Genomic DNA, 144,179 nt, shown 5'->3' with positions numbered 1-144,179 from the left:
AATGGGTGAGTGTAACAGCAGAGGGTGGGTGGGATGAGTGTCTGTAACAGCGGGGGGTAGCAGTGTGTATAGCAGCAGACACTGCAGAAGGAGACGATGAAGATGAAGATGTATGAGCACAAAGCCAGGGATGCCGGGACCTGTTACCTTACGTCTGTTAACAAAGAAGGTGGTCGCTCTGGATGTTGGTTAATCAAGGCCTGCAACACAAGAGAACTTCCATGTAATGTGTGCATATTATTGGTAGTGAAGGCTTATACCACTGATTGGGTGCATGTTGGTTTGAGGACAGTCCTGAGACAGCCCCTGGAACTTGTGTTCCTGCCGAGAATCAGTTGTCAATAAGAAAAAATTATGTTGAGATATCTGTAAGTAATGTGTGATTCAACACTGTGGAGATGACTGGATCAAACCTACCAATGGACTAGATTTATTCTGAAGTTAGTAACACGCATCACAAGTGCGATCATTGTGCCATTTCTGGCCTTAGCAGACTACCACTGTGATTTCCCTAAACCATTTACATAGATTAAAAAAGAGGCTTTCTTTAAAATGTTGTGAGTCATTCTGTACTAAAAGCCTACATAAAGATGTCTTTGTTTAAATTCCCATTAAAATGATATGAATTATTGAGATTGAATAAAATCACGAGCTTGACCGTATGTTGACTGTTAAAACCTACTTTGTTAAGCACTGTTTTTTCCGCCTGATTCTGATCTTCTCAAATCTTGATTAAATGTTCTAATACATTTTAGTCAAGAAATTCATTTTCCATGTGTTTTTTAGTTCTCTTCAACATATATTTCACGATTTACTACTTATTCCAAGCAGGCAGGCAGGTTGTTTCCTGTGTAAATATTTCTTTCACTGTTTGAACTCAAGAATCCTACAGGTTAAATCATGTTTGGCTCCACTCACCAGCATTCAAAGACAAGTCCAAATCTCATTCTTCACTCTCTTGCCCTTCTGCTGTTTTCAAGAAGTGTGTGTGTGTGCATGCATGTCTATGCGTGTGTGTCTGAATGTGTGTAGGGTGTGGTATTGACCGGATACCAAAATGTAGACAGGGTGTGACTTGCGACGCTCCGTAAGCGTATTGTTCTGTATACCTATACGGTGATCACATGGTGTGTGTGTGTGTGTGTGCATGAGTACAACTTCAGGTGGGGCTTGGTGTGTGAACAGAACAAGGTGTGGCAGTGATGAGTGTGCATATTTGAGTGTGGTTAAAACCCTCTGACTCAGCCTCCATTTCGAGCCCTTTGTCGGGGCGACACTCAGGGCGTGACTCCGTACACACAGTTCTGGAATCACTGCCTCAAGGGGCTGGATTTTTCTGGATGTTTCTTTTTATTTTTTAAACTGGAATTCATGGCTGCAGGGTTTGGCTTTATTCATACTAGTTGGCCGTCAGCCAGCATCTCCCTGATGACTCTGGGAGAGGCAATACCACCGACACACAACAGTAGCCATGTTACATAATCCAAGGCCCCCAGTACACTCTATATATGGAAATAGATGTTACTACTTTCCTTTTGTGTTAAACAATTTTAATGATATTTAATATTTGCTCAGTCTGTTGCTAGACAGAAGTGCAACTCGTGCAGTGAGGAAATGGTTCAGTGCAAATATTAGACATTCAGTATCTGTACATTCGCTGAACTGTTCCTGATGTTCAGAATATTAAAGTAATGAACTGTCTTGAAAAAGCCCGATGCCATCTACAGACCAGAGGTGCTTGGCCATTTCATTACGTTCTCATTTCTTGTACTCTTTTCAGTGTAGATGTTTGCTTGTGATGTTTGTGTCTTGTTCCTCGCTGTTCTTCTGAATGTGTTTCAGTACAAAGGCAGAAGGTTCAGTCCTGCTGTGGATCATCTAGTGAGTCCTTATATCCTTGTACAGTACACTGGGTCAAACTGCTTACCGCAGGGACAGCTAAACAGCCCCATGTGTGTGTTACATCAAGTTATACCCTGTTACAGCTGGTAACAGTTCAGGTTATTGTTTTCATCAGCGGATAGCTTTGTTATGTTGTGATGTCATATCTATGGTCTTGAGCATTTGTAGGCAGTTATTGGGTGACAAAGTCTGGATCGACTACACTTGAATTTACCAAAAAAATGTAACGAATTTATATCGAAAACAAAAGGTAATGACTGTAAAAGGTAACTGATTTCTCATGTACTAACAGTCAGGTTATTAACTTATCAAAGTAGCAAGAACTGGGTGTACAAAACTATTCAGGTATACAAAGTGTCAGTAATTAGGTCCAAATCACTGAGGTTGAGTGGATAAGTGGTGTAAGAGCACCGTGCCGCAAAGCAGCACCTCCAGTGGTGGTCTTTTGGTTGTCTAAAGACCTGTGCAGTGATGCATTTCCTGTCGGGCACGCTCGCGCTGAATCAGCCCTGTCTGAAACGACAGGCGCGAGCCCGCGCGCGGACCACAGTGAAGGGCTTTTTAAACGCGCTCTCCGGGGATCCGCGAGCAGAACGATCTGAACGGATCTGTCGCCACGCGGAGAGCTCATTAACCGAGACGCGCTTTGGACTTTGCGCTTCCGAGACATGAAGAACATCTGGATCTTACTGTGCGCGGTTTGCGTCTGCCAGCCCGTTCCAGCGCATCAACGTAAGTGCGCTTTGCGCTGAACCGCTTGTTGGTCGCACATCTGGGAGGATGGTGTTTTTAAAACGTGTTGTGATGTTGTGTACCTGCTAAAGCAGGACTTTTGGGCTGCGGGTTTGGCGTGCGTTGGTGGACTGGAAATAATGCCGACATTTCTTTCAGATTTCTAGCTGTTAGTTAAAACCCTGGGAAGCAAAGTCTTGGTTAATAAAGACCTGAGATACGTGGTTGAATGTTCTCCCAGACCTCTTGCTTCAACTTCTAAGGGGTTTAATAAATGGGTTGATATTTACTTAACAAGTTTAATCATGGGAGATGCCAGAGTTATTGCTCTTTCGAAATGTATACTGTTTATTTAAGAACTTAAGCTTAGTTTGAAATTAGTTGGATTTTGTCTTTGCTGTTATCATTTAACCGATTCCCTTTTCATATGCCAGACGATGAGGTGATGGAATTGTTTTCTAATTTGAATACTTCTGCGTTTTTTTGTTTTTTTTAAAAAATGTCATATCTGACAGGACTGCCACATTTTTGACTGATTAAAAGCATCATCTTCTTCTGCTCTCGTACATCTTATAATCAAAGTTTTTGATTCCTTATATAGCTAAGCAGTCATACGAAAGTATAAAGTGAACCGTTGCCATTTGTTCTGCGCAAGTATTATTGTCTCTGAGTTGCCACAGAGATCACAAAACAGCTGTCTGTCTACCATCTGCTACCTTTGCCAACCAACCTGTGAGAAAGTGAATCATTGCAGTGTGAGTTCATTAGTAAGAACAGTGTTTCATCTGCCCTGAGGGCAGGAATCCCGCATATAATCATGTCTGTTGTGCTGGCTGGATCAGACTTGTGGTGAAGGGCCTGCAAAAGACATGTCTTTTCCACTGAGTCAGTCTACTGAGTATAGTAGAGGTGTGCTCAGGTGGAAGCAGCTGTGGTTATCTTGAAGTACCTGGCTGTCCTTGAAGTACCTGTGCGTCCTGTATTCGTTTTCTCTTCCCTTAATGAGCTGCTTGTGGATTTTGACTGGTTCTGTGGCATTATCTGTTTCTGGAAGAAGGCAGGAGCTCGCCGTGGGGTGTGGTTTAGCATTGCCTTGGCAGTTATGTGCACAAGATTAAAGATTGATTTGTTGGCAGTTTTGACTGCTATTATAATCTGCACTCACAAGCAGAGCTCTCTGAAAGACTTTGTGCACCACCTGCGTCTTTGAGAGTAACCGACATCATTTATTTCATTGAGAGTAGGATTCAGTCTTGGTTCACTTCACATTATGCATTCATTTCACTTTGCCTCACCTTCTTACCAACAAAGGCTTTGTTTTCTTGCAGCGCCTGATAGTTGTGTGTGCAATGGGAAGGCTCTGTACTGTGTGAGAGACTCGCTGGGGTTACGCTGTGAGAAATGCCAAGAGAACACTGAAGGCAGGCATTGTGAGAGCTGCAAAGAGGGTTTCTACCACCAGAGGGCAGGAGAGCTCTGCCTACCCTGCTCCTGCAACACTGCAGGTAAGTGTGTACGGAGGAAGAGGTGTCCTTGTAGAAGAAGCCGCACAGTTGTTTGGAGCTGACAAAAATAACATTTTCTGCCACATTTCACTTGTCATTTCTGTTTGATATCCTGCTATTGAATTTATTAAGAATGAAAATATGGGTCACGGTTAAATCTCTATTTATAAATGAGCTATTTTTATGGAGTTAAAAAATCTTATAGAATTTAAATTTACTACCGTCATGTTCACTTTGTGATCAGTGTGGCTGTAAGATGTGAAATTAGTAGGTTCCATTAAGTAGTCCCTTTGAAATTGCTCAAATCTTCCACATTTATATGTACCACATCCAGAGCATCTTAAAATTCCAAGCATCTTACAGAGGTAGGCAGATGTAGTGTTAGGAGTCTTGCCCAAGGACACTTATTGGTATAGAGCTCTTGCACACATGGGGTTTGAACCCCTGTCCCCTACTGAAGAAGTAGCTGTGAACTGTCTCTATGATTTTGTTTAGAATCTGAAGGCCCAGGCTGTAACAGTGAGGGGCAGTGTGTGTGTAAGCAGGGTGTGCAGGGGTCCAGGTGTGACCTCTGTGCCAACGGGGCTCCAGTCACCTCCCAAGGCTGTAGACAGCCTAGGTGAGCAACCAGACACACACACACACACACACATACACACATACACACACACACACACACACACACACACACACACACACACACACACACACACACACACACAAACACACATACACATTTACTTCTGCAGTCCTGGGGTCCTCTGGAGTAAAGCACTCCATGTTGGAACTCAATGTGCTTGACTGAACAAATGTTTGTTTTTTTTATGTCTTCAGGCAAACAACTTGTTTATGTTATGGACATTCAAAAGAGTGCTCTCCAGCTCAAGGCTACTCGATTCACAACATCACCTCAACCTTTGATCGAGGTGAGTCAGACAGGAAATTTTTTTATGTGAATGAAATTGCATGACTAGCCATTAGTGAATAAGACGTTTATTTTCCATGAATCATCAGGGACGGATGGGTGGCGGACTATCACTGCTCAGAGGGTGAACCCATCCAAGGTGCAGTTTCGCTGGTCCCCCACGCATGGTGACGTTGAGGTCATCTCTAAAGACGTGCTGCCGGTTTACCTGTCTGCTCCAGGTTAGAGCTGGCCCGAAGCCTCCAGTTCCTGTCTGCTGTAGTTAGTCACTCCTACCAAAAATACCTGAGCAAATGTCTGAAGCCTTTTATAGAAACTTTGCAGGAAGAAATGTCTGAGTGTTTCCGTCCATGTCGCACTCAGCTGTGTTCCTGGGGAACCAGGCTCTGAGCTACGGCCAGAAGCTCTCTTTCTCCCTCCGTCTGGACAGAGGCGTCCGCCACCCCTCTACCTCAGACGTGATGTTGGAGGGGAATGGTCTGACAGTTTCTGCGTCACTGGGAGACCTCAGGACTGTCATACCTTGTGGAAGGAAAATCACCTACACATTCAGGTGTGTATCAGTACTCGTATGTCCACAGTGGGCCGCTTTATTCGGCATTTGAATTTCCTTTTTTATAAAATATATATTACTGCTCCATGTTTTATGCTAAATGTGTTTTTTAGTATGCCTGCTGCATAGACATTCCTGAAGTAGTGTTCCAGTCATGCACTACCATCAATGCCACTGTCATGTAGTGCTGAATCTGCATTTACTCAATAGAACATAAGCAGAGAAAATATCTGGGTCTGCTGGAAGCACTATTCAAAAACCCCGTCAGGTGCACGAAACCCGACCTGTCAGCTGCAGTGTTGGGTGACTGGGACTTTTAAATCACATGTAAAGAAACAGGCTTCAGCACTGTCGGTAGAAGGGAGAAGACTTAGAACTCTGATGGCTCGCGGATGAGAAAGCATTTCATAGCCGGCACAGTTTTAGAATGAAAACGTGAGACCTTTGTCTTACACGAGAGCCTCGATAATCTTACACAACCGATAAAAGGGATTTCTTTTCTAATCCTTATCATAACACCTGTAATAAACTGACTACAAACCAAAATCACCTCCCACCTTTTCTAGGCTGGATGAACAACCTGGCGGCAGATGGAAGCCTCACCTTTCTGCTGAAGAATTTCAGACGCTGCTGAGCAACCTCACAGCCATCAAGATCCGGGCCACATTCGGAGAAGACGGTGAGTGTGACAGCTCAAGGCAAAGGGCAGAGTTGGTGTCCGTACCTCCCCCTACAGGAGTGAATTTTCCAGAATTTGTTGCAAGAAAAACTGAGCCGACCTTCAGTTGTAAATAAAAAACACCAAACCTTTTAGAAAACACAATAAACCTGTCCCTGAGTCAGTTGCAAGACTTAAGACAGATCCAGAAGATCTGCCTTCCTCTGGGTCTCAGAGAAACAGTTTCCCTGGTCATGTGTCAGGAGAGAGAAATTGTACAGAAATGTAATATGTAATGTGCACCCACCTCAACGAGCTCCGTTCTGACTAAGGTGGAAATCTTAAATGGAGAGGCATGGTTAGTTTTTCTAAATCCAACTGTTTTGTCTTGTCCATATTTTGAACTTAGGACGTGGTTATTTGGATAACGTCACTCTGGTTTCGGCTCGGGTGGGCTCTGGCGCCCCTGCAGGTTGGGTGAAGAAGTGCCGCTGTCCAGTGGGTTACCAAGGCCAGTTTTGTGAGCACTGTGCTGCAGGTTACAAGAGACGCTTCCCTGACCAGGGTCCCAGAAGCCCATGTGAGTCTTGTACATGTCGGGGAGGAAACTGTGATCCTGAAACAGGTTAGTCTGCTCTGCAAACCTTCTGAAACCATTAGCATTTCAGAAAATTTGCTTTGACACATTTTAATGCATAGCAAGTGTTCTGAAAGTCCAGTTGGATACATTTTTGTTGTGTTTGTATATTTATTAACAACAATATTTTTGCATTAATTCATGGCATTAATTCCTTTCACATACTTGAGTTCAATGCCTTATATGTCCTTTATGCCTTATAATGCCAAATAATGCTCTATATGCATTATATGCCCTATAATGCCCTATATACACTATGTGGCACAGTGTTCTTATGGGCCTGACTGGAGCTCAGAGTTTTCTATCCTGTTGTCTGGACTGCACACTGAGTTCTTTCTGTGCACTCTTTCCAGGAGACTGCTACTCGGCTGATGAGACACCTGCCAGCCAGCCTTGCTCAGCTGGTTTCTACAGTGACCCCTGGCACCCCCGTGCCTGCCTGAGGTGCCCATGTGCACTGGGCTCTTCCTGCTCGGTGGCCCCTGGCATGCTGGATGTGAGGTGTAGCTGCCCACCTGGGGCCACAGGTGAGTCCTGAGCATCTGTGCTAGACTGCGGCATGGGCCAAATGATGTCACGCCTCTGGCAGACTGCATGACTCCAGCGCTACATAGCACTCCTGTGCATGCATGATGGAAAGATCTGGAAGCGTGTGCATTAATGAAATGCAGTAATAACGACCCGCTCGTTTTTCTTTGTTTATAATAGGTTCCCGCTGCCAGCACTGTGACAACGGTTTCTATGGCGACCCCCTGGGAGAGCACGGCATGGCACGACCGTGCCAGCGCTGCCAGTGTAACGGGCACCTGGACCCCGTTGCCAGGGGCAACTGCGACAGCCTCACGGGAGAGTGTCTGAAGTGTCTGGACAACACCACAGGCCCCAGATGCGAGAAATGCGTGGAGGGATTCCATCGCCACAGACCCACAGATGTGTGCCAGGGTAACCGAGAGCCCCACTGAGACCTCAATCTGGCTTCACACGAGGCGCCAGAACCACATCCTGGCAGTGCCAGACTTGCTGGTCCTGACGAGACCCCCCCTGTTCCTCGTCTCTTCCTGCAGCTTGTAGGTGTGACCCACAGGGTTCTGTGTCCAGCTCATGCAGTCCCAAAGGCCAGTGCCGCTGTAAGGAGGGTTTCCACGGGAACAAGTGTGAAAGAGAAGCATGCCCCTCCTGCTTCAATCCCATTAAGAGCCAGGTGGGCTGACCTGTGATTCAGAATGAATTCAGATTAAGACACATTCAGGTTAAAACACATAGCTCAACATGCTGAAAGTGCTTACAGCCTGTCTAAAACATTAGTCTAAAACACAGGTCTAACACATCGGTGTAAAACGTTGGTCTAATACATTAGTGTAAAACACATTACAGGAATCTAACATATTACAGCAATCATAATCATTATTATTAATATTATTGTTATTATTATTATCATTGTTATTATTATTATTTTGTTTACATTTTTGTTTACATTTTATGTTATTACATTATTCTTATAGTGACGCTTATAGTGAGAATTATTAGTAATAAGTTTTTTATGCTGCTAAAAATGAGTTGCTACTTTAACTCTAAAAACACATATTTTACACGTGAGCAGGAGAATCAGTCGTACCAAACATGCTACTCCACGTGGTCTCCTGCTTAGCCATGTTAACAGTGTTTGTGTACGTCCATCATTAAAGTATCTGTGTGCGCTGGAATGGTACGGTACCAAACGGAGGAGCCAGTGACAGAGAGAGGGGACAGTTGCCGGGAGACCAGTGGAGATCAGCGAGAGATCAAACCTCTGCCTGCCGCTTGTTGATCTGTGTCGGTCTCAGTGACATGAGCCCTGGCTTGGTCTAGCCACTCACTCGGAGCCATCGTGGGCCTGAGGAATTAGTTTCATATCTGATGGCTGATGGATGTAAGAGCAGTACAACGGCCATATAAGTCCTTTCAGGCTGTGACTTATAAGCAAAATCGCATTTAGACTCCTAGGAAGTGAAGTTAAAGGTCAAAACAGAAGTAAAGTTCCAATGTTTTACTGTCACATAAAACAGCCCCTTTTAGAAACTCTAGCTGATGAAAATGGATTTAAACTTTGGGCTGAAAGCCAGCTGGAGAGCGGTTTTTGTGAGGGACTGGAGTTTTTGGTGGAGAGTGCCGTCATGGCAGAGTGCTGAGATGCTTGTCTGGATGTGTGGGTGGAGTAGATGTGGCATCAGTCCCGAGATCAGCGTGCGGCATTGACCCTCAACAGCAAAAGAATCTCCTTCCCCTGCACTCCAGAGCTGACATCATATCTAACCCCTCAGAAAGCAGTTTAAGTAAAACAAAATAGCAACACAAAAGCGCATAATCATGAAAAAAAGATTGTGTTTTTGACTGTGTGTTATTGCTGTTGTGTTATGGGCAGATTGAGAAGTATACACAGAAACTCAAGGAACTGGAGGCTCTTTTCAACAGTGTGGGGAGAGGAGAGGTTCACGTCACCGTGGCTGTGGAGACTGCCATTCACACTGCAGAGGAAATGGTGCAATCCCTGAAGAACAAGGCTGACGCTCTCACTGGTAATGCACGCCCTCAGTCTCTGTTTTCAGCTCCAGAACTGGAGGACTGGGGACAGTGCACTGTTTGGGGTTTTCCATGCTCTAATGCATATGAGTCATATCCTCATCTGGATATCGAGTCCTTCATGTTTTGAATCAAGTCTGTCAGATTATACTGTAGTGCAGGTAATCAGTTCCTCTGCAGTTCAAGTGGATTACACTACAGTTGAGGTGATGGATTGCTTTGTTAGTTTTTGTCCTGCATGTATGAGGGTTTACTATACTTAAAATAAAGAAACAGTGAAATCTTCTGTGTACCATTTGGCATCATGCAGTTTGATTAAAGTTTTTCCTAAACCATTTCTGAATGTATCTACCCAGATAGATATTCACAGCTCTGTCTCCTAAATCACTCTTACTGAATGATGCTGTCTACTGACTGAATGGTGTGGTGTACTGACTGAAACATGCATCCCTTTGTATGTGCCCCCTAGACGCGGAGGCAAGACTTCAGGACAAACTGTTAGCTATCGGCAGCTCTCAGCAGCAGGAGGACGGGAACCTCCAGGAGGCTTCCAGGACTGTGAAGAACATCATCCAGCAGGACCAGAAGCAAAAGGAAGAAGTGGCTGATATCCAGAATCTCATCAGTAATATTAGAAAGAAGCTGCAAAAGGCTAAGCAGGACATCAGTGAAGTCGTGAGTATTTCCTATTATTAGAATCAGCTTTCTTTTATTGATCTGTTGATCTAGATCAACATTCCTCTGACTTTTCTTTGGATCAAGTTCCAACTCTCATCAAGACAAAGCATCCAGGTACCACCATCACCCAGAGGTCACAAATATCCCATTTGACCAACTTGAGCACAGGCATAGACATTAGACACTGGACTTACACACTCTCTTTTTATGAGAGTATGTTTAATATCAAGTGCCACAGAACTGCCAGCTTGACTAAGGCTGTGCGATTCTCCTCCGTGCGTCTGTCAGAGCTAGCAGCCATACTCTTATGTGTAAATCACAACACCACAGAGTTGACATATACACCCAATACCAGATTTGCAGGGTAATAGTGTAATTTCATTATTGTTGATAATTTAGACGTGATTGGATGCTTAAATTCTCTTTCACTAACGAAGCTATTGGAAAAAAAAGCTTTCTTATGGCAGAGGATAAACTGGTGTTTTGATGACAGTTTACATACAGAGGAAACACGATTAGCTAGGTTTAGCCTTTTTTTTTTTCAGTGCATGTAGCAAATTAGCCAGGGGTGCTCAGCATACAGGTGGTGTGTGTGGCACTGATCTCCATTAGAAAACGGCCTATGGAGAGGGAGGAAGGAAAATCAGACGTGTGAATGTCTACTGAATTCTCTACTGAATCCTCTTTCAGGAGTTCCCCTTAAGCGATGCAGAGGCTGGCACCAGCACGATAGCCAGTTTGGTTCAGAAAGCTGCAGATCTTGCTGACAAGTGAGTGAAGCTTCTTTATTATTCTTTATTATGACGTGAGTATGAACAGTGTGCATGTAAATGTCCGTACAATTCTACCCTTTTGTACTTTAGCACATATGGATACACATTGCCTGGCCAAAAAAAGGTCACACACTCTAATATTTTGTTGCATTGCCTTTAGCTTTGATTACGGCCCGTGTTCGCTGTGGCATCATTTCCACAAGCTTCTGCAATGTCACAACATTTATTTCTGTCCGGAGTTGCATTAACTTTTCCCCAAGATCTTGTATTGATAATGGGAGATTTGGACCACTGCGCAAAGTCTTCTCCAGAACACCCCAAAGATTCTCAATGGGGTTCATGTCTGGAATCTGTGGTGGCCAATCCATGTGTGAAAATGATGTCTCATGCTCCCTGAACCACTCTTTCACAATTTGAGCCCGATAAATCCTGGCATTGTCATCTTGGAATATGCCCACGCCATCAGGGAAGAAAAAATCCATTGATGGAATAACATGGTCGTTCAGTATATTCAGATAGTCATTCTTTGGGCACATAATGTTGCTGAACCTAGACCTGACCAACTGCAGATCATAGCACTGCCCCCACAGGCTTGTACAGTAAGCACTAGGCATGATGGGTGCATCACTTCAGCCGCCTCTCTTCTTACCCTGATGCACCCATCACTCTGGAACAGGGTAAATCTGGACTCATCAGACCACATGAGCTTCTTCCATTGCTCCAGAGTCCAATCTTTATGCTCCCTAGCAAACTGAAGCCATTTTTGCCGGTTAGTTTCACTGACAAGTGGTTTTCTTAAGGCTACACAGCTGTTTAGTCCCAATCCCTTGAGTTCCCGTCGCACTGTGTGTGTGCAAATGCTCTTACTTTCACTATTAAACATGTCTGAGTTCTACTGTTGTTTTTCCATGATTTGATTTCACCACAGGTTTAAGTGATCACCAATCATGATCATTCAAGTATTTTTTCCGACCACATTCCTTCCTCGAAGATGATGTTTCCCCACTGTCCTTCCATGTTTTAATAATACGTTGGACAGTTCTTAACCAAATTTTAGTAGTTTCAGCAATCTCCTTAGATGTTTTCTCTGCTTGATGCATGCCAATAATTTGACCCTTCTGAAACAGATTAACATCTTTTCCATGACCACAGGATGTGTCTTTCGACATGGTTCTTAAACAAAGGAGAAGCTACTCACTGCATCAGTTCGGGTTAAATAACTTGTTGCCAGCTGAAACATAATCACCCATGCAGTAATTATCCAATGGGAGGCTCTTACCTGTTTGCTTAGTTACATCCAGGCAGTGTAGCTTCCTTCTTTTTCTGCCCTTAGAATGTGTAAATATTTTGTAAAAACACTGCCAGAGTGTAAGGAGTAAGCACTTAGCTTTTCACTCATCTTACTCTTTTGTAAGTGTGATGTGAAAATAAAATTAATTTCAGATTCAATCTTTATAAGTAGTGAGACAGTGCTGCATGTAGTAGAATTATCTATTTTACCTGATAGCATATGTATATAACAACTTATTAGAACTCTGTTCTAAAAAATAGAACTGTGAACTGTGTTCTTAAAAATACATAATATTTTATGTACATAACTTTTGATAGACCCTTTTATTTCAGTACATTAGTGACATCTGGATGTGTGCAGCTGACTTCAGGCTGGTCTTCCTTCCAGGCACCAGGGAGAGGCAGCAGCCGTGGAGCTCACGGCAAGGAATGCCGTCCTGCAGGCAGAGAATGCCTTGGCACGCATGCGCTCCGTCGTCACCGGGGAAAACCAAGTCCGAGAACAGCTTAACGACCTCAAAAGCCAGTGAGTGGATCTGCACAGATACCTGACCTACACCATGTGTGCAGTCCATGTTACATCTGCAGATACCACAAAGATATTTCGTGTGTGATCTGCAGAATATTTGTGTGGATGCAACACAGATATGCTGTGTCCAGTCCACGTTAAATCTGTGTGGATATGACATGGATATACTGTGTGCGAACTGCATTAGATCTGTGAGGATTTGACACAGATTCAGGCAATGCCAAAAGCTTATTGATGTTGTGGCAGGTATGAGCGAGATGTGGCCCTGGTGGAGGCCATGCAGAAGCAGGCAGCTCGCCTGAGCACTGAGGCTGGGATGGAGAGTCGTGTGTCGGAGGATGCTCTGAACCAGATCTCTGACCTGGAGAACAACCTTCCCAAGGCTCCCAAGGTGCCGAGCAACAAGTGACCGATTCGTGTTTGTTTTGATCCGAGGTGCAGTTCGTACAGTATGTACTTGGACGCAGTGCATAACTGGATCCATTTTTGTACTGTGCTTTAATGTTTTTTGAGTGTTTGCTGATGGTTGATGTGTTTGTTGATGGTTGTTACAAAAATGGCATGTTTGTTATCATATGTACAGCTTTGATATGACAGCTACAGAACAATAGAGCTCTGAAATGAAATATTGCAAATAAGAGCATGAGTCAGCTTGAGTCAGCAGAAATGTGAGAATCAGCAACATCACATTAATGGGAGATGGAGGAATCTGGAGGAGTTGACTCTGTGTGTGTGTGTGTGTATGTGTGTGAGAGTGTGTATGTGTGTGAGAGTGTGTGTGTGTGAGAGAGAGAGAGAGAGAGAGAGAGTGTGTGTGTGTGTGTGTGTGTGTGTGTGTGTGTGTGTGTGTGTGTGTGTGTGTGTGTGTGTGTGTGAGTGTGTGAGAGAGAGAGAGAGAGAGAGAGAGAGAGAGAGAGAGAGAGAGAGAGAGAGAGAGAGAGAGAGAGCATGTGCTATTGTTGTGTTAATTTTGTCAAAATAGGTGTTTGTCAGAATACTTACCCAGTTGTCTCTCTACAGAAGGCTATTTCTGGCTTGGTTGCCACACTGGATGGCCTGAAGGATTTACTAGCAAGTGAGGAAACCAGTTATCAGAAACTACAGAAGGGCCTTCTGGCGGATCAAAGAGAAGCAGAGGACTTAATGAATGAGATTAAAACTGCTCAGCAGGTAAAGAAATTAAGCACAATTTAACCCCACATAAGGACTTAATCCAGGGATAAAACTGTGCCCAATTACATGTGTATTGTGCTGTTTGTAAGGCCCAGGACAAGCTGCTGCACAGGGCCAATGCCATCCAGGCTGAGGCAGAGAAGTCACTACAGATTTTCAGCCAGCTGGACAATGTGGACCAGGCACTGGACAAACTCAGAGGTCAGCACACAGTCTGGTTTAGAGGTCAACACACAGTCTGGTTCAGAGGTCTGCACACAGTCTGGTTCAGAGGTCCGCACACAATCTGATTTAGAGGTCAGCACACAGTCTGATGTAGAGTTCAACACGGTCTGGTTCAGAGGTCCGCACACAGTCTGTTTTAGAGGTCAGCAAATAGTCTGATTTAGAGTTCAACATGGTCTGGTTTAGAGGTCAGCACACAGTCTGGTTCAGAGGTCCAAACACAGTCTCGTTTAGCGGTCAACACACAGTGTGGTTCAGAGGTCAGCACACAGTCTGGTTCATAGGTTAGAGGTCAGCACACAGTCTGGGTCAGAAGTCACCAGACATTATTATTATGATCCTTACCATTTCCATTAGTAGTAGTAGTTGTAGGAGTAATAACAAAAATAGCATTAGTAGTATTAATAGTGTAGAACTGCTGTTGTTGCTGCTGTCTAGGATTTGAAGGGCAGATCAGTAGAAGTAAGACTTTGGCTGATGAGGCACTTAGAAAGCTGCCCATCATCAATGCCACCATCCAGCAAGCCACGGCCAACAATGACAAGACGCAGGTGGTTCTGGACCAGCTCAGCAGCTACAGTGATACTCTGGATGCCCTTGACAAACTAAATGGCACCCTGGCCAAAGTGGAGGTAAGAGAAACTCATGTTTGGATTTCAAGCTGTTTCCTTAGCAACTGGAGATTTATAAGTCTAACTCTGTAGCCCCCCCCCGCATTAGTTGGCTAATGTAATCGTCTAAATAAAAAAATACAAGCCCAATTTTCATTAGCACATACGTAGAAGAGCACTGGCTTGGAAGTAAAGCTTCAAAAGATCTGGAAAGTTCTTGGGAGATTGGTCATTTCTGTTTTCTTTTTTGCCCTCTGGATTGACGTGTCACTGGAAAATATCTGCTGACTCATTCTGGAACTGAGCAGAGAGACACAAACTCAAACTGTGTATGAGTTCAAGTGCCTCTCTGTGTGTGTCTCCTCAGAAAATGTCTGCTTCCCTTGCACCCTCCTCGGATGTTCTGAAAACAGCCACCAAACTGCGGGGAGGTTTGGAAGGACTGAAGACCAAGGCAGACTCCACCATGAACCAGCTGACCAAAGAGAAAAAGAATGCAGAGAGAGAGCAAACGTTGGCTGGCGAGGTAGGACCAGAGATGTGGTTATGCGAAACCCCACATCACACGCTAACAGGTTCTCAAACAAGTTTTTTTTTTTTTTCAGGTTAATCAGGAGGCTAATGAAGTATTCAACAAAGCAAAGGATGCCAAAGATGCTGTCGGAGCCACTTTAAAGACTGTTAATGACCTTCTGGGTTTGCTTGGTGAGTCTGGAAACCCACTTGATGACCAACCTTATTGCAAAGTTTGGACTGTGAGATTTGTTCATGTGTTTTTCACCAGTTCTCAGTGAGTTTACTTACTGAAATGACATCTTTCTCACAATTTCTGCTCAAGTTTCCATATTTATTAAAGGGACCATTGTCTATTCTACAGTGAAATGTATCAACAAACATTAAATCAATGTAGAATGCAAAGAGATTAGTTTTAGGTTTTAGGTCAAGGTGGCATTTCAAACCATTTCAAGACTACTCACTTCCCTTTAATCTAAAGTATGGAGAGGTTAAAAGTATACAGGAGTACTGAGTTTTACATTTTAACCGCATTGCGTGACATAATTTGACCTGGAATCGTTGTGGTCTTTGCCCAGGAACACCGGACAGTGTGGATGAGAAGAGGATGTCAGATCTGGAGAGAGCTGTGGTGGAGAGCCGCAGCCGCATAGAGCAGGACTTGAAGCCGAGGCTACGGGAGTTGACGGACAGAGAAGTCCAGCAGAGATCCGCCATCACGCGCATGCTCAGTGACATCGACACCATCCTGGAGGACATAGCCAACCTGGAGGACATTCGCAGGAACATTCCAGATGGCTGCTACAACACAGCACCCATCGAAAGACCTTAGGGGCTAGGGCTAGGGGCTAGGGTTAGGGGCTAGGTTAGGGGCTAGGGTTAGGGGCTAGGGTTAGGGGCTAGGGTTAGGGGCTAGGGTTAGGGGCTAGGGTTAGGGGCTAGGTTAGGGGCTAGGTTAGGGGCTAGGGTTAGGGGCTAGGGGCTAGGTTAGGGGCTAGGGTTAGGGGCTAGGGGCTAGGTTAGGGGCTAGGGCTAGGGGCTAGGGGCTAGGGTTAGGGGCTAGGGTTAGGGTTACACATAGGGTTAGGAGCGGATTAGGGGGCACCACTGCTGATGAACCTGAGTCTAGAGCAGCACTTTCACTTGCTCAGGTTTGTCACCTATGACCCAAGGTCACACAAACTCTATCACCACTTTAGATTTAATAAGAGACCTTTCACAGCACTTTTGTATGCTTGTGGTATGCGAGGCTGTGAGCAAGGGGCTGAACAAAAAAATCTTTGTCTTCCTTTGTGATAAAAGATGACTGTGACATGTAAGGTTAGCAATCCAGGAGCTATTGTTTGAGAACCAAAGACATTTTTTACATGAACAATGAAAGTCATGTTGGATAATTAATCATATAATGTTGAAAATCATTTAAACCTTCAGTATTTATTTTGTGTTATTATAAAACAAGTCTGGTGCTAAGAAATAAAAAAATGCAACTAACTGTTTGATGATTTTTATTAAACTAAATATTATATCCACTGCTGAACAAAGCAAAAGTTGCCATCGACATTGAGTGTTGAATCCTTGAATCCATGATCCGTCCAAACTGTATGTAATCTACTGATAAAAGTAACCCATTTCTTCTTACATACTTGCCAATATAAACGATTACTTAACACAAATTACAGGTCTGAGAACAAAATCAAATACTAGTATCTTCTAACATGCCTCTGTATTTATTTAACCTTGTATATACCAGATTAAAAAGCAACCCACATCTGGAATCAAGCTTTAAAAAGCAACTAAAAATTCAGAATAGCAACAAAAATAAAAGTTTGTCATGTAAGTGTAACTGCTCATCTGGCCTGTGTGATAAGATTAGCAAAGGCATAGGTCTGTGTAGGAAGCTTTGTGGATTGTAGAGGTAATATTGAAGGCCATGATACCAAAACCATACCAGCTGAAGTGTGCGTGGCCACACGTCTATGTCATAGCTATTTTAAGTCTTAATTTTGTATTATACACAGTAAATTAGTGGCTGTGATTAGTATTAGCTGAAAGTAATTGCAAACATTTTTTTCGTGTGCTTTCTGCTGCACCTGTTGCTACCGTAACTCTGTTCTGTAACATAATGAGCACATAGCTACATTAAAACATTGGAGATGTCTGAAGAAAGAGGCTCTAAGCTTGCACAGTAAAATGTGTTATGGGTGTTAACTCTTAAATGTACTCATCTAGGGTTAAGTAGATTGATTAATTTTAGAGCATATTAACAACTAAATATTGAGAATTACCAAAAGCATAAAATTTGAAACACAGTGGGGAAATGATTTTGATATTATCACACTGTAGGTCAAAAACATTCAGTTGAAGTATAGTATCCATCACTGATCACAGTATTTGGAAGTTCAAGTAATTTTTTAAAAGTTGGAATTCATTTAAAAGTTTATGCATGTTACCAAATATTAAAGAATTTAATTTCTACAATATGAACAAACAAAACAATGATCTGTTCAACAGAACTAAAGGCTCAACTCAAACCACAATTCACCACTCAACACAACCATTAATTAACCAGTCAACTCAACCATTTTTCTACTAATGAATTAATGAGGATTGAAGTGGTGTGGTTTGTAACCATAACAGTCAAGGTTATGGCCTTGGCTTCATTTCTGTTGTACTTCATGAAATGACATGACCTCCAGCCCTTGCAGATAACATAATAATGTGTTCTAGCCTACTCAATATCAATAGATTTATCCCAGAGCATACAAATGTGACCAAAAATATAGATTTAACGGTCAAGTCTAAATACACAATATTGGTATGTGACAAAAGCATAATTTTGTTCTTGGTGCTCTTTATATTGTAATATACAGTATCTTGACTTTTAGTTATCTTAAATTGCACTTCCTCAAACAATTTTGCAGTATCTTAGAAGCACATTTATCCTACCTAACGGGTTTTTTGTTTGTAAACTTGCAGTTGCTTCTTCACAATAGAGTGCATTCATGTGTCCCTTCTTACGCTTGCTGCACTGGTCTGTAATATAAGTGATACATTCATCTGATCACTCATTCCCGAGCTCCATGTCCTAAGGCTAAAAGTTTCCAATCGAGATCAAAACAGGTGGACAGACTGCCAGTGAGTTCAAACCTATACCACACAGCTATAACAAACCTGGCAGCTAAAATGTATACAGTATAATGGCAGTGACTGGCTTACTGAACAAAGGAAACGTTAATAGCATCTTATGCCCCTGGCAAGCAGAACCAGTGCTGTGCAAAGTAATGTGCATGTAAGCAAAAGGAAAGGTCATTTTTTAATGTGCAACCAAATGATCAAATTACTTATGTATTAATGCACACTGAAGACAGACCATGGCATCATAGTACAGTATGCAGTCGCAAAAATGAAAGCGATCCAAGTTCCTTTATACACAGAGTCATTGTAAATAGAAAAGGAAGTTAAGAGATGAGAGGCATCTGAGCAGTCTCTTTGCCTTTTGCAAACACTGTCACAGCAGACTACAGTCTACGAGGCTATTCAAGCACTCATGCGATAAAACAAAACTTCTAGGCATGCAATTAGAAGAACAGACAGTATCAAATCAACAGCAAGGCCAACATTACAGCGGGTAATGTGTCCCACCTTTCTCCTCACTCCCTCTCTCCTCGTCTTCCTGCTCCTACTCTCCACTCTCACTTTCCCTCTCCTCACTGGATCACTTTGCCCACCTGACCCATTCCGTCAGTTTCCACTGGTGGATGACATCTCTCTTCGGCACGATGCTGCACAACCATAGCCCCGACAAGTCACTATGATACAGTTAGAAGGGACGACAGATAGGTAACGCTCCTCTACAAGAAGAAATCAGCAGTGGTGTGGGAGGATTATTCTGTTAATCACACATGGGAAGACCGACAGGACAGCTGTGGGGGTGGGGGTGGGGGGGGGCAACTGGTCACTCTCTTCCACTCCTATCCGGAGGCGTTGATGTAGAGCTGAGTCTGCAAGATGTAGTCAATCACAGGCTGACACAGGTATTCCACCACATGGCCGTCTCCATGCTGGAGAGCCAGTCTGCAGGGAAATGAGAAGATTGGGTGATGGACAGAGACTCACAGCTCGGAGACGGACAGAGACTCACAGTCTCCAAATAAAAAAGACAGTGCACCATGAAAAGAAGAGGAAGGTTTATCTGTGCCAAATGAACACATCCTGCAGGGCTGGCTAGATCTGAAATACACATTACACTCCTACACAGCAGCTACACTTCTGAACTACACATTAGCATACTGTGTTACGCTGCTGATCTACACATTAGCGTAGTGTGTTACGCTGCTGATCTACACATTAGCGTACTGTGTTACGCTGCTGATCTACACATTAGCGTACTGTGTTACGCTGCTGATCTACACATTAGCGTACTGTGTTACGCTGCTGATCTACACATTAGCGTACTGTGTTACGCTGCTGATCTACACATTAGCGTACTGTGTTACGCTGCTGATCTACACATTAGCGTACTGTGTTACGCTGCTGATCTACACATTAGAGTACTGTGTTACGCTGCTGATCTACACATTAGAGTGCTGTGGTACGCTGCTGATCTACACATTAGAGTGCTGTGTTACGCTGCTGATCTACACATTAGAGTACTGTGTTACGCTGCTGATCTACACATTAGAGTACTGTGTTACGCTGCTGATCTACACATTAGAGTACTGTGTTATGCTGCTGATCTACACATTAGCGTAGTGTGTTATGCTGCTGATCTACACATTAGCGTAGTGTGTTATGCTGCTGATCTACACATTAGAGTACTGTGTTATGCTGCTGAACTACACATTTGAGTACTGTGTTATGCTGCTGATCAACACATTAGAGTACTGTGTTATGCTGCTGATCTACACATTAGAGTACTGTGTTATGCTGCTGATCTACACATTAGCATAGTGTGTTATGCTGCTGATCTACACATTAGCGTAGTGTGTTACGCTGCTGATCTACACATTAGCGTAGTGTGTTACGCTGCTGATCTACACATTAGAGTACTGTGTTACGCTGCTGAACTACACATTAGAGTATTGTGTTATGCTGCTGAACTACACATTAGAGTGCTGTGTTATGCTGCTGAACTACACATTAGAGTGCTGTGTTATGCTGCTGAACTACACATTAGCGTACTGTGTTATGCTGCTGAACTACACATTAGCGTACTGTGTTATGCTGCTGATCTACACATTAGCATACTGTGTTACGCTGCTGATCTACACATTAGCGTAGTGTGTTACGCTGCTGATCTACACATTAGCGTACTGTGTTACGCTGCTGATCTACACATTAGCGTACTGTGTTACGCTGCTGATCTACACATTAGCGTACTGTGTTACGCTGCTGATCTACACATTAGCGTACTGTGTTACGCTGCTGATCTACACATTAGCGTACTGTGTTACGCTGCTGATCTACACATTAGCGTACTGTGTTACGCTGCTGATCTACACATTAGCGTACTGTGTTACGCTGCTGATCTACACATTAGAGTACTGTGTTACGCTGCTGATCTACACATTAGAGTACTGTGTTACGCTGCTGATCTACACATTAGAGTGCTGTGGTACGCTGCTGATCTACACATTAGAGTGCTGTGTTACGCTGCTGATCTACACATTAGAGTACTGTGTTACGCTGCTGATCTACACATTAGAGTACTGTGTTACGCTGCTGATCTACACATTAGAGTACTGTGTTATGCTGCTGATCTACACATTAGCGTAGTGTGTTATGCTGCTGATCTACACATTAGCGTAGTGTGTTATGCTGCTGATCTACACATTAGAGTACTGTGTTATGCTGCTGAACTACACATTTGAGTACTGTGTTATGCTGCTGATCAACACATTAGAGTACTGTGTTATGCTGCTGATCTACACATTAGAGTACTGTGTTATGCTGCTGATCTACACATTAGCATAGTGTGTTATGCTGCTGATCTACACATTAGCGTAGTGTGTTATGCTGCTGATCTACACATTAGCGTAGTGTGTTACGCTGCTGATCTACACATTAGAGTACTGTGTTACGCTGCTGAACTACACATTAGAGTATTGTGTTATGCTGCTGAACTACACATTAGAGTGCTGTGTTATGCTGCTGAACTACACATTAGAGTGCTGTGTTATGCTGCTGAACTACACATTAGCGTACTGTGTTATGCTGCTGAACTACACATTAGCGTACTGTGTTATGCTGCTGATCTACACATTAGAGTACTGTGTTATGCTGCTGATCTACACATTAGAGTACTGTGTTATGCTGCTGATCTACACATTAGAGTACTGTGTTATGCTGCTGATCTACACATTAGAGTACTGTGTTATGCTGCTGAACTACACATTAGAGTACTGTGTTATGCTACTGATCTACACATTAGAGTACTGTGTTATGCTGCTGATCTACACATTAGAGTACTGTGTTACGCTGCTGATCTACACATTAGAGTACTGTGTTACGCTGCTGATCTACACATTAGAGTACTGTGTTACGCTGCTGATCTACACATTAGAGTGCTGTGGTACGCTGCTGATCTACACATTAGAGTGCTGTGTTACGCTGCTGATCTACACATTAGAGTACTGTGTTACGCTGCTGATCTACACATTAGAGTACTGTGTTACGCTGCTGATCTACACATTAGAGTACTGTGTTATGCTGCTGATCTACACATTAGCGTAGTGTGTTATGCTGCTGATCTACACATTAGCGTAGTGTGTTATGCTGCTGATCTACACATTAGAGTACTGTGTTATGCTGCTGAACTACACATTTGAGTACTGTGTTATGCTGCTGATCAACACATTAGAGTACTGTGTTATGCTGCTGATCTACACATTAGAGTACTGTGTTATGCTGCTGATCTACACATTAGCGTAGTGTGTTATGCTGCTGATCTACACATTAGCGTAGTGTGTTATGCTGCTGATCTACACATTAGCGTAGTGTGTTACGCTGCTGATCTACACATTAGAGTACTGTGTTACGCTGCTGAACTACACATTAGAGTATTGTGTTATGCTGCTGAACTACACATTAGAGTGCTGTGTTATGCTGCTGAACTACACATTAGAGTACTGTGTTATGCTGCTGATCTACACATTAGAGTACTGTGTTATGCTGCTGATCTACACATTAGAGTACTGTGTTATGCTGCTGATCTACACATTAGAGTACTGTGTTATGCTGCTGATCTACACATTAGAGTACTGTGTTATGCTGCTGATCTACACATTAGCGTAGTGTGTTATGCTGCTGAACTACACATTAGCGTACTGTTTTATGCTGCTGAACTACACATTAGCGTACTGTGTTACGCTGCTGATCTACACATTAGCGTAATGTGTTACGGTGCTGAGCTACACATTAGAGTACTGTGTTACGCTGCTAATCTACACATTAGCGTACTGTGTTACGCTGCTGATCTATACATTAGAGTACTGTGTTACGCTGCTGATCTATACATTAGAGTACTGTGTTACGCTGCTGATCTACACATTAGCATAGTGTGTTATGCTGCTGATCTACACATTAGCATAGTGTGTTATGCTGCTGATCTACACATTAGCATAGTGTGTTATGCTGCTGATCTACACATTAGCGTAGTGTGTTATGCTGCTGATCTACACATTAGCGTAGTGTGTTATGCTGCTGATCTACACATTAGAGTACTGTGTTATGCTCCTGAACTACACATTAGAGTACTGTGTTATGCTGCTGATCTACACATTAGCGTACTGTGTTATGCTGCTGATCTACACATTAGCGTACTGTGTTATGCTGCTGAACTACACATTAGCGTACTGTGTTATGCTGCTGATCTACACATTAGAGTACTGTGTTATGCTGCTGATCTACACATTAGAGTACTGTGTTATGCTGCTGATCTACACATTAGCGTACTGTGTTATGCTGCTGATCTACACATTAGCGTACTGTGTTATGCTGCTGATCTACACATTAGAGTACTGTGTTATGCTGCTGATCTACACATTAGAGTACTGTGTTATGCTGCTGATCTACACATTAGAGTACTGTGTTATGCTGCTGATCTACACATTAGCGTAGTGTGTTACGCTGCTGATCTACACATTAGCGTAGTGTGTTACGCTGCTGATCTACACAGAGTACTGTGTTACGCTGCTGAACTACACATTAGAGTACTGTGTTATGCTGCTGAACTACACATTAGAGTGCTGTGTTATGCTGCTGAACTACACATTAGAGTGCTGTGTTATGCTGCTGAACTACACATTAGCGTGCTGTGTTATGCTGCTTAACTACACATTAGCGTACTGTGTTATGCTGCTGAACTACACATTAGCGTACTGTGTTATGCTGCTGAACTACACATTAGCGTACTGTGTTATGCTGCTGATCTACACATTAGAGTACTGTGTTATGCTGCTGATCTACACATTAGAGTACTGTGTTATGCTGCTGATCTACACATTAGCGTAGTGTGTTATGCTGCTGATCTACACATTAGCGTAATGTGTTACGGTGCTGAGCTACACATTAGAGTACTGTGTTACACTGCTAATCTACACATTAGCGTACTGTGTTACGCTGCTGATCTACACATTAGCGTACTGTGTTATGCTGCTGAACTACACATTAGCGTACTGTGTTATGCTGCTGAACTACACATTAGCGTACTGTGTTATGCTGCTGAACTACACATTAGAGTGCTGTGTTATGCTGCTGAACTACACATTAGAGTGCTGTGTTATGCTGCTGAACTACACATTAGCGTACTGTGTTATGCTGCTGAACTACACATTAGCGTACTGTGTTATGCTGCTGAACTACACATTAGCGTACTGTGTTATGCTGCTGAACTACACATTAGCGTACTGTGTTATGCTGCTGATCTACACATTAGAGTACTGTGTTATGCTGCTGATCTACACATTAGAGTACTGTGTTATGCTGCTGATCTACACATTAGAGTACTGTGTTATGCTGCTGAACTACACATTAGAGTACTGTGTTATGCTGCTGAACTACACATTAGAGTACTGTGTTATGCTGCTGATCTACACATTAGAGTACTGTGTTATGCTGCTGATCTACACATTAGCGTAGTGTGTTATGCTGCTGATCTACACATTAGCGTAGTGTGTTATGCTGCTGATCTACACATTAGCGTAGTGTGTTATGCTGCTGATCTACACATTAGCGTAGTGTGTTATGCTGCTGATCTACACATTAGCGTAGTGTGTTATGCTGCTGAACTACACATTAGAGTGCTGTGTTACGCTGCTGATCTACACATTAGAGTACTGTGTTACGCTGCTGATCTACACATTAGCGTAATGTGTTACGGTGCTGAGCTACACATTAGAGTACTGTGTTACGCTGCTAATCTACACATTAGCGTACTGTGTTATGCTGCTGATCTACACATTAGCGTACTGTGTTATGCTGCTGAACTACACATTAGCGTACTGTGTTATGCTGCTGAACTACACATTAGCGTACTGTGTTATGCTGCTGAACTACACATTAGCATACTGTGTTATGCTGCTGATCTACACATTAGAATACTGTGTTATGCTGCTGATCTACACATTAGAGTACTGTGTTATGCTGCTGATCTACACATTAGCGTAGTGTGTTATGTTGCTGATCTACACATTAGCGTAGTGTGTTATTCTGCTGATCTACACATTAGCGTACTGTGTTATGCTGCTGAACTACACATTAGAGTACTGTGTTATGCTGCTGAACTACACATTAGCGTACTGTGTTATGCTGCTGAACTACACATTAGAGTGCTGTGTTATGCTGCTGAACTACACATTAGAGTGCTGTGTTATGCTGCTGAACTACACATTAGCGTACTGTGTTATGCTGCTGATCTACACATTAGCGTAGTGTGTTATGCTGCTGATCTACACATTAGCGTAGTGTGTTATGCTGCTGATCTACACATTAGCGTAGTGTGTTATGCTGCTGAACTACACATTAGAGTGCTGTGTTACGCTGCTGATCTACACATTAGAGTACTGTGTTACGCTGCTGATCTACACATTAGCGTAATGTGTTACGGTGCTGAGCTACACATTAGAGTACTGTGTTACGCTGCTAATCTACACATTAGCGTACTGTGTTATGCTGCTGATCTACACATTAGCGTACTGTGTTATGCTGCTGAACTACACATTAGCGTACTGTGTTATGCTGCTGAACTACACATTAGCGTACTGTGTTATGCTGCTGAACTACACATTAGCATACTGTGTTATGCTGCTGATCTACACATTAGAATACTGTGTTATGCTGCTGATCTACACATTAGAGTACTGTGTTATGCTGCTGATCTACACATTAGCGTAGTGTGTTATGTTGCTGATCTACACATTAGCGTAGTGTGTTATTCTGCTGATCTACACATTAGCGTACTGTGTTATGCTGCTGAACTACACATTAGAGTACTGTGTTATGCTGCTGAACTACACATTAGCGTACTGTGTTATGCTGCTGAACTACACATTAGAGTGCTGTGTTATGCTGCTGAACTACACATTAGAGTGCTGTGTTATGCTGCTGAACTACACATTAGCGTACTGTGTTATGCTGCTGATCTACACATTAGAGTACTGTGTTATGCTGCTGATCTACACATTAGCGTAGTGTGTTATGCTGCTGATCTACACATTAGCGTAGTGTGTTATGCTGCTGATCTACACATTAGCGTAGTGTGTTATGCTGCTGATCTACACATTAGCGTAGTGTGTTATGCTGCTGAACTACACATTAGAGTGCTGTGTTACGCTGCTGATCTACACATTAGAGTACTGTGTTACGCTGCTGATCTACACATTAGCGTAATGTGTTACGGTGCTGAGCTACACATTAGAGTACTGTGTTACGCTGCTAATCTACACATTAGCGTACTGTGTTATGCTGCTGATCTACACATTAGCGTACTGTGTTATGCTGCTGAACTACACATTAGCGTACTGTGTTATGCTGCTGAACTACACATTAGCGTACTGTGTTATGCTGCTGATCTACACATTAGAATACTGTGTTATGCTGCTGATCTACACATTAGAGTACTGTGTTATGCTGCTGATCTACACATTAGCGTAGTGTGTTATGCTGCTGATCTACACATTAGCGTAGTGTGTTATGCTGCTGATCTACACATTAGAGTACTGTGTTATGCTGCTGAACTACACATTAGAGTACTGTGTTATGCTGCTGATCTACATATTAGAGTACTGTGTTATGGTGCTGATCTACACATTAGCGTAGTGTGTTATGCTGCTGATCTACACATTAGAGTACTGTGTTATGCTGCTGAACTACACATTAGAGTACTGTGTTATGCTGCTGAACTACACATTAGAGTACTGTGTTATGCTGCTGAACTACACATTAGAGTGCTGTGTTATGCTGCTGATATACACATTAGAGTACTGTGTTATGCTGCTGAACTACACATTAGAGTACTGTGTTATGCTGCTGAACTACACATTAGATTGCTGTGTTATGCTGCTGATCTACACATTAGAGTACTGTGTTATGCTGCTGATATACACATTAGCGTACTGTGTTATGCTGCTCGACTACACATTAGCGTACAGTGTTATGCTGCTCGACTACACATTAGAGTACTGTGTTACACTGCTGATCTACACATTAGCGTAGTGTGTTACGCTGCTGAACTACACATTAGCGTACTGTTATGCTGCTAGTTTTTCTGCTTTCCAGTGTTTGCTTAAGTTGACGTAGGACTGTATGTAATTTCTTACCTGCTCTTTGTTGAACTGACAACTGACATTGGATGGTTGAGATCATCCTTCACTACGATGATGTTGTCCTGTAATAATAAAGATTCAGCTGGTTAACAAAAGTTACAATTATGTGCAGCTTCAGTTTACACCAGCAATAAGTACACAAATCCACAACATTCATAGTGTGACCACATTAAAAAGGATGGTGCATATTAAAAAGGATGGTGCATATTAAAAAGCTGCTGTAGCCACCTTGTACTTGCGGAGGATAGAGGAGTGATTCATTATCCGTTCTGTGTCGGCTCTGTCTCGTGGGACCACCACTATTCCAAAATCCCCCACAATCACCTCCATCTTCAAACACACAGCACAAACACACACAGACAGCTTAGGGTTTTGGTTTGCAGACTGACAGTAATGTTACATACATAGGTATCTGTAAGAAACATGGTAGATTTCTTATAAAATAAATCCCCTACTGCATATGGATGTCTGTTATTTTACCACTGGAAGACTTTGTGATTGTTTTTTTTTCTATTTGTGTGTGTGTGTGTGTGTGTGTGTGTCTGTGTGTGCGCGTGCGTGTGTGCGTGACTTACATCACTTTCATTCCACAGACCTGGAATGCAGAAAGACTCTAACAGATCACTGCCACACAGGAGCAGGATACGCAACTCTACACAGCACAGCAGAGTTACAAAATGCAACACACCAAAACACAACAAATACAGAACATTTGTAAAAAGCATGGCACATCAACAATGGGAAGAGTGACATTCATGAAAGGAATACGAATTAAATACTTATTTAACCAAACAAAACAACAGTTCTGCACTGCTTTCAGGCAACTTGCTAATAAATGCCAAACACACTCTACAGATGCCAAAGATACTTCAGTGTGTTATCCTCTAATCTGCTACTGTTTGAAGACCGTGTCTGGGGGAAAATGGATGTGTGTGTCTTGACCAACTTAGACTGCCTACCTCTGATTCATGGTGACACCATATGGCAATGTAGAACCCACAGTACAAGACAGAACAAAAGACAGAGCAAATCCATATACTCACCAATCTCCTCATAGCGCACTGCAGTGCCGAGGTTGGCGTTCTCATCTGTTTGAACAAAGAGCCCTTAGTCACCATGACTGATTTATTGGAACTCACACTGATCATGTAAAATGTGCAATTATCGTCCAAAATGCTCATTAATAATGCAGAAATGCAGAATGATTATGGAGGGTTGGGAGTCAGCGGGACAGCTCTTTACACATACAGCAAAATGCAGCTTGCACTGGCTTTAATGACATTAATATCTGAACACATATCAAACTGAATACAAAAGCTGATTCTACAATAAAGGGGTAGCATCTAATACTAAAGCTTATGTCAAAGTCAATAATAAAGACAAGGGACAGAGTTGCGCGTGTATGTGTATAAATATTTGTGTGTACGTGTGTGCATAAGTGAGTGTGTGTGTGTGTGCATATAGGTGATGTGTGTACTGCAGGTCTGGATATGTAATGTGAGTGGACCTCTGGTACACACCAACAAAAGTGAAGCGCTCCGCAGGGGGGCGAACGCAGCAGATTTTGCCCAGACTCTCACTCATCTTGCCCCAGAGCTTAACTAGACACAGAAACAGAGAGAGGGGAGAGACATATTAGGTCTATATGACATATACACCAGACAGCTAACGTCAAAGTGACTGTGCAGAGACGCATTGAGAAAGACTCTGACTGGCTGTGGGCTTGTCCACTGTGTTGCGGTTCTGACAGATAGCAGAAGTGGTGTTCTGGGGCTGGCCAATGACAGGAGTCGTGGAGGGAGAGTTCACGTTTGAAAGAATACATCCTGTCACTCTCTGTGAGGAAACAAAACAACACTATATTCAGTGCTAAGCTGAAAATGATCATTTTACCAATATTTTTAATAGCAAGGCAATGCAGATTTTAAAGGTGACTGCTGTAAATGGCTCGTGTTAGTGGTTGGTGTTAGTAGTTGATGGTAATGGTGTGGTTTAGTGGATATTAGCAGTTTATGTTAGTGGCTGTTAGTGGTTGATGTTAGTGTTCGGTGTTAGTGGTTGTTGGTTGAGGTTGGTGAATTTGGCTAGTATTAATGGCTGGTATTAATGACTTGTATTAGAGGTTGGTGTTAGCATATGTTGCTCTTGCTTTGTTAGTGGTTGTTGAGAGGAGGGCCTCAGACCTTCATGAGATCTCGGTGATGTTCCAGCACACTGCAGGTTGTCTGCCAGGTGTCCTGATAACACTCCCATGGGTCCACCCTGTGAAATAAAAAATGATCAATGTTTTCTTCTAGCTATTATGTCATGCTCCAGAATGTCTAGAACTACATAGGAACATCTAGAACTACATAGGAAAATTGTACAATTTACACTAGATTTAGAAGTGTTCTGACTGACAGTTACCTGATCCAATCAGAGGACTGCACTGCCAACTGACACATGTTGAGGCGGTGTCTGCTAGGCACAAGACCCTGGCAAAAGTAGGAATGGAATATTATATTTTTATATATATATATATATATATATATATATATATATACACACACACACACACACACACACACACACACACACACACACACATATATATATATATATAAATAAAATTTCCCAAATAACAAGCAAAATCAAATCACACTATCCAAAAGTTCAGAACAACACCATATATTTATATCACTGTTTGTAGGGTGACATAAATGAGCTCAGAGGGGTTAATATTTGACGGGAACTGTGTTTTATAAACATTTTTAAATTCATTTTTATTGTTGTTACTGGGACAGAGAAGGGTAAGATTGACAATTTTTCATTAATACCAGAGGCCACACAGATGAGGTAGCTTTATTAGCTGTTATCATCAGTTTATGTGTACCAGACTGATCAGTGGTACTCAGTCCTTCTTCAGACACTACATGTTTATAGCTGTATCCACACATTTGATGCATGAGGGCAGACACGCAGACATTTTAGATCGAACACCATTCATTTCAGTCGTTACATTTTTGACTGACCACCATTGGTTCTATTAGCTACGTTTGATTCAGTGGACAATTTCAAATGGTCTTCATAGTTAAAAGGCAGTTGGAAAAAAAAGGCTTACTGGTTTGCCATAGGAGTCGTGTACGGGTGAGATGATCCCACCAATCACAATGAATCGCCCTGTCTTATGTAGATACTCTCTGGCTTTTTCTGAAAAAAGAGATATGACCATGTGACTGTTATAGATACCTCAGATTGCATCGGGTCAGTTAATGCGTTTTCACATAATCTGAATCACCATGCAGCACCATAGAGGAAATTGACTTGACAATGCATACGTAGTGATGTAAATTAGAAAAGACAAACAATGTCTGTGTTAATACTTTCTGTTGTAAAATGGCAGCACTTCCGAGAACTGAGATAGAGGCAGGTCAGCAACAATATGAAAATATATGCACAATAATATCCACAAATCCAGAACACTGATAGTGCCAACAACAGTAGAAACAATGATGCCAAAAATCCCATATTCATGTTCGAGATAACTTGTTTTCCATGGTCAACGGTTTGAAGATATTCTCAAAATTTTCTTTTGGCTCTCCTTTACATCTGTTTCTTAGATCCCATCTCAGCTGCTTGAACTGATCATTGTGATCATCACAGGCTTATGGTTTTCACAACAAAGAAGCATTTTATTTAATAGGTTGCCTTTGTGAAGCAGTTTCTGTAATGTGGTCTCATTTTAAGGGGGGATTAGGAGCAGGAAATAGGATACCCTCCTGAGAAAAGGGATAAAGGAAGATGTGTTTGTGGAAAGTGCAGATCATATGTAAGATGACCTGTAGAACAGCGGCACTAAGAAGAGAAAATAGATTTTATAGAAATGGTGAATAATACATTTCCTTTTTGTGTGACAAGTGACAGTATCTAAGGTTATATCTCAGTGTGTGCTAATATGAGTATTATAAATTACCTGAACAAACTGAACAAATTGTATGAATTTAAATTATATTCCTGAATTACTTATCATACTGATATAATTTTGCTTTACTTTAACACCTTTTATTCAATGAGTGCAGTGCTGACATTTAAACAGCTACCACAAAAACTGTTCTACTTCTATACAAAGCAAAGCACAGAACAGTAGAGGAGGGCTTGGAAAATAGGTCAGAGAGAAGTCAGTGCCAGTGGAGAGTGAGGCAGACCAGCTCCACTGATAATACAGTACCGACATCAGCTCTGCTCTTCCCTACCTCAGATGCCCTAGTGGACAGAAAGCCATGCCTCCAGTCCCAGACCTCCGGTCCCAATTTTAGAGAAAGACCATTTCAAAGATCCTTCTCTCTTTGCGGTTATAGGGACTAAAGCCAAGAGTGACAATTTTAAATGTAATGTGACAGAATAAGTTCCTAATGCTGTGAAAGCATTTCTAGGTCACACTCACCTTATCTTAAATGCACCTATTTAAGACAGGCTGCTGTACGTGCTCCCAATGGGCTCTTTTTTAAAAACCACCTTCATCTGGGTGAGTCAGCACACGGTTTCCCCCTTCATATAATCATTATTTCCCGACTTCTAAAATTCTGAAAGGCCTACAAGTAGCATGCTTTAATTAAAGGTTTATTGGATTACCAGTGACGTCTGGGCGTCACTTTTCTCGGACTGACGCATGGGGATTTTAGAAAGATTTGTAACTTTCAATAACAAACAGGCCCATGACTTCGCGTGGGAAGGAAAGACCCGAGAGGAACAGTAGACACAAATTCTGAACAGATTACATAAAAACAGAAGCCTTTCTTCTGAGTAGGCCACATAGCCGCACCAACCTTTCAACTACGTAGACAACGAATTTTGTAGCCTTTCATGTAACCACAATCGACCACACTATTTATGCAACCGTATAATGTCAGTTATAGATCTGGGGGTGCTATACGAATGACCGGATAGCCTTTTAATCGCTTAAATCTTTTTACAAATCTGTTGCTACGCTAGCTGCATCCGCCGAACTTGACTCCGAATGATTTAGTGTGCCCTCGCCCATTTTCAGCACCGCGCCGTGGACAGCGCTTGCGCGGCGAGTTCTCACCAACAGCCTAGCCTGCCTGATACATTCCTGAGAACATCACTTGAAATGGGGTCGTACAAATATCTACTTTTGCTGTTGAAATGAAAAATTAGGTTAGCTGGTAGGGTTAGGCGAAGCCGCTCTTTCATTCGAGATTGTAACAACAACAACAACAACAACAACAACAACAAAAATGCTTACCGAACATATGAATGTGTCCCTTTGTGATGGGGTTAAAACTTCCACATGACAGCAAAATAACGTGCGTTTTGGTGGTCTCTGTCATGATAGTTCTCCGTAACGTGGCTTTCTTTTCTCACATGCGACACGGCCTTGTTGTTTTGCTCTTGTGAGACCGCAAAGGAAGGCGAGGTTCAGTCGGCTGCAGCTTTATCCCTCGTCTCCTCAGCCAGACGCACAGCGTCACGGCAGCAGGCTGCCTGGTCTTGCTTAAAGGCACAGACTCCACTTAAAGAAGAGCCCGACCTTATAGAAATTCAAATTCTTTTAAAGAAATCTTAAATCGGCTCCAGTCGAACCTAAGCGGAAATCCTGTGCTTCAGGTGAACGTTTAGAAATTAATACATTGCAGGCCTGAACTCTGCACCGCTTCTGTCGATTTACATGGAATTTGTAATCTGGTTTCAGACAGGAAAGCTGCGTCTGTATTAAAACCGTGCCTTACAGTACCATGCCACTTGAAATATTTAAAGCATCTCATTGGCATCTTCTCCAGAATTAGGCTTAAGTGAAGAACACCACGGTTTCATATCAATTAAAGCTCTGAAATCTGAGAATTTAAGAGGTAGGAAGTGATATCGGACTTGGCACCTGTAACACAGGAAATGAACTGGTTTAAGGCTGTCACACGTTAACCCCAGAATAATGGTGTTGAATTTAGGTATCTAGCTAAATGTTCAATCTAATAATAATAATAACAACAACAACAATGATAATATTAAGAACAACAACAATAATAACTAATAGTAATAAAATAATAATAACGATAATAACAACAATAATAATAATAATAATAATAATAATAATAATAACAATAATAACAATAATAATAATGATATCCCCCCCCCTTACTGATAAGGGGCGGGAGCACTGAGCACTGACGATGCTCACGAGCTCCTTCTTGTGTACACTTGGTCCGTTTCTGCTCGCGAGCCAGCGGTGAAGTGGGAGACAACATGGCGCCTGGTGTAGCGTTAGCGTCTGGACCTGCCGTCGTCTAACACCTGCGATCCGGCAGGATGAACCTCTGCGCTCAGTATTTACGGTACGGAAACATCGATAACGGTTCCTCGGGGATTTTTGCGTTTAGGTTTGCACCCGCAAGTGGGATGAATCTTGGGCATCATCGAGGCGGTCGGCTGACTTGCTAGCTAAATAGCATGCTAGCTAGCACCTGTAACCGTGAGTGAAGGCAGTTAGCTTGCTAGCTAGTTAGCGTTAGCTAGCTTGGATGTGAAGTCGTTATTCTCGCGGCCGATGTGAAGTATTTATGTTCCGTAGCTAGTGACATGTTTACACCGAAATGGCTCTGACCTCAGAAGCTTTCTAGCGGATAGTCCTGTTAGATGTTTGACGTGCATACTTTTCAGGAGAGCTAGCGTTAGCTAACCTGGCTAGCTGGCGTCGTTAGCTTATGTTAGCAAACAAACAAACGGCACAGCAGCGCGAGTGGCTCTTTACTGTACCAACAGGCCGTGCCCTCGTATTATTAGTGAGTTGTCGTCAAAATAATAACATGTGTGCGTCGAGCTTGCGTTGAGTGTAGTCAGTGTGCGTGAATGTAGTTTGACATTGCTGCCAATTCCAGGTCGCGAGCCCCGATGTAGTTAGCCTGTAGCTGACCTAGCTGCTCACCTGTCTGTCTTTGTCTCGTTTTGCCTTTTACACTCGGTTTAAGTTACTTGACGCCGTGGTGTTTTGGCTGCGGCGCGGAGAGAGCATGGACAGGCTGGCACGTTTCCAGCTCGGTGAATTCAAACGTAATTTGCGGTGGACGTCGTGCCAGGCTGCCCACGACGTCTCCCTTTGGCTCGGGGCTGCGTGCTGTAGCGCGTGCTAGCGGTGGTGGCGCAGCTGCTGGACTAAGCGAGGTCGCACGAACCGTCTTCGCTCCGTTCACGCTGCATTTTGCATTTGATTGCATGCTACCTAGCCACATGCTAAACGTGTACACACGGTTGGTTATGCTTGGTGGTAGGTGTCCATCACATAGCTGTGTTTCTAGTTAGTTAGCGGTTATTACCTTAGCGAGGTTGATCAGAATAGTCAAGCTACCGTAGCTGTTTAGGATGATCTGGAGACAGAAGCCTTAACACGATACCCATCAAGTGTTTGCTGCTATAACCTTGAGGTTAATAACCATAATGTGAGTGATGACCTGTTTTTGGACAGCTATTGTTGTTATGCAGGCGAATCCGGATAATTCATTTCATAAACCGTGAAAGGTTGGCAGCAAAACTATGCGAATGATAAAGACGTTTAAATAAATGACAGGTTAGCTAGTTGAACGACAGACGGACGTTGTCAAAATTAGCACAAAGTAGAATTGATTGTTGGCAACTGCACTAGGAAATATTCCAGCTGACACTTCAGGATTTGTGAGCATATGTAAAACCATGTATCATAAACATTTCATGGACTGAAATGAATTATCTGAATTTCTAAATCAAAGTGCAGAAATTAACCAATTCATTATTGTGGGTTACGGGTATATGAAAACTAATGGAATGGATTGAATTAGAGACTGCCAGAATGTCCCACCTGCTACATTACTAAAGACGTGCCCTTGGATGCAAAACTCTTGCACTCATCACTGTAGAACCATAAAATGCTAAGAGCATTTACACAGTAAGCTATTTTAAATGACAGGCCTTTTATACGTGTCCTGATAAATATTGAAATATCTTTAACTCTGAAGCTGCATCTTAATTATACAACCAAATTATAGGCCAACTATGATGCCATAGTTGCTATGATAGTTTTGTTGCATGATGCTCTAAAATTTGTTACCCAACACAACTTGTTCGCAAGTGTTTTAAGCATACATTTGACCAAATATTATATCAGCCAATAATTGAATATGGTTGAGGAAAATATGCCTTGGATTATGTGTGAATACAAAAATTGTGGATTTACTATTAATGAGCAGATTTTTATTTTTTGCATTTTATGCACATTGGGCCTCATGCAAGAACCATTCTTATGAACAGGGATTTTATTAAATTGAGTGCATTCACCAATTTTCTCATTTTTTGATTTTTATCTTTGTGTGTAAACAAAATTTGTGGGTTCCACATCTGTCGCACAAGTCGCATACAGCTGTTCTCCCATGAAAATCTGTATGAACTAATGGAGTGCCAGTGATCAATCACAGCCCTAATCTGGGTCTGGAAAACTGGCCCTTCATGGATAATCATATTGGCATGATCTGGATTTACTAACCATGTACTTTGCTCTTATCTGTCTGGCTCTGTTAGGCCTAAGATACTGATTTATGCACTTTATATCTTATTAAATATTATTCATTTTAATTAAGCTTTTAGTACTTAGTTTTGTTTATTTAATCATTAATCTTTCTTTTAATCTGTTTTCATCTTTTAGTTCATTTTTAATATTTTGTGGGTTAATTAATTTGTTTCTATTTAAATCAGATTTATTTTAGTAAAATTAAATACATCCCCTATGATGCCCACTGATTTTTAAGTTAACCTTTATACAAACATATAAATTAGCTGTCAGGAACAGTTTGTGGTGTTTATGTTGACAGTTGCTGTTCAGGGGAGCATTTCTCCATTGTAGCACCTGACGGTGCAGCATCACCTGCCGTTAAACATTCTATTGTCCACGTTCCTCTGTTCCTCCCTTTTTTAGTCTTGTACCCCTTCACCTCGGCGAGACCCTTTAAAAAAAAAATTGATTTCACATGAAACCACGTTACGTATATCTGTGACCATACTGATTTTTAGTATAAGCAGCTTAAGTAGGTATAAACAGTGTTTGTTATCCACTGCTGGGCATTGTCAGATCTCAGTTCCTCTTCTGATGTTCTAGTTTTCATTTATTGTTCTATGAAAATGGGGAAGGTGTTTGTACTACCTGTCATGTGGTGCTTTAGTTTTTTTTGGGTTTGTTTTCCCTTTTTTTCTGACCTCACAGTCTGATTGGTTGAGAAGCTTTCTAACCATGCTGATATTCTTTATAACAGCACAGATTTTTCATGCTAAAAGTGTATCACCCCGATTGCGTGTTGCTAAGTAACGGCTAGCTTTATGTACCCAACCCTTAATTGTTTTGTGCATATACAAAGTGGGAAAGAAATACAGTGGATGGCTTATATAATATAACATTTTAGCTGGAGCCTGTTTGTCAAACTCTGGAGAGATGCACATCATATTCCAAATTTGCCAATGCCTTGAAAACTTTTAGGTTGACTGCTGCGACAGAAGGAGAATTAAAACACACTGAGCTCAGTGGTTGACGTTACCTGTGGTGGCTGAATCTGATGTGGCACAGTTGTATGAACTGACTTTACAACAAAAGTATGAGAAATTTAAGATGATGTCAAAATGATCTTGCATGTGGCCCATACGATTGAATCTAGCATAGTGTTTTCTTAACCATTTTACTTTACTGTCTCATGTTTGGACGAGGACATGCCTTAATACCATATGAATATGCAATATCTTTTTCATGCAGTATGAATATTCAATATCTTCTGCTTGTTTCTTTTTTGGAGCAGGCAGGCGGAGACCCTGAAGGCTGATATGACAGGTTTGTTTCATTTAACATGGCTCTACTTTACTGAATAACGTAACATTTAAGGACACTAGACCTTGAAATTAACTTTGGAAAGTTAGTATTTCCCTGCATCTCTTGCTGAAGACTATTGGCATTTCGAAGTATAGCTGCTTCCACTTTGTGTTTTTGTAAGAGGCAGGAATGTTATGTGAAACACATGGTGTTAGTTTCTCGTAGCAGTTTTAAGCAAAGTTAGGGAAGTGGTTGAGCTGAATTGAACTCTTCCTCTGTTCTGTAGATTCTAAGCTAGGTGCTGCAGAGGTCTGGACATCACGACAGGCTCTTCAGGACCTGTACCAGAAAATGCTGGTGACAGACCTGGAGTATGCTTTGGACAAGAAAGTTGAACAAGACCTGTAAGGAAAAAAAACAGTCACTTGCAATTTGTTGGTAACAGTTGAGTTGCTCTTACAGGAACTGCATGCTGAGAGTTAATTAATTGTCTTCACTCGCATCAAGCTGATATCACAGCAGTGCACCTGAATAAAGTTGATGTATTTCTTGGATGTTGGTTTTGTGTGAGAAACCTCTAAATATTGTCTAAACATGTTCTTCTTCAGCTGGAACCATGCTTTTAAAAATCAGATAACAACACTACAGAGCCAGGCCAAGAACAGGGCTAACCCCAACCGAAGTGAAGTCCAGGCTAACCTCTCTCTGTTCCTCGAGGCAGCCAGTGGATTCTACACTCAGGTAAGTTTCCTGGGTTGCAGATGGATGATGCCCTCACAAGGACAGTGGTTCATGATTAATATTTGCACTCTGCAGGCACTTTTGAAAAACTTAAAAACTTAAAACACAAAACTCACTGTTGGCTAGTTTGACATCTATGCTTTTGCTGTAAAACAGTTTAGGAGTCAGGCTGCTTTTTTTATTAAAATACATTTCCCTCCCCCCAGTTACTGCAAGAGCTGTGTACAGTGTTCAATGTGGATTTGCCTTGTCGTGTGAAGTCATCTCAGCTTGGCATCATTAGCAATAAACAGAGCAGCACCAGTGCCATAGTCAAGCCCCAGCCCAGTTCATGCTCCTATATCTGCCAGCACTGTCTTGTCCACCTGGGGGACATTGGTGAGTCTTGCGCTTCTTGAATAGGTATCTCTGTCTGCCACACAATGAAGGAAAAAGTGCTGTAGCAGTAACCTCCCAAGTTACGAAGTCATAGTCCTGAAAGTTGTCATCTGTCAGTTTAAAATGGGTGACTGAAAACTAATCTGGATTATTGGAGATTTTCTTTTTTTGCACTGACAATGTATGTTTGCTTGCTTGCTTGCTGTTCCTCATCTGAAGCACGTTATCGCAACCAGACCAGCCAAGCGGAGTCTTATTACAGGCATGCAGCTCAGCTCGTCCCCTCAAACGGTTAGTAACTGTTACAGCACATCCTCCTCACCTTGAATGCTGACCCCTCATGCAGTGCTCCCCTGCCACCAAACAGTGGTGTCAGCACACTGTGTTTACACCTGCACTCAGATTCTATTTTAAGAACGTCTGTTGCACAGTCTTGCTAAGTCCAGACTCTGTATGAATAGATTAGTAAGTAGGGTGATGAGGTTGCGTGCTGTGGATTTCAGGTCAACCCTACAACCAGCTGGCCATCTTGGCCTCCTCCAAAGGAGACCATCTCACCACAATCTTCTACTACTGCAGAAGCATCGCTGTCAAGTTTCCTTTTCCAGCTGCCTCCACTAACCTACAGAAAGCTCTCTCCAAGGCCCTTGAGAGGTAGGAAAGCAATTTTTTAAGGTAAAGTTGATTTACCAGTGGCAGAACTGAGTTGTTTGATTTACATTCATAGCAATGTCCAAATAAATTTGGGAAGGAAGCATGTTATTCAGTAGATGTTGCTCCTTGTGTGCTGTGATGATGAGTGGGCACATGTTGGTTTTGTATGTGCGATGATTTTTTTTTTTTTACATTTTTTATTCCCCTTCTGACTTTGGGGCTCCTCTGACCTGCAGCCGTGATGAGATCAAAACGAAATGGACCGTGTCGGATTTCATTAAGGCCTTCATCAAGTTCCATGGTCATGTTTACCTCAGCAAAAGCCTGGAGAAGCTGAGCGCCCTGCGTGAGAAGCTGGAGGAGCAGTTTCAGGTACCACTCTAAAGCCCCCCGCCACACCTCACTCTGCACTGCTTGCTAAAACTCAGACTATCCAGGACGTTCTCTAAGCAAAGTTCCTGCTTTTAATAGAACGGGGACATGCATTCTTTAGCCCAGTGGCAAAATAGTCTGTACGTACTTTGCTAAGACAGTGATTTGTGGTAGGAACTGTTTCCATATGGATTTTATGAATCATTTCTGGCTCTTGGACCACCCACACACACTACAGTGTCGGCCCACTGGCCCAGATGCTTGACTGGTTTGCTGAAAGACGACCACCAGTCTTGGTTTGTTTGTTGGCTTTGTTCTTCAGAGGCTGATTCTGCAAAAAGCCTTCAGCTCTCAACAGCTGGTCCACATCACAGTCATCAACCTGTTTGAGCTCCACCATCTTCGGGATTTCAGCAACGAGCCTGATGGCCAGAGCATCAGCTCAGACGAGCAGATCAGTTGGCTGCAGCTCCTTGGTCTCTTCAGTATGTCACGCTGGCTTTCCCTTTGCGGTCTGCATGTAAAACATAGGAGTCTTTAAAGGCCAAGGCATCTATGTGCTAAAGCTTAAAACATTTGCCATTTGAGATCTTGGAACAGGAGTTTGCCCTGTAGTTTTCCAAACAGAAGTTTTCTTGAAAATGCTGTGGATAGAAGAAGCTACTGTGGTTAGTAATTAGGTGTTGTTCATATGGACAGTCAAATATGATCTTCCCCACCCAGGCACATGTGACCCATAACTGCTCTTTAAGTAATGATGACAAGCAACCACGTCCAACCAGATAATTATAATTATAATTGGGTTGCAGTGATTAGTTGACATACATTTTGCTGATTGATATTTCTCATCATCAGGCGACATTTTCATAGTCTTACATTATGTTCTAGACTGATTAGTGTTTTGACAGTCAATTTGACTTGTTCATTTAGTGTTATTCATTAAAAGGCTCCCTCTGTTAAAAGCAAAGGAGCTTCTCTGAAAAGGGCAAAACTCACACATCAGCTGTTAAACAGTTAGCATAAAAAAAAACAGGAAACAAAGAAACATACAACGTTTAACAGTATTCGCAAATCTTCAAGCTTAGAACGTGAGTCACGACCTGTGCTAGAATATCTGTGATTCGCTAATGATAACTTCACTAGTTTGTACCATGATGTCAAGCTAGGTCCACTAGCTAGCATTGATTTTTTTAACATTTGTCTTTGGTACTGGAGAAGTACACAGAAAACATACCCTTAAAGAGCAGGCTTCTAGACCCTGTGTGTGTGTGCGCTTGCGTCTTCGTGTGTGCAGTGTCCTTCCTGGGTGGGATGTGTAGCCGAGCCTTACTGAATAAGAACCAAGAGGAGACCAGGGGGGAGTGTCCCCTCCCTGCCATCAAAGTGTCCCTGGACTGGCTGAGGTTACGACCTGGGGTCTTCACCGAGAGCGCTGTTGACCAGAGACAGTAGTATGACCTTTCTTTTCTTTCAGTCCCAGTCAAGAGTACTCGGTTACTGCTTGGTGATGTGCTAACCTGGCCTTTGCTAGACGGGGTCTGTCTGAATGACATTTTTTGCTATGATGATTGTTTCATAATCTTCCCACAGTATTTGGCCGTGGCTGGTGTCCGTTCTAAACAGCTTCCAGCCCAAGGAGGAAGATGTGTCAAATCCATCAGGTGAATGTCTGGGTCGTCTGAGTGGCTTAACAGCTTCTCTGTGCTTTGTGTGCTGGTACTGATGATACTTGTTTTTGAAACTGTAGTTGAATCTGCTTCTGTTCTAGCGACTCCACTCCCAGAAGAGTTTGAGCTCCAGGGCTTTCTGGCACTCCGGCCAGCCTTGAGGTAGCTTTCCACATCTGCTTAGCATAGGTGCTCTGCTACCAGCATGTTTGCATTATTTGGATTGGAGTCAATGGCCCTTTCCAGAATGCAGGTGGGTGGTAAGTGTAGGCAAGCCCCTCTCTGACATGACTCCTGCTTGATGACACAGGTTGCTGGACTTTTCCATGGGTCACCAGGGCATTGTGGTGGGCAAGGAAAGCCTCACTGTCCTCGCTCGTCACCAGAGGCTGATCAACTTGGGCAAGTGGGTGGCAGACAACCAGCCTGGGTGAGACTAGAATCTCCTTGAGGTTCACTCCAGTTTTAAACTTTTACTTTTGCTTTTGACTGATGCCCTCAGCCAGGCTTTGCCAAGCCTGCTTACACTCATCTGTTCTGTTTCCATGGTGTGCGGTGTCCCTGTCCCGCCTCGCCGTCCCGCAGTCTCATCCAGTGTCGCTTCAGTGACGGCCTGATCGTCTTCCTCACCGACATCCCTGAGCTGGTGGTGGAGGAGCCGCAAGAGAAGGACCCCGCCGTGCTGCAAGAGTCGTCCAATGGTGAGCAGAACCCCCACGAGGGCTCTCTGGGCCTTAAGTCCGTGCTTTCCATGGGGAAGAGCCAGAACAGCAGCATGGATGCGGGCGAGAGGCCCGTGGTCACCTTTAAGGAGAACATCAAGCCCCGCGAACAAAGCCGAGAACACAGCCGCGGCCAGCCTCAGCGGGACGGTGGAAAGGAGCGGGCCGGCTTCGGCAAAGGCACCGGAGCGCCCGCGAAGAGCGAGCCAAAGAAAGAGGGCAAGAGGAAGAGCGAAGCCAAGAAGAACTGCCACGAGAAAGCGGCCGATGCCGGCAAGCAGGTGAGGGCACTCGCTACTGCTGCACAGCTTTGGCACGTCAGAAGTACGTGCAACTTTGACTGACTGGTTTGACTTTGATCCCTTTGCTGTGCTCTGCTGGTTTCTGGGAAGGTGAAGACCCAGTCTGAAATGAGGAAGACTCCAGTGTCGGAAGCGAGGAAAACGCCCGTCACCCAGACTCAGACGACCTGTTCGTCACAGTTCATCCCCATACATCACCCAGGCGCTTTCCCGCCCCTCCCCAGCAGACCAGGTACACGCACGGCTGGACCCACTATGCAGTCTGTACAATGCAGTGTGTGCGTGTGCAGGAGCTCATATTTCATTGTTAAATGAGGTATTGCGTCCATGAAGCATCCAGTGTCCTATGTTTTGTACACTCTGTATAGAACATCTCTGCTCTGTCTACCACAGGGTTCCCCCCACCAGCATACGTGATCCCACCCCCTGTCGCTTTCTCCATGAACCCCGGCTTCACCTTCCCCGCTGGCGTGTCTGTTCCCACACCCTTCCTACAACCAGCTTCCCACCCTCAGTCTGCCAGCCAGGTGCAGTCGGGGAAGCCCTCGCACATCCCCTACAGCCAGCAGAGGCCCTCTGGGCCAGGGGCCCTCACCCAGGGCCCAGCCCAAACCCCACCCCAAGCCCCGCCCCAGCAGACCCAGCCGCCGCCTACGCAGCCCTCCAAACAAAACCTGCAGCAGACTGTGCAGCTACAGGTGCAGCAATCTCCCACCAAGCAGAGCTCTCAGCTGGGCAAGAGCCCCCCGCACCTCTCCGGCCTGCAGCAGGTTCGTGCGTCTCTGCACTCACGTTTACGAAGGCGGGCCGATAATAACGATGTGTCACCTGTCGCTCCGGCACAGCTGCTGCTACTTAGCTGGGGATCTTTAGCCTGCTGTTTTGGTCTGTGTTCTGTACTGTACTTGGCCTTTACGACCAAGCTGCTGTTTGTTTTCTGCCTCAGACCTACATGCCGGTGTCCGAGCCGGCGGGCCAGATGTGGAGCCAGCACCACGCTCCGCCCTCAATGCCCAAGATGCCCATGCCAGTCAAGCAGCCCTTCTTCATGTCTGGCCCAGACCACATGAAGCTCTTTGACCACTCGATGCCTACAGCAGTGCCCATGCAGGCTCCGCAGGCCACCATGGACAAGAAACTCAATTTTCCAGAGGTCAAAATGCAGGATTTCTACTGGGAGGCGCCGTACCGTATGGGCGAGGGCAGGGGAGGCATGAATGAGAGGATGGCCAAACATCAGCCTGCTGTGTTCTGCCCCGACCAGGAGACCACGCCCAGAGGCCCCCCCTATGAGGTCTGCATGCTACTGCCCTTGTACTCTGCTCTTAATATGGACCAGAAATTTTTGGATAGAGTGGATGTTTATTACTTTAACGTTCAACAATGTAGGGTTTTGCATCGGTAATTAGTATTTAGGACTGTTTTAGATCTGATGCGCTGAGGCAGACGCTGCATGGTAACTACACGTGTGAACAGCCGACCACAGGCTGGCTCTGAGGGGGCTGCCGGATGAGATGTGGGAAGTTAGGCCAGCTTGGGCCAGCAGGGGGCAGCAAGGGACGCGCATGCCTTCCACGTTTTCCTTCTCTCTCTTCTGAGCTGCGCTCTGTGACATCGTGCCTCAGCATGCTCTCGTGCTTCGTGCCCTTCGTTGTGCAGTTTAAAGGGTGCCATGCATCCACCCAGTTAACTACATTTGGTGTTACTTGGCGAAGCGAACGGACTCTCCCTCCATCAGGTTGCCGGAGTCCAGTAGTGATTAGTGGAAGTGATTAGTGGAACCCAGGCTGCAGCGTTTCTCTTTTGGTTCAGCTTTCCTTTAAGCTTTCTCTCTTCTTACAGGGCTGTTTTTTTTCTCTTTCTTTTCTGTCCTTTCTCTCTCCTTCCTTTCCTTTGTGCTTCGTTTCCCACTAGGACAACAAGAGCTCTCCTCTTCTTCCTCCAGACCTGTTAAAAACTCTGGCAGACTTTGAGGAGGAGGAGGAGCTGGGCTTTTCTAGGTCTCATGATTTCTACCAGGCCTTGGCCGGCCCTCTTAACTCTGCTTCTGGAAGGAACCTGTTTGTATGTAGTTTTCCCTCCCATCACATCAGGCAGGGTTTGGCAAAGCTTCTTATCTTTCCTCTGCGGCCTTAGAGTTTTTTACACTCACCTGCTTCAGTGAAATGAGTTCTAATGGATGTCGTACTCTGGCTAAACTGGGGGGTGGTAGTGGTGGAGGGTGTGATGGGCTGTGCATAAGCCTGGGGTTTAAAATTCACTTTACTGCTCGTCATTCTGAGTTCTGAACCACAGCTCAGCATGTAGTCGGACGCAGTTTGATATTTGAGCTTGACACCATACAAGCACGAACAAGTAATAAACACACAAAGAAATAACCTTTTGATGTTTATATCTTGATTGGCTAAAACCATTGACTTAATGTGAGGTTCAGCTCATTTGAAGTTAAATGTAAGAGCGTGCAGCATAATCAGTACATCATAGCGTCATGGTGTCATTTCCTGTTTTGCAGTTATCAAACCAGTCTAGGCTGGACAGTGAGGTGATGGGTCAGCCTTCCCTGCACCATCGCTCTGTTTTTCCGGTGCAGGTTAGTGTGTGCACCACCACACATCCCTCACAAACACTGAGCAATGTTTCTGCCACCAGATGGCGACATTGTTCACAGAAACACCCTGTGAAACATGGCTTCAAGTGGAGTGGCTGTTCTGATGTTTTTACATACTATTGAATCAAGTTACATTTGTTGGTTGGTAGTTTTCACAACACCAGTAATAGAAAACTGTAGGTGTTTAGTTCAGCCAAATTCATCTACGTAGTAATTCCATAATCGGTGAGTGTGGTTACAGCCAGTATGTGGAAGTGTTGTTAGTTTGACAGGTTCCTTAACATGACGTTTTTAGTTTAACAGATGAGCTGTGTATACATTTATCTCTGAAAAATAAAAAAATTGATCGAAGTTTAGCAGATTCAGCTGCATGTAGGCAGCGATTTTTCACATTTACTTATAGTTGTTGCCACCATTTGAGAGTGCGTGCCATGGCTTTGCAGGACAGTGCCTACCAAAACAACAGCATCTTCAGCGAGGCTTACGGCAAAAACATGGCCCCCGCTGCCAAGCCGGACGTTCCCATGATGCACCAGGAACCTTCGCTATACTCCCTGTTTGAAGGGACACCCTGGTCTCCCTCACTCCCAGCCACCTCAGGTAGGTACAGTTCCTGTGTTAAACCTGGCATGCACAGAGAATGCACCACAGTCACTGGGATCACTGGGAGCCCATGGCGTAGGGGCTGTGTACAGAGACTAGGTGGTCATATCTTTCTGTTTTTCTTGGCAGACCACTCGACCCCAGCCAGCCAGTCACCGCACTCGTCCAACCCGAGCAGTCTGCCGTCGTCTCCGCCCACCCACAGCCACGGCACTCTGCCCTTCTCCAACTTCGGCCCTATCGGCACGCCTGACAGCCGTGAGCGACGAGCCGCAGACCGCTGGAAGCCCGAGAAGACTGGTAATGCCTCCAACCAGATGGGGACTTCCCTGTCCATTTCTTTGCCAGCAGTTCGGCTTAAAATAAGAGGCTGTTTGTCCCCCTTCCCTTCTAGGTGTGAGTGGTTTTGGGTTAGACTACCTGCCCACTGGCCCCACCTCCTCTGCTCCTGAGACGAGCAGCTGGAACCAGGGCCCCGCCCCCAACAGCTGGGCAGTTCAGGACATACCTATGGAGGACGCCTCCAGCGTTCTCCTCGACAGCTTCAAGGTACTGCTGCCAAACATTTTAACCATTTAAAACATCACTGTGAAAAATATCATTAAAGTTATTGGTAGAATGAACATTTTTAAGGAATGAACCATTCATTCGTTCATAGCATCCCTTTACAACAAATGCTGGAAACTTAAAAACAAACTCTTGCTGCTCCACTTGCCTGGCTCTGCTCCACTGTGGAGATAGCGGCTTCACTTGTGATGCATAGGTTTGTGGAGAATCAGAAGCTGAGCAGGAAATGTTTGTGTATTCTCAGAGTTCAGTTATAAGAAGGAAGCATTTCTCTGCACAACTTCAAGGATCCTCTGTGTTCTGTTTAAAAGTGTCGGTCCTTATGGCGTATCCTCATGAAAGTCCTTATGACGTACGCGGCCGAGAAATGAACCCTTCGATGGTGGCAGCCCCGTAAATGAGATGCGTCCAGTGTAAACATAAAATAAATCACACCTCTTAATATTAATTACGACAACAAGAAACAAGAGGGTTTTTAGTTAGAATTTTATTCTCTCTGTAAGCAGTGACTGTTCATTCGTACATTTGTTTTTGTGTGCGTGCTCAGTCAATCTGGTCGAGCTCGATGATGCAGCCAGGGCCGTCTGCACTGGAGCAGCTCCTCATGCAGCAGAAACAGAAGCAGCAACGCGGCCACAGGGCCATGAACCCGCCGCACTGAGCGCCTACGCCCGCGCGCCCTGCGCTGTCTGAAAACCACGCCCAACAGGAGGAGGAGGTGCTCAACCACCAGCTCCAATCGGAAAAAAAGTTTTCTTTTTCCGGCATTACCTGCGTGTGGAGGCTGGAGACAACGGCCGACCTGGACCGACCGGCTCCAAAACGGCCGATCGCCTGACCGACGAGGAAGGTGCAGACCTTTCCTCTGTCTCCTCCTCTCCCTCTCTCTGTCTCTCTCTCGCTCTGTCTCTCTCTCTGCGCCTGTGTGGCCAGGGGGTGTGAGAGCCAGCGACCCACTGCGCTGCTCAGCACTGGGTGGCTACTGCCCTGTCTCTCGCAGGGCGACTCCGAGGAGACTTCCTCTCTGATCCCCCTCCCTGCTTCCCCAGGAGCCCAGACACACTTGTCCTGGACTCCGTGACTCTAGACTCTGGACTGGACCCTATCGAATCCATCTGCTTTTCTCCACTCTGTGCGACACACGCACAACATGAGGGACGGGACGGGGGCGTGTGGCTGTGTGTGAAGAAGGGAAAGATTTATGCAGAGGTTGAAGTGGCATTGTAATGGGCTAATCAACAGAAGGACTGACATTTCTGAAGTCTGAATGAATTTACTTGAAGGAAGGGTTCGTGTAGCTAGGGAGGGTGTTAATACCAGATAGTTGGTTCTGTATTCACTGCAGATGATGTAATGAGTGTACCTCTGAACACACCGCACACGGATCATAGGACGTAGTTTGACACAGTCATGAATTATAGGCTCTCTGTATGATCTGGTCTGCTAATTTCTTGGAAGTGTTTTTGTTTGTTACGGGTGGGGTGGGACAAGCCACGTCGGCCTCTTCTAGAAGAGAGAACTGCTATAAATCACACCATGAAATTATAGCTTAACAAGAATTAAATGGAGGTAGGCCTTAGACTATAGGTAATAGGGTGTAGTATCATTAGCTGCAATAGAAATTGCATTTAACAATACTGTATTTTGTGACTTGTTATGTAGCAGTTTTAGCTTTCTGAGATATTATTGGATTAATATGTTCAATAGTTTACTGCTAAAAAGTGGGAGAACTTTATATATTGTAGCCCTCCCCAGACCTACTAGCCCCGCCCACGCCCACCCCCCGCCAAACACTTACTTGCATACTAGTTCTATTGGTTCATGTTGGTTCTGCCTTTTTGGTAGTTTAAATGGATTTACTAGCTTTCTTTGTGCCTGGTCAGTGTTCTGTTTTCTCTTTTTTCCTCTCTTCTTTTTCTTTTCTTTTCTTTTGAAAAGACTCCCCACCACGGCCACAGCTGGCGCGGTCTCTAAGGTGAATGCTGCTGAGACAGGCCCAGTTTCAGTGCTGGAGGTTCAGCGGCGTGGAGCGGGTGATCCCTCCGCCACTGTACTGTTCTCCCATGGTGAGAACTCTCCTATAGCCACTCAGTTCTGGGATCAGAGAAAACTAGTTATAGCCTCTCTAGATACTTTACTGTACTCTTGTACCTTAAAGAGTGACCTGTTATTTCTTCAGCTATCACTGTCAAACAGTAGAAATGCTTTTTGCGCTATTAGATGTAGGTACTGCTGCCCGTTGACTTTTGTCCTGATAATCACCTGCCTGGCCAATGGTGCATTTTGACATAGACGTCCGCTGCTGTTTGCTCCCTTAGGTTAACACTGGCCCTGGACAAACCCTAGATGTATAGGCAGGAGCTCATGTATTGGGCAATCCTACCAATGCTCTCAAAGCCTTCCTGGGTTTCGGTTGTCTGGTCAGCCTCCGATGTCTGGGGAGGGAGGAATTTTGTGAGGTTTTTTTGTTTTGTTTTTGTTTTTGTTTTGTTTTGTTTTTGATTTTTTTTTTTTCCCCCCATGTAAAATCTGCTGAGATTTTTAAAATCTAAGATATGCAGCTATGGGGAATGTTAAGAGCATGGGTTTCTGGTGATTATCGCTTTCTGCCTCTGTTTATTAGGGTCGGTTCTAGGCCAGGGGTCAGTGTTGGAGAAACTTGGATGTTGATGATGAATACGTTCAGTGGATGTTTTTTCATGTCCATAATGCAGGCGTATTTTTGGATGGAAAGTTTGAGTGGCAGGTCCTGAAAAGAGGGAAAAGCATATTTTTATTTTCATGTAGAGAACGTTTTATTGAAGACAACTGTAAATGATGTCTATTTGCTGTGTGATTGTGCTCCTTGTTGCATTTAAAAGTGTATTTAAAAAAAAAAGATTTACAAAAGAGGCATAATGAAATAAAATAAGCTGAACTTTAAGGGAAAAATTAGATAATAAAGTATCAAAAGAACCAAGCCCAGTAGGGAGAACCATTTGCTATAATTATTGTTTGGCTCTTCTTTTTATTACTTGTATTCCTGGTTTCATAAACAGCGTTCTGGTTTGGTTGTCGTGGAAGCCCGTCATTGTTGCATTTGAATGGGTTGAGAGATGCTATGTAATCTTGTCTGAACGTTCTCCTTTAGAAACCCTGCTAATCACTGCATTTTAAATGTGGACGATCATATCCTGCCCCTTTTTTGATTGTAGATGTGTCTCCCTCTAGTGACGTGATTTAAAAGTTACTGAGAACAACCTCTGCGCCTTTGGGCAGTAATAACATTCCAATAGAGAAGTTAAAGAAACGGACAGCTTTTTCGAGCACAGGGAAGGCCGACACCGAGCGAATGTGACCATGCCCCTTGTATGAGAATCTGTTTGGAAATTGTGCATGAAAAAAATTTAATTGCCTTGTGTATTTAGGGCGAAGGAGATATCCAGTGACGTCTTTCAGAGGATTTTGCAAGAGGGTTAGGTTGGGTGAAGATGTCTCCTTCTGTAATGGGCTTGGTTTATTGTTTTTGTCTCTCTGTGGACATTCAGAAATGCTGAAATCAGCCATGCCTTTAATAAAGTAAACCATGTCCTCTTAAATTGTCTGTCTTTTTTGTTTTACTAATGGAGTATTTAGAGTGGTGATCCTTACCTTTCCTCACTCAACTGTGTCGGCTGAGTTTAGTTATTTCCCAAACACCATGATACCTGAACTCAAGAGTATTGGCTAATGGAGTACTGACCCTTTCCACTACTCTATTGTTCATCAATTCAAAATGCATGTAAACCTGACTGGAACTGCCTGAGGGAGAGCTGTATACCCCACTCAAAAGGAAGCAAAACACTATTACTAGTGCGACTCAGTTGTTATTATGCAGTGTATACCCTCTGTTGTGATAAATTCATATATTTTATATAGCACTTTTTATGACATCACAAAGCATATCACTTATTTTTTGTAGCAGTCACAAAGCAGCTTTACATATGGCTAGGGCTAAGTGCCTAAGTGTGCCACAGGAGCTTTACAGTGGCTGGGAGAAACTCCATATGTGTGAGGCAGAAATCTTGAGAGAAACCAGGACTCATCCACATCAGAAAAACACAAAAATTGGGGAATTAACATTTCTGTCAGTATTCTGAAACCACAAAACAAAAATGGCATTGCTAACATCTTGAGTTGTAGAAAGAGTGCATGTCATAAGCAGTAGCCCAGATGTACAAAGAGTTAGCGAGTCTGGATTCGACAATTGAATGAGTCCCATCTGGTGCCAAGACAACTGAGAAAGATACAAAAGTGTGTAAAAGCAGAGAGTGGACATTAGAGTATCTGTGGTGAATGATGGCTTCAGAAACTTATTGCAGAACATGAGAGAATACAGTATAGAATTGCATGTTGGGAGAACTACCAGGATAGAGTATAATCAACAAATAAACACTGCATAAGAAGATAAATAATCTAGTGTTAATGGGCAAGATTTTCTTCAACTCAGATTTACACATCTAACACATAACCTTTGAAAGGTCTGATAAATAGGAGGCAGCAGGTGGGGCTAGAAAAACAAGTCACAGTTAAACTCTCACTACTGTAGTACTACCATGCTGTGTGTTTTCACCTCAAGCTATACACCGGTGACTGCATTTCCAAGGAACAGTCTGTGAAAATCTTGAACAGTGATGAGTCTGCTTACAGGAAGAAAGTCAACCAACTCATTTGGAAGTTTGAATAGTGTCCTGTGCAGCCACAGCCACTTTCTGTTGAACACACAGAAGACTAGAGATGGTGAGGGGTGGTGGTGAGGTGAATTTCACTACCGGCCTCTTTCTGAGGCAGCCGAAGAACTTAAACCTGCCACGGGCCCTGATGATCCAGGCCTACACAGCAATTATAGAGTGCATCAGCATGTCATCAATAAGTAGCTGGTTTGAATCTCACAAACACGAACCAAACTCCAACACACACTCAAGACAACAGAGAGGATCATCTGACGTAGCCCTCCAGCTCTTCAGGATGTGCACTGCTGGGTCATGAAGCGTGCTGGCAAGATCAATTATTCCCTCTGGTTGCTGGTAGCCACTTTCCCCTGGTAGAATAATTAGGGCCATCAAATCGGCACAACCATACATGCAAACAGTGTGGTCCCCAGAGCTGTAGCATTCATTAATACCTAGCTGTCTAAATTTGACCTTCCAAACCTCAGCCCTATAGTCCAAGCTGTGGCTATACCACCTCTGCACAATAAAACTGTAAAAATATCAAATTGAACATATGAAGCTGTAATATCCTGTAAATAATAGTTTATTTCCATATTTTGCTCAGAACCACTTATATCTGTCTTATTCTCTTTATTTTGTGTTCCTTGGTTAAACGCCATCTTTCTAGTAGCAAACCACTAAGGTAAATTTCTCATATGTGTAACATACTTGGCAAAAGAAAAAGATTCAGATTCTGATCAGGCTACTGACAACCATGTCAGCAAAAGCACAGAGAGCCATTCACAAATAGAGAGCTGCAGTGCATATGTGTATGAATGAATGAGTGGTTTTCATTTTAGAATGTATGGCCAACCCCTGATCTGTTTAATAAACACAGTATCGATGCTGAGTACAAAATACCCAAATATGAGATCAGAGCAAAACTACTTAATACTCCATCTTTTAAGTAATTATGTAATGTGTCCACAGGGTTACTGACATACGTATTATAATAAACTCCCCAGTCTGTTTGAAAAGTTTGTATTAAAATACATTTCTTTAAGGCTTTCTTATTAGCTTTCAGAGTAGAAACTGCAAATTGCTTTATGCTTTCTTAAAATGTGTTTGTTTTTTAAACAAAATACATTTGTTTAAATGATGGAGGGTGAGAGAAACTAACACACTTCCTGAGAGGAAACCAGAAGAGTATAATCTTTTTACCACATGTACCAGTTGGCTTATCGTCTTTCCTACTCATGCAAACTCTTTTGAGCGGTTTTTGAACAGGCATTGTTCACTGTGTCTTTACGGGTCCACAGTGATCAAATCCAACATTAGGCCCCTACAGAAACTCAGCTCTCTCAAGACCTGAGTACTCTTTTTTTACATTAAAAAGTCTGGTGGAAGAAATGTCCAAAAGATACATTTACTCGCTGTCTTTCAGTATCATCAACAGTTTTAAAATAGTCTAGAAGCAAAGTAGTCTTGAGCCTCTTTTTTGAACAACGATAGAAAAATTTCAAATATTCCTTTCTCAAGAAAACTCACTAAAAACATGATTTACTCTATATTCAGTTATAATGAACTCAATCAAATCTAAAAATGTTCACATGAGGTATACATGTCTGACTTTTCGGCTCATAGCACAAACACAGCACTTTCATCAACTACAAAACTGGTTTGGTCTGTGAGGCATTGATCTAAATTGCTTCTGGAATGGCCATGGAACGGCATATTGTTGCACATGGAAATTATGCATCTAAGTGTCTTGTTTTGCCTAGTGGAGTCCCTCAGTGTTCGATACTGGGACCAGCTCTATTTAATCTATGCATGCTCCAGGATACTACCAGGATAATTAATAAATACATTTTCTGCCATCAGTATTTGGATGAAACAGCTGTGAATACCCCTAGCTACAGACCTTTGAAGGTCCCTGTTTGAGTGTCTAGAGCAGGGGTTCTCCACCTTTTCCATCTCATGGCCCACCTATTTCTGACCAGAAACCATAATGGCTCACAAGAAAACAAAACTCAACTTTTGATGTAAAATTATTTTTGTCCTTTATTTTTCTAAGTGCTGACACTGAAAATTGAGAATTAGGGCCTTGACAATAGCTTAAAATAGTGTCTTTGTTAAAAGTTCTTCGCCGGCTTTGCCACAAGAGTAGGGTGTTTGGTCTCAAGATGCCTCTTTAATTTTGAAGGTTTTAGTGCTTCATTTGGAAGATTCAAACAACACTCTATACTCTGGGCTTTTAGGTGCGCATCATCACCTCTTCCCTGTGTAATTACATATTTGATGTAGTCTGCTTTTTCTGAGGAACAGTGTCATCATTCTTTCTTTAGGAAACAAGCTGCATCGTTTCAAATTGATGACATTTAATTTGCCTTGAGTTACTTCTGCAATATTTTTGTGTTTTCTATTAATGTTTATATAACATTTTTACTTTGAACATGATAGATCTCTTCATTGTTACTAAATAAAACTAATAATTGTTACTATAATACTAAATAATTTTTTTCACTTAACTTTTATTGATTAAAGTGCCATTACCAGCCCACTATGGACTACTGCCTCCCCTGATGATGGGTCCAGCGCCCACAGGTTGAGAAGCCCTAGTCTAGAGGATGTTAAATCATGGATGTTGCACAGTCTTCTGTAACTAAACAGAGACAAAACAAAGATCTTTATTTTTGAGAATAGTAGATGTAGAAATGTTGCACTGGTACAGTTAGAGACTGATGCAGTTGTTTTCAAACATGCATTCTGTCACCTGAGAAATATATCTAAGGTCCATGACATTCTCTCAAAATCTGACAGCAATAAACTTATTCCTGATTTTTTCCCTGACAGATTTGGATTACTGTAACACTTGACTTTCTGGCCTACCAAACAACCATGTCTGGCTTGCAGAGTGCAAAGTTCTGTGGTGAGAATTTTGACATCTTTGACATTGAGTGAGCATGTTACAACAGTTCTCAGATTCCTGTACTGGCCTGTGTCTTTAAAACAAGAAGCAACAATTAGCTGAGAAAAACATGAGGCTTAAATACACAGGTAATTAAGAGACGAGATTCATGTGAAGACAATAATGGGTAGAGATATACAAAACACGAGGCCAGCGAGGGAACTAAACTAAGTAAAGAGCACATGGTGCATGTTCTGTGTGAACCATGGCATGGTCATACCCATTTACCCGACTAAAGAGAGGTGACGGTCTTTTCTTATTATTGTCCTAAACTGTGGAATTCCCTTACTATCAAAATGAGTGCTCTTGAAAATTGCAAAATATTTACAAGGCAAGTTATTATTTATCAACTTAGATTTTATTAATCCTGTATCTTCTGCTGTATTTTATTCCTTGTTTTATATTTTGTCTTTTTTTATCTTAATGTATTTACATTTTTTTGTTCTTTGTTCTGCACTCCACAGTGGACATGTCGCTACACATATGCTAGACCAACACTACTGTAGTTAATCAGCATATTGGTTCTGTTCCAGCCACAATTCAAATGATTACAAATGGGAAAATGTTTAGCTTCCACTAAGCATTTTGTGCAGAAACTAAACCTCAATATCTGCTCATTCAGTACACATAAAAGTTTCACCAAACAGATAAAACAAACATACAGAAGAGCTTCTGTCCTTTCCTTTACTGCTAACACACACTTAGTTTACAAACTGCATAAAGCATTCGGTACATTTAAAAAATGTCCTGCATTTAGTAATCAGTAGATACCATGTCCATGATCTGATGTTAAGTGCTGCTTGACCTCCTCCCATTTGAATGACTTTTTAGTGATATGCTCTCTTGCAATAGCAAATTTTTATGACCATGGTTACAGCCGATAAGAAGTCTTTACAAAATACATGACAAATTCTTAATTTACTAAATCCACTTAGTTTACTTTTAATTGTTATTAATATCCATTAAAGGAGTAATGTTACAGACTTCTAACCTTCATTATTCTTATTCACAAAAGACAGAAGATCCTCAAAGTACAAATAGTGAATAACTCTTGCCCAAAGAAACTTATTGTAATAAATAATATTATTACTCAATTTAAAAAATAATATTTGCGTTAAAAAATATAGGCACTTGCTTCATGTAGGCATTTGCTTCATGAACATGTGTTTAGAGGGAGGGTTATTGTTTAGTTCTGATTCACGGTGGGGTTGGGGGATACCACAGTGATTCATTTCTGCACCACCCTCGTACAAAAACTTGACGTCCTGTCAAATTGTCAAACTGCCTGTATTCCACAGGGTTTAAAAGACACTTTGCAAGATACAGCCCTAACATATCATAAATGCGTGATTTATTTAAGCATTTCTATCATACTTCTTTAAAGTGTTTTTTGGCATTTTACTCTAACCTTTCTCAAGAACATTCACAATTAATTACAGGACCACACAAACCAGGGGGTCTTCAAAGATGAATGTAAGTATGAATGTAAAACTTGACATGTTGTAATTAACTACAAAATAGGCATAATTGTATAAATTTCAGTGTTTGTAAATGTTATAGTGAGGACATTGTTAATAATGTTTTTAGCTACTGGAGAAATCTTAGCACTTGAGTTAATATCTTGGCCAAGTGACGCAAGGGATTTTGTATGGGTATTTATCACAGTGGATTGGAGTACCACAGTGGCACAGTTCTCATTAAGCCCTGTACAAAATATCTAAACTCTGTTTTTCTTATTGAAAGTGGAAATAAAACAAGTGAGACGTAAAATAAGTGACAGACCTGCTGGACAATCACAGCTGGATGAATATTGGACTTATTTCTATATTTTTGTTGGATTTTTTGGTTTTTGTTGAAGCCAAATGTACATGCTGGCACATGGACAATATGAAAGAAACGCAACTGAAGAGCTTCAGCATGACTGCAAACTTGGATTATTTTATTGGGTATCACTTAAATAGTATCAAGAATGGTGACTGGAGTCTTGCTATACACACAAAGACTATTGCTATTACCAAGAGATAGACATAAAGACTATTGTTATTACCAAGGGATATTATTAAAGGCTTGAATGATGTGCCGAGTTAATCTTTGGAAAACCCATCAAACTCACAGTCAAACCAAGTAAGTAAACTATCTCATTATAATTTAAAACTTGTTTCACCTCTGTACCTTTGCCTAAACTTTATTCGGGATTAATTGTGAGTACCATCTAAGGATTATCAAAATACCGCTTTGTGTTTTGATAATCCTTGATTCTGAGCTAATCTTGAGTGACACTTTTTGCAAGCCTTATTATGGCAGTGCTTAATACTGATCCCTTGGTCTTTGGAAAGCCAATATCACTTCATGTTCAACCAAGTAAGTAGCTTTCTAATTTCTTTCTTGAAAGCAGAGTGAAAGAATATGAAACTTTGAGAAAATACATTTCATTAGTTTAATTTGTGAAAGTATGTCCATGTTCAGTGTTCTTGCTAAGATGTGATCATTGTAGAGTGATTTGAGCTCAGTTCTCTGGAGAGAATTATATGTAATTATCTTTAGATGGTCTCTTGTCTTTGATTCCAGATATTTTCTAATTCAGTGTTGGAATGATTTTGCAGAATATTTGTTGTTTTTACTTTGAATGGAATTTGAATACAAGCAAAAAATTAATTCAAAGGAAGTACTGAACTAAGAGTTCAAAAAATATAATTTAACTTGTCAAATGTGTTTCAAGTTGTTGTCTGTTAGTAACTGAACTGTCAGGGAATGTGGAATATAAACGGCCGTGGCCCAATGCATGATGAGCATCAAGTTCTTTCTTATTGCTGGGTGAATAATGTCAAAATTCATAGTATCAGTTGGACCTGATGTTTGGTTAAGACAGAATCCAAACAGAACTCCTCTGGAGAGTGATTTATGCTAAAATGTTTTCAAATACTACTACTACTACTACTACTACTACTAATAATAATAACACTACTACTAATAGTATTAACAATATGTGCAGCATTCAAATTGTACCTTTGTAGCAAAAAGTGCGTTATTTCAATAATACTGTATAAAGTTAGTTTTGTGATTCAGTTTTAGTATTCAATTTTAGTTATGTACTACTGTTACTTAAGAAGATGAAATTACTAGATGCCACAAGAACATGTCTTCCATGTCATTCTTCTGTACTGATCACGTTTTGCTATCTGATATGAAATTGCATTACTTTTTAAAAAATGTGCTCTTGCATATATGTACGTATACTACTACAGTTGTAGGAAAAATTTAGAACTAACTAAAGGTTCATTGGACTAACCATTGGACTAACCAAGAGAAAGCTTCATATATATATATATATATATATATATATATATATATATATATATATATATATATATATATATATATATATATATATATATATATGAGTGTGTAGATCAGTTCTTTTTCTGTTTCCTAAGTTTATTGGTGCCAAAGCAACTGATAATGCTGGTAAAACTAGTAATAGATATGTCATTAATACAATGTCCATTAGTATTAAATGCCTTGCCAATGATGATGTTCTGATGGTCCAGAGGTGTTCAACAAACTGATCAGCAAGCATTCTCTTGGTTAGTCCAATGTTATGTCTTGTCTAATATGTTAGTCCAATGTTATGTCTTGTCTAATATGTTAGTCCAGTGTAATATGTATTGTCTAATATGTTAGTCCAATGTTATGTCTTGTCTAATATGTTAGTCCAATGTTATGTCTTGTCTAATATGTTAGTCCAATGTAATGTGTCTGGTCTAATATGTTAGTCCAATGTTATGTCTTGTCTAATATGTTAGTCCAATGTTATGTCTTGTCTAATATGTTAGTCCAATGTTATGTCTTGTCTAATATGTAAGTGCAATGTAATATGTCTTGTCTAATATGTTAGTCCAATATTATGTCTTGTCTAATATGTTAGTCCAATGTTATATCTTGAAAGTCATAAGGGTAGAAAACTCCTGCAGTGATGCATGAGGAGCAATGGGTGATGACAATTGATCCTTTTGTGCCAGTTTTTTAGTGGCTGTATTAATAAATCCTTGTATGTTGGACCCTGTGTGTGTGTGTGTGTGTGTGTGTGTGTGTGTGTGTGTGTGTGTGTGTGTGTGCACATGTGTGTGTTTCCAGTGCCAAGTCATTTTAATGGTAATGGTCTACACACTCTGAACTTTGCATTCCCATGGAAGGAATGTTATGAATTAAACATGTACGTTTTCTAATATACAGTATAAGCTTTCTTCTAACATATAGCATAAGCGATTATATTAGTTTATATATATATATATATATATATATATATATATATATATATATATATATATATATATATATATATATATATAAACTGATAAAAGTTTTATAAGCCACAGATGCAGAAATAATTTTTTTTTGTGTATGTTGCTGAGGTTGTTGTTAAGATTGATCCCCTTATAATGTTAAAAACAAATGTAAAAAACAACATTTAAAGCAGTTGTATCAAAGAAACCCTGAACGTAAACAAATAGCAGCACAAAACAAATTGTGTTTAATAATACAAGCACATTTATAAAATTCTGCAATCAAACATTTTGTTGCCTCAGATTTTAAATAGATTAAATTGGACTTCTTCCCTAAACTTGACTGTATCTGTAGTGTCTTATCAGCTTTGTAAACACATTCCTAGTTGCTGTCTTCTAACGATCCGGTAAAAGAATAACTTGGAATTTGCTGGTGCTGAATTATACAACAAGGAAGCGTAGTGAAGAACATTCACACTTTGTCACAGTTAGTGAAGCTTCTCCAAGTGCTAGATTTACAGGGATGGAGTACAGGTACCATTTATGTCTGGGGTTGTCAGTGCATCTAAAATGGTTTGATGCACTTCCCATGTTTTTCATGATTTAGATTTTTGTCTTCATCTCAAATTATTAGTTCGGAAATCTGACGGATTTTGAGACTTCCTGACCGATGAGTTCTAAATACAAGTGTCAGTTTCTCACACAGATGGTGGTGATCTTCAAAATAGGGGACTTGTATATGTAATATAAAAATGGCTTTGCATCTGAGCCATTTTAGGTTTACATTTAAGGTTGAGAATATCTTCCTGTTCATATAATTTTGCTAAAGTATAGTACATATTTGTAATGCAGAAGAAAAGATTCATTTTCAAATTTCAGATTCTAATGCCAGTAGGGCAATGTTGATTGTTTTTCAGTGCCCTTGAGTATGCGTTAGAGTATACAAACATGAACCATAAGAATTCTGTTTTCTCCTCTCCAGAGTCCAAGTTGGTACCACCTGTTCTGTCAATTTTGACACCTTCTAAGTCAAGTGACGTTCTAAAGGTGTGTCTGGCAGCAGGGTTTGCGCCTAAGGAAGGGGTCATGAAGCTGACCTTGCCAGGCAATAAGCCCCCTATTCATCACAACATCTCCAATGCTGTGCTGTCCAAAAAGGGGGTCTATTACTTTGCTGGATTTTCCAAGGATGACATTGAAAAATGCCAATTTCAAGACAAGGAAACTAGTAAGATAGATAAAGGTAAGCATTTCTGCTTTAACAATAAACCTTTGGGAAATATTCTTATTAGATATGCAGTGTGTTTTGGCTAAATGTTTATGAAACTGGGATTTCTCTCCCAGGTAAACCAGCGGAAGCTGCATCTACCTGTGACCCCTCTAACATTACAAACAGTAACAGTAGCCCGACCTACGAAATCACTGGTGAGTAATGAGTTGAATAATTCTGAATACATACAAATAACCATAGCACTCACATATAAATGTGTAGCTGTAGAAAACAACATAACAATATTTATAAAATGAACTCAGGTCATCTGAGTAAGTGGTTCATTTAACTTCTTTCTTGTACAGATGACCCAAAAAGAAACACAATGACCCTGATTGTGACAGGTCTCAGACTTCTTCTGGCTAAGGCTGTTGCAGTAAATGTAATGATGACAATCAAAGCATTTCTTATCTAAAGGATAAGTTACATTAATTGCCTGTAATCGTCTTATCGTCTTGTGTTTCTGAGGTTTTCAAATAGTAGTGTACATATATAACAAAATATTTGGTTTATATATATATATATATATATATATATATATATATATATATATATATATATATATATATTTATAAAGCTTAGCATCAACATTTTGTGCTTTAATTAATTTTCCTCTATTATATAGTTATGTTAATAGTTTTTGTGTAACATTTAAATGTAAGATGCATACATGTAAGGTGCAACATTAACAAAAACTTACTTCAACAATAAAGCTACAGTGCGTATAAAGTGCCGTTTTCTGAGTGCTTGTCTTAACCACAGGTTTAACAGCACACACCTTTCCGAGGCTAAGTGCAAACCTCATTCTCAGATACACATCTGCTGCACATCCTGGTTTCTAAGACCCCCTCCTCTCAGTTTCATAACTACTCACAGGCCTTGCGTGAGTGCAAAGTCTGCAACGGAAAGATTAAGAAATTGGTGCATGTCTGTATGGTATACTAGTTTTCCTACTAGTTTACCTCAAGTTAAATGGCTGCAATGTATTATTTTGAACTGTGACGACTGTAATCTAATACTCCTGCTACTTCTGCCTTTAACAATTGCCTGTTTTAATTTAAATTCATATTATGCAGGATTCTGTATTACTGGGGTTTCTAACCAGAGATAATACAAAGACCTCATTACTGAATTATACAATGAAGGAAACATTAGTCAGATTAAATACTACCTATAAATATATATTTTTACACTAAAATTAGAATTAAAAAGGCATTTAAAACACGAACATATGGGGATTATAATACCGGATCACAATATTGTATATAAAATCGTTGATGGAATTAGCAGAATGTGATGTGATGTCAGGTCATTAGAACATTGCAACTTCCTGTAAGTTACAGTTTTAAATATCATTGCTTTGAGCCTCCATATCTGTCAAAGTCTGTAAAGTAGCATATTTAAGGAAAAGCTACACTAATATTTTAGAAACAAAAATTATAAGGTGTAGTATTTATTGAATTCTTGGATTTTTGTAAAATCTTAAGGGGGTAAATCATTTAGGGTGAAGCAGATAAGATGAGAAAAAAGGCTAATTATCTCTACTTTTATTATGTAATCCCCTCTTTTATTATGTAATCCCTACTTTATTTTATGAAGCCTTTAAACTTGATGCATTTAGCTCAGTTCATGCAGACATCATGCAGAAATTAGGTTTCATAAAGAACATGTTGTGGGTCTATAGTCTAGGACTTTGGAGATGTACAGGCTTCTAAAGGACTGACTATGATACACAGAGTCAACAATGCACTCACTTGTAGAGAAAAGACATTGCTGGATGAATTGTGTTGGCTCCCTCTTGTGGCTGTGAGAGTAAAATGTGCTCGGTGATCTTTTGGCTTCTTGAAGATGCCTTGGTGATCTGTTAGAGCACTGATACAAGTTTATGTTTGAGATGAATTCATTTGGACTCAGTGATAGCAAAATGATATCAAACCCTATAATGACTCATAATGTAATTATCTTACAGGATGAGCATTAGAAATACAAAACAAGATTCTTAACAATGAAAACAAAAGTTTGCATAACCACAGGAATACACACATACACTTTAAATGTCACTGCTACTCTTGGAAAGCACAGGTGAATGGTGGCTAGCATGTGTGTGTTTGTAGTAGTAGAAAGTGGGCCAGTGGAGCAGTGGTGTGTACATTTGCATTTGAAATACTGCCTCTGACAAAAGTTGTTCTTTAAACAGCAAAGCTCTTGTAACAGAGGATTTGTCTCGCTGCTGAAAAGGGCAGATATGTGAGGGAATGTATTTACATCTCTAACTACTGTTTAAGTCCTGTGCAGGGAACCAGTCATACGGCAGAGATCAGGCACAGACGCACTCCCACTTATCACTGGGACCACTGAACCTAAGGTAACTGGACCAAGACTGTCTTCCAATACAAAATAATACTGGTTTGCTGCAGTTAAACATTTATGAAGTTAATATAGATTGTTATTGTATGTTTTTGTCAGGAATATTTTTGTATTTTATTTTTTACCTGCTTCAGGCTACTCAGTACCAATAATCATAAATACATTAGTACAGTATATTCTTCTCATTCAAAGGTTATAAAGTAAAAATGAAACTGTCATTGATCAATTTTGAACATTGATTTTCTATGGCCTTAGTTCCTTCAACAGGGATAAAATACTAGATAAAATAAAAATAAAAAAATCTTTAAGAAATTAGTTTTGCATTACAAAATCATGAGTTCCTTATTTTTTTGTCTTTCACTGAAATGCAAGAGAAGTTTCCGTATTGATGTCTGGCATTGTGGTCATCTGCTTCTGGGTACAAGGTCTTCTTTGGAGCTGGAACAAGACTTGTTGTTCAACCCAGTACGTACAATTTTTCATTTATTTATTTATTTTGTTTAAAAGGACATGTGATATATACTGGTTCATAAGGACAGGTGATGGCTTTTATCAAAAAGTGACTTTTAAGTAGACTAACCAAATATAAATGTGTAAACAAGTTTACAACATTTTTGTTTCACTGAATGATTTTCTGTGCTACATGCAGATTTTTAGAATTTCATTTTCTGATAAAACTATGATGAAAATAAAATAAATTAGGGAATCAGGTGGGAAAGTATCAGTTTATATCTACTCTTAAGGTTTAGTTTACTAAGATTCACATTGTCCATGTCATTATGTTTTTGTCATGAAGACTAAGAATGTGTGACTGTTGATACTTACAAAATAGTTTTTGCCAAAGGCACTCAGCTCTATACTGAAGCAGGTGAGAAATAATACTTCATTTCGAGTGCCTAGGAATTTAATTCCTCTCACCAGTGGTCGTGAGCAGTGAAGAATTTTTGTTATAGATTGTAGCTTTGTGTGACTAGAGGAAATGAGAAGATCACTTTTGGACATGGTACTACATTGACAGTGGTTTCACGTAAGTTCTGTAAAATGACAGGTTTAGATATTTCACAGGTAAGGCTTAGAAAAGATCTGTATAGATATATGTAAAGTCCTGCTGTGAATTAAGTTATATTATATAATATTAATACATGAGCATCTAATGCGTATATGATGTGTATATGATGAATTAGATACTATAATATTCATACTTAGATTCATAAAGAATCATAAAGGTTATATTACAATTAACATGATACAAATTAAAATAAGATATTTACTTCTTTAATTTATTTATTGTTTGAACAGCATACTACAATAGTTTATTAAAAAATACAATTATTGGGCATTAAGCAAATGGCTAAAAACCTTAAGCATTAAAACATAAGACGATATTTATTTCTTTATTTATTTGGTTTGAACAGCATACTACAATATTCTGGACATTAAGATAAAAACTGTAAGCATTAAAACAGGAGGGATGCAAAATGCCTTAATGCTTGTATGTTAACATAGTAGGAAAATAGTGAGTGGTAGTTTTTGGTCTGGACCAAAACTCTGTGTGAATACTGGAGGAAACAATAAGATTATATTTGGGACTGGCACTAAACTAACAGTGGAGACCCGTAAGTTCAGTTCTTTTCAATTGCGTAAGAAACAACCAAGCTCACTGTAAATTTAAGGGAATACAAAAATGTAGCATCTTAGTGAAATTTATTTGGTTTGTTGAAGTAAAAAGAAAGTACAAACCATCCTTCTGTTATGCTTAAAGCTTCAAAATTCTAAGTGCATGCATTAATTTATGGCATTCATCATACAGGTCTAAAAACTGGTGTACTGTCCATCTGATATTGTGTGTATTTATCATACAAATTCAACCACTGGTGTGCATTTGGTGGAACAGTAACACTTGATTGTATTTATGAGAAAAATTCATATAAATATGTTAAATATGTGTAAAACCTCTGGAGAATAGAGCACAACAGGTTTGTGCTGAGGAAGAATGTATTGTGTGAATTCTATTGACGACAGGATTCTTTTTGGAAAAAGAACTCAGCTCATTGTTGAACCAGGTGACACTTTATTTCACTGTTATTATAACGCACACAGTGTTTTGCAAAAACCTAAGTCCTGTTTGTGTGAAAAGCTTTTAACTTTATAATATTACACAACCATTTAGAGTTAGACAACCAGTTGGAATGAAAACTTATTTTTTGTCTTGGAACTCAAAACCTTGATACATGTTAATGTAGGAAAACAGTGAGTGGTAGTTTTTGGTCTGGACCAAAACTCTGTGTGAATACTGGAGGAAACAATAAGATTATATTTGGGACTGGCACTAAACTAACAGTGGAGACCCGTAAGTTCAGTTCTTTTCAATTGCGTAAGAAACAACCAAGCTCACTGTAAATTTAAGGGAATACAAAAATGTAGCATCTTAGTGAAATTTATTTGGTTTGTTGAAGTAAAAAGAAAGTACAAACCATCCTTCTGTTATGCATAAAGCTTCAAAATTCTAAGTGCATGCATTAATTTATGGCATTCATTATACAGGTCTAAACTCTGGTGTGCTATCCATCTGATATTGTGTGTATTTATCATACAAATTCAACCACTGGTATGCATTTGGTGGAACAGTAACACGACTGTATTTATGAGAAAAATTCATATAAATATGTCAATTATGTGTAAAACCTCTGGAGAATAGAGCACAACAGGTTTGTGCTGAGGAAGAATGTATTGTGTGAATTCTATTGACGACAGGATTCTTTTTGGAAAAAGAACTCAGCTCATTGTTGAACCAGGTGACACTTTATTTCACTGTTATTATAACGCACACAGTGTTTTGCAAAAACTAAGTCCTGTTTGTGTGAAAAGCTTTTAACTTTATAATATTACACAACCGTTTAGAGTTAGAAAACCAGTGGGAATGAAAACTTATTTTTTGTCTTGGAACTCAAAACCTTGATACATGTTAATGTAGGAAAACAGTGAGTGGTAGTTTTTGGTCTGGACCAAAACTCTGTGTGAATACTGGAGGAAACAATAAGATTATATTTGGGACTGGCACTAAACTAACAGTGGAGACCCGTAAGTTCAGTTCTTTTCAATTGCGTAAGAAACAACCAAGCTCACTGTAAATTTAAGGGAATACAAAAATGTAGCATCTTAGTGAAATTTATTTGGTTTGTTGAAGTAAAAAGAAAGTACAAACCATCCTTCTGTTATGCATAAAGCTTCAAAATTCTAAGTGCATGCATTAATTTATGGCATTCATTATACAGGTCTAAACTCTGGTGTGCTATCCATCTGATATTGTGTGTATTTATCATACAAATTCAACCACTGGTATGCATTTGGTGGAACAGTAACACGACTGTATTTATGAGAAAAATTCATATAAATATGTCAATTATGTGTAAAACCTCTGGAGAATAGAGCACAACAGGTTTGTGCTGAGGAAGAATGTATTGTGTGAATTCTATTGACGACAGGATTCTTTTTGGAAAAAGAACTCAGCTCATTGTTGAACCAGGTGACACTTTATTTCACTGTTATTATAACGCACACAGTGTTTTGCAAAAACTAAGTCCTGTTTGTGTGAAAAGCTTTTAACTTTATAATATTACACAACCGTTTAGAGTTAGAAAACCAGTGGGAATGAAAACTTATTTTTTGTCTTGGAACTCAAAACCTTGATACATGTTAATGTAGGAAAACAGTGAGTGGTAGTTTTTGGTCTGGACCAAACCTCTCTGTGAATACTGGAGTAAGCAGGAGGATTATATTTGGAACTGGCATTAAACTAATAGTGGAAAACCGTAAGTTAACATTTTAATATTTTATTTACACAGTGAACAACAAACCTAATTGTAAAAAAAGAAGAAAAAAAACAAACAATTGAGCATCTTAATTAAATGTATTCGGTTTGAGCAAGTTTATGGTAGAAATAAGAAAGCAAAACAATAAATATCCTTCTGATATTGTGTGTATATATTTCATACCAATTCCAGGAACATTAACACTGTATTTATGGCTGTGTTTATGAGAGAAATTCATATAAAATGTCAAATATGTGTAAAACCTCTGGAGAATAGAGCACAACAGTTTGTGTTGGGGAGGAATGTATTGTGTGAATACTGGTGGGAACAGAATTTCTTTTGGTAAAGGAACTCAACTCACTGTTGAAACAGGTGACACTTTATTTCATTGTTATCATGATAGCTTTGTATGCTGACTTTTGTAGAAATACAATATAGGAAAACAGGAAACAAGACATTTCTTGTAATTTCTGAAACATAAATTATTAGCAGTATTAACTGTGTTATTGACTATCATGAAGTTTCAAAAGCACTATCAAGCAGAAGTAAGTGGTATTAGATGAAAAAGTAAATCAGGATATATAGAGACGATCAGTAACTGGGAGATTGTTGTTGATGGTCCGTTTTGGTGAGTTATATTTGATAAAGAGTGTACTGCAGTGTGAAGGCTGCAAATAGGATCAAGATCATATTTGGCAAAGCTACCAGGCTGAAAGTGGAATCCAGTAAGTTTTAAATCTTGCTGAAACATAACACAGATAAATACAGATTAAGAGGTAGATCATTAAACAATATGTTAATTGTTTTAGACCTGGTCTGTTCTACATTGTACTGTGAGATTGACATTTGCTGTAAATACATAAGTTTGTACTGGATAAAATACCAAATCATGTATTTAGAGACAGCCTCAAAAATTCAGTCCATAAATGAATTTGGATACATGTGTAGTCCATTAATTTTGGATAGATGGATGAGGAGATGTGGTTAACGTAGTGGTGTGTGAAACTGTGTGAAAGTTGGCAATGATAAACTGGTGTTTGGCTATGGAACCAAACTGTTTATTGAAAAAAGTGAGTTGAAACTTTTATATCTTTTCATAACAAAGATGTTTCCACATGTCTTTACAAAAAGGCAGCAATGTCATAATACATAATTCACTCTTTGGGAGTGTAGGAATGGCTGACGAGACCTTCCATTTAGATTCTGAATATGCATTTACTCAGGTTGCTTTGTTTGAAATGAAATTAAATCAATTTAGTATCAAATTGTGTAAACTAATATTGGAATAAATAAAAGCCAATTCACCGATGGTCCCTTTACATAATATCTTTCTGTTCTGTCTATCCTAACACATTCTTATTAGACAAGATAGATGGATAGAGTCAGAATACATTTTGTTGTGGCATGTAGCTTTGTGTGAATAGAAACAATAACAAGATCATTTTTGGAAGTGGAACTGAGTTGGCTGTGGGCTCACGTAAGTTACTTAAGCATTTCAGGCTTAAATATTCCTAACAGTTTAGAAAGATTTGCTCCTGAAACAGTATTTCAGATTTAAATGTGCCTTAAAGTGTAGAAATATCTATTCCTGAATAATTTTTAAGAGCTGTTGTGAGATGATGCGTTACTATCAGTAATACATACACTGCTTTGCAAAGACCTGTAAAGTCTTGCTTGTGTGGAAGGATTTTAACTTTATATTAACACATGACCATCTAGAGTTATAAAACTAATGGGAATGTAAACAGATTTTTTTCTTGGAACTAAAAACCTTGATACATGTTGACATAGTAGGAAAACAGTGAGTGGTAGTTTTTGGTCTGGACCAAACCTCTGTGTGACTACTGGAGGAGGCAATAGGATTATATTTGCGACTGGCACTAAACTAACAGTGGAGAATCGTAAGTTCAGTTCTTTTCAATTGTGTAAGAAACAACCAACCTCATTGTAAATTTAAGGGAATACAAAAATGTAGCATCTTAGTGAAATTTATTTGGTTTGTTGAAGTAAAAGAAAGTACAAACCATCCTTCTGTTATGCATAAAGCTTCAAAATTCTAAATGCATGCATTAATTTATGGCATTCATCATACAGGTCTAAACTCTGGTGTGCTATCCATCTGATATTGTGTGTATTTATCATACAAATTCAACCACTGGTATGCATTTGGTGGAACAGTAACACGACTGTATTTATGAGAAAAATTCATATAAATATGTCAATTATGTGTAAAACCTCTGGAGAATAGAGCACAAGAGGTTTGTGCTGAGGAAGAATGTATTGTGTGAATTCTATTGACGACAGGATTCTTTTTGGAAAAAGAACTCAGCTCATTGTTGAACCAGGTGACACTTTATTTCACTGTTATTATAACGCACACAGTGTTTTGCAAAAACTAAGTCCTGTTTGTGTGAAAAGCTTTTAACTTTATAATATTACACAACCGTTTAGAGTTAGACAACCAGTGGGAATGAAAACTTATTTTTTGTCTTGGAACTCAAAACCTTGATACATGTTAATGTAGGAAAACAGTGAGTGGTAGTTTTTGGTCTGGACCAAACCTCTGTGTGAATAGTGGAGTAAGCGGGAGGATTATATTTGGAACTGGCATTAAACTAATAGTGGAAAACCGTAAGTTAACATTTTATTATTTTATTTACACAGAGAACAACAAACCTAATTATGAAAAAAGAAGAAAAAAAAACCCAATTGAGCATCTTAATTAAATGTATTCGGTTTGAGCAAGTTTATGGTAGAAGAAAGAAAGCAAAACAATAAATATCCTTCTGATATTGTATATATATATTTCAAACCAATTCCAGCACATGTCATACTAATTCCAGGAACATTAACACTATATTTATGGCTGTGTTTATGAGAAGAATCCATATTAAAATTTCAAATATGTGTAAAACCTCTGGAGAATAGAGCACAACAGTTTGTGTTGGGGAGGAATGTATTGTGTGTATACTGGTGGGGACAGAATTCTTTTTGGTAAAGGAACTCAACTCACTGTTGAAACAGGTGACACTTTATTTCATTGTTATCATGATAGCTTTGTATGCTGACTTTTGTAGAAATACAATATAGGAAAACAGGAAACAAGACATTTCTTGTAATTTCTGAAACATAAATTATTAGCAGTATTAACTGTGTTATTGACTATCATGAAGTTTCAAATGCACTATCAAGCAGAAGTAAGTGGTATTAGATGAAAAAGTAAATCAGGATATATAGAGACGATCAGTAACTGGGAGATTGTTGTTGATGGTCCGTTTTGGTGAGTTATATTTGATAAAGAGTGTACTGCAGTGTGAAGGCTGCAAATAGGATCAAGATCATATTTGGCAAAGCTACCAGGCTGAAAGTGGAATCCAGTAAGTTTTAAATCTTGCTGAAACATAACACAGATAAATACAGATTAAGAGGTAGATCATTAAACAATATGTTAATTGTTTTAGACCTGGTCTGTTCTACATTGTACTGTGAGATTGACATTTGCTGTAAATACATAAGTTTGTACTGGATAAAATACCAAATCATGTATTTAGAGACAGCCTCAAAAATTCAGTCCATAAATGAATTTGGATACATGTGTAGTCCATTAATTTTGAATAGATGGATGAGGAGATGTGGTTAACGTAGTGGTGTGTGAAACTGTGTGAAAGTTGGCAATGATAAACTGGTGTTTGGCCATGGAACCAAACTGTTTATTGAAAAAAGTGAGTTGAAACTTTTATATCTTTTCATAACAAAGATGTTTCCACATGTCTTTACAAAAAGGCAGCGATGTCATAATACATAATTCACTCTTTGGGAGTGTAGGAATGGCTGACGAGACCTTCCATTTAGATTCTGAATATGCATTTACTCAGGTTGCTTTGTTTGAAATGAAATTAAATCAATTCAGTATCAAATTGTGTAAATTAATATTGGAATAAATAAAAGCCAATTCACCGATGGTCCCTTTACATAATATCTTTCTGTTCTGTCTATCCTAACACATTCTTATTAGACAAGATAGATGGATAGAGTCAGAATACATTTTGTTGTGGCATGTAGCTTTGTGTGAATAGAAACAATAACAAGATCATTTTTGGAAGTGGAACTGAGTTGGCTGTGGGCTCACGTAAGTTACTTAAGCATTTCAGGCTTAAATATTCCTAACAGTTTAGAAAGATTTGCTCCTGAAACATTATTTCAGATTTAAATGTGCCTTAAAGTGTAGAAATATCTATTCCTGAATAATTTTTAAGAGCTGTTGTGAGATGATGCGTTACTATCAGTAATACATACACTGCTTTGCAAAGACCTGTAAAGTCTTGCTTGTGTGGAAGGATTTTAACTTTATATTAACACATGACCATCTAGAGTTATAAAACTAATGGGAATGTAAACAGATTTTTTTCTTGGAACTAAAAACCTTGATACATGTTGACATAGTAGGAAAACAGTGAGTGGTAGTTTTTGGTCTGGACCAAACCTCTGTGTGACTACTGGAGGAAGCAGGAGAATTATATTTGGGACTGGCATTAAACTAATAGTGGAGAATCGTAAGTTACATTTTGATATTTTATTTACACAGAGAACAACAAACCTAACTGTAAAAAAAAAAAAAAAAAAAAAAAAATTGAGCATCTTCATGAAATATATTCGGTTTGAGCAAGTTTATGGTTGAAGAAAGAAAGCAAAACAAAAACTATCCTTCTGATATTGTGTGTATTTAACATACAAAATGCAACACTGGTGTGCATTTAGTGGAATCATTAACAATGGTCTGTATTTATTAGAAGATTCACATTGTCCATGTCATTATGTTTTTGTCATGAAGACTAAGAATGTGTGACTGTTGATACTTACAAAATAGTTTTTGCCAAAGGCACTCAGCTCTATACTGAAGCAGGTGAGAAATAATACTTCATTTCGAGTGCCTAGGAATTTAATTCCTCTCACCAGTGGTCGTGAGCAGTGAAGAATTTTTGTTATAGATTGTAGCTTTGTGTGACTAGAGGAAATGAGAAGATCACTTTTGGACATGGTACTACATTGACAGTGGTTTCACGTAAGTTCTGTAAAATGACAGGTTTAGATATTTTACAGGTAAGGCTTAGAAAAGATCTGTATAGATATATGTAAAGTCCTGCTGTGAATTAAGTTATATTATATAATATTAATACATGAGCATCTAATGCGTATATGATGTGTATATGATGAATTAGATACTATAATATTCATACTTAGATTCATAAAGAATCATAAAGGTTATATTACAATTAACATGATACAAATTAAAATAAGATATTTACTTCTTTAATTTATTTATTGTTTGAACAGCATACTACAATAGTTTATTAAAAAATACAATTATTGGGCATTAAGCAAATGGCTAAAAACCTTAAGCATTAAAACATAAGACGATATTTATTTCTTTATTTATTTGGTTTGAACAGCATACTACAATATTCTGGACATTAAGATAAAAACTGTAAGCATTAAAACAGGAGGGATGCAAAATGCCTTAATGCTTGTATGTTAACATAGTAGGAAAACAGTGAGTGGTAGTTTTTGGTCTGGACCAAAACTCTGTGTGAATACTGGAGGAGGCAATAAGATTATATTTGGGACTGGCACTAAACTAACAGTGGAGACCCGTAAGTTCAGTTCTTTTCAATTGCGTAAGAAACAACCAAGCTCACTGTAAATTTAAGGGAATACAAAAATGTAGCATCTTAGTGAAATTTATTTGGTTTGTTGAAGTAAAAAGAAAGTACAATCCATCCTTCTGTTATGCTTAAAGCTTCAAAATTATAAGTGCATGCATTAATTTATGGCATTCATCATACAGGTCTAAAAAGTAGTGTACTGTCCATCTGATATTGTGTGTATTTATCATACAAATTCAACCACTGGTGTGCATTTGGTGGAACAGTAACATGACTGTATTTATGAGAAAAATTCATATAAATATGTTAAATATGTGTAAAACCTCTGGAGAATAGAGCACAACAGGTTTGTGCTGAGGAAGAATGTATTGTGTGAATTCTATTGACGACAGGATTCTTTTTGGAAAAAGAACTCAGCTCATTGTTGAACCAGGTGACACTTTATTTCACTGTTATTATAACGCACACAGTGTTTTGCAAAAACCTAAGTCCTGTTTGTGTGAAAAGCTTTTAACTTTATAATATTACACAACCATTTAGAGTTAGAAAACCAGTGGGAATGAAAACTTATTTTTTGTCTTGGAACTCAAAACCTTGATACATGTTAATGTAGGAAAACAGTGAGTGGTAGTTTTTGGTCTGGACCAAACCTCTCTGTGAATACTGGAGTAAGCAGGAGGATTATATTTGGAACTGGCATTAAACTAATAGTGGAAAACCGTAAGTTAACATTTTAATATTTTATTTACACAGTGAACAACAAACCTAATTGTAAAAAAAGAAGAAAAAAAAACAATTGAGCATCTTAATTAAATGTATTCGGTTTGAGCAAGTTTATGGTAGAAATAAGAAAGCAAAACAATAAATATCCTTCTGATATTGTGTGTATATATTTCATACCAATTCCAGGAACATTAACACTGTATTTATGGCTGTGTTTATGAGAGAAATTCATATAAAATGTCAAATATGTGTAAAACCTCTGGAGAATAGAGCACAATAGTTTGTGTTGGGGAGGAAGATAATGTGTGAACACTGGTGACAAAAGAATAATTTTTGGCAAAGGAACTCAGCTCACTGTTGAAACAGGTGACACTTTATTTAATTGTTATCATGATGCATTTGTATGCTGATTTTTGTAGGAATACATTATAGGAAAACAGGAAACAAGTAAGACATTTCTTGTAATTTCTGAAACAAATTATTAGCAGACTATCATAAAGTTATCGACTCTCATAAAGTTTCAAATGCATTATCAAATAGAAGTATGTGGTATTAAATGAAAAAGTAAATCAGGATATATAGAGATGATTAGTAACAGAGATTGTTGTTGATGGTCCGTTTTGGTGAGTTATATTTGATAAGGAGTGTACTGCAGTGTGAATGCTGCAGATAGGAACAAGATCATATTTGGCAAAGCTACCAGACTGAAAGTGGAATCCAGTAAGTTTTAAATGTCATTGAAACATAACACAGGTAAATAAAGATTAAGAGGTAGATCATTAAACATTATGTTAGTTGTTTTAGACCTGGTCTGTTCTACATTGTACTGTTAGATTGACATTTGCTGTAAGTACATACATTTGTAATGGATAAAATACCAAATCATGCATTTAGCAACAGACTCAAAAAATCTTAAAGATTAATTTGCAAACATGTATAGTCCATTAATTTGGATAGATGGATGAGGAGATGTGGTTAATGTAGTGGTGTGTGGAACTGTGTGACATTTAGCAATGATAAACTCGTGTTTGGCCATGGAACCAAGCTGTTTATTGAAAAAAGTGAGTTGAAACTTTTATCTTTTAATAATAAGGCATACATGTCCCCACATGTCTTTATAAAAAGGCAGTGATGTCATATAATACATAATTTACTCCTTGGGAGTTTAGGAATGGCTGACAAGACCTTACACTGATATTTTAAATATGCATTTACTCAGGTTGCATTGTTTTAGATTAAATTAAATAAATTCAGTATCAAATTCAACAAATCAATATTGGAATAAATAATAGCCGATTCACTTATAGTCCCTTGACACAATATATTTATGTTTTGTCTATTCTAACTCATTCTTATTAGACAGGCAGGATGGATAGAGTCAGAGTACATTTTGTTGTGGCATGTATCTTTGTGTGAATAGAGGGAATGACAAGATCATTTTTGGAAATGGAACTGAGCTGGTTGTGGGCTCACGTAAGTTCCTTAAGCTTTTCAGGCTTAAATATTCCTTACACTTTATAAAAATCTGCTCTTGAATCAGTATTTTAGGTTTGAGTTTGCCTTAAAGTTTAGAACTATCTGATTCTGAATAATGTTTAAGAGCTGTTGTGAGATGATACATTACTATCAGTCATGCATATACTGCTTTGCAAAGACCTGCAAAGTCTTGTTTGTGTGCAAGGATTTTAACTTTATATTAACACATGACCATCTAGAGTTATAAAACTAATGGGAATGAAAACAGATTTTTTTTTTTTGTCTTGAAACTAAAAACCTTGATACATGGTAACGTAGTAGTAAAACAGTGAGTGGTAGTTTTTGGTCTGGACCAAACATCTGTGTGAATACTGGGGCAGTCAGGAGGATTATATTTGGGACTGGAATTAAACTAATAGTGGAGACCCGTAAGTTGACTTTTAACATTTTACTTACATAAAAAACAACAAAGCTAATTGTAAAAATACCTAACAAAAATGCAGCATCCTAGTGAAATGTATTCAGTTTGAGCAGGTTTAATGCAGAAGAAAGAAAGTAAAATACTAACTATCTTTCTGATACTGTGTGTATTTATTTTACAAAGTCCAATACTGGTGTGCATTTAGTGGAACACTAACACTGGGCTGTATTTATGAGAAGAATCCATATACAAATGTCAAATATGTGTAAAACCTCTGGAGAATAGAGCACAACAGTTTGTGTTTGGGAGGAATGTATTGTATGTATAATGACAGGGACAGCATTCTTTTTGGTAAAGGAAGTCAACTCACTGTTGAAGCAGGTGATACTTTATTTCATTTTTATCATGAATTTATATGCTAATTTTTGAAGAAATACATTACAGGAAAACAGGAAACAAGTAAGTGGTATTAGATGAAAAAGTAAATCAGGATATATAGAGATGATTAGTAACAGAGATTGTTGTTGATGGTCCGTTTTGGTGAGTTATATTTGATAAGGAGTGTACTGCAGTGTGAAGGCTGCAGATAGGAACAAGATCATATTTGGCAAAGCTACCAAGCTGAAAGTGGAATCCAGTAAGTTTTAAATCTCGTTAAAACAACACAGGTAAATACAGATTAAGGGATAGGTCATTAGAAAATTGTTCATTGTTTTAGACTTAGTCTGTTCTACATTGTACTGTGACAGTGCGATTTGCTACATATGTTTTGTGCTGGATAAAATACCAAATAATGCATTTAGCAAATCAGTCTTTAAAAATAATTTGGATACATGTGTAATACATGAACTTGGATAGATGAGTGAGGAGATGTTGTTAATGTAATGGTGTGTGAAACTGTGTGACATATAGCAGTGATAAACTGATGTTTGGCCATGGAACCAAGCTGTTTATTGAAAAAAGTGAGTTAAACCTTTATTTTTACAACAAGGCAGAGGTTTTCCTATGTCTTCATAAATAATAGCTAATGGGACCTATTGTTGAGAGATTATAAATATGCATATGGTTGTTACGTTTTTTCAAATGAAATCAAATTCAATATAAAATTCTACAAATTAGTTTTAGAATAAATGAAAGTCTGCATTTATTATATCTATCTGTTCTGTCTTTCTCAATCAACACTGCCTTATTAGATTATTAGATTGGATTAGGTTACTAGGTGTCCATCCACCTAGTAACCTAATCCAATCTAAGAATATATATATATATATATATATATATATATATATATATATATATATATATATATATATAAGATGGTCCTAGGGAGTAACTGTAGTATACATACATAATACATATTTAATAACATTTGCTACGGGTGGTTTTGTAGTTAATGTAGGGGTCTTTTATACCGTGTGACTACTGACAGTGTTGGAAATATTATTTTTGGTCAAGGAACTAATCTTTTTATCCATACAAGTAAGTCAAGCCCTATAACATACCATCACTATTAAAATATGAACAAAAGTGTGCTCATAGGTTAAAAAAATACATTTTTGCAAATCTTAGTCTAAAGTTATGAAAGCATGACTTTGATATGCCTCTCACTGGAAATTTTATTTTATCAACAACTTCTACATGTTTTATGTCACCATTTTACATAACAGGTCAGAGTGGAAAAACAGAAGATTAATTTGAACATTTTCTAAACATGGTATTTGAGTGAAGACAACTCACATTGTAAACGGTCTGTAGTACTGATGTAGTTCAGTTGGCGCTGGAGTATTTGGTGTGGTGTGCACCTTTGTGTGACTCAAGGAGTTGACAGGGTCATTTTTGGAATAGGCTCCAAACTCCTTGTTGACACTGGTAAGTAAATTGCCTAAATCTAAGTGTCTTTTACACAAGGACCATCAGACCATTAGACACTGTCTGATGCATTCAAATTTATATTTAACAATAAATACATTGTTGTAGTTGAATGTTTTTCAGTCATTTCTTTCTGAGGGACACACATTGTGACTTAACTGCATTACTGTTTAGACAGTGACGTCAGTTTGTCCTTCAAGCCCCTTTTTTAGAGTTCTGTAAATTCACGTGTAATGTAAAAAAGATGATGTGCTGCTTTTTTCTAGTTTAAAATCAGTTTAAAAAGCATAAAGGCAAATGAAGAAGTGGCTTGATGTTTTAAAGTGAGTTGGTGTGAGTGTTATTGTACCAACATTTGAACAAATTAAAATTAGAAAGATGTTAAAAAAACAGACACCAGCCAATTGTTAATCATTCAGAACAAATCATAGTTCTTAAAAATGTACCTTAGGTTCTTAATTGTGTGTGGGAAATTATTGAAGTGGCACATTCTACTGTGTGGATGATGGTAGCCAAACAAAACTAATCTTCGCTAAAGGAACAATGCTTACCATTATTTCAAGTAAGTAATCGGTGACATTAATTCAACTATTGTCACTGGCTAATAAGACAGTAACAAGGCTATATCAACTGACATTTCTATCCACTTCTTTTCCTGAAGTCACTGTGCAATTAATTTTTTTAATGTTATATGTAAATTAATCTTATTTAGGTTCCCAAAGGTGTAGTACTACATATTGATTCTACTTTTACATGAATATGAATGTATAAATTTAATTCATTAATGCATGTGTAATGCTAAATATATATAAGAAAACTATTATTTTTAGGGAATAGGCACATACATAAACATTTGCTCAGGTCATTGCACGTTCTGGAAAAACCTAAACAATACAAGAATAAGATTGCTTATCCTGGTTGCAGTGAGGTTTGTTGATGGGCCTGTGTGATGGTGTGAATGATGCTGGCTCAAAGATTACATTTGGGAGAGGCACGAGGCTTTTCGTGGACCAAAGTAAGGATCACTTTGGTCTTTATTGACTAGTTTAATGACAACAGAGGAGGCGATACTTGTCTTTGTTTCTATTTAAAAGTATAGCATATAAAACAGATGGAGCTAAAAAATCTGTAATGCTACATAATGCTAGATAATTCTCAGTGCTCTATGACTATTCTGCATATGTTCTGCATGCACGGACTGTTTGACTTAGTCTTAAAGTATGTATGAATGCTGGGGGATTCAGGCTTATCTTTGGTGATGGAACACAACTCACTGTGGAATCAGGCTAGTGTTCTATTCATCATAATGCCTATTAATGTTGCCGTTAAGCATGATACAAATGATAACATTTTAAAGACTGCTTTTTTGTTACCTGCTTGGTTCATAGTACTGTTTGTACATCAGTGATACTACCATTGCCACAGGACGCCATAGTTTAAATGTTATGCAGGGTAACAGTGTGTGTCTGACTATGGAGGGAAAATGATATTAGGCAAAGGAACCAGGCTGCTGGTGGAGTCAAGTAAGAGCTCGTTCTATAGCACCACTGTGGTTCTTGTTCTAGATCACTACTGTGGTTCTTGTTCTAGATCACTACTGTGGTTCTTTTTTTATATCTCCAATGTGGTTCTTGTTCTAGATCACTACTGTGGTTCTTTTTTTATATCTCCAATGTGGTTCTTGTTCCAGATCACTACTGTGGTTCTTGTTCTAGATCACTATTCTGTTCTTGCTCTATATCTCTACAGTGGTTCTTGCTCTATGATTACTGAGACAATAGACTCAGTCTTTAAAATGATTCTGGATACATGGATAGGCCATTAATTTGAATAGGTGAGTGAGGAGCTGTTAATGTAGTGGTGTGTGAAATTGTGTGACATTTGGCAATACTAAACTGGTGTTTGGCCATGGAACCAAGCTATTTATTGAAAAAAGTGAGTTAAACTTTTAATTATTTTCATAAAAAGGCAGAGATTTTCCTGTGTTTTCTTAAAATGGCACTACTAGAATGATTCTAAGTATGTCTTTACAAAAGTTACATTGTTTCAGCTGAAATCAAATTTAATATAAAATTCTCTAAAAATCTCTATTAGAATAAATGAGTGCCAGTTTTAAAAATCATGTTATCATTATATCTGCCTATCCTGTAGAGTGGTTTATGTCCTATATCACTATTGTTGTTCTTAGTGCATAATATATAATCCATAAATATATGCATGTGACATAAATTCCAAGGTACACACACTGTAATTAGCTTAAGACTGTGGTCTGGTGCCAGTTACACCAAAAACTACAAATGATATTACAGTGCGTGAGAGAGCAATTATTTATTATTTTAAACAACGATCATTTTAGTAGGTACATTTAATAAAACTGTAATCTTAGAGATCTATTGTTCTGGAGTAGACATGGCTAGTTAGTTTACACAGCAGAGTTACTGGTATGAAGTTTCACAGTGTGTGAATACTGGCAGTGGATATGGAAAATTGATCTTTGGTTCAGGCATAAAATTAATAATCAATTCCAGTAAGTATAATGTATTATTCTTCACATATTCTTTCCACTAGTCCACAAGTTCACAATGATGTATTGTGGCATCGTTTTCACTATAAGAATAGTATGGTTTATATACATACAAGTATGAGAATCACTATGAAAACAAATTCTTGATGTTTTACAATGAATGATCAGTCTATGTTAAATATAAAAGACACTTGTACATTAGTGATGTTTAGTATTTAAAAGAAGCTTTTCATAGATATCAGTCAAGGTTTCTTGATTCAAATGTATAGCCTATATACACATCTTAAGGTGTTATATATTCTAACCATGAAAGGTACATTCTCACAGTTCTTATTTGGGTCATTAACTGATAATACAATCTGGGATTAATTATATGGAACATATTATTAAGTTGTGTTATAAGAACACAGAAGGTCCACTATTAATAACACTCAGGAAACCTATTTAGTCTTGCGCTCGCACAGTTCTTTACAACAACTTGAAAATGTTTTCAGCAGAAGCCTTTCAAAAATTCAAAAACTAGTAGCAGCAACAATAGGGTGCTTAACTGAATCATTATGAAATGTTAGTTATTAAGAGGCAACAATAATTAATTCTCTTTAGAGGATATGTTAGTAGGTAGGAAATATGTCATTGTACAAATAGGATATTCATATATATTCATATATCTGACTGAATTAGAAGTATCAGCTGAGCCTTTGTGACTGCATTTATACTGCATGGTTGCGAACAGACAACCAGAATGTATTTGCCAAGCCATTTACTGCTGTGTGACTGGGAGTGGGGGAGGATATAAAATGATATTTGGAAAAGGCACAAAACTTCAAGTAAACTCAGGTAGGACATGATAACAATTTATATTGATAATCTGATTTACAGTACATCCAACCTTGGATTGCTACTGCTAATACAGATCCACTCTATATTTCACAGTACAATACTGGACAGTATGTTAACTGGACAGTATGTAATTTTACTTCAGCCAAAGTTACTGGTCATATGAATTCAGTTCTCTACAGAGAAAATAGAAACCATACTAGTGAAGTGGGAAAACATTTCTTTGTGTGCTGATAAGACAGTCAGAATGCCAAATATTAATTTGTCAACATACAGTACTATCTTATGAGAAATGAATAACATTGTGTAATAACATCTGACATTTGTCAACTTCCAATTATGGTTTTCATAAATATGATTCAAATCTTAAATGGAAAATCTCTCAACTTTTATACCATTTACTTTGCAACAGTGCATTACTAGGCTCAGCTCTTGTGCTACAGGGATTTTGGTGCATTGTCTAATAATGTGTGACTAAGGGAAGTGGATATAAGATTCTCTTTGGCTCAGGCATCGAACTGATAATTGATACAAGTAAGTTAATTCTATAAAATGTAACGCTTGTAAATTAAGAATGTAATTTCAGGGGTTTCATTATTGTACTGCAATTACTGTAGTGTAATTACGCCTTATTCAAGATTAGCAAGATTTATGAAAACCAAAGACAGTATTGTGCCATAATGTCAAATTTTGGAGAGCTGGGCTAGGCTTTTGCAAAAATTAAAAATGAGGTGAATTTCAAAGGAAATTACAGTACATCTTTGTGGCAGCAGTAAATGTGTTTTTGTGTGGCTGGATAATAGTGTGTGACTAACTCAGGACAGAAGCTAATATTTGGGAAAGGAACAAAGCTTATAGTCATATCAGGTAGAGTCTACTTTTTCTATATTTATTTTTTAAAGAAAGTTAAAAAATTAAATGACATTTGAAGAAGTATTTAAAGAATTATGTAATTGTTTATTGGTTATCCTAGTGGCACCTCAATATTTTCTACATTCAGTACATTTGCGATACAACTACAGTTTGTATTTCTTCTTATACACTTTATGAATAAAGTAAGTTCAGTGAAGTACAGTGCAGAGTATCACATGAGAAAAGATTTCTTGCTCAGGGACAGAACAGTGTGTGACAGACACTGGAGTCCAGAGAATACACTTTGCCTCTGGAACCAAACTGGTTGTTCAGAAAAGTAAGTTAAAATCTAAAATAAAAGAAGAAAAAAGAAAGTGTTCTACAACAATGTAATGTTGCACTGATCTAAACATTTTTATTAATATGCAGGTTTGTCCTAATATAAATAGTTCTACTGTACAATACTGGCAATGTGACAAGTTTAACAAATATATGTTTCCCCTTACCAGATTTTATCCATGATACTTGTAGATGCATGAAATTTTATATAAATGAGGGCTTTCATTAGCACATTAATGTACTGCTAGGCCCTTTAGGTGGAAGGTTTTTATTTGGTGGTTTTGTGCTGTGTGACTACTGGAAGTGGAGATTACAGAATTATCTTTGGCAGTGGCACAAAGCTGATCATTGAGACAAGTAAGTTCATTACATGAATGTAAAATGCAATGAATTCTACTTTAAAATTTGTAGAGCATGTGGAGTTAGAATTTTTTTAAATCAGATTTTACTGGAAATTGTGATAGCTTGCATAATTTACTTTTACAGTATTGCTACCGCCATAATTAAGGTCCAATGGACAGTTAACAAAAAATGTGCTTGAATGGCTTGCAGAAAGCCCTTAATGATGTGGATGTATAGATCTGAAAGAAGGAATCTATATAATGGAACCAAACCAAAAAACAAATAATATTTTAGTCCCTATTACAAGACAGCAAGATAAAAACAGGGCCCCACTGCATATCACTGCATAACAGCAGTTTAAATTCTAGTCATTATTTTCTTAATTTCTAACAAATCATGTTAGGAAATCATGTATACTGCTCTATTCGCAGAGAACATATTTTTGTGTTGTGTTGTATCTGTGTGTGACTAATACACAGAAAGTACTATTTGGAAAAGGAACAAGGCTCACAGTAATGTCAGGTAGGGTTTATCTTTTCTACATTTAATTTTTGTAAAAAGAATGATGATAATATACAGGACCTTAAAATGCTTACCTCCTAAAATATGTGCCAATTGTTAATTTCTAGTTTGAAGTCTACTGTTTGTAGATAAACTGTGATATTGTTATTAACAATGAAAAATGGTCAGTTCATAGGTCACATTGATAAAATAGATTACTATTAAATAAACGCTATTAGATTACCATTACAGTTCTCTATATATATATGCTTTGTGGTATATGTACTCCAAACACTGTATGACAGCCACAGAGAAGCTTATTCTTGGAGAAGTAACAATATATAATCTACAAGGTTCTATATATTCTTAACTTTCATACTTGTCTTTGTCATTGTTCCAAGAAATCTGTTTCAGATAGATTCCAAACCAACATGGAACATAAAATTTTAGAATATTAAAATCTTATTTTAAGAATGTTTTGGCTGTATACAAGCAGTATACAAATGTAAACGAGCTTATACTTGGTAAAGCAAATGTATTTTTAATGAATTGGCTTCCAAATCTTTAAACAAACATTTGAGTAGTGCAGGGACTCAGACTACCAGCAGGCATTTTTTGGGGCAAACATTGAAGAATTTAATTTAGAAATATAGAATAGATCAAAAATAGATTAAGTAGATTCTAATTATATATTATAATTGTTAAATTAGCTATGACTTAGGATGTAATCTAAATACAATTATATAATTTAAAATTGTTAATGTCAATAAATTTAATTTAGACATTAGTCTAAAGTAGTCGATATGTTTTTGCTTGAGGACTGTCTAGTGTGTGACTAATGTTGAAGTCAGTAAAATATTTTTTGGCTCTGGAACCAAACTGATCATTGAAAGAAGTAAGTCTTCCACAAAAATTTGGTAAGACACAAAGGTATTTGAGATTATTATTTTCCTTTTGTCTAGGTTTGATTCCTATGATACATAAACAAACTGATAGACTAACACAACACCAAACAAAGTTTTTAAAGTGTAAAGTTTTTGTTACATGGTTTTATAATGTGTAACTACTGGAGCATTAAACAAGATCATCTTTGGCACAGGCACAACACTGACAGTTGAGACAAGTAAGTTACTATATTAACTGCATTATTAGTGGTAAAAATACAATTGCCCTGAAATGATATTTAACAGGATGTATATGTGAAATATATGGCAGTGTTTAACCTACAGATTGTTAGGGCAGAGGTTGATGGATATTTGGTAGGGCATAAAATTCTCCCAAACCAATTTTGTTTATTGCTCTGTCTGTGTCCCAGACATTTTCTTAGACATAAAGTTATCTATTGTAGATTATTCTGAATTGAGAATTACACTGTCAAATGCAACACCAGACTAGATCACAAAGACCAGTCATTAATACAAAGATCATTAAACTGTTTAGTAGTGAATGTTTTACATATTTTCATTAACACTATACCAAGGAAGCACTTGCCTATTTAACATGATTCTGAGTAGTTGTAAAAGTGTGTGACTAGCTTTGCAGCACAGAAATTAATCTTTGGGAAAGGAACACAGCTCACAATAATGGCAGGTAATGTTTCATATGACTGCTTTTCATTTTCATAATAGCACTTTTCCCTCGTCACACACATGTCCATGGGAAGAAATGTAAAAGTAAAAATATTTTAGCAGTTTTCATATATTACACTTCAGATGAAGCTTTAGTCTGTCTACAATATATATATATATATATATATATATATATATATATATATATATATATATATATATATATATAGGTCCAATTAAATTGGTGAAGTTCAAATAATGTCAATTGATGACAGTATTCAGTTAGACTAAAGAGTTATTGTTCATGGACAATACAGTGTGTGTATTCCTCTGGAAACCAGAAAATCTATTTTGGCTCTGGAACCAAAGTGATTGTGGAAACAAGTAAGACAGTTTCTTTGTGTGCTAGTAGACATCTCACAATACTATACCAAATCAAATAATAAGACAAATATAATAATACCTTATAGTATAATAATTTGTTACAGTGTTCCATAGAAAGTTGCAGAATTATTTTAGTACTCTACACACTTATGTATGTACCCAGTACTACACATGACAGAAAAACACATAATGCAAAAATAATATGAGAATTGACTTTTGGGCTAGTAGGTTTTTTGTTGCGTAGTGTCGTGCTGTGTGACTAGTGGAAGTGGTGTGAACAAGATTTTATTTGGCACTGGCATAAGGCTGATAACTGAGACCAGTAAGTTCTTCCTATGTTGAGCTCACATTTATTGTTGTTTAATTATATATACTGTGCAATGTAATGCTATGTGATATACAGAGAGTACTATAGGCCTTTCTGCTTAATGATATTTAAAGTTGTGATTGGTTTAAACGTGCTGTGCAGATAATGTTAAACAAAATCCGCTGAATAATTCCTCCCAGACAAAATAACTCGTTAGTGGTTAAGACATCACTTGACTAAAAGGGTCTTTCTTCAGGCTTTGCACATTTTAACAAATTTATTTTGCTAGACAGAAATAGTTTACATTTACATGGAAAACAAATATTGTTAAATAATATATTACAAATATTATTCCTTTATTGTTAAAAAATGTACAAATGTCTCTTGATTTCAAAAGATTCAGAGGAACAGATACAGGTGTGAAATCTGACACTGGCAATGAACTTATCCATTTATAATTTCTTTGAGACATGAAAATTCTTACAACTGGAAGGTCATTTTGCTCAGTGTAAGCAGCACACAAGTTTTTGTGTGTCTGTCAAACTGTGTGTGACTGATTCAGGAGGATGGAAGTTGTTATTTGGAAAAGGAACAAAACTCACTATTATGTCAGGTAATGTTTAATTTTATATATAATTTTCAAAAAAGCACATCCTTTAACAGTGATGCTAAAATATCCATATTAAGATAAACATAAAAACTGCATGAGTAATGAAATTAATACGAAGGAAAGTTCCCAGTATTCATAGGCCATAGTTCTCATTTAGAATCACTTAAGCTCATCATATGAGTAAAGTACACAATTTCTAACAATATACACTATTACATTAAAATACACACTATAATATGCAAAGTGTGCATGAAATGCCTGGACGTATAGTTGTCAAAGCTTGTATCACTGTGTGACTAACACAGACAAGCTCTTGTTTGGTAAAGAGATAAAGGTCATTGCTAATGCAAGTAAGTAAGAGTAGAATCATCTCAATGTTTTTATTTATTGATTTAAATAGACCTGTGAGTTATGCAAAGCAGAGATGTCACTAAATTCAAAATCTTCTTTTGTAACAACATAAAAAACCCCAAATATTTAAAATAACTGTGCAGTTGCACAGGTTGCTTTGCTAAAATACAGTATTGCAAAAAAAGTATCATAAGGCAGATATGATAGTCTTGATAGTCAGTCTGATTTTCTGTTAAAAATTTGGTACTGGAACACTTCACTGAGTAATGTGCAAAGCTCTTACCAATGTGTGACTGGTACATACACACTTATATTTGGTAAAGGAACAAAGCTCACTATCAGTGCAAGTAAGTAAAAGTACATTGATTATTATTATTTTAGTGAATGTTGTGTCTGTACAGGTTAAGATGTTTCATATTTCATATTTAAAAATCCCATATTTACATTTCTTATAGCTTGAAAATACCTATAGTACTTTATTTTTCTGTAAATGTAATTAAATATGGCAACCTAGATTATTCAATTAAATTTTGCATTTATTACTCAGGGTCAGTACCTGTGTTACTACGACAGGAAACAGGATGATCTATTTTGGCTTTGGAACTAAATTAATTGGTGAGAGAGGTATGTGTTCCAGATGGGTTAGAAAGTGGATATTACATAGAGCTTTTAACCTTTCCAGCTTACTAAGATTTTACAAGATGCATGTTTTCAACTGTGACTAAAACAACTAGAAAAAAGAATGGAGGAACATGAATTCCAAGACTTTAGAGTCCTCCAGAATCCCATGGCCAGTTGGATTTCCTAAAGAACCTTAATGTTAACTGTGTAGGATTATTTTGTCAATGTTTTTCAGAGTTACAAAAAATGTGTATTTTGGCTATATAAAAAAACCAACACGGTCATATGTATGGCATGGTGAAAGCACTTTAGTTAAGAGCTAGATGTGCTACAGATAAACAGGTGTTCTCTTTCATTCAGTGTAATAATAAGTGAATAAAGCTAAAAGATATTGCCAAGGTCTGTAGTGCTAGAAGGTATTGGATGGATATATAGTGTGAATATATAGTGCTGGAAATATATAATGCTGGAAAGATTATCTTTGGAAAGGGAATCAAGTTGATCACTGAGACAACTAAGTTTTACAATCATTTACTCTGGTAAAAGTCTAAATGTTTAAATGTTTACTACTACTTATTTTTCAGAAACTCTTTCTAAGTGTTACTAATTTTGCAAAATTACATTGATTTTTTTTACATTGATTACATTGGTTGATTAATCCAAAAGAACAAAGATCATTTAATATAATGTCACGGCATATGAAAAGTGCAGGCAGATTTATTTCTTGATCCATACACTCATAACAGTTTAACAAAACATATATATATATATATATATATATATATATATATATATATATATATATGTTAACAGATTTTATCCGAGATACTTGTGTACTTGTGCACAAGATGTTATATAAATGAGCACTTTCATTATAATAATGTATCACTAGGCCCTTTAGGTGGAAGGTTTTTATTTGATGCTTTTGTGCTGTGTGACTGCTGGAAGTGGATCTTATAAAATTATCTTTGGCACTGGCACAAACCTGATCATTGAAACAAGTAAGTTTATTATATAAACATACAGTGCAATGGATTGTACCTGAAAATTAAATTTGCAGTGCTATCTGGAGGTAGAATTTTTCATCAGTTTTTACTGGAAACTAGCTTGAGTAGTTTACTTTTACAATGCTTCTACCTCGTTCATTAAGCTTCAATGGACATTTTAAAAAAAGGGCTTGAATGGCATGCAGAATGCCCTTAGTGATGTGGTTGTTTAAGAAAGCTAATTTATATAAAAAAACAAAACCAAGGAGCCAAAGAATATTTTAGTCTCTATTACAGGACAGCAAGATAAAAACAGGACACTGCTGCATATCACTGATTAACTGCATTTTAAATGCTAGTCATTATATACATGATTTCTAAAAAATGATGTTAGGAAATCATGTACACTGCTCTACTGGCAGAGGCCATATTTCTGTGTGGTCTTGTAACTGTGTGTGGCTAATACAGCAGTACTTTTTGGGAAAGGGACGAAGCTCATGGTAATTTCAGGTAGTGTTTATCTTTTCGATATTTCATTTTTTAAAAAGAATGATGAAAATACAGAGGACCTACCTTGAAATGGTTCACTCCTAAAATATCAGCTGATGTGTTCATTTTGAGTTTGAATACTAAATAACCTTCATGACATATTAGACATAGTCAGGTTCTAGATCATATTTAAGATGAACATGTAGATTGGCATTTTGTTTTTTTTAATTCAGAGCTTTTTAGAATGTCTTTGGGTGTATACAACAATATACAATTGTAAACAAGCTTACTCTTGGTAAAACAAAAGTATCCTTAATGAATTGGCTCACAGATTTTTAAATAGATGTGTCATTACAGCAGACTACTGGTAGGCATTTTTAGGGACAAACCCCAAACATTTAAAAACAGACTACAATTATTGTTTCTAATTTTCCTTTGATCAAATTAATTATGGTTTAGAATGTAAACTAAATACATTTATATAATTTGAAATTGTTAATATCAATAAGTCTAAATAGATACATTAGTCAAAAAGTAGTCCATATGTTTTTGCTTGAGGACAGTACACTGTGTGAGTAACATTGGAGCTGGTAGAATATTTTTTGCCTCTGCAACCAAACTGATCATTGAAAGAAGTAAGTGTTCCACAGAGATTTGGTAAAAGGCATGAAGTTAATCAAACTATTATTTTCTTTTTGTCTAAGTTTGATGGCAATGATACACAAGAAAACAAATAGACAAACACAAAACCAAACAAAATGAATCTCTAGTAAGTTTTTGGTGCATGATTTTATAATGTGTGAATGCTGGAGGATTAAAGAAGATCATCTTTGGCACAGGCACAAAACTGTCAGTTGAGACGAGTAAGTTATTAATATTAACTGTTGATTGGTTTACATAAGCTTTGCATTATTTGTTGTAAAAAGCCTGTCTACAATATGCAATATATATATATATATATATATAAGCACATTATTTGACATACACAATATTAGGGCAGAAGCTGATGGATATTTTACTATGGCATAATCACTATCAAACCACTTTCTTTTATCTACAAATATGTCCCAGATATTTCAGTGGTGTTATTTGGAGGTTATTTGGAGCTATTTGGAATTAGGGGAATTCATTTGTTCCTAAAGATTTATGAAGCTAGTCTAAACATTACTAGATCACAAAGACCAGTCAATAATACAAATCATCTTTTAATCAAGTCCACTGAGAATTCACACAAACGAAGCACTTGCCTATTTGATATGATTTAGTGTCGTTTATGACAGCATTCAAAAAGAGGAAAGGAAATTATTGTACATGGACAAAACAGTGTGTGTATGCTGGAAACTACAAAATTTATTTTGGCTCTGGAACCAAAGTGACTGTGGGAACAAGTAAGAATGTTTCTTCTGTGCTAGTAAATACTAGTAGTTCTGATAATCTAATATAATCTAACAATAACAGTTCTACAAATGCTATACTAGTTGAAATATTAAGAATAATATAATGTTACCTTAAAAAATAATCTTCTGTTATAGTGACTTGGAGGAAATTTCTGTAGGTTCTTTCTCAACTTTTTCGGTATTATACAAGACAGAAAAACATCGGAAAAATAATACGTGAATTGTTTTTTTTTGGCAGAAGGTTTTTGTTGCATAGCCTCATACTGTGTGTTTACTGGAAGTGGAAGTAACAAGATTTTCTTTGGTGCAGGCACAAAGTTGATAACTGAGACCAGTAAGTTTTTCCTCTGTTGACTTAGCTGATATTGATTGTTTTTTATTGATATTTTTTGTGGGAAAAAAATAGTACTTCTTAGGTTCCACTGCCACTCTGTGATATAAAGAGTGTAACATAGACCTGAAATGATATTTATTCATATGTTAAAGTAATTTAAAAAGTAATCTAAAAATATACTGCAACAGTTCCTCCCAGGTATTTAATATCTACAGAAACAGATCATTTATATTTACTTGTACATTTAGATTCTGTTCCCCCACAATATGCCTCATTGGTTTTCGTTAAGACATCACTGGACTAAAAGGTTTTTTACATTTTCTCCATTTTAACTAATTTATTCTGCAAGACAGAACTCCACTAACAGGTCACGTTTAACACATTTGGTCTGTTAACAACAGAAAGATCTTTCTGATCTTTCTGTCAAAATTTGGCACTGGAACAACTTCACTAGGTAATTTGATACAGAAGCAGTTCACTGAGTAACTCTGTGTGGGAATTCTTCACCTAGAAATTTGGTACTGAAATACTTCACTGAGTAATGTGCAAAGCCTTTACCACTGTGTGACTGATGCAAACAAACTTATATTTGGTAAAGGAACAAAGCTCACTATCAGTGCAAGTAAGTAAAAGTAAGACCGAATCATTGTTATTTTAGTAAACATTGAGTCTTTATAGGTTCAGATGTTTCGCAATTCATATTTAAAAATCTCTTATTTAATTTGTTGTGGCTTGAAAATGTCTTTTTGTGTTTGTTGAGTAAAATGTAATTAGATAAGGCAGCCTAGAATATTCCATGAACTCTTACTGTTGTGGTTCAGGGTCAGTACAGTGTATGACAACAACAGGAGGCAGGATGATTTATTTTGGCTTTGGAACTAAATTAATTGTTGAGACAGGTACGTGTTCCAAAAGTATTAGACAATAGATACTACAGAAGTTTGAACATTTCCTGCTAAGTTTGTCATTTTACAAAATACATGTTTTCCACCGTGACTAAAACAACTAGAAAAAAATAGAATTTTGTTGATCATTGTTCCAAAAATGTGAGTTTCAGGTACTTAACAAACCAACACGAGACATAAATTGGGTGTATACAAGTATACAAGCAGTACAAAAATGTAAATAAGCTTATATTGGTAAAACAAAACTAGATTTAATGAATTCACAAATTTTTAAACAGATGTGTCATTAATGCTGTGCCTCAAACTACTAGCAGGCATTTTCACATGGAAACATTGAACGTTTAAAAATTGATTATCATTATATATTATAATTTTCCTTTGATCAAATTCATTATGGCTTAGGACATAAACTAGATAAATTTTTTATAATTTGAAATTATAAATATTAGTAAGTTTAAGTCAAAACATTAAAGTAGTCCATATCTTTTTATTTGGGACAGTACACCGTGTGAGTAACATTGGAACTGGTAGAATATTTTTTGCCTCTAGAACCAAACTGATTATTGAAAGAAGTAAGTGTTCCACAGAGATTTGGTAAAAGGCATGACACTAATCCAAATATTATTTTCTTTTTGTTTAGGTTTGATTGCTACAATACATAAACAAATAAATAGACACAAACAAAGCTAATCTCTAGTAAAGTTTATGTTACATGGTTTTATAATGTGTGAATGCCGGAGGAGGATTAAGCAAGATCATCTTTGGCACAGGCACAAAACTGACAGTTGAGATGAGTAAGTTACTAATTTTATTAGTTGATTAGTTTGCCAGAGCTTTGCATTATTTGTGGCAAAAATGCAGTTGCCTTGAAACTGAATTTAACATCATAAGTTAAATATATGTCAATGTTCAACCTACAGAATGTTAGAGCAGAAGTTGATGGATATTTTGCTGGGCTATAAAATGCTAAAATGCTGGGGTATAAAATGTATATTGTTCTGCAAATATGTCCCAAATATTTACTTAGAGATGCAAAGTTATATATTGTAGATTATATGGCATTGGGAGCTATTGTGTCAACTGTAAGACTGGTCATTAATACAATGATCATTAAACTGTGTTTACTAGTAAATGATTTACATATTTCCATTGAAACTTTACACCAAGGAAACACTTGCCTATTTAACATGATTTTGTGTAGTTGTAAAACTGTGTGTGACTGGCTCTGTAGCACAGAAATTAATCTTTGGGAAAGGAACCCAGCTTACAATAATGTCAGGTAGTGTTTCATATAACTGCTTTTTATTTTTATAATAGCACCTTTCCCTCATTACACACATGTCCATGAGAAGAAATATAAAACAAAAAATATTCTAGCAGTTCTCATATATTACGCTTCAGATGAGACACTTTAATCTTTAATCTGTCACATTTGGGTCTAATTAAATTGGTAAAATTCAAATAATATGTCAATTGGTGACTATTCAATTAGACTAAAGAGTTATTGTTCATGGACAATATAGTGTGGTTATGCCTCTGGAAATCAGAAAATCTATTTTGGATCTGGAACTAAAGTGATTGTGGAAACAAGTAAGAATGTTTCTTTGTGTGCTAGTAGACATCTCACAATACTATACCAAATCAAATAATAAGACAGAAATAATAATACCTTATATTATAATAATTTGTTACAGTGTTCTGTAGAATGCTGTAGAATTATTTTAGTACTCCACACACATTTGTATATACTGGGCACTAGAAGTATGTTGACTAGTACTAGAAGATATTGCCAAGGTCTTTATTGCTAGAAGATATTGGATGGATGGTCTAACATAGTGTGAATGCTGGAAAGGTTATCTTTGGAAAGGGCATCAAGTTGATCATTGAGACAAGTAAGTTTTACAGTCATTTACTCTGGTAAAAGTGTAAATGTTTAGATGTTTACCATTACTGAAATTTCAGCAGCTCTTTCTAAGTGTAACAAATTTGGCCAAATTAATTGGAGTTTTTTTTTTTCTTGATCCATACATTCGTAACAATTTAACAAATCATACATAACGTTAACAGATTTTATTTGAGATACTTGTCTAGGTGCACAAGATGTTCTATAAATTAGCCCTTTCATTATAATAATGTATCACTAGGCCCTTTAGGTGGAAGGTTTTTATTTGATGCTTTTGTGCTGTGTGACTGCTGGAAGTGGAGGTAAAATGATCTTTGGCAGTGGCACAAAGTTGATCATTGAAACAAGTAAGTTCATTACATAAATAGATCATTACACACACACAAACACACACACACACACACACACACACACACACATACACATATATATATATATATATATATATATATATATATATATATATATATATATATATATATATATATATATATATATATAGTGCATGAAAATGCAATTTGCAGAGCAATGTGGAGGTAGAATTGTTCAGCAGTTTTTACTGGAAGATTTGATAGCTTCAGTAATTTTTCATACAGTACTGTAGCCACGGTCATTAAGCTCCAATGGACATTAAACAAAAAACATGCTCGAATTGCTTATAGAATGCCTGTTTCTTTAAACATTAAAAAAAATAATTTATATAACAGAACCGAACCAAAAAAAAACAAAGAATATTTTAGTCTCTGGTACAAGACAGCAAAATAAAAACAGTGCGCCATTGCATATTGTATCTTAACAGAATTTTAAATGCTAGTCTTTCCATACATAATTGCTAACGATTCATGTTAGGAAATCATGTATACTGCTGTATTGCCAGAGCCCATATTTTTGTGTTGTGTTGTATCTGTGTGTGACTAGTAGAGCAGATAAAGTACTATTTGGGAAAGGAACAAAGCTCACAGTAATGTCAGGTAGGGTTTACCTTTTCCACATTTAATTTTTGTAAAATGAATGATGTTAACAAATTAAATACATGTATAGAATTTTAAATTGTCAATAAGTTTAAATAGATACGTTAGTCTAAAGTAGTCCATGTGTTTTTGCTTGAGGACAGTACAGTGTGTGACTAATGATGGAACTGGTAGAATATTTTTTGCCTCTGGAACCAAACTGATCATTGAAACAAGTAAGTGTTCCACAGAGATTTAGTTAAAGGCATGAAGCTAGTTGAACTATTCTTTCCTTTTTTTGTGTAAGTTTGATTGCTATGATGTGTAAACAAATACATTGACAAACAAAACCAAGCAAAGCTAATCCCTAGTGTAAAGATTTTGTTACATGGTTTAATAATGTGTGACTACTGGAGGATTTAACAAGCTCATCTTTGGTACAGGCACAAAACTGACAGTTGAGACGAGTAAGTTACTGCTAACTGTTGATAAGTTTGCAAGAGCTTTCCATTTTATGTTGTAAAAAGCCTTTTACAAAGAGACTTTCTATAAAATATTCAATATATATGTAAGTTCATTATTTTACAGAATGTTAGATCTGAAGTTCTTGGAGGTTTTGTTGCAAATGTGTCCCAGATATTTCAGTAGAGGCAAAGTTATGTAAGGTTATTTTAAATTAGGAAAATTCATTAATTCCTGAAAACTTATGCAGCTACTCTAAACAACAGTATATCACAGAGACCAGTCAATAATACAAATGATCTTTTAATTGAGTTTTGTGGTAAATATTTTATATATTTCCACTGAGAATTTACAGCAAGGAAGCACTTTCCTATTTAACATAAATTTGTGTAGTTGTAAAATTGTGTGTGACTGACTCTACAGCACAGAAATTAATCTTTGGGAAAAGAACCCAGCTCACAATAATGCCAGGTAGTGTTTCATATGACTGCTTTTCATTTTAATTATAGCACTTCTCCCTCGTCAGATACATGTCCATGGGAAGAAATGTAAAATAAATGTTCTTAGCTGTCATCTATTAAACTTCATCCATAAAATTAATCCATAAACATTCCATATTTGGGTCCCACTAATTAGTTGAAAGTCATTAAATGCATTTAGGAAAGTGTTCAGTGAGACGAGAGTTGTTCATGGACAATACACTGTGTGTATGCCTCTGGAAACTACAAATTCTATTTTGGATCTGGAACCAAAGTGATTGTGGAAACAAGTAAGAATATTTTGTTCATGTTATTAAATACTAGTGGTTCTAATCTAATCTAGTCTAATCTAATCTAGTTTAATAATTCAATAACTGTTAGTTCAATAACAGTTCTTCAAATACTATACTAATTGAAATATTAAGAATATCAAATTACCTTGCAAAAGAATCTTTTGGTAAAGTGATTTGGAGGAAATTTCTGTATCTGTGTGTTTTGATACTATACATGGCAGTAGGTTTTTATTGTGTAGTGTCATACTGTGTGAATACTGGAAGTGGGATTAACAAAATTTTCTTTGGCGCAAGCATAACGTTGATAACTGAGAGCAGTAAGTTCTTCCTCTGTTGACCTAGTTGACATTTATTGTTTACTGTATTTGTTATGGAAAGAAATAGTACCTTTTAGGTTCCACTGCCACTCTGTGATATAAAGAGCATAGCATAAACCAAATCATATGTTAAAGCAACTTAAAAATAATGTTATTTTCTCCTGGTTATTTTATGCCTACAAAAACAGCTCTTTCTACTGTGTGAGTGGTGCAAACAAACTTATATTTGGTAAAGTAACAAAGCCCACTATTGGTGCATGTACATGTAGTTTCTCTACAGGTTCAGATGTTTCATATTTAATATTTCAAAATCCCTTATTTAAATTTACCATCGCTTTAAAGTGCCTTTATTGTTGTCTTTTGGTATTTGTTGAGCAAAAGGCAATTGAATATGCTAGCTCAGATTATTCCATGGACTTTCAATTATTGCTTAGAGTCAGTACAGTGTTTGACGACGACAGGAAACTGGGTGATCAATTTTGGCTTTGGAACTAAATTAATTGTTGAGACAGGTACGTGTTCCAAAATGAATATAAAATAGATACTATATAGATGTTTTTACATTTCCATCTTCCTATGCTTGCCATTTCACACAATATTATCACTATACATCTTGAAGTAATATTTTCAACTGTGACTAAAACAATTCGAAAAATTTGTTTTTGGAGGACCTTATGATCCTCTAGAATCCCATGGCCAGTGGGATTTTCTAAAGAACCTTAATTTTAACTGTGTAGGATCATTTTGTCAGTGTCAATGTTCCAAACATATGCTTTGAGTATATAAAAAAACCCTACATTTTCATATGTATAGTATTGTGAAAGCAATTTAGTTAAGAACAAGATGTGTTACAGATAGACAGGAGTTCTCTTTTATTCAGTGTAATAATTAGTGACTAGTGCTTGAAGATATTGTCAAGGTCTTCAGTGCTAGAAGGTATTGGATGCATACATAGTGTGCATACACATTCTCACATAGTTTGTATTTGATGGTTTTGTACTGTGTGACTGCTGGAAGTGGAACTCTTAAAATTATCTTTGGCAGTGGCACAAAGTTGATCATTGAAACAAGTAAGTTCATTATATAAATATATAGTAAAATGAATTGTACATGAAAATTCAATTTGTAGAGCTATTATCTATTTTCACTGGAAGCTTCAGTAGTTTACTTTTACAGTGCTGTTACCTCCATAATTAAGCTCATTTACCAAAAATGTGCAGAATACCCTTAATGTGGATGTATAGATCTGAAAGTCTGTGTCTCTTTTTTAATCCTAAAGAAAATAATTTATATAATGGATCCAAACCAAGGAAGCAAAGAATATTTTAATCTCTACTACAAGACAGCATGATAAAAACAGGACATATTTTGCATCTCATGGCTTAACAGAATTTTAAATACTAGACATTATATACATAATTTCTAACAAATTATGTTAGGAAATCATGAACACTGCTATACTGGCAGGGACCATATTTTTGTGTGGTCTTGTAACTGTGTGTGACTAGCACAGCAGAAAAAATACTATTTGGGAAAGGGACGAAGCTCACAGTAATGTCAGGTAGGGTTTACCTTTTCTCCATTTCATTATTGTAAAAAGAATGCTGTTAATACACAGGACCTACCTTAAAGCAGTTACCTTCTCAAATATGAGCTGATATGTTCATTTAGAGTTTGAACTCTAACATAGATAAACTTCATGATATATTACACATAGTCAGGTTCTAGATCATATATAAAATGAACATGTAGATTAGTGAACAAATGTAAACAACCTTATGCTAAAACAAAAGCATACTTAATGAATTGGCTTACAGATTTTTAAATAGATGTCATTACGGAACTTTTTCAAACTACTGGTAGGCTTTTTTAGGGGCAAACAATGAACATTCAAAAATAGACTATAATAAATTTTCTAATTTTCTGGGGTATAAAATGTATATTGCTCTGCAAATATTATAATTGCTTGAGGACAATACAGTGTGTGATACATTTGGTAGTATATTTCTTTGGCTTTGGAATCAAAATGATCATGAAAGAAGTAAGTGTTTCACAGAGATTTGGTAACAGGCATGAAGATAGTCAAATTATTATTTTCTTTTTGACTAGGTTTATTGCTACAATACATAAACAAATAAATAGACAAAAAATCAAACAAAACTAATTTCTAGTGTAAAGTTTTTGTTGTATGGTTTAATAATGTGTGACTACTGGAGGTGTATTTAACAAGATCATCTTTGGCACTGGCACAAAGTTGACAGTTGAGATGAGTAAGTTACTATTCACTGTTGATTAGTTTGCAAGAACTTTGCATTATTTGTTGTATAATCCTTTTATAGAGAGACTAATATGCAATATTTCTTATTTTTTACAGACAGAATGTTAGATCTGAAGTTCTTGGAGGTTTTGTTGTAAATGTGTCCAGGTGTTTCAGTAGATGCAAAATTATGTAAATGTATTTAGAATTAGGAATATTCATATGTTCCTAAAGATTTATAAAGCTAGTCTAAACTTTAATAGATTACAAAGATCAGTCAATAATACGAATGATCTTTTAATTAATTGAGTTTAGTAGTAAATGTTTCATGCAACAGCATAACAGCACACTTTACTTGTCACACAAATGTCCATATATATATATATATATATATATATATATATATATATATATAGTAAAAAGCCATCTGGCTTCTAGCTTTTCATTTTCATAATAGCACTTCTCCCTCGTCACAAACTTGTCCACATAAAAATATTTTATTAACTATCATGTATTAAGCTTCAGTTGAGAGAATTTAGTCTGTCAACAAAATATTGTCTGGATACATAAATATGTCATATTTGGGTCCTTCTAAATTGTTTAAAATCAGTAAAGTATGTTTTTGACTATTCAACACGAGGTAGGAGTTATTGTTCAGAGACAGTACAGTGTGTGTATGAAAGTGCTGGAAACAAAATCTATTTTGCCTCTGGAACCAAAGTGATTGTGGAAACAAGTAAGAATGTTTGTTTCTTTCATGCTAGTAAATACTAGTAGTTTGGATATAATATTTTAATATAACAATTACAATTACAAAAATGCTAATTGACATATTTAAGAATAATATAGTATTATCTTACAAAATAATCTTTTGTTATGGTGATTGCAAGGAAAATTCTATAGGTGCTTTCTTAACTGTTTTGGATTCAGGTATACAAGACAGAAAAACATTGGCAAAATAATGTGTGAATTGATTTGTTGGCAGTAGGTTATTGCTTAGTGTCACTGTGTGAATACTGGAAGTGGAACCAACAAGAACTAACATTACGTTGGAAAGGTAGTTCTTGTAAATAGTTTACATTAAAATTGAAAAGAAAAGAACATTTTTCTATTAACATATAAATCTTACTTAAAAAGACAAATCAGTGCTAGTAGCAAGATTTCACTTCACATAAATTCAGACAAAGAGATATGAGTGTATCTGACATTGGCCCTAATCTTGACAATTCTTACAATTCTTCCATAATTTACAATTATGAGGTCATCTTGCTCTTTCTAAGCACGTCTATGTGTAAAACAAATCAAAACAAAAGACATTATAAGGAAAAAGCTTTACCCGAGGTATATCCTTATTTATTCAGAATATCTTTGAGATATGAAAACTTTACAACTGGGAGGTCAGGTTGCCCTGTGTAAGCAACACACCTGATTTTGTATGTCTGTCAAACTGTGTGTGACTGATTCAGGAGGAAGGAAATTGTTATTTGGAAAAGGAACAAAACTCACTATAATGTCAGGTAGTGATTAATTTTTAATTTTCAAAAAAGCACATTCATTTATTTACTTAAATGTTAAAATGTCCATGTTAATATTTTGAACATTGAAATTCTCATTGAATGAAAGTTCTTAGTATTCATAGGCCATAGTTCTGATCTAGAAAAACTCATCAGTAATGTGAACAATTTCTCATAATATTGTACTTGACCTGAAATGATTTGAAGGTTAGTTGCCAAAGTCTGAATCACTGTTTAACTAATATAAACAAGCTCCTCCTTGGTAAAGCAATACAAGTTGTAGTCATTGAAAGTAAGTAAAAGTATAATAATTATTTAAAAAAATTAGATATATAAATAGATTTTCAGTTATGTAAATTACTTATATACCTTTCTAAATTCAATATATTTTTTTAATCACAAATATAAAACAATTTCTGTACTTACTGAATTTCTGCATTAACTGTACAGTTGCTGTAAATGACTGATTAATTTGCTACTGGAATACTTCCCTGAGTAATTTGCAAAGCCCATACCATTGTGTGACTAATGCAAAGAAACTTATATTTGGGAAAGGAACAAAGCTCACAATTAGTGCAAGTAAGTAAAACTACTTTAATTGTGTACTGAGTCATTGTTCTTTAACTAATGTTACATAGGTACTAGTTCATGCATTTCATTTTTAAAAATTCAGATTCCTTTTTTTCAGATTCACCATGGCTTAAAATGATTTTACAGTTAACTTTTTAAAATGTTTTATGAGTAAAATATTTATGAGATATGGCAGCCTATAGTACTGCGTGTGGTTTTACATTTATTGCTTATGGTCTGTACAGTGTTTGACCATGACAGGAAACTGGGTGATCTATTTTGGCTTTGGAAATGAATTAATTGTTGACACAGGAAAGTGTTCCAAATGGATTAGAAAGTACATACTACATAGAGGGTCTCACATAAGTGTGAATGCTTGAAGGCTGGTAAATATTTAGATGTTTACGGCATTGAATGTTTGTGGACAAATATAATTTATTGGTGAAGTATGGAAAAGATTAGTAATTATCTTTATTTTGGATAGAATTCATATTTGAATTTACAGGCAAATGTTATACAATGTGCCTAATTGGTCTGTAAATTGTTTTTTTTTTCTTCTTCAAATATGCAATTTTCCATTTCTTTTCAGACTTTGGCACAGTAATTCCTAATACAGAGGTAGTAATAGATGATACTCATTTAGTTATGCAGCTATTTATCAGTGTTATAAATTTAGCAAAATTTTCAATGACATATATTACAAATAATAACTAAGTCTAACTATGTATTATGTAGCTTGAATGTGTGTATTACACATATGCTATAAAAGAGGGGATTTGGTTAAGTGACACAATAATGTCACCTTTGATAGAAGGTTTCTGTTGAATCATTACATACTGTGTGACTGAAGATGGTGGACGTAAAATCATTTTTGGCAAAGGCATAAAGTTGAAAGCCGAGTCAAGTAAGTTTGATTTACTATATTGTTGTGTATCTCACAGCTATATACACAGAATGGTCAAAATTTGATGTGAGATGTATTTTAATTATGGTGTGAGACAAAACAAAATCCCTAAATTCAAATATTATTTTAGTAACCATAATACAAACTGGCACATGAGACTGATAATTTGATTATTTATCCTGATTTGATCTATATGGTAAAATATATCTCATTAATCTAATTAGTTTAACTGAAATGTAAATTTAGCACATTTATTTCAGAGCATTGACAATGCACGACTAAATATCACAGGATTTGAAAGCCTAAAGCAATATTAGTTGAATGGCTATTAGAACACAGTACTCTAAACAAACCCAAACCCCAAAGACAGGTCACTGCCTGGATCTGTTATCGATTTCTTCGTGGTCTTTTGTGTAGCAGTCAGCATGTTTTTATGTGCCTCCGTAACTCTGTGTGACTGGTACTGGAGGACGTAAAGTCATATTTGGGAAAGGAACAGAGCTCACTGTGCTGGCAGGTAGTATGCTGGTCTTCTTTTGTCATTAAAGCAGTTCCTCCCCTATTTTAGGTACATTAGTGCTTTGAATGAATGTATGAAATCTGATATCATTTATTAATAGAAATTCCAATGCAGTAGAAATTCTAGAAAGACAAACTAAATAGGAAAATACAACAAAAATAAATATGCATTAATGAGCAATGAAGTAAATAGTAAAACAAAATACAAAACATTCAGCCAAACACAAACAAACCATTTAAAATAGTGCTAGAACACTTTCAGATATGTATGATGCACCTAAACCTTCCTCAATGGCACTAAACAATGTAAATATCAATATAAACAACAACAAGAATAAAATGGCAAATATAATGTAATAATAGTATAAAATTCTTACTAACTTCACTAAAGAGCTATTTAATAATTGAACAGGATGATAGCATTGTGTGTCATATTCAGAGAAGATTACATTTGGTAAAGGCACAAAGGCAATCGTTAACACAAGTAAGTTCAAAATAAAAAAAATCAAACACCTGAAACTCATGAAAAGCTATGATTTACATAGGTTTACATCACGTCTTGCAATGTACCTTGTTTACATGCTGTCTATTAAGATATATTTTTGTTCAAAAATTACCATTAAATGAATCAATTTATATTATAATGTAAATTTATCACAATTCATTATTATTTTAAAAGTTTGATTATCGTTGCTAAAGCCATTAATAATGTGTAATACAGAATGAAAGCTAATACCCTTTCATAAGTCAGTGTAGAATGACATTTTTCAGATTATTGGGTTTTAATGTTTACAGATTCCTAAAGAAAAGGTTGCTTACTTATAAAGATTCAATAGGAAGGAAATGCAAGGTATTTGTTGTATGTTTTCATTGTGTGTGAATGCTGGATCAGCATATAAGCTCATCTTTGGAACTGGAACAAAACTGACAGTAGAGACACGTAAGTTTAACAGCCAGTTTAGGAAAAAGTTGTTGCTTCGAAAAGTAAATGTGATTTATATTTTAACTAATACCTTAACAGTGATTAATAACACCTAAGAAATTATTTCAGGCATTACATTTGTAAGTTGCTGCTAGTAAATGACAATTACAATTCTGAAAACAAAATAAGTGTCTGTAGGACTAGTAGTTTGGAATATAATGTGCACAGCAGGGGGAGATAGAAAGTAATACTGAGGACAGGAACAAAACTCGCTGTCCATCACTAACCAATGACCATCACTAACCATCACTTAGTTTTAGTCTGGTTTTTGTTGTTTAGTATCATAATGTGTGACTGCTTCAGGATATGAAAATGTATTATTTGGAACAGGAACAAGACTGATAGTTGAAACAAGTAAGTTAATTTCCTTGTTATATTCTCTACAATGAAGAATAACTACAATTTTATTCACATTAGTAAAAAAAAAAATAAATAAATTAAATATATATATATATATATATATATATATATATATATATATATATATATATATATATATATATATGTATATATATTTTGCAACAGGTCATCAAAAGCTATTAGCATGAATGTAGAAATGTAGAAATGTACTTCAGTGTATATATTTTGTGATCTTAATTAGAAATAGGCAAAAAACCAAAACCAAAACAAAAACAAACAAACAAATAAAAGAAAAAGGTTACCCACAAAACTCAAATGTGGAATGGATCTCACTGTAATAGTTCTGTTCTAGTAGAATATCCTCTCACACCTGAGCAAAGTGCATTCTCAGAGGTTTTTATTATCACATTTTTTGTTGTGTGGATACTGGATTCAACAATATCGTTTTTGGAAAAGGCATATTATTAGTGATTGACATGAGTAAGTCATGACATTCCATCTTTATGCAAGATAATTTTACTGTCATGAAAAATCTGCTCATAATTATTCTTTAGGCAGAGCCTATAAGCAACATTTGGATTAGTAAAATTAGTTACAAATAATTTTAAAGGGAAACTTCTCCTTGAAAGTGAGTTTACAAACTTAACATAGGAGCAAGCATTGTGTTGATAAGTGAGAAAAGTAAATTCGCCATATTAAATCTCATTTAGCTTTATTTTGATCATTATTTACCAGATGGTGCTGTATAGATTTAAAAAGTTGCACTCAAACAGAAGATAACATAGATACATAACATGGATTTAATCTGTTTTGACAATCAGCTCAGTTCACATGCAGGTATAATCAGTATCAACAGTATCCCCAGTGCTTCTTTGGGGCATACAGGCAAAGCGTACATGTAATCATGGTCACTGTTTGAATGTTCTGAAACAGTTTTGCTCACCACAGTATCAAACAAAGCAATCGATAATACAGTTAAAACATCACCAAACATTAAGCAAAAGTGCAGGTAAGCATCAATTGAGAATCTTAATCCTTCAGAATTTCTTTAATTAAAAAGATATTCAATAGAATATTGGGCAGAGTATTCAAGTGAATTAGTTCTTATATAGAACAAAGGGTATTTGATGTGAAATATACTAGTGTGTGAATAGTGGATGGAAGATCTTGTTTGGAAGAGGGACAGCAGTACATATAGAGTCAAGTAAGTTGGACACATTGTATTAGAGGGATTAATAAAATAATATTGGAGCATTTGATTATAAGCATGAACAATTTTATTTGCCCCTAATACATTTCAAGGTTAGTGTAGTACTTTAGTGGTATTAATTCATCATGGGCCAATGTAACTAGATAGTTATAATGAAGCTATAATCTCATGGAGCATTAATTGCATAGTGGTTCGACATTTTGATAGCTGTTCTCATATTGTGACTACTGGAATTGAAGTTTCCAAACTTAACATGGGGATGAGCATTATGTTGATAATTGAGAAAAGTAAGTTTATCAAATTAAATGTCATTTAAATTTACTTAAAAAAATTACTGACCAGATTTTGCTCTATAGTAATTCTAAGAACAGAGAAGATAAGCATGAGAAGTCTGAAATTCTGAAAATATTTGTATTTATTTTTACAGATAAATTTGTTTCACTGTTTTTCATTTGGCAACAATTATGATTTATTAGTGCTGAGGTGAGTGAGGGTATCAGGCCAGACATGTTTGGGAAATATGGATATTTTCTATTAGGCAAATGAATTTAAGATAAACAGAATTGTTAGTGTTGTAGGGGACTAGTGTCTGTAAATTTTCAAATTATTTCTAGTACTGAAATATTTCAGAAACCCTAGCATGAGTTATTTTTGTGAAGATGTATATCTATGTGTGACTAACATGGGAGGGAAATTCATTTTGGCAAAAGGCACAAGTGTCAAAGTAATGTCAGGTAACTAGAAAAATCATTTCTATTTATATGTTTTTTATCTATAAAATTGACAAAAAAATTTACTCATACTTTTATTCATGCTTTATAAAAAGGATGCTATAAAATGATAACATTAGTAGTATTCCAACCTTGAATCATTAAGCCAAAGCAGGTCAAAGAGATTAGGTTAAAGTTGAAAGATAACACAGTGTGTGACTGGATATGGAAATTCAAAAATTATATTTGGACCGGGAACCAGTTTGGTTATTGACACTAGTAAGTAGCTAGATTGGTTGTTTTATTTTCTATTTGTTGTATGGGAATACTGTTCAGCCTTATTAATTTAAACATATGATAAGTATTACAACAAATCAACATTTGGGAAGGGATAGGGTTAAGTGTAAGTTCAGGTCACCTTAAATATTCTTTTTAAAGTTATGAAAACAATGTCATGCAATTTTCCAAAGAATACTAGATATACTCAAAACATGACATGATTCTTTGTATTGTAAGATAATGAGTATTGTCTGGTAAGAAAAACAGTTTTTGTTTCATTATCTCGTAATGTGTGACTACTGGAGGATATGGCAAAGTGATTTTTGCATACGGAACAAAGCTAATAGTTCTAACACGTAAGTTATTTTTTCACTTGGTGAATTTCACTTGGTGAAGTGTTAGATTCACAGGTTGTCCTCTACTGAATTCACAGGTTGTCATATACTGAATTTTCCTTTGTTTCCAGTCTCTTTAATGCTTATTTACAGTGTAGACTGGCAGAGATTTAAATCAATGACAAACAGCACTGAAGTCGACAGACCTAATTGTGTGTACGCATTTAACTAATTGTACATAAACAAGTAACTAATTTTGCATACATATGTAATTATGTCTTAAATAAGAGAAATAGTATCTCACATGTTTATAGCTCAAACTTCCCATAAATTTGATATGATGCTCAAAAACATGCAAATATATTCCCCGGGGTTTGTGCCATGTTATTTAGGATTGTGTGAATAGTGCGCAAACCAAGCTAATTTTTGAAAAAGTCAAAGAAGTGGAAATTGTCCTGAGTATGTCTGCATACTATATGACGTAATCATGACTAACAACTTGGATGTGATACACTACATAGAAAAGATGTTATAAATCTTATTATACTTGTTTATTTATTATATATGTATTTGTTGTTATGAAGGACCAATTGCATAAGGAATGTCTCAAAATTTAGTATTTTTGGTAAAATACATTTTGAATTACACATATATATCACATTTTAATTAGGCCATTTTGTAGTCAATTTTGAAGTTCAGTGAATTGTAAAATATGCACTCTTGAAGAACTAATCTTGTAAGGGAGCAAATCATAGTGTGACACAAGGGACTAATCTTATATTTGGTCAAGGCACTAAGCTGACTGTTAATCACAGTAAGTATATGTTATATATTATAATGACAATTTTTATTAATTGCATACTTCACATGCATACATTGATGAGATGTTATTATCAATAATATTGTAGCAGTACAGTGCAAAAAGTCTTTAAATGTCTTATGAGTTATTACAAACTTTATTCCAAAAGATTATTAGTACAAAGAGCATGTAGTATAAAATCTTTAGTGAAATATCTAAATATATAAAAATTAATTAAAAATTTGGTTGTACTATTGGTTAAGTTATAGGCATCGGGAGTCTTTTATGTTTAGAAGTTATTAGTGTGTGATGTATGGCGCTCAGAAGATCTACTTTGGAAGAGGAATAGAATTGTATATTGAGTCCAGTAAGAAATTCATTTTATTTCATAAACAGCTTTCATTTTCAAAAATAGCTTTATATTGTATAATGAATCTCTGGAATGGTGAGACAGTAATTTATTAATTTTTAATCCAGTTATACTGGATAATTACTTAGGGATGTTCCATGTGGAAAATATTTTGTAGGTCACACTCAATTAATATATATACAAAAGCATCATACATGCTAAACAAGTCATTAGAGCATTATATGGCAATGCAATGATGTTACACTTGTAATAGTCAAGACAAAGGAAATTCATAATAGGAAGAAATATTTTAAAGACATAAATGTTACCTGTAATAGATTATAAAACATATTGTCAGTAAAACATAAAAGGAAATGCAGAATCAGTTCCACTGAAAACATTTGATTAACCCTATCACAAATCATAACATTAACACTAAACCAGTATTACTAAAACAGGTTATAAGTAGTTGAATTCAAGTACCAACATTTTAATGGATATATATATATGAAGATAAAAGATCAAAGTGTTTGAATGAGTTACATATCCCTTTTCATTTATGACTTTTGTAGAAGACTATTTTAGAAATATTTATGAGTATCATGTTTAGGGCTTTTTTCTGCTGTGTTTATCATTGTGTGAATGATGCATCACGAAGGATTATCTTTGGCACAGCCATGAGACTCTTCATAGAAACCGGTAGACCCTATTGTTATTATTTAAAGAACAGAATGATACAGTTCAATTGTGTTAAATTGTAAATAGAATGAAAAACATTTCTTTGCTGAAATAATAAGAACATTAATATTCTCAGCTGATTATCTTGAGTGATCAAATATCATGTAACACTTCTAGAGGTGTTTGTAAAGATTGATAAAATCTTGGTAATTTTTACATTTTCAGGTCATGAAAATTCAGGAAACCTTTATGAAAGGCATTCAAAGCCAATGTTTATTAATACTTGTTTATTTATACTAGTTTAATGTGTGTTTTGACAAGTTCCCAAACACAATCAATTAGAAATATGATTTTCTAAAATAATGATTCAAGCAGAAGTAAAACACCATAATATAAAAACCTGAGTAGGAGTCAAATTAATTAAGGAGTCAGAAGGCTTTGCAAAGTGTTTTAAATCTTAGTGTCACTTATTTATATAAACTGTATTTAATAGCAGATGGATAAATTTTGTGCAATTTGGTAAAAGCCAAAAGTATTTTTCTTTCATCAGAAATATACTTGAGTAAATTACAGCACTTGAGATCAGTTATTGTTAAAAAATATGGCACTGTGTGACTCAGACAGGAAACAAAATTTTATTTGGATCTGGAACTTCATTAATTATTGAATCACGTAAGTTTATATTTGTTTCACCAGTGAAGTAAATGTAGTGATTACACTAGATAGCTTTAATTTATGGTTAACTAGAGAGTAAAATTGCAATTACTACTATTACTGCTAGTATTACTACTACTACTACTTCTACTAATGAGAATTATTAATATTTATGTTTATCTAGTTCCTGTTAATGATTATGGCTGAGGCTCAGCTATGTAGATTGGGACTTCTGGGGCACTGTGTTTGGATTCCGTACAACGTTCTAAGACAAAATGCAGATCCAAACTCAACAATAGCTCTAACCATTTGTAACTTTCATGAGTTGGCTTGTGCAAAAACTTATAATAATGTTGTTACACTTCTAGAGTTTTGGGGTATGTGTTCAAATATTCAAGATATAGACACTCATGTAAGCTTCTTACCATACCATAGTTCATTATTGATACAAATGAGAAGAATCAGTATTGTAGAATATTGTACTCCAGCACTTTAAGAGTTTTTGCTCAGATGTTCATCTGTGTGTGAATGATGCAAGGAAGATCATCTTTGGAGCAGGGATGAAACTCTCTGTAGAAGCAAGTAGGCCAACTCTTATTATTCTAGCCATCAAATGTAAATGTGAAAACCTTGTTTTACATCATTGTTTTTGCAATTCATTAAGCTTACTTACATTCTGACCCCTGTCTTGGCTAGTTAACCTTATTATTATTATAGAAACACTTACATTTAGGAAAGCAAAACACCATAAAACATATCATAATAATATGATGTCCTCTATGAAATATCCCTTTTTATTATTGGAAATATGGTTTATTGAATATTCTGATAACATTGTGTGACTAGCTCATTCAAGATCATATTTAGTAAAGGTTAATATTAACCCAAGTAAGTTCAGTGTCTCATTTCCTAAAGGTTTTTCGCTATGTAGCATAATAGTGTGTGACATCCACAACTGTAGGAAAGCTTATCCTGGGAACAGGAATTAAGTTAATAATCAAAAAACGTGAGTTCACAATTCAGTTGATATAAGTTATTTGTGCTATGTGGTAAATGGATGTTCTAAAAGTACTAATGAAATTGAGTTAGTCAAATTTCCATTTTTATAGAGTATAATTTTAAGCCTTCTTTAAAACTAAATACTATGTATGACAGATGTCACTTGAAATATGTTTTCAACATCTTACACCATATATAATCTATATTCCACCATACAGATTCAGAACTTTTAATGAAAATTATATCCTTAACAATAGCTGAACTTACATGGCATGGTTTCTTTATTTGTAAAGTTCTAAAACAAGTACATTGTACATGTTTAAACCCTCATTTAAAGTAATTCACTTTAAAATATTTTTATTTATATACATTTTTTAAGTGACTTAAGAGGCTAGGAACAAAACATGAAGTACATTCTTTCTAAATTGAATCCGAATTTATACTTAAGTACAAAGATTCTTGAAATTGGATTGTTCTAACCGATAGATTGTGGTGTTCATTTTGTGTTCTTACATATTATCCAGCTATCTTAAATCTTAGCTCGGTGAAATGGAAGCATTACAGTGTCATTGCTGTTTATTTGATATTTATAAATATAAAGTATTTCTAATATTTGTGATATTTATAAATGTGCTCAATCCTTATCACATTAGTCACAAATCTGTGCTTCTAGCCTTGGCACATAGTTATCCATAAAACTAAGAAAGAAGGAGTTAGTGGCAGTACTAGCTAGCATCTCTTCAATCAGGAAGTTGTTGCTGTGATGTCATGCACTGTGTGAAGTATGACAACAAGCTTATATTTGGCCAAGGAACAAAGCTAATTGTTTCTTCCAGTAAGTTAAATCATTCAATTTTTCATTCAACTTTAAAGTTCATTTTTAAATATCATTTAAAACTTAACTGGATGTCAAACATTCAGTCAAAATCTATTCAATTTATTATAGTTTATAATGCTACACATTTTATAGACGTATATAAAATTTCTATACTTTTTATTAATCTGATATTACTGAAATTAGATTGAATTGTTAATTTTATAACTTTAAATATTGTGTTATTCTACCAGCAAAGCAAACAAAAGTACCTGAGGACTGTTATAATCAAGATTATATTAGTTAATCAATCGTGAAATGATTAAAAACCCCAAAATGAGTTTGATATTTTATTTTAAAGAAAAAATAAAAGAAAAAAAGAGATATAAGTTGTTTCAGTCACCAACAGTACTTGCTGAGTAGGCTTCAAAATGACACCAAGTTCAGTCACCTAGTTAGACAGGGTGAACTTGTTGGACAATTTAATGACAAGATTGTTTGAAATTCTTAATAGATGTTTTGCAGAGGTGTCCACTTGTGTGCAAATAGTGCAAACCAAGCATTTGGAGATGAAACGACACACTGAAAGTGTTTTTGCTAGGGTGTTAGTTGATGTGTGAGTTATAACAAGATTATCTTTGGAACAGGAATAGAACTAACTGTTCAATCTGGTAAGAAAAATTATAATACATTTCCAAAATACATTGCAAATTATTATTAAGAACAAAAACAAGAGTTACAACCTCTGCATGTATTATATAGTGCATTAGATATCTTGCATGTCATTGGTGTGGATTAATTGATACAGAGTATAGCTCTGTGTGAAATCAGCTGGAGTAGCAAAACTTATATTTGCTAAAGGAACTCAATTAACTGTTGAAACGAGTAAGTACTTGCATATGATGGTGAAATATTAATCAAATAGACTGCAGAGAATGTATTTGTGTAAAAATACTTTTTACATTTTTAATCATTTCACAGTTATTGACATTTGCATAAAATACATTCAAGTGACTGCAATGATTATTTTAGTTGTATATTTTATTTTCCCATAAAGTAGCAGAGATACACTATGATATCCATATCAAATGTTAAAATACTGACCCTTGAGGTCTCATCATCTGTATTAAAAGATGGGCTTCAGTTCAAGTATAATTTCTATGGGCAGGAATCAAACATTTATACAGTTACTGAAAATCATATTTGGAATTGGAATTCTTCTCTTTTTGACATGTTTTTGCATATCAATGTCATAGGGTACTATGAAGTACTTACAAGTACTTACAATACTGCATTATATATTTTCAAATTAGCTGAATTTGTTTCTTAGATACTTCAAAAATATCACTTTGTTCAATTAAATTTAGGATTGAACATTACAGTTAGATTATTTATAAATACAGTACTGGAATAACAACATTTTTGAGACATCAAGGAGAAGAGTAATTGATACATATATTTACATAGTGTGACTGATGGAAGAAATAAGATCTACTTTGGAAGTGGAACCAGACTAGTAGTTAGGAAAGGTAGGGATTGATAACATTTGGAGACTTTTGACTTTGAGCGTTTTCCTCATGACAGTTAATAATGTTTATTGAAATAATAGCTTTAACCATGAATTTAACTGTGTTTGGAGTAAGAGGAATTCAAAGGCAATTCCTGAATTTAAAGCATTCAGAATGAAAAATACCACACTTGGAAATTAGATATAGTGACAAGCAATATGACCTTACATTTTTATAGTGTATAAATATCAAAAAGTAAACAGTAATAGATACAATTTCATGAATTAATCCTATATAGTCTCATGCTGTGTGAATGATGGCTATAGCAAATTCATATTTTCATCTTGCACATGGATTACTATTGATTCAAATAAGTTATCCAATAGATTACAAAACAATTATTAGGTGCTAAACATGGAAATCATGAATATTATAAATTTATATTCAATTCATTATTACCCATAAGAAACCATAAAATCTGATATCAAAACATCAAAGAAGTGCAGAATTGGTTCCACTGAAAACGAGTGAAAACGGTTTAAGTAGCTGAATGTCATTGCTTGTGTTTTTAATTACATTTCATTAAGTTTAATTAAGTTTAAAAGGTGCTGGCGCTGACCAAGTTTTTTAAAATGTGATTTAATATGAATCACTTTAAATACCAATGTAAAAAATCTCTTAGTGTGCTTAGGGTGTTTTTTTTTTTGCTTAAGTGTTCATCAGTGTGTGTATGATGGAATGCAAAGGATAATCTTTGGTGCAGGCATGAGACTCTTCATAGAAACAAGTAGGGTTGCTCATTCTTTATTCTTCACTTTGTAAAACTAAAGAATAGAAAAATGTTCTCTGAATTACTGTTGAACTAATGGCATCTAATATTCAACTGTTTTTCTATAGTAGTACTGTAACATGTAACCTCTAGAGGTGTTTGTAAAGATTTGTGTAGGATGTCCTGAGTAGGTGAGACACTACTCCAATTGATAAAAATTTAGAGGAAATGAAGGTGTTCAAAGCCATTGTTACTGAATCAGCAAGTAACGACATCTGTGTCTTCCTGCTGCGGGTAGAGCTGACCAAATCTGTAATCAATGAAATAATGATTATTCTATGACATAATCATTTAAGTACATTAAATCTAACCTAATAAAAAATGGAAAAAATGTAAATTCTTAGGACAAGCCATATCTACCAGCAACCATATTTATTTGTGGTGAGTTAAAAAGCACATTCCTTTCTTCAGAAACATGCATAGGTACAAACAATATTCTTATATTTGCAAATTATAAATCCATCAAATTTTATTTAAGTATGCCTTACATATGCACTTTCATTAAGTGAGTTCATGTAACTGGTTATTACCTACCTCCATTTAGTGTTTGTAAATTAAAACACTTGTCATCAGTAATTGTTGCAAAATATGGCACTGTGTGACTTATTCTGGAAACAAACTATTGTTTGGATCTGCAACTTTATTAATTATTGAACCAAGTAAGTTAACATTTAAGTTAAAACTAAATAAATAGGATATTCTGCTAGACCACCTACACATATGATTTACATGAATTATGTAAAATCTATCTTTCAGTAAAGTCCGTGTTTTATGTTAACATACCTAGTTTTGTTAACAGATAAAACTGAATTACTTAATTGGGTTGGGACTCCTGGGACACTGTGTTTGGATTCTGTACAACTGAAATTGTAAGAAAAAGATAAAAATACAAAGCCCTATTCTAGTCCTAACTATAACCTTTTGGCTTGTGCAAATAATTGGTCATGTTGATATAAGAGTATTTACATAATATTTACATAATATCATATAATATATAATATACACTAGACAATTTCAAGAAACAGATATGTGGATATAATATTTTATGCAGTGTATTCCAGAATGCACTGTATAAACCAATTTGTAAAAATAATTACAAATATGCCAGGAACAAAATTCTACATCCATCTATCCTATCCAACAGTTAATTATTAATGCAATGATGAATAAAAAATAAATCAGTCCAATTTAACACATCATCACATAGTTTTAAGTGAAAGTAATTTGCTTTGAATTTGGACAGTCACCACTGTAGAACAATGTGTCCCAGCACTTTGAAAGTTTTTGCTCAGATGTTCATCTATGTGTGAATAATGCACAGAAGATCATCTTTGGAGCAGGGATGAAACTCTCTGTAGAAGCAAGTAGGCCAACTCTTATTATTATAGCCATCAATTTTAAATGTGAAAACCTTGATTTACATTGTCGTTCTTGCCATTCATTAATCTTACGTTTGTGTGATAATGTGCACAATTATGTTCAAGTGGTGATTCATGTCAAAGTTGCTTATGCTATTCAGTGTGAATGTTTGGGCAGGATTGGAGGTGGTTGTTTAACAAATTGAATTCTGACCTCTGTCTTGGCTAGTTAACCTTCTGAGCTATGATTGACAAGTTAACTTATGAAACCATTATTAATGAGTCCTCTGCAGCTGGTTAATGGAGCAGAATGGGTTTCTCAGCATTTTATATTGTTAAGTTTATTTTACACAAAGTTTGTATTTTAGCTAAATAACACGAACATAACAATATTACTCATATAATCATTTTATCTGTTTATGGATGTCATTTATTATAAGCAAATCAGATCAGTTTTATTTGGAAAGTTATAAAAACACCTGCCAGTGGTATGTGTAACATTTAGACATATTTAGGAAAGCAGAATACTACAAAACAACATACTAATACAATGTCCTCCGTGAAGTAGTCCTTTATATTACAGGAAATGAGAAAATGGTCATGTAGGCATTGTGACAATGATATGATCGAATACTTTAATAAACTTGACTCATTCAAGATATTTGGTAAAGGCACAAAGGAGATTATTAACACAAGTAAGCTCAGTATCTCATTTCCTAATGTTTTATTGTTATGTAGTATAATAATGTGTGACATCTGGAGCTTTTGGGAAGCTTATAGTAGGAAAAGGAACCCATTTGATAATCGAGAAGCGTAAGTTTCTCATTCATATATATTTCAAATGTTTAATATCATACCAATTCCTATTCTAAAGATAATGCTGAAATTGAGATATTTTCCGTTCTTAATAAACATAATTTTAAATACTCCTTAAAATCACCCATAAATCAGTTAAGTCTTAATTTAATGTTTTTACACCATATTAATGTATTAATGTATTAGACCATACAAAAGCATTTACAGAGTCAGAACTTTAACCACATCATCAGCTGATACCATGCCTTATTCACACTACTTATTAATAATATGATTATTACCTGAGTAGTACTTCAAGTTAAACTAAAAATAATGCAATCATAATAATTAGTTATGAAACAGTTTTGGATGCAAGTTGTATTTTTACTTATGACTAAACATTTTGAAAAATGTTCAGTAAGATTGTGCTAGCTCATATACTGTGGTGTTTATGTTATGTTAAAAATTATACTGCTACCTTTGCGTAAATGGTAAATGTTAGTCCTGTGAGATAGCAGGATTATAGTATTAATGCATTTAAGTTTGATGTCTACAAGTCATGACATTTATTACAAAAGCGTACTACTATTCCTGGTACATAATTTTATATAAAACATGCCAAAAGCAGGCGTTATTTTCATAAGCAGTAAATAACTCTTCAATCAGGAAGTTGCTGCTGTGATGTCATGCACTGTGTGATGTATGCTAACAAGATTATATTTGGCCAAGGAACAAAGCTAATTGTTTCATCCAGTAAGTTCTTTTTTCCAACCATTAACTTTAAAACAAAAAATGGTGTAACATTGACAACTTCACTATAACTTCTATATATGTGAATCTATTCAGCCTATAATTCTATAACACATATTTTGATTATTCTAATTAAAATAGAATAATTTAGATTTTGGTTGGAATGTTATAGTACATCTATAATCCAAAATATTTAGTCATTCCACCACCAAAAACAAGCAAACTAAAACTAGTTTACTGCATTAGAAACTTGTTTGTTATTTAATTAACATTTAATTGAAAAACTTTAGTGTGGTCTTTTGCTTTAAACAATCTAAATAAAAAAAAGCCAACAATTTGTCTTGTAAGACATCTAGAATTGTTGCATAATTTAAGGATTATAAGTCAAGTCACTTTTATAGCTATTAAGACATTCAAGAACCTGTATGACTAAAATTCTGCATAGATACCTTGCATATATGTTTGTTCATGTGTTAATAATGTAAAAAAACAAATGTTTGCGAGAGGAATACTACCTGCTAGATAGTGACAGTGACTGTGTTTATGTTAGAGGGTTTGTTAGTGTGTGAATTATAACAAGGCTATCTTTGGAAATGGAATAGCACTGACTGTTCAGTCTGGTAAGAATAATACTGATAATATTATTTAAAAAAATACAATACAAAGTATCATTAAGAAGCTCAAATCCTTTAACATATAAAAATGATTATATAAAGTTAAACTTGCATTCTACTTTAAAATACTACTTTTCAAAATAAATATATAAAGAACAAAAATAAATATTCCAACCAAAGAATGTATTATATAGAATACTAAATGAGCTCAGAGTTATTCTCTCTTGTTCTCTCTATACAGTGTTATACGCTATGTTTGAATTACTATAGTGTAATGACATAATTGATGCAGAGTATAGCTCTGTGTGAAATCAACTGGAGTAACAAAACTTATATTTGCTAAAGGAACTCAATTAACTGTTGAAACAAGTAAGTATAACACATATAATACATACAGTTTAACTGATAGTGAGTTGGACATAATGACATGAGACACTAAAGCAAAAACTAACTTTATTGTATGGTATATTGTAATATCACACCATGTATGGTGTAATAACTTCATTAGCAAATATTTTAAAGGCCATAATACACCATTAAAAAACATTTTTGATAATAATATTTTATGTCAAGTATATGCTAATTCATGTGCTGCACAGTTTAAATAGCATTGGCAATTACTGTCTAAGGAAATCATATTCATCAGTTTAGCATTTAATATTTGCATTGTTGCCTTTAATAATAGCTTTATTGATTTTGGTTTAGCCCAATAGTATCAAAGTCACCAACCTACAAAATAAAGCCAGCAACCTACAATGCATCAAATGATTTTTACATTTTCATGCAAATGTCTTCATTTAATAGGCAAAAAGGTCTTTGTAAAAAAAAACAAAACAAAAACAGAATAAGTCTAAACTTTATTAGCACTGGTGAATGTTGTAGAAGTAGACAGATTCTTGTTCTGTGTCCACTGTCTGTGTGAATCCTGGATTCAAGATAATTTTTGGAAGAGGGATCCAAGTAATTGTTCATGCACGTAAGTCATCATTTTTATGATGAACTTTTTCTCTGATGTTGTTGGAACATCTAAGATGAATGTTAATCTTGTACTTTGTTCCATCAGTGACCCCTTAATCTGATTTATAAAAAGGAAATATGTACATGCCATAGTGGTCAGATATAGCTTGGATAGCAACAAATAAATTCTTACCATCAGCAATGATTACAAATCATCATTTTGATTCTGTCTGAAGTCAATACAGGACCAAAATCTTCATTTGCTAAAGAATCCAGTGGGACTCACAAAGGAGGACACAAAACTTTTGTTTGCAACAAAAGCATTCGGGATTAGATTATCACTCTAGTTATATTTGTAAAGCCAGCTGGATGTGAGGAGACACATATGTACCATCATTATGTCGTCATATATACAGTTGGAATACTTTTAAATGTTTAGATAACGTAATACATTCAAAATATTTCCACATTACCTTATTAATGTCATAGGGAAAATAAGAACAAATACATAATGTAACATTCAAACACAGGACAAGAATGAGGTTTGTCTCACTAGGTTTTTGTGTAGTGACTAATGTGTGTGTGAATAATGGTTTAAAGATAATATTTGGAAAAGGAGTGGAACTAACGGTTAATTCAAGTAAGTTTTGTATAATGATGTCTTTATAAGCCTACATTCTATATTCATTTTCTCATCTGATTTTCAGTTTCTTAGATACTGGAAAAGTATTGCTATAGTCAGGTAAATTTCATCTTGAGCATTGAAATGAGATTCATTATAGAGATAGTTCTGGAATAACATCTTATTTTGTAAGATCAACACAGAAAGCAATTGAAATATAGATTGTCTAGCTGATAGTTATTTACTTCGGAGGAGGAACTAGATTAATAACTGATAAAAAGATTCCCTTTTGATTTATGACATTTAATAAAGCCTGTGGAAACAATAGCCTTAGTTATGATTCAATTGTGATTAGGCAAATAAGGAGTACAAAACATTCTGACTGAAAACTATAATATGAGAATACAGAAACCAGATAGTGACAACTAGGGACACATGACCTTGAAGTTCTAAAGAGTAAATACACACAAATTCATGAATTTATGCCATATAGTGTTATGCTGTGTGAATGATGCTTATGGAAAAATCATATTTTCAACTTGCATCAGGCTTACTATTGATTCAGGTAAGATATTCAATAGTTAAAAATGGATACTAAATTGTCATACATTTGGTAGTAGGAGAAGTAAATTTAAGAAATTGTAAATACATATATTGAATATATTTTAAATATTCAAATATCCATGGCTCAGATTGTCCTTCATTGGTTAAAATGAATAGAATTCCATGCAGTTTAAACATGAACTATATGGCACGGTGGCTTGGTGGTTAGCACGTTTGGCTCTCAGAACTAGGGTTTTGGGTTAGAGGTTTGGGTTTTTGGATTTTGGGTCCCTATCTGGTTGGAGTTTCCGTTTTCTCCCTGTGTCTGTGTGGGTTTCCTCCAGGGTCTCCCACAGTCCAAAAACATGGAGGGTAGGTTGATTGGATACTCTAAATTGTCCTGTGTGTGTATATGTATATATATAATGTGTGCATGTATGTCCAGTGATGGTTGGCGCCCTGTCCTGGATTTAACCTCCTCCTCTTTCCCTGCGCACAGCGCTGTCCCCCAGGGGGCTGTGGTTTCTGATCGAGAGTACGCTGTATGCAAATTGCCTGCCACTTCTCATCAGGTGTGAGTGTGTAAAGAAAAGAAAAAGAAAAAACAAAGCGATATTTGTAAAGCAACCTTGAGTTTGTGAAAGGTGCTATATAAATGCAACTAATAATAATAATAATAATAATATGAAACTAAAATTTCTATGGAAATAGCAGAATAGCCATTTTATTCATATTTACATTTACAATATTATTCATATGATATGCAAATAAATTGTACTCATATGATGGAAACCTAATAGAAAAAACAAACAACCCAGACAATATCAAAAATATAAAATATAATACAATATCAAATCTTAATCTCATTATCTATTATTTTATGAGTAAATGACAAAGCACTTTTGTAAATCGCTCTGGATAAGAGCGTCTGCTAAATGCCATAAATGTAAATGTGTAATGGAGTGTAAAGGTAACAAAATATTTATCCTAAAAATTCCAGGAAAACATTTTCCACTAAATAGCAGATTTGTTGATGGTGTCACTTGTTGCATGACTGATTTTGATTATTGTTTGACAAAGCTTATAGTTCAGTCAGGTAAGTTAAAATGTTTTCAACATAAATAATTTGATTTGATCATTTAAACTGCAATTTAGAATTACCTGCAACAACTGCAAATGTAATCTTAAACACATGGAGCACTGCTCCTTAAAAAACATGTAATACTTTTTTAAAGTAATGCTAAGATGCTTACAAGCTTTGTATATATCCGACTGAGCTTCCCAGAAGGATTTTCTACTAATTTTTCTACTATAATTCAGGACTTTATTGAAGTAATTTTCTGTACATTTATTTCAATGCGCAACAATGCACAGAGAGACAAAACTATGAGCATATATGCTGATAAAGAAAATTGATAAACAATATTATACACTGTTAAAATCTGTGAAATCTGACTGAAAAGTCATTTCTGGACTTCGAATTAAACTCAGTTGAAAGGAGTAAGTACTAAAAGAATGAAAGTATGAAATTTCAAATATCCAATATGTATCATTTAATTTATACATTATTTGGTCAGAAAATCTTACATTTTCTGTCAACATGACAGCTTTATTTGAAAAATGTGGTAGTTTTGTTGTATAGTTAAGGACAGTTATTTGGGATTTTATTTTTTCAAAATTAAACAAATGCTATCAAATGCAAATCTAATTCTTGCTGCACAAGCAAACACTGTGTGACTTCTGGATACAAGATTGTCTTTGCCAGAGCCTCCATTCTTACTGTACAATCAAGTAAGTTTAATATGTTTAATAAGAATTAAAACCTAAATCAGAACAAAAGCTCCACTTATAATTCAGTAATCAATTCAGACAATTCAAAAGATACAAAACTTTAAGATAAATGTCTGAGACCTGCAGGCTAACATGACTGTAAGGGCCAATTTTCAAAGCAATGTGCTCTGTAAATGTAAAGTATGTTAGAGGTAATGACATTAATAAAATATGGCTGATTAAAGCCTAACATCCAAAATGTCCCATCTGTCCTTAAGGTATAGACCACATCTTGTAAATTAACTGGTGCTTTCAGATTATTATATTCAACAGCCATTTATCTGATAAATTTAGAAGCTATTTCACTGTTTCAGTATTTGTATTGAAGTCTTAGCCTGTGGGACTACAAGCATAAAAGTAATTTTTGGGCAAGGGACAAAATTAATAATAAAACCAAGTAAGTATGCCATTTTAATGCATTTAATACAAAGCTGGGTTTTTATGTCATTGAAAAATTGCAGTATTTACAAATTATAGTTTTTTTTTTCCTTTGGTTTAGATAACTTTTCAAGATATGAAATATTTGCCATTATCTAAAAACATGTATCTAGATCTGATACATGATACATGGAAATCAAAACTGAGTTTACATTGCCCCTATCTATATTTGAAGTTCATGATATCTTAGATAATGCTTAAAATGCAAACTTTTTTGATACTTTGGTCAGTAACTATTATATTTTCTGTCAATGTATGTGCTGTATACTTTTTTTGTTGTATAATTAACAGTTAATTGGGCTTTTAAATTAAACAAGTAGGATTTGTTTTTTCAAAACTAAATAAATGCTATCAAATGCAAATCTAGTTCTTGAAGTACAGGAATCTCAAAAATAAGCTTTTCATATTTCATGTATTGACAAAACAACATAATAAATTATATATAAAAAGATTTATTGTTAATGTAGTAAAATCAAATTGTAATCAAGATCTTTTTAAGATCTTAATTTTAATTTTAATTTAAATGATTCTACATGCTTTTACTAGTAAACTAATTTGTAATATAAAAAATAAATATAGGAACAATAGGAACAGTATACAATATTTACAAATGAAACAGCATTCTCAGTGTTTTTGTACTAAAGACACTTACTGTGTGGTTGACTACACTAATATTATGTTTGCCTCTGGTGTATGAGTGATCGAGAAAAATAAGTAGAATACGATAATGTAGTTTGTAGACTACAATTAGAAAGTAGAATACAACAATACAGTTTGCAATCTTTAATATATATCACTTTTTATCAGATCCAAATTAATTCTGCATAAACCAAAAGTAACTTAAAGTGTTGTTGTTGGTGGTGGTGGGGACACACACACACACACACGCACACACACACACACACACACACACTCTCCTAAGATAAAAAAAAAGCCCATTAGTTTAACATGACACTTATGTTATATTTTTTAATAGTCATTAACTTAACACAGGAAAAGAGATGATTCACTCACCCCTGGGGAGCAAAATCAAATTGCCATCTATCAGCTAGTGCTCAGAGTCTTAGCATAGTGTAGCTAAATGCTCACATTAATTTTACTTTTTGTACTGTGAATGTAGATGATACTGCTGACAGTGTGTTGTGAATGGACATACCTAGACATCAGTGAGACAAATTAACCAAATGAATGGACCTAAATGTTTAAAATCACAAACTCCTTCAAAGAAACGACGTTGATGCAGCACTGTGCAATAATGGAACAAAACTATACTGTGCATCGTCTGAAAGAAATGACTTTAATTATATATTTGGAATACATAAATATTTGGAAAGAAATTGGATAACTAAACTATTTGATGATGTCAAAACACTAAAAAGTCACTGAATGTGGAAGTCCACAAAACACCTTTTGATCCATTCATACTGACTGCATGATAAAAACTAAATAGCTTAGATACACACTAAACAAAAATTCTATAAAATGAAATTTAAAAAAAATGTGTGATAAATACAGCGTCTTCTTGACTGGCTGCATCTTAGACCCTTTACTTACATCTGTTCACTATAGGCCTATCCATTCTACTGCCACAAAAACAAAATGTTTCAACCTCCTTTCCTCTTTATTAGGCTAAACGTTATTAATACCTTTTCTGCATGTACAACACTAAATATAGATGCATTGCATCACATGCTTTATCTTTCTACATAAATTTCTACATATCTTTGAGAAAGACCAATCATTTACACATATCTTTGAGAATAAAACGATAATATACAGAGTAGCTGGATTCTAAACACAATCAATTTTGATATAAACACAAGGTTTGATTGATGGCAGAGGCAAGTGTGAACAACCACTGATTGCTGAATATACGTGTGAAGGGTATTCATTCATTCAATAGCCCACTAAAAGCAGAGAGGGCTCATGGGTAAAAAACAAAATAGAAAGTGTATGAGTTGTGTATGGGGAGATTTAAGCAGTAACATTTACTATTCAATAACAGAGAAAACACTGAGACAGATACATTTATTTAAATATACATCTGTATTCATATGCACATTCAGTTTCTATCTTATTGCTGTTCCCTTCATTCACCTGACTTTATGAGGGTTCATGGATGTATTATTCATTGGCTTATTACTGGTTTTCTTTGATTTACTGTTCTTCTTTGATGTCATTAGCTTTGATTAGTTAATCAGCTGACTTTTGTGGACTTTCTTAGTTGTGCCTTTACAGAATGCAACTTTATTACTGTATAAGCTGACATTATAACTCCTATCATCTGTACACAAACAGAAAAATACACATCTTTATGTCTTAATATGCTTATATGTTATTTTAGTTTTATCATATTTCTCTTGCATGTAAATTCTGAATTTATTTGTCCTCATTTTAGTGCTGGTGCACCCTTTCCATTTCCATTTCCATCTAGGTCAGCAGAAATTATTTGGACAACCATGTTAATTATCATTTATGCAAATTTCATTTGATTTTACAGTTTAAAATATTGGTGTATTATCTGGGTTACAATACATTTAGGTTTACACTTGTGTACAGTTTATGCAGCTTTGTGGTCCAGTGTTGCCTAGACTATCCCATTTATGTCATCACTCACTCCTGATTCTAAATTTATCTGATTAACCGTAATTTTTATTTCCAGGCTTTGTACATCATCAAACATGTCTATTTTCTATTATGTTGTTTGAATACGACTCTTCCCTACTGTGTTTGCAATTGACAGATCATTGTGAACATTAAAAAAGTTAATTATGTTTCTTCTGTTTTTTGTGTGTTTACAGGAGAAGTCCAAGAACCAGATTACTATAAAGTTGGAAATTACTGCCTGGCCACCAGCTTTACAGCATACAATGCCACGGATAATACATGGCCGGTTGCTGACAAAACCGAGGCAGTTCGGTTTAGTGACCACTCCTTCTACAGCAGGATTTTACTGGATAATGGACATTGTAATATAACTGGTGAGCATTTATCTACAATCAGGCAACCATTCATCTGTAAAATGGAAATTTGAATCAATTGATTGGAGAAAAAAAACCTAAGCTCCCATAAGTGTAATGGGAAGAGTTTCTCGGTACTGAAACTACCAGTTCTACACTGATGAAAACCTGCAGCCATTGCACTGCATTGCTCTAATGCTTTTTTCAAAAATTGTTTTGCAGATACTGAGTGTAAAATAGAAAACGAATTTTACCCAAGTAAGTGAATGAATTTTCTTGGTTTTTATGTACTCTATATTCATTATTCTTTAATTTTAAGTGATACATTACATTTACAAAGTCTGTTGTTTCAATTCTGTAGATAAGAAGAGCAATTTATTGACACTGAGCATCTTTTGGCTGAGGATCCTCTTCCTGAAGACAGTTGTGTTGAATGTCCTGATGACGATTAAAGTGTGGAAAAGCTAAGAGTGATTCAGAACAATTGGTAAGTTTTGCCCAGGAGGCTCTGTTAAGGCCTAATTAGTTTAGGTAATTTACCAAGACAATATAATATTCAGTTCACAATGGGTAAACATCAATAATCAGTGGAAAAACAGCCAACAGCAGAGGCCTCTATTTTTTTTTTACAGTAGAAGATGCTTATAAAAGAAGATACCATTTTCAAAAGGGTGAAATAATTTTGTGAATAGCTTTTCTAATATACACATTTTGGAACTCAGTACAGTGGTTTACTTGGTGTAGAAAGTAGGAAAGAACTGCTGTATAAGAGATGTGTAAGCGATGCATTTAAGCAAAGGCCTTTCACTGAGTAACTAATTGCTTACTGATTGGAACTGATTATGACTCAGCATCAAGACTATGACAAGTAGCACATAATAGCACAAAAGACAATTTGAGCCCTAACACAGTTTAAATGCAGGACATTTCTTTCCATTGCACTTTAATTGTTTAATATTTTTTCAGCAATGGGGCCATAACATGAATACATATTTTACATCAAAATAACCCTCACAGTGAGCTGCATTTCTCAGAGGTCATCTTGGCTGTACATACATTTATTTGTAAAATGATTGACCATCAGGACAAAGATTGAATGTCTACTGATGCATTAATTACTTAGACATGTTTGAACTTGTGAGACCCATTATGACACAGTGATAGATCAAAGCTATAATTGTGTTTGGGTTTACACATTCAGCAGTCAATTATATGAGTTCCACCTTTGATTTGCAAGTATTAATTTGTATCATATTTGACATCATCGTAGTTTTCACTGTTTTGTGTCTGTGTGTTGTGAGTTTCAAGGAAATAAAGAATCAGGGCAATATTTGAATAGTAATTTTAAATATTAATTTATATTAATATATATATATATACATATATATAATTTTTTTTTTTTCCAGGATGACACAATCCCACCTGGACAATTTGGAGATTGAAGTCTCAAACATTGAAGGACTGAAATATTCTGTATGATAAGATATTCATTCATAACAATGTTAAGATCATATATTTGCAAAATATCTTGCATTTTGTCATTTTTTTAATCTCTACTTTTATAATACAGATCTTATTTGTTGAAAACAACTTCCTTTCCTTTTGAATGTGACTGTGGTTTTGCATATGTGATTAAATAGGCTGTTAAATAGATACACTGTTGCAGTATAGCTCAGTTAGGCCTACTTGTAAATCTTTGACATATTCAGTTAGTTCATCATTTAATTTTGACTTTATTTTTCTATGCTTTCTTTTGCAAGTTCACATTTATTGTTGTTTCTGACATTTTCTATTTGTTTGTTGTCTTTCGGTGTATATGCATCTACCCAGACACATTATGTTACCCAGATTATGTTTGAAGGGTGATATTGATATATATGTATGAATATATATGAATGTGACTTTTTACTGTACAATTTATTGTTCATTTAGATGTCTCTATGCATGCAAAACAGAAAATAAAATAAATTATATATATATAATATATTTCTTCAACTCATTCAAGCAATAAAACCCTCATTTATGTCTTATGAATCATTAATATGTTTAACATATTTTAATGGTTTTAGAAATAGACTCCACAAATTAGCCATGCATCACACTCAAAAATCATCACTGCTATAAAATTAAAATGTCCAATCATATTGTAATGCAAACTATAACATATTATTTTGATACATAGTTACAAGATATTATGACTTTTAACCTTGATCTTCTTCAATGTTTGACCCTTTTAATTTAAATTCTTAGGCAACCCAAGAAAATTTTGTTTAAATCTATTAACAATCTCAGACTATGAGAGGTATAAGTGAAACTGATATTTAAAAAGTATTAATAGCTTTTGCATTCAAAACCTTTTATAACCTTTGCAAACTAACTCAGTTGGTGAAAGACCAATGCTAATTTAAGAAATTGGTGGATCACCTTGTTTCAGTTATTAAAGACAACTACCCTGTCAGTTTGTGAGCTCAAGGAATGAGGCCTAAAGTGTCTGGAAAACAAGAACAAAGCAAGTTGTGCATATAGAGGAGCATCTGAAGAAGGCTGCATATCCATCTGATGCACTCCAAGAGTACATCGTGGAGATCAGTTCATCTTATCATTACACAGCTATATTCATTATCATATATCACAACTGCTTGAGAATACAGACAACTTTCTGTCTTAAATACTAAGCTATACTAGTGATAAATACTATACTAATGATAAATGTAACACATCAACACACACACTCACATATATATATATATATATATATATATATATATATGTGTGTGTGTGTGTGTGTGTGTGTGTGTGTATATATATATACACACGCACACACACATACATACACACACACACACACACGTGTGTGTGTGTGTGTTTATATAATATTATAATTATATATATAATTATATATATAATTATAAACACACACACGTGTGTGTGTGTGTTTATATAATATTATAATTATATCCTCTCCTTCTCTTACTAATTTAGAAGCTATATGTTGCTATACACACACACACACACATACATATGTATAGCAACATATAGCAAAGTGCTTCTAAATTAGTAAGAGAAGGAGAGGATATAATTATAATATTATTTAAACTGGTCCTCCTCCAACTAATTCAAAAGCACTTTGCTTGCACAGATTATAAAGGACCTCTGTCTGGAAGGCCCTGTTTTCTTGGAAACCTTGTGTACTTCACTGCAATTTTAAATATTTCTGCTTGTCTTTATATATAATGTGTGTGTGTGTGTGTGTGTGTTTGTGTGTACATGATACTGTGCTAAAGTCTTAGGCCACCTGAGAAAACTATTTATTTTTGCTGCAAGTATTTCTTTGCATATTAAAGCAACATGACATCAATAAAGAATAATGCAATAAAGCAATATTGCAAGTATACTTGTAATCGGAAGGTTGCTGGTTCAAGCCCCACCACTGCCAAGCTGCCACTGTTGGGCCCCTGAGCAAGACCCTTAACCTCAAATGCTCAAGTTGTACTCAGTCATAATTGTAAGTAACTTTGGATAAAAGTGTCAGATAAATGTGAATGTATTCTGTGGTACAATAAGAAGGCTTTTTCTTTTTTGCCTTTTTGACCTTTTACAAAATGTTAGTGATAATTTGTGTGAAACCAAAGCTTGGGTGATGGTTTGTGAAACAAGCATTTACTTTTTTTTTGATTGCCAGTATGTTTTATAGCACTTGATGATTAATACGGGATTAAGGCTTCTCATCTGAGAACTCAAATGCCCTATAGGAAAAATTATTCAAAGTAGAATCTTCTTGCTCTTTTCAACAACTGCAAGATTCAGTTGCAGTTCAAAAATACATCATGGTCATTTTTAAGATTTATTTATACTCAATACATTAAAGTTTATACTCAGTATATAGTTGTGCATGCATGGAAACCTACATAATCCAGAAAGCCAACAGAAGTAGCTGCCAATCATTTGTGTAGAAACATCACTATCAAGTTGACTTGAGATGTTCCTTTGCATGTTTGGGAAGGTGGTCTGATTGAGAATCCGTGCAGGTGGCAGGCAGGAAGTCCGGATCAGCTGGGTTTTTTTCTGCAGCTGCATCTGCTCAGAAACTTGCAGCTGCTCAGAAGCTTGTGGTTGCTCAGAAGTCTGTATCTAACAATAGGAACTTTCCCACAGCTTTGGTCCGCTCATACATTTTTGATCTTGCTGAACAATATGGCAAAACTGTACAGTACCACAAAATATTAAATGCAAGCATCACATTTTTTAAAAATGTATTTATCAGAAAGACCTAGACAAGACAAAGTTTATACATTTATAGAGAAAGAAAATCCTTAATGCCACCTTTCGTGTTTAGTGAATAAAAGCTTTGCAGCTAAATAGATCATTTAATTATAGTTAAGTGGAGGCTAAAATAGCATAGGCCTAAAATAGATTTTGGAGATTAATGTATGCATGTATTGATGTGTGTATATTTGTATTTATACACACATTAAGGGAATTAAGGGAAGAGTGTTGTAGTGTAGTGGGGAGCTGCTACCCCTGTGGGGGACTGGGTCTGACCTTCTCTCTGAACAAATGCACCACGCTATACCAGCAAGACGTCTATCGCGACATTTGCTTTTCATTGCTACTACGAGACTGCACTGCATAAGACTGTGAAATGTATAAACATTTTCAGGTTTCTTTTATGTCCTAATTATATTAGGTGTCATTGAAATCTATGGAGCGGCACATAAACTGTACCTGCAACAACAAAATAATTACTGAGCTTACAAGCGTATATACAGATGGATTACAGTAGTACATTTTATGTAAAAACATATGTGCATCTTCATACACACGACTTTAATTTTTGCTAATATAAATAACAAGCACATTTAATCAAATGTGACAGGATGTAAAAGATTGTATTTTCTTACAGTTCGTGAAAGAATGCTGATAATAACCTAGAACCGCACAGCCAGTGCAGCTTTGACCTGGTATAACTGATAGTGCAAACAATGGTGCATTCAGTTCAGTGGCTTTCTGGTTTTATTACTAGGAAGTTGCATTCCAGACTGAGCTGTCAAACAAATATCATGAGAATGATGGGTCATGTTTGATATCAGAACTGTCTACTGCAATTCACTCTAGCATTATCCCACTTGTAGTGATTAGGCATACCTCATCTGTAAGCAAGCAACAATAAACAACAATAGAGGATATGGATAGCTAGCAGTATCATTGGGTCATCTCAGTGGTCAATATAAATTTTTTTGTATAATAAATTAATAAGTTGCTGATTATCACTGGAACACAAATATATTGCATAATTTGGTTACATGGTCTCTTTTAGAGTTTCTCAGTTGCCAGGGACTTTCCAATTGCAGCATAACAAATGGTTGTGAGTTATGTTTGTGTTGGAACATGGTAACCCAGCCAGAGGTTTGGTTTGAAGACTGACTTGACTGTGGGTCTGTAGAACTTTCACAGCAACAGCACAGGAACTGTCCACATATTGTCTTGTTAGAACATATTATACAGTACTTATAAAAATGTTACACCTTCATATGATGGTATATATATCTTGTGATGTTGCAGTGTATGTTGATACATGATCTTTTACATGATCTTTTACATGACTTTCGGCCACTTTATGAGACATAATTTTCCAAGCTTTCCTATCTTTGACAGCTTCTTTCAGTTCTTTCATTTGCATATTCATGTCAGGCTTGATGGTAATGGTAATGGTAATATCTTTACTCTTCCATATCTTTGCCATCCCTTGCATTGCATTGCGGCCAAGTGCGATTCTTCATTTGATTTCTGGCCCTGATTTGCCACTGCAGCTGATCTTGGATCCTAGGACGATGAGGTCTTCAACTCAGCCATGTGGCTGGACAAAGCTATATGCCGGTCCCAAGCCCGGATAAATGGGGAGGGTGGAGAAAGCAATGGCAAACTACTCCACTATTATTGCCAAAAATACTTTATGGAACAAAGCCAATGCTTAATGTCAGTAAAAGTACTTAATGTTTCAATAATTACATTACTGTATATTTTATGTGAACTTGTACAGCTTTTAGAGACACAATATACCACACCCTTTTCCAATTCGAAGCACTATAAAATTAAACAAATTTAAAAGACCATGTAAGATCAAGTATAAATAAATTTCATTTGTTGATGCAGTTGTTTTTCATCAAATTCCAGTGTGTTGATGAGCATATATGTCTTTTGTCATTACCTATGATGCAGTTCATTAACTACTAATCACCTGTATGTATAGGACAGTAATATATGTACAGTACAGTAGTGCAGCCACATTCATTTACCTTTAGCACAATACCTGCAAAGAAATGAGCAGAAATATAATGTGGATTATAATAGTGCATTCCCTCAATGTTGACTCTTGCTCAGAATGTTTTGGGCTATCCTGAAGATGTTCCTCTTCATTGTAACTTGTCAATATAAGCATTTACACAGCACGATCTTTGACCTTTTGATCTAGATTCTATTGTGTCTGACATTCTTTGGAGATGGCTGACCTGAAAGTATAACATTCTCACGTGGTTGTTTATAATGTTTTAATAAACTTTCTTATCTATTGTCAGAAAAACAAATGTTTGTTTCATGGTTAAGTCATGGATGTTTGTTTCATAGTTAATTCAGTAATTCCATTTTGTAGCCTCTAAATCTTAAGAGTTGTAGCAGTTAGAATAAAGACCAAGTTAAGTTACACTAAGTCACAGGCTTGAGATTTAAAGGCCCAAAACAATTATTCACTTGTTCACAGGAAGTGGGAGCGATTAGAAGTATAGTAGTATAGTAGTATAGTATAGTAGTAGTAGTAGTAGTAGTATTGTAGTATAGTATAGTAGTATAGTATAGTAGTATTCTACTATACTTCTACTACTATAAAATTCACTACTGTGAATTTTATAAATATAAGTAGCTCATTAAAAGTTATGCTGGATACCTGTGGACATATCAATATTGCTGTTTTAATGTCTCCAGTGGCACTGCTGGTGTTGAAAATATTTTACATTTTTTATTTGTAAGTTAGCCAGTAGCATAACATTATCGTTTTATATGTGCTGTAAATGAAAAACAACATGTTGATTTACATTTAAGTATAATATCTAAATAAATATAAACATTCCTTTAACATTGTAATATTATATTTATTTCTATTTTCTACATATATTTAATAATGCTGTCTAAAAACCCCTGTGTTTTTCAGGAAATGAAAAGAAGAACAGGTTCCACCCCCTGTGCTCATCTCACCCACATCATCCGGGAAGTGTGTCATGTTTTCCATGGTTTAAAAACCAGAGGTGTGTGAAACGGAAAGACCAGCGCTTGAGTGAAACAGCTGCGGAGCACCAGCTCTCTGCTCTCTGCTATCTCTCTCTTTCTCTCTCTCACACACACACACACACACACACACACACACACACACACACACACACACACACACACACACCTGAAGATCCCACAGCCCACATCCACTGCACCTGGTTTCCATACCAATAAAATCTCTCCCACTTCCTGGTGTTGCTTTTATGCATTTGTATCATGTTTAAGTTGTTTTTAAGTAAATTGTAATATTTGTAAGAGTCCCTGTACTATATCTCTAAAACAGCAACCTGCCCAGGAACATCTTTAATCCAGCACTGTGCAAAAGACACATTTGTGTATTGATCAAACTCTGTACTCTATAGCGATTTTATTATAATGCATACTAGTCAGTGTTTTGATTATAATGCATATATTACAATCAGTACTGTTTTAATTGTTTTAATTAAATGGATCACAATACTTGTTAAAATCGGAAATTGGAAATCAAAAAGAAAATGCTGTTTCATCTACTTGTATTTTTTGTTCTGTTGCTGTTTTGATCTGTATATTTGTTTTGTATAATTATTGGAGCTTTCACTGCAACTTGAGAAAGATGCCATAGAAATTTAATGTTTCATTATTTATTTATTACATTTTTGAACTTAAAGTATATTTCTTTGCAAAAGCTCTTTTGTAATAACCATATATCATCATTATTATAGTTATAACATAAAATTATAATAATATAACATTATAATAATTATCATTATTGAATTATATCTGAGTAGAGGTAATAGTTTTGGAAAGATAATAATTTCTGTATGTACATATATGTGTATGTGTGTGTGTGTGTGTGTGTGTGTGTGTGTGTGTGTGTATAAATAAACAAACAAATAAATAAATAAATTATATATATATATATATATATATATATATATATATATATATATATATATATATATATATATATATATATATACACATTTTAACTTGATTGTCTATCTCTTTGGATGCATTACAAAACAAATGACACACAAACACCAGTAACATAAAAAATGCTTCCGTCATCAGTCATCAGTCATTAAACTCTTAAACCAACATTTAATATGTATGGACTATTAAATGTTGCTTATTTAAGATGATTTCAGAGTTCAGGTTAAATAGTTAGTTTCCCAAAGTTTGACTTAATCTTCTTTAGAACTGAACATATTTTTGTGTGTGGACAAAGGTCAACATTCCAGTAGTCCTCATTTGAAGAGATGGGTCTTAGAGTAACTGGACATTAGCTTGCAGATTAATCTTATTTGTGCACTACAGTGCATTAAAAAGAGACCTGAAAATTCACTTTAATGAGCTTCCATGCCAGAGATTAACTGGACCATTAATGGGATTACTTATGACTTTCCTTTATACCTTAAAACCATTATTTTATAAATCACAGCTATAAACCCTTTAACTGAAGCAGCACATATCATTAATTGCATTCAGAATAAGATTATCTGCTTCCAAGCACCCTTTCATTTTAAACATAGTGTTCTGGTTTGTGCTGGCGTCATATACCCATTGTAAAGGACTTTCTGCCCTATGCCTTAAAATGATAGGCTGTGATAGGCTTATATCCCCACTAAAGAAAAGTCTATGTAAGTACTCGGTTCCTTATAGATAAATAAATACTATAGATGAATACCTATAGATAAATAAATACATTAAATAAATAACAATGTGAATAAGTGACAATGTGAATTTTTAATTACACTGAGAACAGTTAAAAATCTAGGAATTGTGCAATAGGTTAACACTATGCAATAGTGTCATTTCATTATGCATGCTTTGTTGCATTGTTAGTGTGATGTTTTGATAATGGTACATAGAAAAGTATAACTGAAAAGATGAATATGAGTTTTCACACAACGGAAATGTTGAAGGGAACAGTAATTAAAGAACTTAACCTCTAAGCATTCAATGATAACTTCAAAAAGGTTACAGCCCCTATCTCTGGGCAGTATGACTTGATGAGTGATCATGTTTCTAACATGTATTAAGGATTAATTTCATTTAGGCATTTCAACCTGGAGATTATTTAAGGAAACAGTTTGTCGAAGTATGCATCAGATTAAAAATTACACACTTTGGAAAAATTAGTATTAAGAAATATTTTATGAACTGCACATTCAAAATGGAGAAACCAACCTGACACTTACTGCTTACTGATAACTCACCCACCACAGATTTAATACATTTAAAAAAAATTTAAATAAATGCATGATGTCTAAAGAAAAATGTTGAAAAATATCTTAAGGATAGTACTGAAACAAGATGAAGTTTTAAATGTGTTTAAAAGCAGATAAAGGCAGAGGAGGACTTTTGATATGTTTTCATTCATTTTGGTGTCATTTTGAAAGTAGGTAAGTAGGATGATATGCTGGTTTCTACATCAGTACATTTATTCTGTTCCAAAGGATGTGGGTGCATACAAACTAGAAATGACTGCAAACATCCTGCCTACGTCAGATACGTCTGCGGCAGTTTTTTTCTCTATTGAAAGGTAAACAAAACAGGATATGTGTGTGTGTGTGTGTGTGTGTGTGTGTGTGTGTGTAGTGACAGAAATGAGAACAGGAAGCCTGGTGCATGCTCAACAGGCATCACCTTGCACAAAGAATGCAGCACTTGCACCATTTTGCTGAACTAAGAATGTCATGTCATTATGCACCATGATTGCAAAGGTATGTAGCTTGTTAGAACAGTAACAGTAAAAGTTAATACAAACACTGCAAATAATGTATATTCCAGACATATTTATTTGCATGCAGTTTATTGCCTGCTTTGTAGAGAAGCAATGAAAAGTTTAAATAATATTGCTTTTATGTAATAATTTGCTTTATCTACATTTCTGCAGAATGCAGTAAGCTATTTCAGTGCTAAAACTATATAGATATGGTATACAATAAAACAAGAAAGATTCAGGTTGAAGAAAGGTTTAGAGTGAAGTTCACAACTTGAGATCGTTTACTTCCTTTTTACAATGCACTCCGATTCACAATGTTTCTTTATTTTTGCATCAATATCCAATGAGCAAATATTGCATGTCATCATTACAACCAGCAATAAAAATAGGACCAGTGTTTTCTTTTCCCAGACATGTGTTTCCGCCACCCAACCAGTAGAGGACTTGCTGCGCATCATTTTCATATCAATATCAAATATGAGTCCATGCTGACATCTATTGTCAGTATTCAGATCTGCATTTAACTAGCTCATTCTACCTCATAATGAACACAAGATGGCAGCATTACCTAAATAATTATTCACCTACATATGCAAATTTCTAAATGTCTCTAGTGTTGTCATAGATACGTGATGGCCAGCCATATGCAATTATGCAATCATGCTTCACTACTACAGTTTTTTTTCATTGTTGCAGCATGTGTGCTTGCTTGATTGTAATGATGTCTCTGTTAATATTTTATTCATTAATTTTTAATTTATATTTTTATAGAAAATTATTGGCTTGAATTTGTAACATGTTCCCCATTTCCTTATACACTTTGCTATGACACTAAATGTATCTCATTTAAATCAGTTTTCTGCTTGAGATCTATTCATAGTTTTAATTGTTTGTTATTAAAGTATTCAGCTTATGTAGGAGAGTGAAAATGTAACAAATGTGTCAATAGTCTGTGGCGCCTCAAAGTTGTGAAGCTATATATGACCTGTTACTGTATTTATATTTTAGCCATTAAATTCCATAATCATCACTGAAATTTCAAACAAGAAGGTAAACTGTGTTCGTAAAAGGTAAACTGTGTTAGTAGAAGGTATACTGTGTTAGTTATCCTGTGTTAAGAGAAGATGTATTGTTAGGCATATTGTCTTAGCAGAAGGAATATGCTTCAAGAAAAGGCTTCAAGCATACCACTGAAAGCTGTGAGTTAAACACTTCAGCTGCTACTGCATATTATGAGTTGTTTTACAACCACATGAGAGATGTGTTTTGTAGAGCTGTAGTCCATGAGATACAATACTTGAGAGATACATATTGTATTATCCACTTTTGTAAGTTGCTCTGGATACAATCATCTACCAAGTGCTGTAAATGTAAATGTAGAGATATAGTACGAGAGATACATATTGTAGAGATATAGTCCATGAGAGATATGTATTGTAGAAATATAGTACTTGAGAGATGCATATTTAAGAGATATATCACATGAGAGATATGTATTGTAGTGTTACAGTACATGAAAGATACATATTGTAGAGATATAGTGTTTGCAACTTTGCTGCTTGTGGAGATTCATACACATTCCACACATTCATAGTGCTGCATTAGCAACACATGTACAACTGCACAGTGTAACAGCCCGAGTGCCGCAGGACGAGGAGCAGGACGCACAGACTCCATTGACTTAGACAAACATATATTGGAAAAGACAACGGCACTCACATATAACATAACCGATAAACACGAACATGGTGAAAACAAATATAAACATGTTTAAAATGAACGCTGTGAATAACACTTAAACAGCACGAACATGAACAAAGGCATATGATTACAAACAAGATAAACAAACAAGACCCTCCCACTGCATGCGGCAGGCCAAACCATGGGATTCGTGGGAGGAGAGCATTCCGTGACACACAGATGCTGAGGGAAATATTCTGAATGGCTCATACTTAAACACTGACCATAAAATTGACTGACCATAAGATAAAGCTAAGTCTTATGGCTATTAATATGCTAATCACAGATCAATCAAATCAAATCAAATTTATTTATATAGTGCTTTTTACAACAGATGTTGTCACAAAGCAGCTTTACAAATTGTTATGCTCTTGGACTGCTGCAGTGTGCTCCTGGTCCTGTTCGAGATTTGGGACTGTCTGTGCACCTTGTTGTTGGCTCCGCCCTTCCTTGACTGGTTGCTGTGGCCAATATAAGGACCCTGCTGGGAGAAGATGGCAACTTTCCCAAGCTCATACTAGAATTTAACAGTGTATGATTTGTGAATTTGTAATCTTGGCTGTGCTTACCTTGTCTTGTGATATCCCTAGTCAACTTGTGTTTGTGTATGTGTAGATCTGTATGTGAGCATTCCCTGTTTTCTATTTATAATTGTGATCCCTGTGATAGAGGAAATGTTCTAGTGTATATTTATATATATATAGTTACTGATTGTAGGGAGTGGTGCCTGTTTGTTTGGGTTTGGGGTTGTTGTCTGTTTATTGTCAGGGAGTTAGTGTAGGATTACATTTTATTTTTGTCCTGTGAAGTGCAGTTAGTTGTGGTGTTTCTTTTGTAGTGTGGGTCTTGTTTGGTGGGTTGACATTTAGCCACTCCAAGTCCAAGCCTCCATTGAGCAAACCAAGGGTGACAGTGGCAAGGAAAAATTCCCTATGAGGATGAGGAAGAAATCTTGAGAGGAACCGAGACTCAAAGGGAGGCATCCTCCTCTGGCCGAAAACAGTCACCACAATAGTAACAACTGTAAAAGAAAAATAAACTAATAAGAAATAAATATTAAAATGAAAAAAATAAGCAATTAATGTCCAGTCTGATTTTCTAGAGGGCCTAGTCTTGTCCCGATGGTGTGCACGTGTCTGAAACCCATCCCTTAAGAGAATGGTCCATCAAGGGCTACAGAGAAGTAGCCATGGCAGCTAAAACGGGTTGAGGCTCAGTAACATCGTGGCATCAGGGGTACGTGCACCTCAGGAGAGAGAGAGAATAGATTATTAGGCATGTCCAGGTACGAGGTTGTGTAAATTAAGGAACTATAATGTGCAATGATGGACTCTGACAGATCTAGCTATGGCAGCACAGCTAAAAGGAAAGAGCCAGAAGGAAACGCAAGCATGAGGGCACCCTGGAGCATCAGCACTCCACTGCTCTCAGTCAACAAACTTGAGTGACAAAAGAGAGGTGAAGTGACGGCATCATAACATCCTAGTTTAGCATAACTCTCCTTGTCAGAATTAAGTGAGAGAAAGTTCCTTAACATCCAGTGTCTGACATCCTTTATAAATCCTTTGGTCCTCTGGTTTGGCTGAGAAATATAGCTGAGTATCATCAGCGTAGCACAGTGTTTACATATAATATCACCTAGAGGTAGCACATATATATATATATATATATATATATATATATATATATATATATATATATATATATATATATATATACAAAGCATATATATAAAGAAAAAATCAAAGGCAGAACAGATCCTTGTGGAACACCATAACTAACCTTGTTAAATGAAGACTTCTCAGCATACATGTTAATAAACTGGTAGTGACCAGCTAGATAAGATTTAAACCAGGAAAGGCCTATTCCCCTAATCCCAAAAACATTTTCGAGTCTATCTAGTATCTAGTTGTGATCTATAGCATCAAATGCTGCACTCAAATAAAAAAATATAAGCAAAGAGACATAACCCTGGTCATAGGACAACAACAGGTCATTAACTACTTTAATCAGTGCTGTCTCCATACTGTGATGAGGCCTAAACCCTGACTGAAAGTCTTCATGTATCTCGTTCTGATTCAGGTATGAGTTTAGCTGCTGAGCTACGGCATTTTCTAGGATCTTGGAAATAAATAGAAGGTTTGAGATTGGCCTGTAGTTTGACAGCTGACATGAGTTGAGGTTGAATGTTTTGATAAGTGCTCTGATTACTGCTAATTTGAATGATTTTGGAATGTAGCCAAGGTTCAAGGAGGAGATGATGAGAATGAAACACATTATTTGTTGAATACAATGAAAGTACCTCACACATCTATGTTTTTATAGTAATCATAATCTTTTGGCCATACCACCCACTAATAGCTGGGACAGACTGTAATTAGACAGTGGTAGTTTAGTTGTTAAGGTACTTTACTAATAATCTGAAGGTTTCTGCTTCAAACCCCACCACTGCTAAATTGCCATCATTGGGCCCCTGAGCAGGAGGCTTAACACTTAACTGCTCAAGTTGTGTTCAGACATAATTGTAAGTTGCTTTGGATAAAAGCGTCAACTAAATGCTATAAATGTAATTGTTGATGGTAATTTGAATTACAGTTAAGCCAGGTACTTAATGGTAATCTTGTTAATATTGTATTGTTTTGTCATTTTAACATAGGAATTTATTTGATGTTGTACAGAATGAATAACCAGTGTTCCTTTGTCACGGTATATTCAAATTTATTATATGTAAGAACAAATATTCACCAACAGAGGGAGGCAAAGGCAAGCCTTTTAAAACAAAAACAACTTGTAATTACCAAGTTTTTTTTGTTTTGTTTGTTTTTTAAAGCATGTAGATCACATTACTGATTTATTTAAAACATGTTTAACTTTGATCCTAGTTTGACTGAGTTATTCTGTTTATGTTCAAAAGTGCAGCGAGCTTTATGAACACACAATTGGAACATATGGTCAGGATTCTATATATTACACTATTATTATGTTATACAGTACAAAGAAAATGTTTAGTATACATAACAAAAATTATGAATCTCAATTAATGCTTAGAGTAATGATAACATAATCATGAATACCAGTGATGTATACATATGGAGAATGTTCCAATTTGTAAATAAAAGTGTGTTTAGGTTAATGAACTGTAGGGTGGTAGCAGGTATCGGTGTTCAGGGAAGGCAGAGGACACGCACATATAAGGAGCCCCTTGCTGAGTCTCCACCCCCCAGGGCAAAGCAGCAGGAGCCTGGGGCTAGTACACTGAGACTCAGTGCAGGACAGTTGAGACACTGATCCATTGAGATGGACAGGTCGAAAACAGATCCAAAACATCCTGCACAATTTGAAGAAGAAACACTGGAGCAGAGTTCCAAAGTAAGTAATAAAACCAGTCTTGAGGACATGTACATGAGGAACTTGTGCTTGTACTTGATTTAAGCAGAGCAAAGTCTAAAGTCTAGTGATACAGGATGTAAGGGAACAGTGTTTACATTGAGCTTAAAGCCTGGTCCAGTAAGAAAGTTGGCAATTGCATTTTGCATCAGTTGAAGCTTGTTTTGATCTTTTCCGAGAGTCCTGTTAGGAGGCCATTACAGTAATCAATCCTCCAAGAAATAAAGTCATAGATGAGTTTCTCTAGGCCTGGTTTAGTCAGGAAATCTATGGTATTGTTGGTGTTCTTAGGGTGATTAAATGTTGATGTAGTAACTGATTTGATATGTATGCTAAAACTGAGATCAGAGTATAATTATTGTGCCAATGTTGTGAGCTCTTTAGATTTTAGGGTTTTTGAGTCCAAATTATCAGATAGTCTTTACTGCTTATTGCTGTTCTCAAATATAATAATCTCTGTTTTATCTGTTTCAAGAAACACTCAGATTAAAGAATTTCCTGATATACTCCAGGTTATGGTGGTCTATGTATACCACTAAAATATGAACCTCCTTCAGCCAGTGGCATCACACACTCTATAATGTTTATTTAGCTGAGGCTTATATTGTTAGTTTAGTTACTTTTTGAGAGCAAGAGAGAGAGAGAGAGAGAGAGAGAGAGAGAGAGAGAGAGAGAGAGAGAGAGAGAGAGACGGAGAGTAGCAGTGCTCCTGGTTTCCTGTTAGTGGTTTCCTGCTGAATTGTAATTTAGCCCAAAAAAATGTGAGTTTTTGTACAGCATTGCTGGGTTTCCTGTCACTGTGGGCTCCAGGGCACAGTAGTACAGTGCAGAGTCTGATACTGCAGCAGAGAAGATCAATAGATCCACTCGTTTAAGGTTCTGTTCAACATCAGCAGACAGACGCGGTGGGAGAGGTTTGCTTTTAGATCCACTGGGATAGATGTAAAGGAGGAATTCTGGTCCAGATTGTGGATATTGTCGGTACCAGTGGAGATTTTGGATATTACCACTGAACTCTTTGTAGCTGCAGGACAGGGTAACATTATTACCCTGAAACACAGCTTTATTGGGGAAAAGTGGTTCTATTGGATCTGCCATAGAGTTACCTGCCACAGAGAAGAGAACATAAAGCTAACAGGTTTGGATCATGACAGTGTTTCATAAGTCTTACTCACACTCTGCTCTTTTACAACACAGAATAATTTATCCCTCATTCTACACTTACAGTGATTTAATTTATATTACTTAATCAAGTAAGACATAACTCACCCAGTGAAATCCACACACACAAGAGTGTAATGGTGAACATGATGAGTGGTCTTGAGAGAGTGATAATATTCTTTCTCCAATCTTACATCCTTTTAGCTCCATGATGCATTATGATGCTCCTCCCCACAGCTTTGCATTACAGTGACAACATCTATACAGCTTTTCTGATGAATTCTTGGGTTTATGTGGGTTTAATATGTGGCCATCACCACTACTGCACCACCAAATGTAAACTGGTTTTAAATTTTTTGTACTCTAAAAGTAAACTCAGGAAGTTGACAATATCTTTAAAAACTCTGTAACACTGCTATTATACCAGTACAACATAATGGTAAACTTATTTATTGTTACTATACCATTACAGCATAAAGGTAAACATATTTACTGTTATTATACCAGTACAACATAATGGTAAACTTATTTACTGGGACACACCCACTCCTGCTAGGGATCACACCACCAACCGCACCGCTCTCAATCACCTGCTTATTAATTATCTTCACCTTTTGCCTATTTTCAGTTTCACCCATTTAAACCCACAGGTCCCAGAAGACAGTGCTGCACATTAGCTGACCACAGACCTGAGAGTCTAGACTCATCACCTTGCTGTCTTCTAGAAGAAAGATTGTTTTTTGTCTTATCAGTGCTTAACAGTATTATTCTCCTATGGATAATAAAGAGCACTTCCTTGCTACCCCGCCTCTCACTTCCTCTGTGCTGCCAATGTTACAGGTAAACTTATTATACCAGTATAATGTAATGATAAACGTATTTACTGTTATTATACCAGTACAACAGAATGGTAAACTTATTTGCTGTTATTATATCAGTATAGCATAATGAAAACTTATTTAATAATACATTCTACAATACAAATGTAAAAACACAACAATTATTGCACATAAACTTGAACCCGAGAGGCACTAAAGTACAGGACAGAGACAGCATTAGGGTCTGGGACATTTGCGTCGCGCACAGAAAAGACTGCACGATGTGCGAACCTCAGGGCTTGTCTGTGCAATACAAGCAGCACCTCTGTGTGTACAGGTCAAGTGAGGAATATCGTTTAGTGTGGGCAGTAATTCTGGAAATGTGGTGATTAGGTCATTTTGAATATTCTGTAGCATCCACTAGGGGCATATGTGAAGCTAAGATAGTAGAGAGCAAAAAACAAACAAACAAACAAAAACAACAGTAAACTCCTGTATGAGACATAATGCTGTTATTAGTTTGTTAAATAATGCCCCAGATGTCATATTTAATATTCATCACTCAGCAAAACAGGGTCCAGGCACTACATTTCAGAAGCAGAATGGCTGAACTTACTGTGTTACTTGCTGTCTTGAGACATCACACAGACAGTGTGTCCCAGTGCAAGGCCCTTATTATGAGTTTCAACAAGGATTTAGAGACTTTATGTCAGCTGTAGTTATTTTTGTTGATAAGTCTGTAATAGACAGACATTTAAAAGCTAAAAATAAAAACCTTAAAATTTTACAAGCTTAAATGGATTTAATAGGAATATTAACTCTATATTTGATATGTGTTTTTTTCAATGAAGGGATATGTATGTCACATTTGCTGCCACACTGTATGGAAAATGTCTTTAAAGGGAAAAAGGAAAAAAAACCAACTCCCTCTCTTGATTAAAACAACACTCAGACATAAGAACCACTTATTGTACAGTGTAGCTGGGCTTCCTGTCACTGTGGGCTGCAGGGCACAGTAGTACAGTGCAGAGTCTGATACTGCAGCAGAGGAGAACGTCAGATTCACATGGCTTTGGTCTTTTGCCTTTATGACTTCTGCCGTTATTCTAGAAAGAATAGGGTCATTGTTCTGTTTTTTTTCATAGGCAAAAAGAAGAAACTCTGGTCCAGATGAGGGATACTGGCGATACCACTGAAGATTATAAGCATTACTATCACTGTAACTGCAGGACAGAGTAACAGGATCACCCTCTGACACACGCTTTACTGTGTCGAGTGGCTTAATGTTCTGTGTTGAGACTTCACCTGGTGAGAGAAGAAGAAGGAAGTAAAACATCTGTTGCTGGCCTCCAAATTAAAACATTCCACAGAAACTGACATTCATAGAAACGTGTTTAATTAGGTTTTTAAAGGTTTTCTGCATCATTTAAAACTAGAAATGAAGATAAACTCACCTAAAAGTGTCACTAAGACAGAAAGTGCAAAGAGCAGCATGATGATGATGTGAAGTGAGTGAAAGCCAAAGCTGTATGGGGTTCATGCAGTTTTCTACTGAGATACAGAGCTCCACCCTTACACCACCTCACACTGATCATCACAATGTGATTCTCTCAAGTCCCATTTATTGAGAGTAGGATTGGTTATTGGTTAATTCTAATCCTAACTCAAATATGTAATATGATCATCATTTATTTCATGGCGCTCAAAGCACCAAATACTTTGTGTTTATTGATTTGTGTGGGATTATACACATTTATGAATCAGTTAATCTTAACTCAAATGTGTAATTTTATCACTTCTTAAATTATTTAATAATGTTGAAAGCCTGGCAAATGACCTAATACAAGAATCGTACTAACAAGATTAACTGATGAACGTTTGAAAATCATTTGCTCTTAAATAATAGGCAGTGTCTTATCAATCACTGTCTTTGCAAAATGTTTTAATCTGATAAAGATAATGATGAAGAGATATAATGCAGATAAACTGGATAAATATGTACATATATACTGTGTGCACTGAATGATTCTTTGGCATTTTATGAGTTGTAAAACCATTCACTATATTAGATAGAATTTGCATGACAGCGCCCCATGCTGTGGACATCCTGTGGATCTTCTGGGCACAGTATTAAAATGTATCTGGTCCCTCAGTAGCTGTTTTTGTCACGATCAGTCCCTTCCATCTTCCGTGTTTTCCCTGTCATGTGTTTAGTTCTGTTCCATAGTTTTGTTTTGTCCTCACTTTGATTGCTTACACCTGTTTCTACTTCATGTATTGAAACCCTGTTGTGTGCCTTGGTCGTGGCTGTTCATAGTTTGAATGTTGGAATGTTTTAGTTTGTGAATGTGTTTCGGTATGGTTGTTTCTTTGTACTCCGTGCCTTTATCTTTATCCGTGTTTATCTTAACCTTCGTGTTTCCTAGCCTTAGTTAGATCCTGCTTCCCCGTTTGCCTTCGTGTGTGTGTTTGTTTTATTAAGTCATGTATCCTCGTACTCTCCGTGTCGGCTCTATGACCCTGGACTGCCGAAACGACTCTGATTTTGGATTTGCCCATAATAAATCTCACTCCTTTCCGTGCACAAATCTGCCTCCTTACGGCTCAACGTTACAGTTTTGAAAGTCTTTAATGTTTTTGTGTTAATTTTATAAGTTACATAGACTGAAAAATGTGTAGCTGAACTGCAGCCTCATATGATTAAATCACTGCTGTAGGTTCTCATATATTTTTGAGTGATTCACTTCATTTTTAATGCCAATGCAAATCTCCATAAAATCTTCACTCCAATGTTAGAATTTTGTTCTTACAGTATGATGACCGAATAATAGTTTGCTTAGAAGCATTAAAGTTTTTATGAGATAAGATGACCAGTTTCAATCTTCTGATAAAGTAAATAGTGCATATATATTTAACATATCAGGCATTTAGTGGCACATAATATTGGTTGGGTATAAAAATATGTTCTTATATTGTTAAATGTTTCCATTACACATTCATTCCAAGAATGTCAATGATACTACCGATCAATAGCGAAAATGTTATGATTAAGTTAAAAATGTGGAATACTGTTCATAAGAATTAAATCAAATGTATAATGTAATATAATAACTATAATTTTATCATAGTTCATCTCATAAATCATAGCCATTTAATCTTATCTGTATAATGGGAAGTTTTTGTACAGTGTGGCTGGGATTCCTGTCACTGTGGGCTGTAGGGCACAGTAGTACAGTGCAGAGTCTGATACTGCAGCAGAGGAGATCAGCAGATCCACTTTTTTAAGATTTACATCAACTTCAACAAACATGCGTGGTGGGAGAGGATCACTCTTCATTCCACTTGGTAAGATGTAAAGGAGGAATTCTGGTCTGGATTGTGGATATTGTCGGTACCAGTAGAGATACTGCACAATACCACTGAACTCTTTGTAGCTGCAGGACAGAGTAACATTATGACCCTGAAACTCAGCTTTATGGGGGAAAAGTGGTTCTATTGGATCTGCCATAAAGTCACCTGCCATAGAGAAGAGAACATAAAGTTAACACATTTGGATCATGGCAGAATGATTTAAGTCTAACACACATTCTGCTCTTTTACCACACGGACTAATTTATCACTCATTGTGCTCATATGGTGATTTAATTAATTTAACTTAATTCATAACTCACCCAGTGAAAGCCACACACACAAGAGTGTAATGGTGAACATGATTGGTCTTGACAGAGCGATAATATTGTGAGATCTTTCTCCACTACTATATCTTCTTAGCTCCATGAAGATTTATGAAGCTCCTCCCCACAGCTTTGACTGACAGTGTCAACATTTGAAGTCTTGAATTTCTGCTGGGTCCAGGCAATACATTTTAGTCTCATTCAGGAATCAGAATGGCTAAACTGACTGTTTGCAATCTGTCTTTTGAAGTCACACAGATTTCAACATGACCAGGAAACCAGAATTTTTGCTACATTACACTCACTCGGGCAATACTCAGAACATAATGTGGTTCATTGACTACTGTAGTCCTACTGCTGATACTGACTCTTTGGCATCAGTATAAGAAAAGGAGTTACTTCCCCCGGGCTGAAATTGTTTCAGATCATTACCTCATGTCTTGATTTTTCTTACATACATGTGAAAGATTTAAAGGATTAAGTGGGAATATGTCATTTATTTGGTTTAAATGTATTTATTTAATCTACATTTTATAAGTGATGTTTATGTAAATGGATATATATATATATATATATATATATATATATATATATATATATATATGTTACATTTGCTCTCCTACTGAATGGAAAATGTCTGTGTGACATTTTGATGAACACAGCGAGACACGAGTGATCAAAAAGGGAACAGATTTTAATGAGCAAAATTGAAAAAACAAAAGTATAACTAATAAGAGTGAGCACAAAAAGGGCTGCTTGAAAAGCAGGCTTGGCAGACAACACAAGCTTGAAGCACTGGATTGAGCCACCTGTAGGATTTAAGTAGGAAAATGCAAAGGTGAAACAGGTGGAGGGAATGACTAATAATCATGGGATTGTGGATGGATGTGTGAATGTGGGTGATCATTGGTGGAAGTTGGGTGATTGGTCACTGCCACAAGTTGTGAGTAAGTTACCATATGTAACATCTTCAGTAGTTCTAATAGTCAGCAGTAGAAACTCTTGTCTTGATCCAGGTTTCTGTATATACCAGTGTAGATTATAAGGTGATACATCATATTTACAGGACAGTATGGTAATGCTGCCCTCAATTATAGATATGGTGTGGTTTCCTGGTCTAATGCCACTGTCTGCAGATTCAGCTAAAAACATCAAGCAGTGTCAAAACATTTAAATAAAATTAAAAAATCAATTCCACAAATATAATTTTTTGTTAATAGTTTGTTAAATAACCCATTAAATGTTATATTGAAAAATGACTTCCCAATACTGGGGAGAGTTATGAAAATAGAGAAGAGTCGTAAGATGTTCATCCTGAATGTAAGTTCAGATCTCAAGCTTTACACAAAAATGTCAGTGTCTCCTGAAACACACAATACTGTGCACACTATACTACCACCACATCAAGTTCCTCCCACTTATCCTCCCACTTATATTCAAGTATAGTGATACTTGAAAATATACTCGTGTAAAATGTGATGGTCATATGTGAATTGTGTTCAGAACTAATAGACAGATGGAAGACTTGACTCTTCATTATCAGATTTCAAGGCTGAACTTCATGATCACACATGGTTAATTTATTTTTAGTTTAAAGCCTTGTATACATTTATTAAGTAAGATCATTACTAGATATTGCCTCAATTGTTTTAATGTAATTTTAAATGAGAACTAAAAGCCTAAATGCTGAATAAGATTTAGGGGTTGAATTATTGCAAAAACAAGTGGCTCCCCCTCCTGGCAAAAACATGGCTCTGCATGAGTCATATGTGGTGCTTTTTGTTCAGTGTAGCTGGGTTTTCTGTCACTGTGGGCTCCATGGCACAGTAGTATAGTGCAGAGTCTGATACTGCAGCAGAGGAGATCGTCAGATTCACATGGCTTTCGTCTTTTGCCTTTATGACTTCTGCCGTTATTCTAGAAAGAATAGGGTCATTGTTCTGGTTTTTTTCATAGGCAAAAAGAAGAAACTCTGGTCTAGATGAGGGATACTGGCGATACCACTGATGATTATAAGCATTACTGTAACTGCAGGAGAGAGTAACAGGATCAGCCTCTGACACATGCTTTACTGTGTCGAGTGGCTTAATGTTCTGTGTTGAGACTTCACCTGGTGAGAGAAGAAGAAGGAAGTAAAACATCTGTTGCTGTCCTCTAAATTAAAACATTCAACAGAAACTGGCATTCATAGAAACGTGCTTAATTAGGTTTTTAAAGGTTTTCTGCATCATTTAAAACTAGAAATGAAGATAAACTCACCTAAAAGTGTCACTAAGACAGAAAGTGCAAAGAGCAGCATGTTGATGATATGAAGTGAGTGAAAGCCAAAGCTGAATGAGGTTCATGTAGTTTTCTTCTGAGGTACAGAACTCCACCCTTACACCACCTCACACTGATCATCACAATGTGATTCTCTCAAGTCCCATTTAGTGAGAGTAGGAATATTGGTTAACTCTAATCCTAACTCAAATATGTAATATGATGATCATTTATTTCATGGCGCTCAAAGCATTGTAAAGGCCCTAATGTTAATAAAGTATGTATAATGCATACGTGAGAAACATTTGCACTTGCATTTCATAAAATAGAGAATGAAGTCTTGACAGAAATTTATTTTGTCAATTTTTTTTTCTTTTCTTAATTTTTCTGAGGAATATGATGATCAGTAAAGAATAGTGAGAACAGCTGAGAAGATCATTGGGGTCTCTCTTCCCTCCATCACGAACATTTACATAACAGGCTACATCCGGAAAGCAACCAACATTGTGAAAGACCCCACACACCCCTCACATGAACTGTTCACCCTTTTGCCATCTGGAAGAAGGTACCGCAGCATCCAGTCCGGCATCTCCAGACTGTGCAACAGCTTCTTCCCAGAAGCCATTAGACTCCTGAACTCTGGATAACTCCAATTCCATTTCAGATTCAAAAATGGGCACTTTTATACATGCTTTTACACACACACACACACACACACACACACACACACACACACACACACACACACACATACATACATACGTACATACATACATATCCATACACACACTCACACATTGTTTTGCATCAGACTAGTGCTGAAGTCAAACCTCACAGAAATAAACTATGCACTCCTATTGCAGTCTTGCACATTATCCTACTTGCTGCTAGAGTACTGTACTAAACCAGCACTGTACTCTGAACTGTTCTGGCTGCTACTGGTGACTGCTATGTTCAGGGTAGCATGTCACTGATTCCTATACACAACTCACTTTACATATGCCAAGTACTGTGAACTGGACTAAATAATTGCACTGTCTACTCATTTTGTATTTGTCCTGTCCTGTATTTATTATTGTTTATTTAATGTTTATTTAATGACATTTTTGCACTATATTGGACTGTTTGCACTTGTGTAGCATGTTGTCTGTTGCACTGTTGTTTTGTGTTGCACCATGGTCCTGGAG

The 144,179-nt window shown here is 36.5% G+C and overlaps 5 protein-coding genes and 1 long non-coding RNA gene across 37 annotated transcripts; 5 read left to right on the top strand and 1 right to left on the bottom strand.

Moving 5' to 3' along the window:
- Positions 1 to 2,434: 2,434 nt before the first annotated feature.
- Positions 2,435 to 16,754, top strand: lamc2 (laminin, gamma 2). 2 transcript variants are annotated; one of them, XM_027011370.3, is made up of 22 exons: positions 2,441 to 2,634; positions 3,963 to 4,139; positions 4,635 to 4,758; positions 4,974 to 5,065; positions 5,154 to 5,285; positions 5,428 to 5,617; positions 6,184 to 6,296; positions 6,685 to 6,900; positions 7,266 to 7,439; positions 7,621 to 7,854; positions 7,977 to 8,113; positions 9,314 to 9,467; positions 9,941 to 10,146; positions 10,840 to 10,919; positions 12,601 to 12,738; positions 12,988 to 13,132; positions 13,762 to 13,911; positions 14,004 to 14,115; positions 14,578 to 14,771; positions 15,118 to 15,276; positions 15,356 to 15,455; positions 15,842 to 16,754. In XM_027011370.3, the coding sequence occupies exons 1-22, from the start codon at positions 2,571 to 2,573 to the stop codon at positions 16,093 to 16,095; spliced, it is 3,345 nt and encodes a 1,114-aa protein (XP_026867171.3). In that variant the 5' UTR covers positions 2,441 to 2,570; the 3' UTR covers positions 16,096 to 16,754. The 2 variants fall into 2 exon arrangements, 1 of the variants encoding a protein (XP_026867171.3); XR_014118785.1 differs by lacking the exon at positions 14,578 to 14,771 and having other exon boundaries at positions 2,435 to 2,634; positions 15,842 to 15,880.
- A 1,809-nt stretch (positions 16,755 to 18,563) lies between these two features.
- nmnat2 (nicotinamide nucleotide adenylyltransferase 2) lies at positions 18,564 to 34,189 on the bottom strand. 2 transcript variants are annotated; one of them, XM_027011372.3, is made up of 12 exons: positions 34,005 to 34,189; positions 32,331 to 32,578; positions 30,186 to 30,274; positions 29,492 to 29,559; positions 29,269 to 29,347; positions 28,798 to 28,921; positions 28,606 to 28,686; positions 28,129 to 28,173; positions 27,661 to 27,737; positions 27,314 to 27,415; positions 27,080 to 27,147; positions 18,564 to 19,337 (listed from the first exon to the last, which is right to left on the bottom strand). In XM_027011372.3, exons 2-12 carry the CDS (start codon positions 32,413 to 32,415, stop codon positions 19,235 to 19,237), a joined length of 921 nt encoding a protein of 306 aa, XP_026867173.2. In that variant the 5' UTR covers positions 32,416 to 32,578; positions 34,005 to 34,189; the 3' UTR covers positions 18,564 to 19,234. The 2 variants fall into 2 exon arrangements, with proteins under 2 accessions (XP_026867173.2, XP_035391918.1); XM_035536025.2 differs by lacking the exon at positions 34,005 to 34,189 and having other exon boundaries at positions 32,331 to 32,969.
- smg7 (SMG7 nonsense mediated mRNA decay factor) lies at positions 33,293 to 49,091 on the top strand. 2 transcript variants are annotated; one of them, XM_027011368.3, is made up of 23 exons: positions 33,293 to 33,414; positions 36,889 to 36,920; positions 37,186 to 37,303; positions 37,508 to 37,640; positions 37,847 to 38,018; positions 38,238 to 38,309; positions 38,522 to 38,672; positions 38,909 to 39,044; positions 39,367 to 39,529; positions 40,339 to 40,495; positions 40,635 to 40,705; positions 40,813 to 40,873; positions 41,022 to 41,141; positions 41,297 to 41,714; positions 41,826 to 41,967; positions 42,129 to 42,505; positions 42,682 to 43,029; positions 43,650 to 43,799; positions 44,248 to 44,325; positions 44,787 to 44,943; positions 45,076 to 45,246; positions 45,341 to 45,495; positions 46,061 to 49,091. In XM_027011368.3, exons 1-23 carry the CDS (start codon positions 33,389 to 33,391, stop codon positions 46,172 to 46,174), a joined length of 3,522 nt encoding a protein of 1,173 aa, XP_026867169.2. In that variant the 5' UTR covers positions 33,293 to 33,388; the 3' UTR covers positions 46,175 to 49,091. The 2 variants fall into 2 exon arrangements, with proteins under 2 accessions (XP_026867169.2, XP_026867170.2); XM_027011369.3 differs by lacking the exon at positions 43,650 to 43,799.
- A 6,190-nt stretch (positions 49,092 to 55,281) lies between these two features.
- On the top strand, positions 55,282 to 59,434 carry trdc (T-cell receptor delta constant). Of its 2 annotated transcripts, none has more exons than XM_035536029.2 (4): positions 55,282 to 55,512; positions 58,417 to 58,662; positions 58,779 to 58,859; positions 59,010 to 59,434. In XM_035536029.2, exons 1-4 carry the CDS (start codon positions 55,449 to 55,451, stop codon positions 59,117 to 59,119), a joined length of 501 nt encoding a protein of 166 aa, XP_035391922.2. In that variant the 5' UTR covers positions 55,282 to 55,448; the 3' UTR covers positions 59,120 to 59,434. The 2 variants fall into 2 exon arrangements, with proteins under 2 accessions (XP_035391922.2, XP_035391921.2); XM_035536028.2 differs by having other exon boundaries at positions 55,289 to 55,512; positions 58,417 to 58,677.
- An 8,388-nt stretch (positions 59,435 to 67,822) lies between these two features.
- LOC145652601 (M1-specific T cell receptor alpha chain-like) lies at positions 67,823 to 121,907 on the top strand. 28 transcript variants are annotated; one of them, XM_081703449.1, is made up of 6 exons: positions 87,005 to 87,134; positions 87,382 to 87,477; positions 119,765 to 119,944; positions 120,146 to 120,181; positions 120,285 to 120,410; positions 121,330 to 121,907. In XM_081703449.1, the coding sequence occupies exons 1-5, from the start codon at positions 87,020 to 87,022 to the stop codon at positions 120,389 to 120,391; spliced, it is 534 nt and encodes a 177-aa protein (XP_081559575.1). In that variant the 5' UTR covers positions 87,005 to 87,019; the 3' UTR covers positions 120,392 to 120,410; positions 121,330 to 121,907. The 28 variants fall into 28 exon arrangements, with proteins under 28 accessions (XP_081559586.1, XP_081559585.1, XP_081559594.1 ...); XM_081703460.1 differs by lacking the exons at positions 87,005 to 87,134; positions 87,382 to 87,477 and adding an exon at positions 67,823 to 67,907; XM_081703459.1 differs by lacking the exons at positions 87,005 to 87,134; positions 87,382 to 87,477 and adding an exon at positions 70,895 to 70,979.
- Positions 121,908 to 136,095: 14,188 nt separating this feature from the next.
- On the top strand, positions 136,096 to 139,619 carry LOC145652725 (uncharacterized). Its single transcript, XR_014118967.1, has 3 exons — positions 136,096 to 136,218; positions 136,892 to 137,081; positions 138,205 to 139,619. It is a non-coding gene; the product is annotated as an uncharacterized LOC145652725 (long non-coding RNA).
- Positions 139,620 to 144,179: the final 4,560 nt, after the last annotated feature.

The sequence above is a fragment of the Electrophorus electricus genome, chromosome 20, assembly GCF_041902795.1.
Source record: "Electrophorus electricus isolate QZ-2024a chromosome 20, ASM4190279v1, whole genome shotgun sequence".
Classification (NCBI taxonomy): domain Eukaryota; kingdom Metazoa; phylum Chordata; class Actinopteri; order Gymnotiformes; family Gymnotidae; genus Electrophorus; species Electrophorus electricus.
Note: the sequence above shows the minus strand (reverse complement) of the source record. Positions and strands in the feature narration are given on the sequence as shown.

Excerpts from the sequence above, each read along its gene's own strand:
- trdc (XM_035536028.2), top strand. The coding sequence starts at position 55,449 with ATGGCAGTGCTTAATACTGATCCCTTGGTCTTTGGAAAGCCAATATCA. Across the intron at positions 55,513-58,416 it reads ATCACTTCATGTTCAACCAA|AGTCCAAGTTGGTACCACCT; the intron begins GTAAGTAGCTTT and ends TCTCCTCTCCAG. Across the intron at positions 58,678-58,778 it reads AACTAGTAAGATAGATAAAG|GTAAACCAGCGGAAGCTGCA; the intron begins GTAAGCATTTCT and ends TTTCTCTCCCAG.
- nmnat2 (XM_027011372.3), bottom strand. The coding sequence starts at position 32,415 with ATGACAGAGACCACCAAAACGCACGTTATTTTGCTGTCATGTGGAAGT. Across the intron at positions 28,922-29,268 it reads ATCACCGAGATCTCATGAAG|AGAGTGACAGGATGTATTCT; the intron begins GTCTGAGGCCCT and ends GTTTCCTCACAG. Across the intron at positions 27,148-27,313 it reads CTATCCTCCGCAAGTACAAG|GACAACATCATCGTAGTGAA; the intron begins GTGGCTACAGCA and ends TTATTATTACAG.
- smg7 (XM_027011368.3), top strand. The coding sequence starts at position 33,389 with ATGAACCTCTGCGCTCAGTATTTACG. Across the intron at positions 41,715-41,825 it reads CGGCCGATGCCGGCAAGCAG|GTGAAGACCCAGTCTGAAAT; the intron begins GTGAGGGCACTC and ends GTTTCTGGGAAG. Across the intron at positions 43,030-43,649 it reads CCAGAGGCCCCCCCTATGAG|GACAACAAGAGCTCTCCTCT; the intron begins GTCTGCATGCTA and ends GTTTCCCACTAG.
- lamc2 (XM_027011370.3), top strand. The coding sequence starts at position 2,571 with ATGAAGAACATCTGGATCTTACTGTGCGCGGTTTGCGTCTGCCAGCCC. Across the intron at positions 5,618-6,183 it reads AAAATCACCTACACATTCAG|GCTGGATGAACAACCTGGCG; the intron begins GTGTGTATCAGT and ends CACCTTTTCTAG. Across the intron at positions 13,133-13,761 it reads ACCTTCCCAAGGCTCCCAAG|AAGGCTATTTCTGGCTTGGT; the intron begins GTGCCGAGCAAC and ends GTCTCTCTACAG.
- LOC145652601 (XM_081703449.1), top strand. The coding sequence starts at position 87,020 with ATGACAGCATTCAAAAAGAGGAAAGGAAATTATTGTACATGGACAAAA. Across the intron at positions 87,135-87,381 it reads CAAAGTGACTGTGGGAACAA|AAGGTTTTTGTTGCATAGCC; the intron begins GTAAGAATGTTT and ends TTTTTTTGGCAG. Across the intron at positions 120,182-120,284 it reads AGAAAACGAATTTTACCCAA|ATAAGAAGAGCAATTTATTG; the intron begins GTAAGTGAATGA and ends TCAATTCTGTAG.